This window comes from Pantherophis guttatus, chromosome 6 (assembly GCF_059756535.1).
Source record: "Pantherophis guttatus breed Tessera chromosome 6, ASM5975653v1, whole genome shotgun sequence".
In the NCBI taxonomy this organism is placed as follows: Eukaryota; Metazoa; Chordata; class Lepidosauria; order Squamata; family Colubridae; genus Pantherophis; species Pantherophis guttatus.
The window spans coordinates 23,384,416-23,508,397 of NC_142068.1; the positions used below are offsets into that span (position 1 = coordinate 23,384,416).

A 123,982-nucleotide genomic window follows, 5' to 3' on the forward strand; every position below is an offset into this window, starting at 1 on the left:
AGGCCGCAAGAATTGTGGCCTCTTCCAAAACGGCATCAGCTTTTAGAATGGCAGCTACTATATAGGAAGGCTGCACGGTGTATCAGCTGGGTATGCTTTCCAAAAGGTGATTTTCAGAAACCACCTTTCCAAAACAGAATCAGCCAAAGTACCGCCTTGTGCCCTCCCAGAAGCAGGTGCCATTTTGGAAGTATCTACAGTTCTGAACATACGATATAAAGTATCAGTGTAGTATATGTGCAGATCCAAGCAGCCTTTTGTAATTGAGAGAAATTTTGTCAATGTACAGATGTTCAAAGTGCCATCTAAGATTTTCTGAGGTGGCATCCATTGTGTCAATAACCACTGGGACCACAAGTGGTTTATGTTAATCTTTCAAGTTCAGTTTTCAGATCTTGATACTTTGTGATCTTCTCCAATTCTGTCTTCTATTCTACTAAACCCAAGTATTACATCAATTATCTTTCCAGTCAGTTAGACCTGGTGTGTTATATGCCAAAACTTTATCAGTCTCTATTCAGAAATCCCACAATATTTTAACATGCTCATTTTTACTACTTTTTAAAAATATGTTCTCACCAGTTTTTCATTACTGGCACATCTTTTTTTACAGATTTTCAAGTGAATCCTTTTGGTGATTGTGTTATGCTGTTGTTGTTATTATCAGTTTGTACCTTTTTTGCATGCTTCTTTACACAATCTGCACTTTGAATCATTATTTTTCAGTTATGGTTTTGATTGCTTTATTTAGAATAGTTTGCTCTTGAGCAGGCCAAGTCAAGGCTTCAATTTTTTTTAAATGTTCCAGTTGTAAGGTATTGCCAGGTTTTATCTTCTTCTCCTTCATTTTTTGTAGAAATAAACCATATAATGCTTTTCTTTGCCAACATTCTGTTCATGTTATTTATTTTGATATACATGTTTTGTGTCCTGTTCATTCATAAGTTCTAGTTTTTAACTTGTATCAACGCTTATGCTTGGCTGTATTTTACATAATCAATTTTACAATGCATGCTTTTCTTCTTCAACAGTCTATTTGACTTATCATTTCTGTAGTTCAAATCAGCTGTTTCCTCTAAATTTCCAATTGTTATCTGAGTTTTTTTCTACCATCTTGGCAGAACGGTGTGGTAGCCTAGAAGTGAAGACGCTTGCCTCCCACTCAGAAGGTTGAGGAGAGTTCAATCCTAGGCAGCAACAAAATCTCAGGGTGCAAACAGAAAGTATCTGCTGTGAACTCTACTTAGGCATCAGAAAGGGCATCCAGCCAGTAAATGCTCAGCTCTATTCAGTTGCCCTGGCTCCAAAGCAAAGGATTACAGGGTCGTAAAAAGAAATAAGTTTTTTCTACTGTCTTATTGTTGTTTCTGAGTCTTCTGTTTTCACATCTTTTCTGAATCTGAATTTCCCCCCTGAAAATTAAGGAACTAAATTGCTGTGCGACTTTAGAATTCAAACAGACAGGTAGCTGCTACATACATACTTCAGACTTAACGGTGGATAAGAAAGACAAACAACTCTGGATAATGGACAGGCAGTACCTAAAGACAGAATAGAAGAGGAAGAATGGGAGAAGATAAACTATAAAGACCTGCAAATAGAAATGGAATAACTGTGGGAAAAGAAAACAAAGATGGTACCAATAGTGATAGGTGCTTTGGGTGCAATCCCAAAAGAACTGGAGCACCACTTAAACATCATTGGCATTGACAAAATCATTCTTGGTCAATTGCAAAAAGCAGCTATACTAGGAATAGCTTACATCAGTGATGGCGAACCTTTTAGACACCGAGTGCTCAAACTGCATGCGCACATGCCCAAACTGAAAGGTGCACGTGTGCAAACACGGACATGCGTGAACATGTGCATGCACAGACATGCACATGAGCGTGCACAGACATGAACACATGTGCAGCAGAAACTGAAGACCAGCTGGCCGGTGAGAGGTGGGTCATCTCAACACCAGCAGCGCGGCAAGAGATAAGATATTTTTCTTTTGTGAGCTTCTGTTTCGTCTTTTGCAGGGAGAAAGAAACGCCACGGAGATCTGACCTGGGGTGATGGCACATATGCCAGCAGAGGACTCTGCGTGCCATCTCTGGCATGCGTGCCATAGGTTCGCCATCATGGGTTTACAACCTGCTAGGATACCTTCAACACCGTCAAGCATCCATGTCTGCCTATCTCCCAGGTCCTTGGGAAGGACTTGATAGGTGGATAAAAATACAAAATCGTCTGAACATCTGGCTGACTGTGCAACAAACCATAACACACCACCATATTTGAAGTTTAATTGCTACTTTGAATAGTTTTCACTTTCGAAATGTTTAATTGGGTATAATAGGTTAGTCTGTAGTATCTGTTAGTACTTTCAATATAAAGAGTTGTGATAATGTTTAATATTTTTTGTAATATTTGTTGAGATTGGTTTATTATTATAGATCAGTGGTCACCAACCGGTGGTCCGCAGACCACTGGTGGTTCGCAAGAAAGTTTTGGTGGTCCGTGGTGCACTCGGGTGGAGGAGCTGTTCCGGGATGAGCAATGGCCAGTTCTGTGACTAGAGCTCTGGAATATGGGACTGGCCAGGCAGCTCATAGTGGGGTTGTAAATCTCCACTGTAAAGGGAGGTTCGTACAACTTGCAACTTTGCAGCGTAGCCCTCGCCGGCTGGAATGAGGTAATAGTGCAAGGAGGGGTGGCAGTGCAGGCGGGCTGAAGTAACGGGTGGTGGCAACCCCAGCCTGTTTCTTCCCCCTGCTGTAGCTTCCTGTCGGCTGAACCCACCAGTGGCTGTCCCCGCCCCTCGCCCTCCCTTTCCAGTCACTCCTCGCCTGGCCTGAGAAGGGAAAGGTGGGGGATGGAGATTCGCTCCATAGTCCAGAGCGGGAGCGAAGCTTCGTCTCTTGCAGGATCTCGCGGCCGTTTCTTCCGGCTCTTATTGGTGCTCTGCGCACCTCGGTCTCTCGGGGAGATGCTTGACTTCCTCTCAGCCCCAAGACACTGGCTGGCCCATGAGATGAGAGAAAGAGAATGAGAGAGAATGTGTGAGAGAGAAAAAGACAGAGAATGAAAGAGAGAGAATGAGAAAGAGTGGGAGAGAGAAAGGGGAAGAGAGATGAGAGAAAGAGAGGGAGAGAGAATGAGGGAGAATCATGAGACAGTGAGAGAGACAGAATGAGAGAAAGAAAGAGACAGAATGAAAGAAAATGAGAAAGACAGAATCAGAGAGAATGAGAGAGAGAGAATCAGAATGAGAAAGAGACAGAATGAAAGAGAGAATCAGAGAGAATGAGTGGGAAAGAAAAAGATGAGAGAGAAAGGGTGAGAGACAAAGAGAGAATGAAAGAGAATTAGAATGAGAAAGACAGAATGAAAGAATCAGAGAGAGAGAGACAGAATGAAAGAGAATCAGAGAGAGAGAATCAGAATGAGAGAATGAGCTGGGGAGAGAAAGAGATGAGAGAGAGAATAATAGAGAATGAGTGGGAGAGAAAGGGGGGAGAGAGAAAGAGAATGAGAAAGAGTGGGAGAGAGAGGGAAAGAGGGAAGAGAGAGAGAAAGGAGGAAGAGTGCCTGAAGGACCCCATCACTGGATTTGTATTAGTGGTCCACGGGATTTAAAATTATGAATTTGGTGGTCCCTGAGATCCAAAAGGTTGGGGACCCCTGTTATAGACAGTCATTAGAGAGATTAGATTTTAAACAGAAGTAGGAAAATATATTTATGTTGCTAGTGGTGTTGGTAAGTATTTTTGTTAGCACACTGAGCCTTTGCTGATTAATAAGACAAACTGAGGATTTAGAGACTAAGTTTATATATAATGGAGTGGCGTATGGAATGAAGATGTAGCTGATTGTACTTTAGGAGACAGTGCTAAATTGTTAATGTTAAATAATGTTGCTGAGGATAAAGCGGAAGCTTTCTTTTCCTTAATTTGTTTTCCCTCTTTTTTGGGGGGGCGAGGGTTCTGCACTTTCTATTTTTTTCCCTTTAATGTATTGTTTGGTTACGAATTTTTTTTTGCATCTGTTTTATCTATTTCATATCATCCTCAATAAAATTATTGCAAAAGGTGAAATTAATTTATCAATTGAATATACTTGGAAAAAAATATCAAGGATGCCAATCAAATCAAGAGGCTTTGTTTTTTTAGGTTGTCATCCTTTAGTATGGGGGTTACCTTGCATTCCCCTCTTCCTCGGTTTTTCCCCATAAACACCCCCGTGGGATAGTTGGGCTCAGAGAGCATGACTGGCCCAAAGCAACCCAGTGAAGTGACACTGTACTTGAACCCGGGTCTCTCGCTGCTTCTAGTGCATCACCTGAGCTCTTGCTGGGGCAGTCCAGGTTCTTCATGAGGAAGGTGTCAGATCCAGCCAAGATCTGGCACCTGGCAGCAAGAGGCGCGCCTGGCAAACGGTTTCGTTGCACTGCTACCGATCATCACCATACCATACTTCACTAGACAAACTTTGTAGCATCTCGACGTGCTTTCGGGCGCGCGTGTAATTTCCCCCTCGTTTTAAAATCTCGAGCGTTTGAAAGACAGACCCGAGCGTTTTGTTTCTTAGTCTTCCAGACAATCCTCAGTAGAAAAACAACCTCGGGCGGTTAAGCGAGGCCAAACAACAAAAGAGATGCAAATTACGTTCCAAGCACCGCCCACCCGGGCAAACCGTTAACGGCCATCTCGCGGTGAAATGCCTCGCAGCCCACCCTCCCGCCTCGATTTTTTTCCCTTTTTGAATGAAACCTTCCGAAAGCTCTGATTGGCTTGAAGCCGCTCGGCTTCTTTCAGCGCGTGCGCAGGAGCGAAGCGGCCGGCCGTTTCCTTTCTCCTTTCCTGTTGCTTCTGATTGGAGGCGGCTGGAGGACCATCATTGGGAGGCCGTCGATGCCGTCTCCGGTGGGGGAGCGCCTTCGCCGAGGCAAGAGAAGTTTGGGGGAACCGGCGGCCTGCTTGGCGCTTCGGGAATCCGGCGGGAAGGCTGAGGTGAACTCCGACGGCCGGGAGGGTGTGTGTGGAATCGGCGCCGTGCCTGTCTGCTCAAGAACGAAATCGAGGGACGGTTTCCTGCTTCTTCGGCCCCTCAGTGGCCTGTGAGCGGAGAGGGACGGAGGTGATTTTGAAAGAATTGGAGCCACACTAGTAACTTCGTTTGCGAAGGGGAGGTTTTATCGGAAGATGACAGTTCGTCTCTATGGGTCAACGGAGATTCCCAGTCATCCAGGTTAGGGTTATCCCAAAGGTGCTTTTTTTTTTTTTTCCAAGAGGCAACTGGACTTTCTTTGGTTTTCCTTGAAGACGTTTCGCTTCTCATCCAAGAAGCTGACTGGCAGAGCTGAAGAAGCTTCTTGGATGAGAAGCGAAACGTCTTCAAAGAAAAACCAGAAAGCCCAGTTGCCTCTTGGAAAGAAGCACCTTTGGGATGGTTCGTCTCTATATGTCAGAGGTCCTCAAACTTGGCAGCTTTAAGACTTGTGGACTTCAATTCCCAGAATTCTCCAGCCAGCTATGCTGGAGTTGAAGTCCACAAGTCTTAAAGCTGCCAAGTTTGAGGACCTCTGCTATATGTATTCAATTGCAGTTAAAGTATCCTTTGTTTTCTGGAGCTGACAGGTTACTTAAAGGCAGGGATCCTCAGCATCCTTGCTAATCTCTCACCCTGTGTGAGTTTTCCTTCTGGTGACTGTCACGATCACCTGTCTCTTTAGACAAGATGCTCTGGGGGTGGGTGGGGTGGAGGCTTCGCCTCACACCTAACTGACTGGAGAAGAGGCGATCCCAGCAGGTGTAACTCGTAAGGATACTTTTCCTTACTCCCGTTTTCTTTCCTCCACTTCTTTGAATTTGGGAGTAGTATCCGTTCAGCTTTCTCTGGCTGGTCATGGCCAACTAGATGTATTCAGAAAATTTGCAAGCGGTACAGGTCATCCTTGCCTTATGATAACAATTGAGCCCAAAATTTCTGTAGCTAAGCAAGGCAGTTAAGTGTGTTTTGCCCCATTTTATGTCAAAGTTTTTAAGGGAATCGTGATCATTAAGCAAATCTGTCAGGGTGGCAATTAATCCCATTCTGCTTTTGGGTAATTGCACCTTGATTAGAGAATGGATCGTGGCCTTTCCTTGCAAGTATACCTTAAGAAAATAAACCCGAGATATATTCTAATAAACACATTTTATTATAAAGAAAGCAAAAACATCTTACTAGCCTTCCCCCATTGCTTGTTTGAAGCCAGCTGGGAAGGTTACAAATGGGGATCACATGACCCCAGGACAGTGCAACTCTTATATACATGCCATATATAAAATGACTTATATACATGCCGGTTGCCAAGCTTCTGAATTTTGATCATGTGATCATGGGGATGCTGCAATGGTAATAAGTGAGAAAAATGGCTCACTTTTTTCAGTCATTGTAACTTTAAATAGTTACTTAAAAATGGTAAATTGAGGACTGCCTGTAATTCTTTTCTACCATTTTCTATCTGTGAATCTTCAAAATCTAAAGCTGTTCCAGTTGGATCTTCCATTAATCAGGGGTGTCAAACTGGTGAGCCAGATGCATCACACACAGGCCACGTGCATCCCAGTTCCACGAAGGCAAAAAAGGTCACAATACGTCACATGACATCAATGTGACGGGGCGAGTTTGACACCCATGCATTAATTTGTCCTTTTAAACCTATCTGCATTGTTGGCCATCACCAATTAACAGTGATTATACGCTGATAAAACTATTAATAAATCAGATGAAGCTTAATTAGGAATATGAAAACAGCTTTCCTTAGTCTTCTGTTCTTTACAACATATGATTGTTTATAAGTTTATTTGGTCACTGTGATTTGGAATTTTGGGAGTTGTAGTCAAACATTTGGATGCTTGGGGATTGAATCTGAAGACTACTGATAAAGGTGCTGGCCTAGAAACCACGAGATTGAGTTGGCTAGGTGACTTTGGGTTAGTCACTCGCTCTCAGCTGAATCCACCTCACAGGGTTAGGAGGGAGATCAGCAAAGACTAAAGTATGTTTTCTGAGAAGGCTCTATGATATAGACCAGCCTGTATGAGTTAACCATTAGGTCAGAACATCCCTCCACCCCAGTTTGTTTAGATGTTTGTTTAAATGTTTTGGATCTGTTGCCTCCTCAAGAAGTATTACTCCAGTAATACTGACATCTTAGCCATGGCTGATGCTATAAGCTCATGCACATATCTTAATCCTTCATTGGTTCGCCAGCCACTTGCATGTGTGGTTGGTGTTCCCCCTCTTCTTGGACACCATTGACTTAGTTATTATGGATATGTTAGACATCACATAGATAAGGTTCTTAACCACTATGTTCTGTGGAAGCAAATGGAACTTAGAGCCAGAAGTGGGAGGAAGAGTGGAATAGCAAGATTTATTTTTATTTTTCTGCTTTATGAAAAGTAAAGAAAAATTGTGGGAAAGCCGCTATAGGTTTCAGTGCTGACTTGTGGGAAGTGAAGACACTTGAGATATGCCTGCAGGGTTGAGAATGTTGTGAAACCTGTTTACTTCTATTTGAAAATCCTTGTTGTCTTGCTTAAGAGTACTGTATATAGTTCTACCTGTAGTGGACAGAATAACTTTTCCACTAAAAAGTTATATGACACTTGAAACCGCTACTACAATTGTCCCAATATAGGTGCCTTTCTGTAAAATATGCTACAGTTCTTGAAACAATCAAGTTTTTGCTCCATAGATAAATGAACAAAGATAAGTGAATTACAAAAATCAATCTATAAGAATAGTAGTTAGATCAATTTTTTCCAGCATTCTGGACCCTCTGCTGCCAAAAAACCAACCTCAAATTGAACCTTGATTGCTCCTGCGTAATTACTTGAACAATTGGATTTCAGAGGCATTCACCTCTATTGGTGGAAGTTAAAAAATAGCCCTTGATTTTGTGATATTAATATACTTCAGCTTTGTAGATTTTTATCTGTTTTTATAATGGCAGTTTTATCTATTGTTTTTGTTCTCTGAAGCCTTGGGCTATGCCCACAAATATTAAGCTTGACTTAAAACATGGTAACTAAAGCAGAATTATGTTACGTTATTGAATTATTATTCCATGATTTAATTTTGTCTGTTAACTTAAAAAGCTTAGTATTTAACTTTTTTTAAAAAAAATAATGGGATGATGAAATGTGTATAAGATGCAAAGTTGATAGCATTTCCTGTTAATATCTATTGCTTGTTCATTTTTGGATTGTTTGCTTGTCTAATTACTACAAATATAGATATTAGAGATAAATAGTAATTAAGATACTATCCTACACTAAATAGATGAAGTGGGAATTAAGCATGTATTATTTATTGTTTTGGCTAGTTCTGCTTGTATTTTAAAAAAGATTTATTTGCATTTAAATCATGTAATAACTAATTTCCTTGAACTATCAGTATTTTAAAAATTTTTAACTATATTTTGTATATCTGTATCTCACTTTTATTCTTTTTTTAAATTTTAGGAAATGCATTATTTTGAAGAGGAATTAACTTGTTCTATTTGCTACAGTATATTTGATGATCCTCGTGTACTGCCATGTTCGCATACATTTTGTAGAAATTGTTTGGAAAGTATTCTTCAGATATCAAGCAATTTTTCCATATGGCGCCCCCTAAGGCTTCCTCTGAAGTGTCCCAACTGTAGAAGTATTGTTGAAATTCCTCCATCTGGTACAGACTCTTTGCCTGTAAACTTTGCATTAAAGGCTATTATTGAAAAATATCAACAAGAGGATCATCCTGAAGTTGCTACCTGCAGTGAGCATTATAGACAACCACTAAATATTTACTGTCTACTAGACAGAAAACTTGTGTGTGGCCATTGTCTTACAATAGGAAAACATCATGGTCATCCCATAGATGACCTACAAAGTGCCTACATGAAAGAAAAAGAAACTCCTGGAAGACTCCTTGAGCAGTTGACAGATAAACATTGGAGTGAAGTTTGTTTGCTTATTCAGAGTCTGGAGGAACAGAAAGCGCAGTGTGGGAACATTGTTCAGGAGGATAAAAAAACAGTCTTGCAATATTTTAAGAGACTCGGAGATGCCCTTGATCAGAAAAAACAAGCTTTGCTTACAGCTCTGGATGATGTAAATATGCAAATTGAGACTGAATATGAACCTCTCATAGAAATGTTGAAAGGAATACGAGAAGAACAACTTGAACTAATGTCACTGAATACATCGTTTCAAGAGGAGGAGTCTCCTCTTCATTTTCTGGAGAAAGTTGAGGAAATACGTCAGCGTGTTAAAATTTTAAGGGAAAAACCATTACCAATGATTAAGCCGGTTGAAATCCATCCTCGAATAGGACAGGTGTTAAAAGATGTGTGGAGCAAAAGTGAAATTAATCAGATTAACAAAATTCTCATTCCCAAAATAAAGCTAATTTCAAAGCAAAAATTACGTACCCAGGATTGTGACAATGAGACTAAACCAGCTAAGAAATCCTTCTGGTCCTTCAGTCCTTTGGCAATTATATTACTTTCTTTGATTTTTCTTACTGTTATCTTTAGCCAACATATATTAACATTCATAAATGAAATAGTTTTTCCATATATTTTTGATACTTTGCAGATAATTTATCAAGACTTAAGTAAAAGATTGCACATAGCAGTAGAAAACACTATAATATACCCCTGATTTAACTAAATAATATTTTTGCTTTTGATAACAACTTTTTGCCTGTTAAGAAAAATATCTGAATTCTAATGGATTTAATTTTAACTTGATGTTCAATTAAGGTTTAGTTGATATCAACGTCTTTTGTCAAGAGTGTCAGAAATTATCTAGCATTGCAAATAGGCCAGTAACAGCCTGTAGTTTTTGGACAAATGTTCAATTCTCAATATGCATGCAAGAGTAATCTCTTGCCAACAGAAGATCATGTAAAGATTGTGTGAGAATTGAGGTGAACTGTGAGATCCTTAGAGCTATCTGAGCTTGTTTGATTTTTTGCAGACATTTCATTACCCAAGGTAATGAACCCTAGGTAACATCATCAATCACTAAGAACACCCCCACCAACATTGATAGAGCAAGATACTTGTACATAAACAGAAAACAAACCTCACTCACTTCTACCAATGGTGTTACCTAGTTGGGTAATGAAATGTCTGCAAGAAAACAAGTTTTGATGGCACCCTACAGTTCAACCCTAAACTACAAATATCAGGGTTGAGTTTGGCTTGACTTGATGGTTTGTTTACTCTGGTCACATCTTTGTTGTCCTCACATCCATAATTTTTATACACTATTAATTAATATAATACAATGCTAATTATCCAAAAACTATTTTAAATTGCTTTTCTTGTTAGGAACAAATATTGGAGACTAAATATTTTTAAATGTTTCCTTATGAAAAAGAAAATTAGATGAAACATCTAACAATTTCTACTCAGTTCTAATATTTCAAATAGCATGACTAGGAAAGATAAAACATATTTTTATTAACTCCTTTAATTAGAGAGAGATTATCTTGACGGATAGGGAAGCATATATTTCTAGTCTTAACATTTAAAATTTATATTACATCATCTCAGTTTTCATAAAGCTAAACAATTTTTTAACAATCAGCATTTGCAATAGATCTCCCAGGGGTTCTGGTTTTAGTTCCACAAAGATTTGAGCCTGTCACTTCAAACAAGAGCATTATAGTTCTTCAACAATGATGTTATAACTGGTTGCTATTTTACATACATATTTCACTGAGGCCTTTGTTTTTCTTGGAAGACATAATAGTATTAAATAGTAGGGAGAGAGAACTTTACAGTAAATAACCTGGTATTATCTGACAAAATTATCATAAAGGAGAGTTTTAAAATGAAATTATGCTTGATAATGAACTAATCTGGCAGATTTTAGTTCATGCAAACGGCAGTGAAAATGATTAAATGACCAAAAGCAGCAGGACCTATCAGCTTCTTCAGAATAGTTTAACGAGTTTGCTATAAAGATTAATGGACTTGTTTAACATGCTTTCATGTTGCGAAAAGAGATGTTTAGCTGTTGCCACATAAAATGAGATTACTAAAAAGGAATACATATAAACTATAAATGTGGTTTCCAAGTAAATATTGTCATCATCCTTAACTGTAGTTGGTTCAACATAAACATACAGCATAAGAGCCTGGTAGAAGATATATTTTAAATAATGTACATTAGTAGCCTCTTTTCTGTTAGTCATACCATATATGGTGTATAGCAGCTGCATGATGATCAGGGAGTAGGTTTTTTTAAAATTTGTTATTTCCATCCTCAGTATTGATTCTCATTCATGCTTTTAAATTTTAAAATTTGTAATGGGTTTTTCAGGTTTCGGAATTTGTACTTTTAATTAATAAAAAAAATTTCCTTTAGCTATAATTGTATTAATAGTTATATTTCTGATATTTTAAATAAGTGTAGAAAAATAAACTGTTCTTGGGTAAGACTGAGATTGTAACTAATGAGAAACACCATATCTTCAATATGCATGTTTGTTCCTCCACATGTTAGATTTAAGTGCAAATATCACTTGTGATTTGCTTTAATACGGGGTCACAATTCATGAAGTTTTGGGACAGATGGATTTTATTTATTTTACTGAATGTGGATGCTGCCCAACCTCAGGGAAATGGATCCTTTTCAAAGAAAAATAAATACAACTTGTTAAATTTTAAATAACAAGGGGCACAAGGAACCTATCAATGTGCTCAGTATTAAACTTTGACAGTTGCAGACACTATAAATGAGAAAAGTTTTAGTGATCTAGAAGAAAATCCCAGTGTTTCATTTATCCTATAGCACAGTATGAACCTCTTAAATTAAGCTATGTTTTGCATGTTACCGAGCAGCCTTAGAAATACAGCATCTCATTTTAGGACCAACTGCACAGAGCTGCAGTTCCCAATGCTGAGAAGACCAAGGCAATTTTAATGTAAAAAAATGTGGTTTACAACCTGATGAAGTAGGTGCAGAGAATTGTTATCCTGCAAGAAAGTGTGAAGCTGATCTTCCATTTCCCTATTAAGCAATTGGCCACAAAGCATGATAGTTGTGACACAATGGTGGTTCTCAAATATTTCTACATCTAGTATGCCTTTAAAAGGGATTGTAACACTTGCAAAGGAGGAGAGCACTACCGGACATATTTACCATTTCCAACATCATTAACATCCAGACCTTAATAGACAAATTGGCAGGGATCAAGTATAAGGGACTGGATAGAAACAGGCACCATACTTGTGCCTAAGATTCAGAAACTATTTCTCCAAACACCAATGGTGCTTTGGACATCTTTCCAAGCATTGTTAGACATAAAATTTTACAAATGTCTGCAATGCCCTCCTTAGCAATTTTTTAAAAATGAACAAAGTTTCATCTGGGTTAAATTTACAGAATAGTTCTTTAAGGATGTATTAGTAATAGGAAAGTAAGTGGGTTTTGGCTGTACTTTTTCTTTCTTTGGCTGTGATAGAGCAGACAAAATAATAATCGCCTTATGGCGAGATGGGCAGCAAACAAATTTAATAAATGTAAATAAATAATACATTCATATTTACTCACATTCATAGGCTTTCATAACCCATTTTCTAGCAGTCTAGCTGCTTATTTCATTTTCCTTGAGAGTCAAAACAACTTTTCAACTTCTACATCCTCAGTAGACATTTAAGATGCCTATTTTCTATCTTACTGTTCTACAGCATGACACGACCATGAGAGGATCACTAACCCTGCCAGCAAAAAACTTTCAAGAATACAGGAATCCCTAGAATGTCTTAAAAGTTTCAAGTAGGGAATTAATGTGATAGGTCCTTTAATCCTACAGAAGAGATCAATTATTGCCAAACCAAAATTTATATAGTTGTTACTGCACAATAATAGTCTCTGAATCTTAACTTGCACACACATAATCCTCTTTCCAATTGCAAATCAAACTAACTGCAAAAGGCAGATTTAAAAGTTGTCTTCTGTAATAGAAGTTTAAAACTGGTACAAGCCCAAAGGTGGGGAAGAAGGGTTTCATCTGACACTGCCAGGAAAACATTCAGAGAAGGCTCAATTTCTTGTGAGAGCACCGCGGTTGTCAAAACAATTTCTTCCTAGGAACCCTGGCTGTGAGCCAACAGAAGTCTGCCCCAGCAAGACGGACTACTGTTTACATTCAGAACTCTGAAAGGGCCATGGGTTCAGTGTGGAAAGAGAACAAGTAACTCATCCATCTGCCAATCATACTCTACTCCGTGTCCAATGCTTAATTTGATGCCCAGGTCTGGTGGTTCCCATTCCCACTTATTGAAATAGATCTGTGTATGAGGTTACCATTATGTCAGGGTAGGGCTCTATTTAAATTTTGTTAGCTATCTTTGTTGCTTAGAAATTGTTTCTGCCTTTCACTGTAGAGCATGACTAATTTTTAAAGATATTTTTTTATCATCCTTTATTATTTTTTATAAATAACTTGAGGCATACCTTATATTCCTTTCTCTTATTTTCCTCACAACCCTATGAGTAAGTTGAACTAAGAGAGTGACTGACCCGAAGTCACCTAACCAGTTTTCATGCCTAAGGCAGGACTCAGTTTCTGAGTTTCTAGCCTGGTGCCTTAACCACTAGACCAAACTGTTCCTGCCCCTTCCCTCCCCATGCTAGGAATAATCTGTGATTCTGGGGATTTGGATAGCAAGGGGAATAGTGTGATACACATTCCTTATAGTAGAGAAGCATAATTGTTGATAAGGAAAGTCTGAATGTCTAAGTATATGACGCTGCTCTGCTCTGAAGCAGTGAACTATGAAGTACTGGTAGCACTAACAGAACTGTTGGAATAATAAGTAGAAATTGTGAATAAAACCTTTTTAATTTTTTTATAGAAACAGCCATGTTAGCTGGGAAATCTATAAAAGAAATAGGCTGGACAGCCTGCTTGTAATATCTCCCACTTTTCAGTATCTAAGACCTTTTGTTGCTCCTAAATGCATATATAGAAATAAGGGGTTGTCAGCACCCCAAATGATTAAAATTGGTAGCTTTCTGCAGCATAAAAATACATGTATTGAGGTAATGCAATATCAACACGGAAGAAAATAGAAAAGGGGAAACTGAATACCGTCCTTGTCACATTCAGTGTTTAGAATTACTCGGCGAGTCCCATGACTTTTGTTTCAGGCAAAACCCAAAACACCACCCACAATCCAAGTTTTATTTCTACCAAGCTGCAGCTCATCTGAAATGGTTTGTGAAAAGTTTGAGGTGGTGATGTTTGTTTTAGGTTTGAAATAAAGCCGGTTTTCCATTTTGGGAACACCCTTAATTTGTTTGAGAAACATGGAATATGACTAAGCAATTTAAAGATTACTATGGATGAACATTCATAATTTCAATTCAAAAACATGGAGTTAAAGGAAAACGTGCAAAAATCATATTCTTTATCCTCCTTTTCTATGGACGATGCTTTCTTGCTGTAAAAGATAAATCCCAATTGAAGAGGTTGTTCCAGGACATTCTCTTCCTTAAAACCCAGATAAGATCAGACTAGGGCTTCCTGTCTCAGAAGGAATGAACTCCAGAAATAAAACTTAAAACTATTTTGTAAAAGCTTCAGTATAATCCATACAAGTGATTTAATGATGGGAAATGGGATTGGAATTCCCATCACTAAGCACATCATGATTATATTGCTTAGCAATGGCAATCCAGTCTCTGTTGCTTTCTTTAAGTGAGGACCTCCCAAATAGCAACTTCTCGCCAGCTTCCCACAAGCAAAGGGGAAGCTGGGAGGATGTTGAAAGTCCCAAGAGGCTTGCAAGCAGGCCAGTGGGTGAGTGAGTGCTAGAGTGAGTCGGGAGGGTGGAGGGGTTACAGTACTAGTGTATATGGATGGAAAAAGATGCTGTGGCACTAGTGATCCTCGAGATCTTACAGTAATGGGGCTCCTCAAGAGCAGTGGGAATGACTTAAAGGAACAATTTGCAACTTTCCCTGTCCCCTTCCACATTGACTTCACTTGGGACAAGCCAGCGGTCACAAATGGCTGTCATGTGATCCAGTCGCCAAGCACCTAGATCATAATCACATGACTGTAGAGAAGTTGCAACAGCTGGAATTTTGAAGACTGGTCTAAAGACCAACTTGTTCAGTGCTATCACAACTGCTTGAGCTGGTGGGAGGAATAGGACCAGCAACGGTGGCAACAGCTATCACAGCAGAGACAACTGGCCCAATGGTAAATGAAGTGACTGGACCCTGGCGCAGTGCTTCCCTAGATGGTTGCCAAATTGGACTGCATCAGGTTGAGTCCATTGCAGAGGCTCCCTGGTAAACAGGCAGCACAGCTCAGCAGTGCTGCAGATCAGCTATTCTTCAGCTAGCAAGTGGCATAGAATGGATTATGGATGTAGTCTATGCCCTAATTCTTGGGACTGGTACCATAGAGATTATAAAGACAATCTCATCTCAGGATGAGGCCCTAGAAATTGTATGTATGTATGTATGTGTACATATGTATGTATAAATAAATACATACATCTTTCGGACTGGTGGAACATACTGAATCAAGCCATCATTCATAAAACTTAACATTGTCTTGTTAACATTAGCTATAGTTTTCTAGGGTGAGTAAAGAACTTTTTGGGGAGCTGCCAAATTGGGGATATTCAGACAAAAAGTTTTCTACCACAGCTTTTTAAGGGAAGCAATTTATTTAAGCATCACCTGTTTGATGGATATTAAGTCTGGTTAAGAACCATGGGATTTTTCTGGCATCATAGCCATTTGTCCATTATTAGAGTGTCTTATTCTGCAATTCATGTATGTGAACATGTCTCAGCAATAATTTTTAATTATTGATGAAAATTTTTAGATTATGGGCTTACAAAATGGTCCATTTAAGCATTACTTATTGTAGCTGGATTTTAATTGTCAAATGAATCCCAAACCCAGGATGCCAAACCAAATCAAAGAACCATACTAAAGCTAGCACAATATCAGTCTCTGCTCGCTATTTTTTTTTTTTTTTCATTATGGTTTATCAACTTATTTATTTACTAGAATATTTTTGTAATATACAGAGAAATTCATCAAAATTTTATTTTCAAATTCAAATAAAAATAGGCTGTATTTTTTAAAAAAATCCACCATTTTAATCACTACGTACTTCTACCAAAAGTCACATTTGAATTATTTGTCTGCTTTAAGCAGTCACTTAAGAGTTGTAGAGATTTATATTGTTTAAGATAATGGACACTCAGTAACAAGTTAAATTCAAAAAGCACTTATAGAAAATAGATATTAAATTTTTGGCAAATCTTCCTTAGGAAAAAGAATGTTGAAAGAAAAGTCCATATTCAGAAGCATTCTGTGGAACCAGATTCAGCAAGTCCCTTTGATGCAATAATTTTGGGATTTGTTGCAACACTTTTTGTTGTGTTATAAGTCTTGTAAATACCAATGAGTCTGTCTGCTATTTCAAACATGTTGTTTCGCAGAGAAATAATGATGAACTGTGCGTTTTTTGTTTGTTCCTGGAAATTGGAATAAATTTTGCGTTAATATTCGCTACAGTGATTTTTCAGAAAATGCTTTTATAATCCTTCCCAATTACAATAATATAACCAGCACTTCTCAGTATTGGCCTGAGCATCAACATTAATAACCCTCTTCAACTGTCTTAAGAGAAAAGAAATTTCAGGTTATTAATTAGGCTTTCTTACACAGAAGGTGGCAGGCTGTACTGAATCTCTAAAATTAGATCACTTCATTCCCTGCAGATAAATTGAAAAAAGACTACTGAATTTTTAAAATAAGGCACGCAATAATAAGTAATTCTGAAGAAAGTGTGAATGTATCAAAAGAAAGGGGAAGAATGGGAACGTTATGGTTGGCTGGAATAGATGAAATTCTCAAGATTAAGAACAAAAGATATGTAGTAGAACCAATTATAGTTTGCAAAGAGAGAAATATGAGATAGATACTGAAGAATGTTGGTATAAACTAGTTTTAATTATATTTTCTTTTCTTATCTCATACCTTAATGTTTGCCTCATTTATTTATTTACTTTATTTTTATTTATTGCTGTCCTGCCTTTATTAGTTTTACAAATAACTCAAGGCAACGGACATATCCAACACACCTTCCTCCATTTTCCCACAACCACCACCCTGTGAGGTGATTTGGGCTTAGAGAATGACTGGCCCAAGGTCACCCAGCTAGTTTTAATGGGGGAACTTGAGCTCACGGTCCACTTCTTTCTAGTCTGGTACCTTAACTATGCAAAATATTGCTTACTTTTGAAAAGAAACAATATGAGTATGCATGCACTAAAATACTGGTCATGTGCATTTTCTACAGTTGTTTTCTACCCACAGTTTTTGTGGTTGTGAATTAATCAAACATTTTGAAAAAATATTTTCAGATTTCATTTTCTTAATTTGTGGGAGTGTACATTTCCAAAAAGTTCAAAATACTTTTATGTACAACTACTGTTACCTTGATATTAACATATATAAAGTTTGAATGATGTTGACTTCTGTAATACTTACATATATGTAAAATGCTACAATGGAAACATTTTTAAAATCAAGGGCAGCGTCAATTTCATCCATGAAATAGAGAGGGGTTGGCTTGTAATGATGCAAAGCAAAAACCAAAGCTAATGAGCTCAATGTCTTCTCTCCACCTGACAAATTAAATATCTTCTTCCAACTTTTCTTTGGTGGTCGAACACTGAAAGATGAAATTCACAAATGTATGCTTTACTTAATTTCACATTAACATCAAGATACTTTAAGCAAACCAAAAGCACATTTTATCTATCATCTCAATAATTTTCCATTAATCCTTCAGACACATTAGAACCATCATTATTTTTGTAGTACAAATTAGGAGCTTAGATTTAGACTAAGCTAAAGACAATTGTTACTCTGTGGCTAAACAAGTTTGATGAGCTGTGAAACCAAGCTTTTTTGGTCCATATTCTTAGCCCTTATTTTATCCTGGTCCATCATGTAGTGCTAATTGATCTTGTAACAGGTGCACCTTGCTTTTAAAATGGCTTAATTTAAATTAGGAAAATTACATGCAATACTAACCTGAACATAATTCCTTCAGAGAAAGGATCTAGACTGTCAACAAGCTCAAGTTCTGCATCGCCTCCTAGTGTAAGCATCTGATAGTTTTCCTTTAGTTTATTTGTTATGACATTAAATCCTGCCATAAATTCATTAAGCCGTTTTTTTCGAAGGCCTTCAAAAGCTTCTCTGAATTTGTCTCTCTCATTGGTAATTTCATCCAACTCTGCCACACGTTTTAGATACAGCTCTTCCTAAAACAAATGTTAAAAATCAACTAAATGAAATTAAGCGATATATTTAACAATTCAATGAAGCTTAATAGTGCTGAAATATTGGAACAGTGGTGTCAGCCTTAACTACAGTACAGATTGTCTTTGCTTACCGACTGTTCAGCAATAGGAGTTGCCATGGTGCTGAACAAATGGTACTTAATGACTGATTCTTGAAAAGCTGACTGTCCCAGACGTCAAGGGTCATGTGATTGCGATTTGAACATTTGGCAACCAACTTGCACTTAGATTGTCACACACTCGTGCATTCATGTGATTGTCATTCGCAATCTTCCCTGCCGGCTTCCAAAAGGAAAGGCAATGGGGAACCTGGCAGGGAAGGTCACAAGTCGCTATGATAATCTCCACCTTCCATCTCCCAGCAGTCAGGTTGCATCACATCACCTTCCCTCAGCCTCCCAACGCTCGTCTTGTGTCATGCCTCCTTCCCTCAACCTCCCTGCACTAACACACCCACATTCTCTTTCCCTTAGCAACTATCCCAACTATCTCCTCTCCAACTTGGCCAGGCCTCTCCTGCTACCCTACAGAACCCACTCTTTACCTGGGACTCCCACCACTTTCTACTTAATGACCCTTATGCCTTGGGGTAAATTGGAACTACCCAGACTGCCATTGCTAAGCAATGTGGTCATGTGAAGTCTTACTTTACATGTCCCTGTCCAAGTTGCTGTCTGAATCTAAGGATTATCTGTACTATTTATTAATTTAAATCCCATTTAGTAATTTAGAGTTGTACTCTCGTAAAATTCCGCAATCTGAAAATTGAACTTATCACTTCCATTTTCTCTTAGATCTAACAAATATTTGGTATACAAATACCTGGATATGTCAGTATGACTTCATACATCTCTTGTTTTTTCTAACCCACTCTTATTACCTCACCTGTCATTTCCTTCTTCCTGGACTCCCATCCCTATTCAATGTTTATTTTACACAAGAAAAGGCATTAATCATTGTAATCTATCTAAAAAAGGTAAATAGTTTTAAAATAGAATATAACATTCCATAAATGGCTCTTAATTTCAACGAATGCTATCACTTTTCCCTATAAGGTACCAAAAGTGAATACAGTGAGTACAAAAACTGTACAGGTAGTCCTGGTGTTACAAGAGTAATTGAGACTAGAATTTCTGTTGTTAAGTTATGCAGTTGGAAAACACTAGATTACATTATTGCATCATTTAATGACCGCAATTCTGGCAATCCAAATAGTTGCTAAAAGAGTCCCACAGGTTATTAGGCTAGGACCTAGCCCAATCCAAACCATTCCCAGCTTAGTCCCTCCCAGCCCCAGGCTTCAGAATGGTTAAGACACTGCCTCCTCTTTAACTTTCCCCATCCGCCTAGCTCCCCACCTCTCTGCCATTTTTGTCTCCCTGCACAATGGCACTCCTTGACAATATTACTGGGACTAAAGTACAGGCTTCTAAGATCTTTTAAGAAGGTTGTACCTGTCGTTCTCAAAATCACATGTACCATTCTCATAATGCTTTGGAGAGTCTTGGGGAAATTATATGGGCCACACTTGTAATATTTTGGAAAATGTTTCTTCTGAAGCATTGTGCACATGCAATTTAGAGAATAGTCTGAATGGCCCTTGGAACAAGGCCTCGTGTGGCCAACAGCTGTTTCGCATAGGAACCAGGCCAGGCACGCCACAGCAGCAGTGGGAGAAAGATGGTGAAAATCAACTGGACATGGCAGGGTCCGTGGAGCATAGGAGATGGCTGGGTTTTGCTTTGTGGCCAGGGTTGATGCTGCTGCAACTGAGTGCTGCTATTCAAGGCAGTCAAAAGGCAAGAGATGGGGAAGAGCTAGGTGGATAGATTGAGATGAAGTTTGGGTGGATTGTCAAATGCTTGAATTTTGATCACATGCCCACATGGGCTATAATCTTGAGACTAATCTATATTAGCTTGTAACAATTCTACAACAATATTGGAAAAATTCTTACCTTTTTATTATACTCCGCAATGGCACTCAAGTTTGGTTTCATTTCATGACACTGAGCTTCCAAAATAGCTATTTGATTTGTTATAATATCTGGATCTTTAATATTTTCTAGTTCATCTTGAGTTAGTACTGGAAGGTTTTCTGTTTGTTCAGCTTCCACAGAATGCAGTGATATCTTTGATATCTAAAATATATTTAATCAAGCAATTACTATCCATACCGGTAGCAATTATTTTAGAGAAGGAATTATAGGAGAGCTGTACACTAGTTGAATAAGTTTTATTACTGATTTTTTCAGACAGATATTGATTAGATATTTACTATATTTACTATAGTGTATATTTTTGCCAAGATTCTCAAATTGTGTTTAATGGAGTTTTTAAAGTGCTGTATGTCATTTTGAAAATCTTACTGTTAAAAAGTTCATCTAGAAAATGTGACTATAAAAAACTAATTACTGAATTATATTTCAGGAAAATGTAACAAATTAGAGTTTAATTGTAACAAATAAGGAATTCAGTAATGCAAAAGATGGAAGAAAAATCTAATAAAAATAGTGTACTTTTCCAAATAATTTTTCATTTTGTTCCTGAATTTCAAGAATGCCCTACCCAGAGAAAGACAATATACTATGTTTTAGAAAACTGAAAATCATTTTTTTCTTTGGCAAGCCTTACAGATGTTTTATATAAACAAAAAATACCATATTTTTTGGACTATTAAGATGCTCCTAACTTTTGGGGAGGAAAACAAGAAAAAAAAATCTGCCTCTTCCTCCAAGCAATTTGCCTCCTTGCAGAAAACAGCCTGGTCAGTTTCAGCACAGCCGGATTTAGCACGAGCAGCTGATTGGTGGTTGGATCTGCCTCCCACAATCGCCATCGTCCATCGCCGCTGTTGCCTATCACTACCTCCGCGTGCTACATTTTCAGCCTCCATGCACCCCATTTTCAGCCCGTTCTGGGCGTGAGCTGAAAATGGAGCACGCGGAGGCAGAAAATGGGGTGTGCAGAGGCGGCGATAGGCGGCAACAGCAACGATCCCCGCAGCCTGGAACAGCTGATAGCCAGTATTCCAGGAGGCAGATCCAACCACCAATCAGCTGCTCAAGTTAAAACAGGCTGTGCTGAAGCTGACCAGGCTGTTTGCTGGAAGGAAGGTGGGCGAGGCTTCAGCAACATTCGCTGTATAAGACGCAGACATTTCCACCTACTTTTTTTTTTTTGAGGGGGGGGGGGGGAGAAGTGTGTCTTATATACTGAAAAATACAGTAATTAAAGTATTGATGGCATTAAGACAAAATCATATAAACACACACTTCTTAATTCTAAACCACTCTAAATTCCAGTGGTTTCCACTGGACTGCAATATTAATCCACTTATTCAGTCCCCATAACTTTCAAGAAAACAAATTTATCCAAATGGGCTTCTACAGGTTGTAGTGAATAAAGGATTTCATTTATCCCTACAGAGGTCTCTTCCTTGTATAATACATGCAGGCTATAAATGCACATGCTTTACCACATCTCCACTCATGATACCAAGCCCAGCACAAAAACCATTGACTGCTTCAATATTAGATCTTTACAAATTTCAGCATATGACATGTGTGATAATTTAATGCCTGTTATATGAAATAAGCAACCATATGTAGGACCTTTTGTAAATGTGTAATTTGTCTTATTTTTAAAAAGTATTATTGGTATTTATTACCTCCTTTTGCCAATACTTAATTTTTAATTGATGCTCAGCAATGTGACTGTCTAGTTGTTCAATTTTAAGCCTAATATTGAGAGCCTCTTTTTGTAGCAAATGTTCTTCTTCCTGTATAGCTTTTATTTTTTGAAGCACCAAACGACGTTCCTCTTGAATCTCTGGTAGGGATTCCTAAAAAAAAGTTAAACTTAAATCTTTATTATTTGGTTATCATAAAATTTGTATTTCTAATGATCTATTTCAAAATACCTTTTAATGCATCTTTAATTCAAATATGCACACATGGTTACCATGCAAAATTAAAAAATAAATTTTATAAAAATTAAAATATTTGCAAAGCATCAAAACTAGTCAAATTTCAAAGAAAAGTGATTGGAAAAGTGATACAAGTTTTCACTGTGCTTTCAAAAGTTAAAGTAAAGATTATAAAACAGCAACTCAGTTTACACAGAAGTACTTTAACAGAATATACCTTAAGCAGAGTGAATTTTTGGTAGTGTCGAGAGCTTATCAGAGAATTCAGTAGAAAATACTATTGTTTTTTACTCAATGAGCACATTTTGTGTTCATGTATCACTATGACCATTTTAAGTGTAATCTGAAAAATAAAGCAAATATAATACATACTTCAGCTTTTTTGCTGTTATCTATAACTTCAGCAGCTCTTTCATCTAATGCAGTCAGCTGTTCTTTTAAGATTTGTATATGATTTTTATTTTCTTCAATTTCTTTCTCAGTGCGAACAACTGCATCCTCCGTTTTCTTCAAGTTTCTATAAAGTATAAATATATATATATTATAAAATTCCGTTTTAACATATATTAAATATATAAATACAATAAAGACCACATTTTCTGTAGAAAAACTAGCTATATTTCTGTTAAAACATGTGCTCGTTTTAAATTTTTGTCTTGTATTCATTCTGTTTAAAACTCCTAACAAGAAATATATCAAAACCTTTTTCTGCATCTGAAAATATTGTCACTTTTGAATTGTTGATCTACTCTAGTTCATTTATTATAAATCTATTGTTCCTCATTTTCTTTTTGATCTATTTGATAAATTTTAATTAAATTTATTATCACCTGTGCGGCTACTCTGAGTAGAATTATAAAAACTGTAAATATAACAATGGTAAGACAATGAAACACTAAAAATAAACAAAGAAAGTAAAGCAATATGTTTAAGGGTAGGGAGGAGGATGCATGGGATGGGGGTGGGGAAATAGCAATATACAGTGTATTCAGAAAGTATTCAGACTCCCTTCACTTTTGTCAATATTTTTTCTCATTAATCTACAATCAGTTCCCCATAATGATAAAGTGAATACAGAATTTTAGAAATGTCTGTAAATTTATTACCAAGAAAACTTTGAAATATCACATTGGCATTGTATTCAGATCCTTTGCAAGAATACTTGAAAGTTAGCTCAGGTGCTTCCCAGTTCTCTTGATTGTTGCTGACATCTTTCTACGCCTTGATTGGAGTCCACTTGTGTTAAATTAAATTGATTGGACATGATTTGGAAAGGTACACACTTCTCTATAGAAGGCCTCACAACGCACACTGTAGCAGAGCAAAAGCCATGAAGTCAAAGGAACTTCCTGCAGAGCTCAGAGACAGGATTATTGCAAGGCACAAACCTGCAGAAGGCTGCAATAATATTTCTGCTGCACTTAATTTTCCTAAAGAGCACAGTGGCCTCTATAATTCTCAAATGAAAGAAGCTTGGTACAAACCAGGACTCTTCAAAGAGCTGGTTGCCTGGTCAGACTGAGCAATCAGGGGAGAAGGGACTTAGTAAGAGAGATGACCAAGAACCCAATGGACACTCTGACTGAGCTCCAAAGATCCTGTGTGGAGATGGGACAGAAGGACACCCATCACTGCAGCTCTCCACCAATCTGGGCTGTATGCAAGAGTGGCTAGACGGACGCCTCTCCTCAGTGTAAAACACATGAAAGCCCGCTTGAAGTTTGCAAAAAAAGTACCTGAAGGACTGTCAGACTATGAGAAACAAGATTTTCTGGTCTGATGTAACCAAGATTGAACTGTTTGGTCTCAATTCTAAAAGTTATGCCTAGAGGAAACCAGGCACCACTTGTCAACTGCCCAATATCATCCCAACAGTGAAGCATGGTGGTGGCAGCATCATGCTATGGGGATGTTTTTCAGCAGCAGGGACTAGAAGACTGGTCAGGAAAGGAAAGCTGAATGGAGCAAAGTACAAGGATATCCTCAATGAAAACCTGTTCCACAGCACCCAGGAGCTCAGGCTGGGCCGAAGGTTCAATTTCTAACATGACAATGATCCTTAGCAGTCAGCCAAGACAATAAAGGAGTGGTTTAGGGACAATTCTGTGAATGTCCTAGAATGGCCCAGCTAGAGCCCTGACTTGAACCCTATTGAACCTCTCTGAAAGGACCTGAAAATGGCTGTCCACGACAGTCACCATCTAACCTGAGTTTGAGATGATTTTCAAAGAATAGCAGAAAATCCCCCAATCCAAGTGTGCAAAGCTTGTCTCATCATACCCCAAAAGACTTAAGGTTATAATTGCTTCAACAAAATACTAAGTGAAGGGTCTGAAAATTTATGCCAATGTGATATTTCAGTTTTTTTCTTTTTAATAAATTTGCATACATTTCTAAAATTCTGTTTTCCCCTTCGCTAAACCAGGGGTGGGTGTGGCCAACAAGTGATGTATCTGGCCCATAGGCCCCCGAGTTTGACACCCCTGGCCTAGTGCTTTGTAAATTTTAACTTTTTAAATCGCTTCCTTAGTCTCTTGAATAGTTACCAGTTTGCTCAATATTTGTCTATGCAATACATTAAATAATAAGTCACCAATATATGTGTTGAACAAATGTACTACACAATAGCAAAATTCAGACTATTAAGACCTTAAAATTTAGTTATAAAAAAAGTTATAAAAAACAATTAGCAATAATAAATGGATTACTTAACAGATGTGCTAAATTAAATTCTTTAATTACCATATTTTTCGCTCCGTAAGACATACTTTTTTTCCTCCCAAATGTGGGTAGAAATGTCTGTGTGTCTGATGGAGCGAATATGGGCGACAGGCAGTGGCTGCAAATGGCGGCAGCAATCCCGTTGCCTGGAACAGCTGATCGGCGGTATTCCAGTAGGCTGATCCAACCACCGATCAGCTGCTCGAAGGTGAAGGCTCCAGGATTCCTGGGCGGAGGCAGGCTGTTCGCTGCAAGGATCATAGCCAGATGAATACCGAATGGACGCTGGGAGGCAGAGGCAGATTTTTTTTTTCTTGTTTTCCTTCTCTTATGATCAGGAGCGTCTTATGGAGTGAAAAATACGGTAAATGTGATAATTGCAATAAATACCATGATTCTACCTCTAGGATGTTGGTTCATAATAGAAAATCATACCTTTCTGATGTCTTGATTGCTACCTGTGCTTTTGTAATGGCAAAAGTGCACTGATCTATTTCTTTGTTTATCTTATCAAGACTGTCTTGCTGAGCTTTAAGTTTATTATTATTTATCTCAATAATGAGATTATGTAGTCTCTTAACTTCTTTTTCCAGTTTGTCAGCTTTTGCAGCCACTTTGTCATAATCTGTCAAAAAGAATATCTTTATTAATATTTCACTGCATATTTAAAGATGGAATTTTAAAGAACTATTATTTTGAATTTACCAATACTATTATGGCACTTGTAGATGACCTATAATTAACCAATAATTAAGTGGCGCATCCATCCTAGCTCTTCTTGATCTTTTGATGGCCTTTGAACAATGGTATCTCTCTGGACCACTATGGGTGTCAGGGGCACCTTTTTGCAGTGGTTTTCCGAGGCCAGTACTAGTTAGTAGAAGGGGATCAGTTGAACCCTAGGTCCATGCTTTGAAGAATGCCTCAAGGCTCTTTCCAATTCCCTCTCCTTTCTAATATCATGAAGATGCTGGGAGAGATCATCGGTCAGTTCAGGGTAGCTATCACCCAGGGTGGCATCAATATGCCAATGATTCATAGTGTAGATTTCTGTCCCTATGTAAATGAAGCTGTCAAGATTTTCCCAGTGTCTGGACTGTGTGGCTTTGGATGGGAAAAAACAGGTTGTGGCTCAATTCTACCAAGATTGATTGTCTGTAGATTTTGGGTCTCCCAGATCTGGAAGTTGCCAAATTTCTGTCTTTGGTTTTGGTTGGGTGGCATTACACCATTCAAGACTTGTATTGAATTTATATTTTAAAATAAAAATAGTTTGTCGCGAAAGTGATGGAGGTAACAAAAGTCTCTTTAGGCTGACTGAATTAAAGAAACTGGAGCCCAGCCAAGAGGAAGAAGTGTGGCCAAACAAATTTCAACTCAGTCTCTGGCCAATCAGGCGAAGTTAACATCCATTGCTTGGACTCGCACACAGCACACAGGAGAAGCAGTATCCTCCATCCCATATTTGGGTAGACCAGATTGCCCTGATAGACCGGTCTCACTGAAAAACACTCATTCAAGACTTGGTGCACAATCTGGACGTTCTATAGGATTTACAGCATCTGCTTGAAGAGTAGGCAACAGCTGTGACCAGGAGAGCCTTTGCACAACTATGTCTTGTATGCCACTTGCACTCATCCCCAAACCAGGAATCCCTGCTCATAGTCATTCACACTTGATCACTCTAAATGAAACATGTGGTTGTATGGATGACCTTGGGGAACGAGGGGAAGAGATGTACCTAGGAAACAATCAGACAAGAGAGGCATGAGCCCCAGTGGCTTAAGAGAAAGAAATTTAGGAAGGGCATGCCCTAATGGATAAAGCAATGAAACGTGGTGGCTGGAAGTTTGCATTTTCAGACTTGCAAGATTCTATTAATGTAGCCTTACATTAGTTCATCTTAGTCATGTTTCCCATCTACTTTACCTGGGAAGGCTGACAAGCAAATCTCATTATACTCATGTAACTCTGCAAGCTGTACTGGCTCCTAATTGGGTTCTGGGTATGATCCAAGCTGCTGGTTATTACCTTTAAAGCCCTACATAGCAAAGGACTGGATTACTTGAAGGATCCCACCTTATTCCAAGAATATCTACATCTCCACAGGGAGGACATGCTCTGGCTTCTAAATTTTGTCATCTTATCAGATCCAGGAAGTCGGCCTTTTTTCACTGATCTCTGGAACAATCAACTTCTCCAATATATAACAGACCCAACAACTTGCCTTACCTTAAGGAATGCCATTAAGACCTGGCTCTTCCCAGACATTAATGGCCAGTTAAGTCCGACTTCCCCTAGATTTCTTTTCTTGTATACTTGTTTACTGTTTTACATTTTATATTTATATGTTGTCTGTTTATATGGTTTTCTTTGTTTATTCTTTTTTTTTTTAAATATATTGTATGTTTATGCTGTATGCTGCTCACAGCAAACTGTTTGGGTTGGGCAGTTTTATAAAGCTTGAAAATAAATTATTATGAGAGCTAATAAAAGTAATTAAACATTCTGGCTTGTTTTCTGACAACAAAATCAATGAAAAGAAAACAACATAATAGCAGGCACTTAACTTCTGAGGGGAAAAAATGTGAAAAAGGAGACTTGACTGAAATAACAAAAAATCCACTGAAATATTTAGGACTTTACTTGGCATGGTGCAATAGGGATATATTTTGAGACCATTGCTATAAATTATGGAAAGAAATAAAACAAGGCCTTGAAATATAGAAAAGATTAAAACATTCCTAGTTATGACTTAGGGCAAAAAAAATCACTATGCAAGATGAACTGATTTCAAATGACACCAATTCAAATCCAGGATTTTAAAAATGGCAAAAACATTTAATGGATTTATATAGAATAGGGGGAAAAACAAGAGTAAAATTCAAAATTTTGAACAACATAAAAAAGACACCCCCCCCCCAAAAAAAGATTATTTACCTTCTTTGAAGTTATTACATTTTTTCTCCATTTCTATTTGCTTGACTTTATCGGGAGCAGAAGCAATTACATTTGCTTCTAGTTCTTTAACCTGGACTTTTAAGTGAGCTTCTTGATCCATCAAACTCTAACAGATAAAAATAAGCATGTTAGCAGTTCACCCAAAATATTTAAGTCCCTCAGTGCAATTACCATTCAGAAAAAGAGGAACAAAGAACAAAGAGTACTGCATAATCCTCATGAAAGAAAACTCTCAATTTACTTCAGACCAATACTCCTCACAAGCTACTATTCTTAAATACGATTTTATGATTGTCAATAAATGAAAATATCCCTTTTGTCCACTTGCTACTTAAGCGTATTAAAATGAATTCATAATTCCTAATCCACATACCTGCTCTGAAATTCTAATTTATTTTATATATTCATTTATTAAATTTCTACATACCCTAGGTCAAAGGTGGGCAAATGTGACCCTTTTACAACCTGTGAACTTCAACTCCCAGAATTCCTGAGACAGCTGTGGACAGCGGGTCCACAGGTTGTAAAAGGGCCACATTTGCCCACCCCTGCCCTAGGCGACCTCATTCCCAAATGAAGAATTTAAACTTGTAAAGCTCCACATTATGACTTAATCTGAAGATAGTTGTCTTTTATTAGTTCCATTAAATAACAAAAATACCACTGTAGAAAGGCAGTCTCTAGAACCATCTGTAAAGTACAGGTTCAAAAGAACTGTTTTATTTTCTGACGTTCAGAATCTTGCATTTATTTCCTTGAGTGGTATTTTTTAAATAGGACTGTGTCAAAATCTCAAAAGATCATCAAGTTTAGTTTCCTCTAAAAAAGACTGTAGCTATGCAACCTAAACAATTATTATTACCTTTATGCTGGCAGTGTATTTTTCTAAAGTGTTTTTCATTTCTCTAATATTTTTATGTAATTTTGCTATTATTTCCTCCAGTTGTGCTTTCTGTTCCTGACATAGCATGGCTTCTTGAGATTTTTTTTTCAATTGTGATTCCATTTTACAGACCTGCAAAAATAAAATGTAGGTTAAAAAAAAGTTAAATGTTAAGTAAGTTAAGCAAAGTGTTGTCAGGAAGTTATTTGTAGATGTCATCTTATTCATAAATGCTCCGCTTTCTAAAATTTGTGATGCACTTAAATGTTCAATATTACTTTTCCAGTGCTTTGTATATGATAGCTATAGATATTCATTTGTTTGCTTTCCCTTACACTTTAAATTGAATTAGTTATTTGTATTAGTTAAGTGGGTATTTTAGTTCTTGATAAGGCGTTTTTGAGATTTGTTATAATAAAAAAGGTAATACAAATAAATATGTATTCAGCATCTATCCAGTCTACTAACCTCTTCTTCAGATGTTTCAACTATAACAGAGGATCCCATTCTACCCTTCATTACTCTCCCTCCACCACCAGTCATTGTTCCTATGGAAATATTAAAAACAAATTAGAAATGCTAGCCTTCTATATACACTCAATTTCTTTGTTTTTGTTTTTTATTGTACTTTTAAAAGTACCTGATTGTTCTATAAGTTGTCCTTGCAATGTTATGACTCTCCATCTATTGCCTTTTCCAAATGCTACTCTGGTGGCCTGATCCAAGTTATTGGCTACCAGAGTATCACGCAATGCGAAATAAAAGGCTTGGCGAACCTTCTCATCTTTCACTTTCACCATGTCAAATAGACGAGGAATATTTTCAGGAGTCTGAATTTTGCCCATGCTTTTCTCCCATACTGCCATCTGGAGGAGAATGAAAACCATTACAAAAGCAATCGATTAATAATTTTAAAAATTATAAGCACTTCATATATACACATCTACAGCTTCAGTTATATGGATTTTATTAGCATCGTAATTATACTACAAAACATTTTTAGTGCTTTCTTCAATTCAATCTTAATATTTTTTTTCAAAAGAATGGGCAACCTGTAATGCCCCAGCATCCAGAGAGCATACCATTAAAATTTCTTTAAAAAATAATATTTTGCTATAGGTTTTGTCCCACTTTTCTGGGTGCTGGGCATTTTAATGTGTAGGATATGAGCAAAGAACAACTAAAATTACAGGTAGCAGTGAACTTCCAACTGGTTGTTTAACAACATTCAGTTATGCTGCCCTTGGAAAGAGTGATTTACAGTCTTGGAAAGCACTTACGGTTGTCATAAAACCTTGCATCACCACGCCCATGATCACATGGCTGCATTTCAGATGATTGGCAACCGGCTCACATTCACAAGTGATTACAGCAACCTAAGATCACGACTGCAATTTATGAATTTGCCAGTTTCCGGCGTTACTGCTTATTCTGGCTGAAAGCAACCATTTGGGAGAACAGATCTGGGATTATGACGATCTGATTTGCTTAACTGTGAGATTCGTACTTGCAAGCACTTCATTTGCTTAGTAACTTCCATAAAAAATGGTCATAAAATCGGATCCATTCACAGAGTGCCTTGACTTATGATTGCCACGACTTACGACTGAAATTCCAGTCCCAGTTGCAGTTATAAGTCGAAGACTAGCTATGGTTGACATAGACCTAAAGCTGCTTTTATTAAAATAGTAATGGTAACAAAATTTTGCATAGTTCAAATCCGCTTATTTTTAAAAAAATATATTCTGACCAACTGGTAAAGTATATGGGAGGCTCTACCGGTATTAAAGGATCACATAAAATTATTCAAAACATGGATATTTTTAATGGATACATAAATGAAAGTATCGGTGTTAATTATTTGTTTAAAGGCAAGAAAATTCCTGTATCAAGATAATAAAAATGACATTAAAATTATAGTTCCAATTTTATTTTAAATATCAGTCACTGGAAAATATTTATTGACTAGAGCTATAATATAAAATCATTTTTCTAAATTTAAAAAACCCACCAATTACAAGAAAATTAGAACAAATTAAAACCATACAAACCTTATCAAGAGCTATAAATGTTGCTACTCCTATGTTTTGCTTCTTTAAGAAATTAACACATTTTTGAGCTGTATCAATAGTATCAACAACTATGTGATCTAATGCTCCGCATGATGATGATATTGCAACATCATATTTTTCATCTATAGCTCCCAAGTCACCCTGTTGGCAAAATATCAAAGTATTTAGTATCCAGGTAAGAAACTGAAATTACTAACATCTGATACTAAGCATATTTATTAGCATACAAATACCATATCTTTCAATAAAACACACATTTCATTTTCATTAAGAAAAATTCTGTTCTAAACTCCATTATTAAAATTTAGAGTGTGTAAATAGTAGTCCAAAGAATAATGTGCATTTAATTTAAATAAATTAAATGCTAAAAAGGCATTAAGAGTTGTCAACCTTATTTTACGAAGTTTTCTCTCTGGCAACGCTATACTTCTAACTAGGGCATACAAAACCTTTGCTAGACCTATCCTTGAATACTGCTCACCTGCCTGGAACCCACACCATATTTCGGACATTAATACACTAGAGAGAGTCCAGAGGTATTTTACAAGAAGCATACTCAACTCCTCTGCTCACAATAAAATTCCTTATACCATCAGGTTTGAAATTTTAGGCCTGGATAACCTTGAACTATGCCGTCTACGTTCCGACCTAAGCTTAGTACACAAGATTATCTACCTTAACATCCTACCTGTTAATGACTTAACTTCAACCGCAATAACACAAGGCCTATCAATAGATACAAACTAAATGTAATTCGCTCTAATCTTGATTGCAGAAAATATAACTTCAGCAATAGAGTAATAAAAGTCTGGAACACTCTACCTGATCCTGTTGTTAGTTTCTCTAATCGCCATACCTTTTACCTTAAATTGTCTACCATGGACCTTACACGTTTCTTAAGAGGTCCCTAAGGGGACGTGCACAAGTGCACCAGCTTGCCTACCATCCCTGTCCTACTGTTCCCAATTATATGTAATCATTTTATGTGTTTATGGCTATGTTTTGCCTATTTATATCCATTTACTTGTGTCATTTTTTCATGTGTCCATGTCTATGTCTATAATGATACTTGTTTCCTTGTTAACAAACAAACAAATAAATAAATTGAAGTTGTGTAAGCACTGTCAATCAAAGCAAATGGCAGCACTTTGTTGTCTGAAGTAAATCTTGAAAAAGCTGAACAGGATTGCACTTGAAGGCAAATATACGGTACCTATCCCAAGATAATGTTGCAGATCCAATCTGGGTCAGTCACTGGGACCAGAGGTTTAGTTTTCCAAGCTTTTGGACTTGTGCTGGAGTGCACTCTCACCAAAAGGTATACAAATTTCCTGAGGATGGGTTCCAGGAGAATCTGAAAACTCGGAAGACTAAACCTCTGGTCCCTGGATCCTGCAGGATTGGACTTAGTACTTGGATGAGAGACTGCCAGGAAAAATCAAGACAGTAAGCTAGAATGAGAAGTTAAAATATATAATAAATGCAGAAGATGGCAATAGCATAGCTCTTCCCTATTGCTCTCAGGAAAACACTGAGATTTCATATAACAGCAGTAATAGAACTCACTCAAGGGAAACTTTATCTTATGCACAATTAATTCTGCAGCAGATAAAAACAAAATCCTCTGAAGCTTAAAGATGTTTGAGTCAACATTTGAATCCTTTTCGGTATTGAAGGAACACACCACTTTGTGTACATGCAAGGATGTGTGTATAAGAATGTAGATAAATGCAGCCTGATTTCAAATAAAAACACAGGGTAATATTGCTGCCAAGTACAATAATATGATTTACAACTGAGTTTTATGAGATATCAATAATGGATAAGTCATAGGATACCTTCATAGACTCCGTGTAAATTACAATTTAAATGTTTTCAAAACTCTTAATAAAATCAATTTATTAATTGATTTTATTATTGATTTTATTAATAAAATTAATAGTACAATAAGTAAGAATTTACTTATAAGATTTGTATATATACGTTTAGCTTTTAACAAACTTTTTGTTTTCTAGCTTTTTCTAGTTCTTTTTAGATTTTCATTTTCACTAAATCAAGATATTTTAGATCCATTATATTTTTTAATGACTCTAGCCCACTTTATGCTGATATATATCACTAATAAGGACAGCAATTCCTTAGCAAGAAGGTACTTTAATTTCCTGGCAATGGTCACAAATTAAACTTCATCAAGACCAGCCATTCCCTGCTAACACATTTTCTTAATGAATACAGTTCTTCTCTAAATTAGTGTTCAAAAAAGGAGGGGAAAATTACAAAATCATAATTTTAAAAAACAGCTTACAAGTCTTCCATATATTCCAGAAATATTTCCAGATTTCTTCTGCTGAATCAAAGCTTCAAGAACTTTTCCTCGACTTTTATTTATTGCCAATGAACTTTTTGCTTCTTCTACTTTCTGACGTAGATCTCCAATGTAATATTTCAGGTCCGCCTCCTCCTTTATAAGTTTATCCAATTCATTTTCTTTCTTAAAAGAAAGACATCTTTGTTTTTTTAATACTACAAGTAGCGTAACAAACTTAACATAACGAGTTACTTGGGTGGAAACTTATAAGTAACTTATATTACAGTATCAGAAAATATTTTTATAATAAAACTTTCTTATACAACCAATCCACCTAAACAATTGTACTTACAACTACTTTAAAAAGTTGGAATTCTACCAAAAACTAATTGTATAGCTTCTTGAATAAGAAATGGAAAGTATAAGTCTCCACAAGGGGGAGGCAAATGATGATATATATGTCACATCACACAAATGCCATAACATATATTTGCTTTGGGCATCAATATGGCAGTATGTAAGGTAGTATTTATGTTATAACATCACTGTATACATATCATTTTGGGATCATCATGAATTGCTGCAGATATATTCATAACTTTTCATTTATGATTCTACAAATAAGTTGGGTAAAGGACATACCAGTCAAGTAATACATAATAATATATCTGAACTTTGAAACATATGACACATATCTTTCATTACAATGCTAATAAAATCATTTTTCTGTTGTTCCTCTTATTTATTTAGTCAAATAAGTATTCCAAATTTATAATATATAAGTTTATAAATCAAATAAATCAAATATACATCTGCCCATATCATCAAAAGTGACTGGACAGAGTACAGAAAATCCCAGGAATTAAAACATTTTTGCAAATCCATTTAAATAGTAACAATAGATAAAACAAAACTATGAGAGTAAAGATGTTACATATAATAGAACTAAATTGTAGGCTCCCTATTGCTAGGGCAGGCTTCCTGAAAAAAAAACCCAGACTCTGAGGGGTTTTTTTTCCTTACACTTTAATTTAGTTTACACTTTCTTAATGTATTTATAGGAATCCTCTGGAAATTTTTCAACTGGAGCATTTTGCAATTATCTTAATGGATTGATGAATCTATTGCAATATATTTAGATTATGTTCATACATGTAAAACTACAAATTAGAACCCAAGAATTACCATTACCAAAGAAGATCCTCCTTTTACATGAAAACAGGATAACCAACATCAGCGAGGTCAATACTTAATCCACCTTTCTATGAGAGAAAAAGCCCATGCCAAATTTTGGGATAATGAATTTAGCATTACTTTATAGAAAAGTGGGGAAAAGAAACCCATAAAAAGAAACAGTGGTTAAAAGAAGGGAAAATATCTACTGTTATAATTTAACCATTTTTTGTGCAAGAATAGAAGGAAATGTCTTTGTCTACCATGGAAAAAAGACATTAATGATAAGAATGATATACAAGAATGAGAAGTATCAGAGAAGTCCCATTAGTAGGTTGGTAACAGTTCTTAATATTTGAAAGAAAAAACATTGTGTAATACCCATGGAAGAAATTTCTAGTGTTTAAAGCAGATCAAGAAAGCTTTAAGCATAAGTGATAAATTGCTTAACAAAATATGTTACTTTTCAAGAGTGCTACTGGGAGTTACTGTCAGAGAGAATTTCACTTCAGGAGTAATAAATACTTCTGGGATCTTCTTGCTATGATGCCCTGAAGGAAGCCCAGAATCTTTAAAAGTCCTATGTGACCCTCATCCATACACACTAGGTTTTGTGTGCTGTGTTAAGGATAGCATTTCAAAAACAGTTGTGGCCAGGACCATTTCAGGGGGAGGGAAGAATCAAGAGTTTTTAAGGGATGAAATGAATGCCCTTAAACTCTTGAAAAATTAGCAGCCTCATTTTGTTCCTTAAATCCCTCCATCCTAAATGTCCAGTCATTCTGGAAAGGCTCCTAGAGCTACAAAACAAATACTGAAGTTTTTGTATTACTAGTCTATGGGCTGCAGAACAGCTAGTTTCCCTTCTGGATGGATTCTGGGGAGATGACATGACATGGCTATAATGCCATCTGAAACTTATTCTACAGTTTTGGTCAGTACTTATAAAAGCCACATGCCTGAGTCCACAGATTCAGTAGCATTCCATCTACTACAGAGGGAATTGAAATTGTCATTGCTATTTGCATCAGTCCAGTTGGGTATTAAGAAAGGGTGTCTTTGCATTAGGATTTATGTTATTAATCCATGTTCACAATTTTATTTTATTTTTTGCAGTGGATGCTAAGTTAAGTAACCAAATAAGTTAAAGGAAGAAGTATAAAACATTGGCCAATGCCTCCCCCAAAGAATGGTCTCAATTGTTATTGGTGAAAAGTTACTGCTGAGATACCTGGGTCAAGATTCACAATCAGGTATGTATGTTGAGGTATATTTCTGGACATTTAACTTTAATTCACAATAATATAAACTTATTCCTAAGCGAATCAGCAAAGTAAACTAACACATGACACTTTAAATGTTTGTTTAGAGTACATCTGAATTCAGTACATCCCCTGATAATAAGCCCAACTGGGCTTTTGAGCGCATGGCAATAAGGCCAAGCGCTTATTTCAGGGTTCAAAAAAATATAAGACAGGGTCTTATTTTTAGGGAAACATGGTACATTCTAAACGTTAAAAGAGAACATTTGTTTGTTTTAAGGAATTTATTTTTAAAGCATAGTTCTTAATGTCAAAAAATTACCCATCCCCGATTTCTAGAACACCACAAATGAAGGTAAATATTTCAAAAATATAAAGATGTTTTAATAAAATCTGACCTTCTTTAGCTCATTTTCTGTTTGAGGTAATTTTGGTTCCAATTCTTTGATAGCAGTTAATCTTTCTTTAAGTGTTCCTGAAGCAGCCTGAAGAGCATCTTCTGTTGCTTTTAGCTGAGATACTGCAGTATTATGACGACTAAGATACAGATCAAGTTCTGACTTGGCCATGTCAAAATTTGAACGTGCTTCATTAACTGTTTTGCTGAATTCCATTAGTTCTTTTTCTTTATCCTGAAGAGAGGGGCGGGGGGGAGGGGGGGAGAGAAGGGTTTTCTTATTATAGAAATTAATATATCTGTGCATTCCAACTTTCAATAACAATTTCTGCCAAATGTCATTCTATTACAATAGAATATAAAAATAAATAAAATTAAATAAAAACAGATGCTTTCTTCAGGAGTTGCCTTTAAAATATTTTTTTTCCTTCTTTGCCGATCAAATCATGACCAGAGGAGCTAGGGGACAATGGTTATGATAGTCTAGTTAACAGATGGAGGACCACTGTGGGATGAGAATTTCCCAACATTCCCAACAATGAGAATCCTGATTGGCTCTGTTTGTTCACTTTCCCAAAGAACAACTAAACAACTAAAGATCAAGAGGAAAAGCCTCCAAGACGTAAGGCTCTCATGTTTATGCTATATATCTATATAAAAGCCTCCAAGACGTAAGGCTCTCATGTTTATGCTATATATCTATATATAGATATATGCAGTGGCTCAATGGCTAAGACGATGAGCTTGTCGATTGAAAGGTTGGCAGTTCAACGGTTCAAATCCCTAGTGCCGCATAACTGGGTGAGCTCCCGTTATTTGTCCCAGCTTCTGCCAACCTAGCAGTTTGAAAGCATATAAAAAATGCAAATAGAAAAATAGGGACCACCTTTGGTGGGAAGGTAACAGTGTTCCGTGCGTCTTTGCCATTTAGTCATGCCGGCCACATGACAACAGAGACGTCTTCAGACAGCACTGGCTCTTCGGCTTTGTAATGGAAATGAGCACTGCCCATCTATATATATAGTCTGCACTACTATTAATCTTGTCATCGTTCCTATCACCCATCTCCTCCCACTTATGACTGTAACCTTGTGGCTGGTATACTTACGATTTATATTGACCGTTTCCTAATATGATTTGATTGCTTATTTGTACCCTATGACTATCATTAAGTGTTGTATCTTATGATTCTTGACGAATGTATCTTTTCTTTTATGTACACTGAGAGCATATGCACCAAGACAAATTCCTTGTGTGTCCAATCACACTTGGCCAATAAAGAATTCTATTCTGTTCTATTCTTATGCATTTATTGCAAGAAATGACAAGTAAAAAAAGCCCAGATAAACACACACATTATTTTAGCTGCCTGCACAGAGCTTCATCACAAAATTATGTCTCAGTAGAAGCTTAATGCCTTCATATCCCTTATCATCTTTGTTGCTCTTCTCTGCACACTTTCTAGGATCTCAACATCTTTTTTGTATATGATGACCAACTGGACAGGTATTGGAAGTGTGGTCTCACCAGGGAATATAAATAATAAGTATAATTTATGGGCTTGATATTCTTTTCAAGTCCAGCTTTTTTCAAAACTTCCATGTCTGTATATGTATCTACATAGAGAAGTATCATCTCATAATCATTCAATCTGTCCTAAAAAAAACAACCAGAATGTTTTTTTTAAAAGAATGATGTATTGATTACATTAGTGCTGCAACATATTTCATAAATAAAATATAGTGCCATAGTAATCAAAACAATATGGTATATAGTAATCAAAAGAATATTTCATCACATGATGAATTTACTGCTACATGAATGGTACTTGAAAACCAAACACTATTTTATTTTTTTAAGAGATAGGTAGATAGGTAAGTAGATGTGTTAACACAAACCTCTTTCTCTTTCTGCAGTCCTTGAGTTTCCTTTTTAAGACTGTCCATAACTTCTTTTAGTTTTTCTTCTGCTTTTTCTTTTTCTTTTTCTAGATTTTCTCTCTTAGCTGTTGCTTCAGTAATTGCAGATTCACTGCTAGCAGGTACAGTTCTGAAGTCTTCTATCTATGAGAAGTCTAACATTACTTTTGCAATGGAACAATTCCCCACTTTAAAAAAGTTTTATGAAAATTTACAATCAGATTCTACAGAATCACCCAAACCTATTCTGGAAGATTAGGAGACACTTTTAAAATGTAAAGCATTATTAGGAGAATAAGTCCCTACAAGCAAGTAGAAGCCTACTTATGTAAGCTTTGGATATTGCTCATTAGTTGTCTTTATCAAAAGACATATGTAGTATCTAAATATAAGATCTATTTGTACACATTATAATTTATGCAGCAAGATTAGCATATCCTATTCATGAATAAGAATATATACCATAATTTTTGCACAATGCATCCTAAAACAGACAGGCATTCTATGCTGGTGTACTTCTTTCCGCAAGACATTTTATCTATATACTTACAGTACGAAAACTTTAAAATCAGCTAACTTAAAGAATGCATAAAAAGTCCACTGGAGTTGAAAATTCCAGAGTTTAGACATTTGATTCACAAATTTGTGTCTGTTCAGTGTCCCCAGTCACTTGTTCACTATGCCCTGCCAGTTTCCTACAAGCAAAATCAAATGGGGAAGCCTGCCCGTGATCATTTATATGTTGATTCATTATTAAAGTTTGTTTGCCACTACAATTATCTTTGATACATACTCTTCTTAGATTATCACAGACTGGCCAGCATTGGGTAAAACACATATGATCAGCTTAAAATTTAATATTTTAATCATATCAGATGACGTTATCATTCTTTCAAAGGCTAACCCAATGGGTAACAGGATTATTTAGTTCATAATACTTTACTCATTCAGAATCACATCACATCATTAATAATTGGTTTGCCAGAAATAGTAACTAGTCTAAACATTTTACAGTCACTTTGCTTTAATTCAGATGTATGCCCATGTTTTTGTAGTAAAACGTATATATGCATGCTATATAAATATTTATATAAATGTAAATATAAAACCTAACCAAAACAATGAACTATACAGAAACCATAAGTGAAACCTATTTTCAATGAACTATCCCATGGAAGAAATGTCTGCTAGTTAAGAATTCCTCTTAAACACAAATGACATCAAAGTAATTGTTTCATTTGCATAATGACATCACACAAATGCTTACAAATGTCAACTAATGATTCATTTGAATGATGTCATTGTGCAAATGATCCATGCCATTTCACAAATCACTTCAGATATTTGGTTCCAGTTCATGTAATCCAGTGCAGTGAGATTAGGCTAATAGAGATTTCATAGTAATTACTGTATGTTGATATGTTTCCCAAAGGAAATAAACTGAATCAAGTATGAACACAGACAGCCTAAAAAAATTAAATTGTTCTTGCCTATGATAAGAAGGAATCTTCTCAGTGGAATAATCCAACTTCTTATTGCAGGAAGGTTGTTTGGTTTGGAGTTGGGGTTTTTTGGTCACTTTAATATACTTATGCTAAAATAGCTGTTTAATTTGGCAACCTGGTCAATCTATCATATCCATCTGAATTGATACTTGGCTACAGATTCATTATTTAATATCTTTCTTATCTATTGTCAGTGGTTTGGAATATTATAAGGCACATGTAAACTGTGAATTAAAAATGTGACTGTTGCAAATTTCCGTATGTATGTATATATTCTCCACATAGATACAACTTAGTCATGTTTACTCAGTTTATATTATTTAGAGTTTGGATATAATCCTAAAATGTTATTAAATACTAATGCTAACTTTATTATTAACAAATATGTATAGAATCTGCCTAAAATCACATGCCTACAGATAAAGAAATAAAGACTGTCTAAAGTTGAGACTGGGCTAGAGTAGCAAACTTTTAAATAGAGATCTATCTTTTACAGTCATAATTGCACTAGGATATGAGAATAAGATTAATTTCCTGATTGAAGCAACTGGGACAAAACTGAACAAAGAGACCAAAGTTATAGAAAGGAATTCAGCTATGATCACAAAGCTCTTTCACTCTGGGATTTCACTGCAGCAGTAGCAGAATTTGTCTTTCTGGTCATATTTTTACATTACACAATCTAGAGGCAACTAAATAGATTTTTTTCTCCTTGAAAAGCCATAATGAAGTTGCAGTTATACCTTTTCTTTATCCTTCTGAAGCTGCTTCTCTAGTTTCTTTGATTTGCTTTTTGCATGTTTTAGATTTTCCCTTATTTGAACATCCTCCAAATCCAGCTGGTTAAATTTATTTTTATTTTCTTCAATAAATGCTGTGATTTCATTGAGTTTCCTAAAAAGGGTAAATATAACAACCACCACTGTATTAGAATAAGAGCATAATCCTTTTTGTGTACACACCTTTTATTGTAATCTTATTGTATATACCTCCTGTTAAAAATATAAACATCAAAATGAACATAATACAATGAAACTTTTGAGAAAGATCTAACTAACTTCTTTATGCCTCTCCTGAACTTTATCTGCACCTCCCCAAGGGTTAGGGTTAGGGAGGTACACCTGTTTGGGAAACCCTCAAATGAACCAATAAATTTTATTTTCATCATTTTTACAAAAGATAAAAAAGTCACACTTGTTACCCATAATGCATCAGTGGTGAACACAGCACTCCTTCAAATATTGCTAAGTTTTGCCAAATAATAGAATTAATGTTTACTTTTCTACTTCTTTCAGAGCCTCATTCTTATCTCTCATTTCATCTGCCAGTTTGCTGCTCTTCTCATTAACTTCTTTAGTGTCTTCCTGTATTTTTCCTTTCTGTGCTTCCAGGTCATATATCCGCTTCTGTAATTCATAACTAAAAAAGAAAGACATCCGATATTGGATAAAATTGATTTTATCTAAAGTTACCTGACTGCTTTGACATATTCAGAGTTAAAGCAAACTAATGTCTATATTGGATTTCATTGTCCAGTTTAAGGAGATTAATTAGAAACAATTCTAATTAAGCAACATAGATGAACCAACACTACCTGAAACTTTAGGACCTTTCAGATGCCACCCATCTTATAATCAACAACTCCAATCCAATGAGTAATTTACTAATGTTTTCCACACTGCTTAACAAAGTGAAAGTAAACCCAAACACTGATCCAACCCAATGTATTTGCTATGTTTTGGTGAAGTGGATTAAACAGAACACATATTTTAACATTTCAAAAGAATCAGTAACACTGAGCTAAGGGTGTAGTCTAACATTATTTTTTGAAGTTTTTATTTAATCAATTAGTGCCAAAATAATACACAATAAAATATACACAAATTGTAATAATTACAGAAGCCAAACCAACCAAATGTATCAATATTACACTAAAATACAACATGATCACTAGTAGCTTGGTAGAATAAAAAAGTAATACAATTTGTATCAGAAGTGTGCAAAGCTTTCCCATCTTGAAACAGCTGTTTGAAATGTTCCAAGCTTGTTCTGAGCTCAGAATATTACAGGATGTTTCATTCCACATTCTTTCTAATGACCTAATAACCCACGGGGTTTTTTTAAAAATACTTTCAAGCTATGGCAACTTGAAGAGATCAGCCAATAAAAAGCAAAGTTTTCATTTCATACCTGTCACCAATGGTTATACTTGTCAGAGTTCCAAGTAACACCCCCACAATACTTCTGACAATCTGACAATACTTAGATAATGACAGGTGAAGAAAAGTCATTTCAGCACATACTATTGCCTGCTTCATTGATAACTTTACTGTTTTTAAATTTGCTACTATAAAATTCATTAGTTGTAATATGTCATATGTGCTATATCAATGTATTCTGTGTGCATTATGCTTTTTAAGCAGTTTATCAAATGCAAATTTGAACATTGTGCATTTCATTGCAAAACTGTTGTAATTTCAGACTAATGAACTGAAATTTGTCATTTACATTCAGCTTTGCAGGAAAGTTCAGAAATCAGAAAGCTACACAAAGTCTAAATATATACATTAGGAAAAGCCACATACAACCAAAGAAATGTGCTTCTATTGTTGACATTGTTGAAATAAATTCAACAATTAAATTCTTTGCTGAGTTCATTTCTGATTATCTGTCTAGGCAGGCCAAGCAGTAAAAAGATTATTATTTTTTCTTTCCAGTACTTGTTACTGGGAATTTATTTATTTATTGCTTGGATTTCAAAAAGGGTTTTATAATATATTTTATAAATAACCCCTCTAACCAGTATTTTCTTTAGATTGGAAGGTTAGGTAGCATATAACACACAGTAGACTCTTACATCAACTTTTGTGACTCAATGATGAAAAACAAAGAAACAAGAGGCTTGTTTCAAGTTTCCCTGTTATATGTGATTGAAGATTCAACACACTGAGTTTTGTTATGCTGGAATACAATCAACTCAGAACATTCCACTGAAATATTTCTAATAAAGCTGTCCTGTTCTGGGCTCAGAACAATATTTGTGGAACAACTTGCCTCCAGAAGTTGTGAATGCTCCAACACTGAAAGTTTTAAAGAAGTGATTGGACAACCATTTGCCTGAAATAGTATGGGGTTTCCTACCTGAGCAGGAGGTTGGACTACAAGACCTCCAAGGTCCCTTCCAACTCTGTTTTCTATTCTATTCTATTCCTTTTCTCTGATATATTGTAGGTTTTACTAGCTGTCTAAAGAAACTACTGTAGAATACATTTTCCACATTTAATCTTTCCATAAATATAAATTAAACACATATTTGAATAGATATGATGTCCATATCATGCTCATTTGATTCATCCCATTCTATGTTTTCCAAAATGATGCTACTTACATGTAGTATTGACAGATTTTATTTTTTTCTTTAAACATTTTGTTTTCCAAAGAAAGAAATTCAACTGCTTTATTCCGTTCTCCTTCCAAGGCATCTTTTTCCTTTTCCACCATTTTAACTCTGTTTAACTAGACAAAACATACAGATTTAAGCTATTTTGCAATAGCTATACCTACTTAATGAGTTTTCACAAATTCACTGTATAAAAATCATGAAGGGTTTAGCTTGAGTTTGCATGCAGTAATTTCACATGAAAGCAAGAACATTCCAGATACTTCACTTTTATAGCATTTAGATTGTTGCAACTCAGAAAAAGTATCTGCATTGCATAATATGACAAGCATATTAGATTTATAATTTAAATTTACATTTATAATTTAAAATTAAAACTAACTTTAGAATAATCTGTTAATTTATAGCCTCACCTTCTCACCTCTTTGTTCATTTAATATCTCCACCCTTCGACATAATGTTTGAATAGGCTCTTTCAATCGTCCTGATCCTATTATATCTTCTAAATATTCAAGCATACCTTCATCATGCTCATTCTGCCCTTTTGGTTTCATCATTGCTATTTGTTCCACTTCTCCCTACAAGGTATTAAATAAAAAGAATCTGCAAGAGCTTTAACCAAAATTGCAAATATAACTAACAAAAAATACTGGTATACCTGCACAAAGGAATCTTAATTGAAAAGATACATAACAGGAGGCTAGTACTTAAGTTTGCACAAAACATTATGCAATATCTTTTCTTCAAGTCATGTGCTTTCCCTAGTTTCTTACACATTTGTCAAGGATTCTCAGTTGGTGTGTCTGCATGTGCATTTCAAATCTCAAATATATTTAGTTTGTTGTCTATCAGTGTTAAGCATATGACAAAACCTGCAAAAGGAGCTCTGCTGAAGACCTAATAATACAAGTGTAAAGAAAAGACTTTTAAAAAGCATTACATTGAACCCAAAGAGCACCAGTATAGGTATTTCAGCAAAGGGAGAAGTGACACCTCCAGTTTGCAAGCTATTATCAAGGCCACAAATTCTCTTAGGCAGTGTAGAAAATAGTTTTAAAGGCTAAGACTACATATTTTTAATAAAAAATTAGCAGCTAGCCGTTACTGAAAGCAAGTTATGATACAATTATACTGGTGACTGCAATTCAGCCAGGAATGGTACATATTAATTTCATTTGAGAATTGTAGCTTCTGTTCTACTATCTTTAAATATAATTGATCTATCAATCTGCAAATTATACTGTTCAGAAATTGTATCTTTCTACTGTACCTCCATTAAAATCACTATTACAGAATGAATAAATCAATTTTAAAAATTTTGATATTCAAATAATATAGTAAGAATATTCTTAGTAGATCATTTTGGTTTAACAGGTAAATTCAAGAATAGAGAAGCATCTACCTGTGCACCCATCATTCAAGTAGTCCTTGATTTACGACCACAATTAAGGTTGGGATTTTGGTTATAAATCAGGATGAAACATGACCTGACTTGATAACTGCTTTTACAAGATAAGTGATATGCAACAGTTTCTTGCCTTCAATAAATATTATTCCTGAAATAATATTGATCTGAGTTACATCCTAGTTTTCATAATAACCATACATAATGGATTATTTTTCAACTAGTAAAGATTATTTAAAAAGAACTATAACAAATAATTCCTTTTGAATTTAAGTAATACTTCCTTAGATGTACACATCTATAAAAATACAGATCTGAGAAATAACCTTACAGTACAATAACGGTTGTTGTATAGGACTACTGGCAGGTGTCTGTCTATAACTGAGGATAGCAACCCAAGAATTTGCAGATACAAGACCCACCAGCATATTTTGAATAATAACATCTTCCCAGGATGATAAAAAATATATATTGCGGAGGTGTTACTATATCCTAAACCATAAAATATATATCATAAGTTCATAACTGGCAACAAAAATGGCAAATATTTGATTTTTTTTTTACATTTATATTTGAATGATTCAGACTAATATACTTCATATCTTATTTGCACCTAGAAGAAAATGGATGATGAAATTCTTGGAATTTTTCTTCTTTTATTTGGATGTCAACAATAGCTATATTTCTCAAGATTCTAGTATATAACACTGCAGATACTAAAAAACAATTTTTCCATAGTTATCTTTTAAGATTTGTACAGTCCTATTTCTGACACAAATACACAGAGAGGAAAATTTTACTGGTATCACATGGAAGTGTAATGAGTTTCCAGAGAATTTTTTTAAAAATTCTAAATATAGTTGAATGTACATATTGGAGGTGAGAAAATTCTGATTTTAGTACAGTTCTCATTCAATAAACTTTTTGTGTCTATTTAAATCTATAGATTCTGTATTTTAGTTTGAAGCAAAAATATTAATTTTACAGAAACAGTAATTGTTTTTAAAATAGGAAAAGAGTATGTTTAAAGTAGTATATTCATATTATAAAGAAAAACAATTATCAAAACATTTACACAACTTGACAAAATATTATTTCCTATTCTTTTTTATAGAAATATTTATTTTTTATTTCTTATAATCATATTATAAAAGAAAAGAAAATGACGTAATCTGATCACAATCCAGCATTTTAAAGTAATTTTACTCTATGGAAAAAAGTTAAGAATGTGCTTATCAAGTTTAATGAAATTGTGAGCAATTTATGGCTACTTAGTCATGTTTAAACTGAATAAAGCTTCAGCATGACTTGCAATCTTTGCAGGTAAATTATAAATTATCCTAAATTTGATACGGATCCTTTATTGCTCATGGTTAAAAAGACCTGCATATGAGCAGCATATGAGTGCATATTAGATGGTCCATACCAAAACTAGAATTTTGGATATTTTTTCTGTATACAAATTGAAACTGGGTTATTTTGTTTTTGAAATGGAACAGTTGTTCCAGGCAGAAATTGTTGAGGGGATAAAAACAGGAAAAAAGCTGAGCAATCAGTGGCCATGAGAAGGAGAAGTGAGAAGGAGATTAGGAAGGTCAGGGGCAAATGGACTAGTAGGATATTTCTGCTCTCATTAATATTCCTACTGCTTGGATCTTTGCAGGAATTGGGTGCACTAACAGAGATGAGCAGGGAGGAAGACAGTGAGAAGATAGGAAACAGACAGGCTGCTACACGAACTATTCAGAATATACAGTAGTGGGGGAATGCTCAAAGTTTATTTTAGATTTAAAACAAAACATATTTTCCATTTCATGCATACCCTTAATATTCCACTGTAGATATATCACATATACCCATATTTTAAGAATTAGGAAGCCTGCAGAGATATACAAAAGTTAACTAGCAAAAAGCTTTCATTTAACAGGTGGGCTCTGTGTAACTGACTTAATGAAGCTATACCACATCCTTCGGAATAGTGCTTTTCAAAAACAATTTTACTGTGGAAAGCTACATTTGATCACATTACATCTTATTTAGAAGTGGTGAATATAAAAATGTTGAATAAAAAAAAATATACATCCAGTTCTGGAACTGCAGTTTAGGAAAAACACAACAACCAAGATGGTAAAGAGCCAGGATAACAAAATTTAGCAAATTAATCTTTAAAAAAACAAGACCATAGAGAAACATATCTACATATCTGTTTCTTACTATGAGAGGTTACCATGTAGAAGCCAGGACAGAACGGTTCAGTTTTCCAGAAGGCAGGATAAAAAATAATGAATTAAAATTACAAAAAGATACATTTAGATTGGACATCATGAAAAAAAATCTAAGACCTGTTCAAAAACAGAACAGAATGCCTCAGGGGGTAATAGATTGGAGGGTTTTAAATAGAGTTCATCCAATGGGAATGCTGTTACAGGGCTACTTGCAGAGAGCTGGAATATATTATCTCAAAGGCCCTTCTGATAGTTATATTATATGATTCTGTGTAATATCTTATAACTAAGTCTAGATGAATTCACTAACACACACTCTGAAGTATTTTTATATAATTATGGCTTAAATACATCTTTGCAAATATAAACAGTTAATAAAAATTTTGTACTGAACATATACATTGGACAACAGGAATTATCAAAATGCCCTGAGCATAATCTAGTCAAAGGTTTTGCATTTGAGTGACCACCAATTTCAATAAATTATTTATGTTCTGGTTTTAATTGAGAAAACACATGCCTAATTTGGCTCGAACATACAATAATATATTATTATACAATATAATATAATCTACAATATAATCTTACTTCCCCATTTAGTAAATACCATTTTAAAGTGTTTTTAAGTTTTATCAAAATAGCTTACTTCTCAAAAAAACAACACTTTAACATATTATATTTATGTCATTGTAAATTATTTAGCAGAACAGGAACACTGAAACCTGCCAACTAAATTTATTGGAATTTTTTTTAGATTTTTAAAGGTTTTATAAAATATTTAAAATATAGTATTTTTTAAGTCTGGAATGCATTAAACCTAATGTAATCTTGTAAATGTAACATTAAATTTCATTAAAAAGCAAAGCAAAATATATAGTAACTTTAGCACAAAAATATTAATTCAAAGCCTCCAATTAATTAACTTAAAACTGAATCATCACTCTCTCCATAAATCATATGACCTAGTACTAAGTAGATAGTACAGTGCCAGATCCTGTTGATCAGCATAAAGGAAGAATAACTGGAAAAAAACTGATTTCTAATCAGGCATACTATAGCATATTTACTATAGTACATTTTGTGGGGATCCAAGAGGTTTTAGATATTAGCTAATTTTTTGGCCTTCTCTTGTTGTTCCTCAGTCATCACTAAGTGGACATTCAACAATGTAAATTGCAACCTAAAGAAAATCTGGACATCCTTCCCTCAGGGAAATCTTTTCCTTTTATGTACGGTTATTTTGGATTCTAGCCAAAACCTGTTATGATCCTAATTCTATTAGCCAAAGGCCACCAAATCATAATCAATTCCAGCTCCAAAATACATCCTATGGTTCACCTATATAATTCTACAAAACCCACCAAGATGGCTTTCTATAAATGTTATGTATCCTACCTGAGAATGTGATTTTAAACTGCCATGCTTGATTTATTATTACCATGTGCAATTCTAGTCAACTAAAGCAGTTCCCGACATATTTTATCATCAGCCAGAAGGACTTAAGCAGTTGATAATTCTATTTCAGAAACTCCTTAGGCCCATCCCTAAGCAAAAACATTACATGGTACTTCATTCCATTTCTCACTATTATTCCAATCTCCTCTGCATCCCCCAAAACTTGAAGCACATTCTGAGGGCACTCTAAATTACAATATTAAACTTACAACAAGATTGTAATAGAGTGGTAAAAAGCAATTTATCCCTGTCATATTCTAAAAGTATGAATTTATCATAGAAAAAGTATGTAGCAACAGTGTACATATACAATACCAACTTTTATAACATAAAGCAGTTAAAATGCAATTTCTTATACAGCATTATTAGCACAAATAGAAACTGCTTACATTTTTGCCCATTTTCCTTAGTGGTTTATACTGCAGTCCTACATGCTATTTTTTTTTTCCATTTTCATCAATGTTAGCCCATTTTCTATTAAAAGTAATCCCAAAGAACACTGCAAGAGGACTATAGCCTTAAATCATTTGATTTAAAATAAAGCCTCCTGCCTTTAAGTGTTCTCTGATTAGGCACAGTGTTTCAGAGAATCAACCAAATTCAGACTTAGATATGCAATATCTTTGAGCCTGAATGCTCATATTTTGCTAAAAGACTTGAAAATCTAAAACTATAGATTAGTTTGACTTTCAAATCAAGCATAAGCATCAAAAATAATTTCTTATTGCTTATTAGAAATTATTTATGTTATCAATAGTCACAAAGGTATGTTGGCTATACTCCAACTCTACACACTGTATTCATATAAGAGCAGTATACAACTTAACTTGGAGTTATTTCATTTTTAAAATTGTACTTTACAATTTTTATCTCTCTCATAGGGAAAATATTATGTGCTCAATCAAGAATGAAATATTTTCTTTCAAAATTAATCCTCTAAATTATGGAGATTAAGTTATACCCGTTATTTATTTCAGAATAAATTAGGAACCAGCTATTATTAACTCATAGTACAGAATATATGCTATTTAGCAATATATTTCACATATTACAAAACATATTTTGTAAAGTAAAATTGTAGAGAATTCTGTATGTGTATTTATCTGAATGAGTAGGCCTCTATATAAGATATATAAATCTTGATATTATTACTCTTCTTTTTAGCAATAAAAGCAGTGTGATTAACGTTTATTAGATTTAGAATATAATTTAGATGCTATGCTTACATTTGGTAAAAAGAAAAGGGAAAGTATTAGTAAAAAAAGAAAACTTAAACCAAATATTGTATGCACACCTGCATGATCCCATTCCTTAAGAATTAAAGGATGGCATTGTACAACTAAGTAATATAACTTAAAGTAGCTATAAAACAAATATGACATCACCTGGGTCACCTATGACATATAAGTGCCTCTGTACATGGACAAAGACTTTTTAGCTAAACCTTACTAACTCCTAATGTTAGAACTGCTCAAAGTTCTGAGTCTAGGGACAGACTTGACTTGAGCATTTGAAACTCATATAACTTTCTCTGTACTGCAAAACCTTACAAATATTTCTATTTGCTTCTGTATAAAAAAACTCAAAATCTTCTAAATAGAATTTTAGTTATTTTAAAATTATTCCATAAGGTTTTAATAAAATACCATTTGTAGTTTTAAGGAAATGCTCTTTGTCATTATTTATTCAATTAATCCCTGCTTATTAATTTAAAATTTATAATGTAGAAAAAACTAGGTTTGACACAATTCATTCCTGGGTGATTACTGCAGGGATTTAGCCATCGTCATGAAACAGAAAGTAGAAATTAGTAAATATCAAGTTACATTAACTTTTTTCTAAGAAAGAAAATTTAAGCAATATGACTGTTTACATTTGCTATTAAATCCTGTGTCCTCAATTAATATTTTAGGCTTTACACTCTTCTGTCCAAAAGCATGTTTAACTATTTGTGTAAGATTACAGAATGGGATGAAAATTTCATATTTCTAATCTAATAATACAAAAAAAAAGGCACAAAGAATAGTAAAACGTATTTCATTCATTTGTAATAAATTCTGTACTAAAAATTACAGACATTATCATGACATGTTAACAGAACCCAAACTATGTTGGTTAATCCCTGTCACACTTAAGCAGCACAATAATATTGGCGTTATCTTTACTACACCAATATTTACGTGCTGCTACAGCGGAACAAGTATAACTATTATTCTACCCAGGTGCCTATTTAACACATGAAATCAATCTAATGTCAGAAAATTTTTCAACTGGTTTTCTTCCTTAAAATTCTAAAGCAGCAAATAATGACTTGCATATTTATTATTAAACACAAATCATGATGTGCTGCTATAGTACTCTGAGGCTTCCAGAACAAAATTGCCATAATCACTAATAAAATGTATCAAGATATATGAAGTAATAAATTATTTTAGAGAGTACCTGTAAAATCAGAAACCTATTATGGTCTAGGTCAATACCATGACTTCGGAGCAAAAGCCCAACATCTTTAAAAGTTGCTTTCTTCCCACTGATATGGTATATTGAAGAATTATCTTTATAGGCTGTTCTGGAAACATAGAAACTGCTGTTGGGAATGACTTCGTAATCATCCCCTTCCTGTTTTGAAGGAAAACAAAACCAGAAAAACAAATCTTAGTATATTAAGTCATTTCTCTACTTCCAGCTTTCAAAATTATTTCATTTCACAAATCTTTTATATTCCAGTTCAAAGTATAACTGAAGCTAGAATAAATTTTGCAATGCATGTACTGTATTAGTCATGCCAGTATTTTTGTTATCACAATGTCTTAGAAAACAAAAGATCCACTTTCAATTGCCAAAACAGTATCAAAAGATTTGAACAATTTAATTTGTAACACACCTTTCTTTCTGAGTAAACAGGTAACATTATTTGAGTTCAGTGGAAGATTTTAAAATAATTGTATGCAGGATTCCACCTTTTACTTCATCTGTTGCCATCTTATGAAAAAGATGCTTTTCTTCTATATTTTGGACCACTTGCATAGTCTTGTCACTTTAGAATGCTTGTAATATGTAATAATGAAAGCCTTAGTACCTGAACATTTGTGATTACTTTATAATCATTACTATGAGGAAACTTGAAAAAAATGGATTATGTGTAGTTTCAAAAATTACACATTTACCCATGCTCCTGCTTCAGAAGCATTTTCACAGAGATTTTGATAAAAATCCAAAATTATTTTATTTTCATTTTTGTGTTACTAATTTTAGGTAACAGTTTCCTTTCCCAATTTAATTCCTTAAGAATTTATTTTAATAAAAATATGGTAGATAATGCATTTTAGAAAGCTAGTATTAATATAAATAGAAAATTAGCTATGATCTAATTATGTCTAATATCTAAATAGCCATATATCATGGTTTAAATTATAAGAAAAATATTTTAAGTTATATTTAAATTATTACATTAAAATTATTGCATTTTATATATTCCATTCTTTTTGGTCAGAAAAATACCAACTTTAATATCACTTTTATACAAAATTTAGATTTTTAAGTCAGTAATTTGTTATTGGCATGATGTGAGGGTTTTTTTAGGTTTAGGTAAGGTGGGTATTTTTTTTAGTATTTTTTTGTAACACTGAAACATTGACATAAAACCCAAAATTAACTTCAAACTAATCCTTGCAAAAGTAAATCTCATTAAATGTATAATTTGTAAATTCAAGTAAATTGTATCATTTTTTAAAAAGTTAATACTGAAAGAATTATACATGTATGTGTGTATATACATATATATATATTGGATTTTGATCAAAATCCGAAAACACACACACACCACACCCTTGAATTACCTAGAATTTTTTTTAAAAAAAAATATTCAACAATATTTATACCACACATTTGTAGCTGATATGTTTTATACAAACCAAATGTCTGGAATGTTGCAAATTGTGTTTACAGTAAACACTTAATACATTTACACAGAAGAAAATGAATATTAAATATGTCAGTGTTTTATAGACAATAATTCGAATAAGAAAAATTCAAAATTCCCCCACAGTGCTTTTTTCTACATAAATTAAATCAACTGCATAATTAAAAATTCATAGGGCATTAGGTTCTTCAGGTTTAAAAAACATACCTTGTCAATTATCTTTTGAAAATGAACTTCTACAGTGCAGCTCTGGATGTCACTATGTTCATCAGAATTGTGTATCAGTACCGAAATTTTTTTGGATCTTATTTTTTGTGCTCGATAGCCAAAAACAAAGAGCATGGAATCAATCACATTAGATTTTCCACTGCCATTTGGTCCAATAATGCATGAAAAACGCTGCACAACACACAAAAAATACATTGCAGCTTAATGGTTACTAGCAATTGACCTCTCTGTCTTTCACAATGGTTTAAAATACAGTTAAACATGATGCAGGAAAATATGTAGTACAGTACTGGAAAGCTTAGTTTTTATAGCTAAGCATAAAGCATACAAACTACACCCCCTATTAGTTCGCATTTCTAAACTTTTACCAAAAAACATACAGTAAACAAAATGCTACAAACAAGTATGTTCATAATTAGCATCAATAAAATGCTTCAAACTGTAAAAGATTATTTTAATTACCGATTGTTATTCATACGTACTAGGAAAATACTTTGTATACTTTTAGCTTCTTGAACTCCACAACAAGCAACTTTTTGAAAAGTACAAACAATAGCAATTGAGACTTTCATCTGCTCTACCCCCCCTTCACCTCGGTGTTAGTTGCCAATATTTAACTATTAAGTAGAAAAGTCACAATAAATCTTTACTTCAGCATAAAAGTTACATAACCTAGAAAGATACCTTATGAAACGGTCCTAGAATTTGCTCCCCAGCATAAGATTTGAAGTTCTGGTTTACAATGTGAGTTATCATGAGACGAGGAGCTCCAGCTTCATTGGTCATAGCTGGAGGTGGGGGAGGAGAGATGCTACTCAAAATTTCTTCTAAACTTTGATCATCAACTACTCCATTTGTTACTGCTACAGATAACCAAAAATAAGAAAATGGATATACTTAATAACTACAGTAGACACACACATACACATATGTCAATGGAAGAAAAAGCTTCATCTTTAAAGCTATGCTACTGTAACAGAATCAACATATTTGTACAGTAGACTGAATTACTAAGAATTGATCTAGAATGCATCTCTCTCAAATACTGAAGGACTAATTCAATAATCAATTCTATTCTCAGAGCAACCATTTTTTTAATGTAGTAGTACCTTGCTATATTAGAAAATACTTTTATATATATTCATCAAAGAAAACAGAGAATCTTCCCATATTCCTGCATTTTCAGGCACACCCAGAGCAACAGCACACTGTGATTGCTAACTATACATTGCCTTGCAAGTTCTAATGACAGCAACAGCACTACTTCTCAAGGACAGGAAGTTTGTCTCTCTCAAATATACAAACACACACACACAAAACCTGGCCATTTCAGTAAGACTTAGACCTTTTCTAACTCCTTGAGAAAATCTTTTCTCTGAATAATTGGTATCAATTTTCAATTTTCAGTATCAATCCTCTTACTAATATTTGATAAGTAAATTACACTGGCAGTTATTTACTTTTAATGGAGAAAACACACACACGCACAAACACAAAGTTAAAGCATGATCAGTAATTGTCTACCAGTACATAAGGTACAAATACTACTCTCCAAATGTTTCCAAAATTTTTATCTACTTCAATTATCGATGTCATGGGATCACAAGTTATCAGGAATAAAATAATTAACTTTTCCTGAAGTTCTAAATTTGCTTTTAAGCACAACTTTTACCTGAACAATGTATAATCACTGCAGAAGTCAGCACATAATAATAAACAAAATCAAACTATAGTGAGGGTAATTTAAATTAGGACACCTATATGCTAAGTTAATAAAGCAACATCGGGTCAATAAGAGACTGACCTTGCTGAGGTACTTCAGGGGGGTGCATACTCGCTTCTTTTTCAGGTTTCCCATCATTAGAGGACTCCTCCAAGGAATCATTGCCTTTTTGATGGGCTGCCGTAGATATTTTAGTTCTTTTGCTTGGCATGATTTCTGTCTGCTGTTTCAATTCCAAATAATCATACTATAAAAACTGTGAGGTTTGTTTTCCTTTGTGCTGAAGTACTAAAAGAGAAAAGAAAAACCCTATATCTAGACTATAAAAACTTGCATCCAGTCCCAAATATTAATTGATCAAAGCAAAGATTTCAAATTGGCAAGCTATTTGTGACAGCGGCATGTGTTTTCCTAATCTTTACACAGCAGGTATCTTCCATACTGAGGCAGATTGCATATTATAAATTACAATTTACACCTCTCATACTATCCCAACAAATAAGTCAAACTGATAAAGAACCAAAAATGAATTACTAATACGTACTCTGCAGTACAGAAATGGACTATCTAGCATTTAAATTCTTAAAAGTATATTAATACGAACTTAAATGAATATAATGGGATCCAGATATGTTGGTTTTATTCTAAAGTCAAAAGCTACAAAATTGAAATAATTAAAACTCTTTTATAAAGAACAGATCTTAAAATTTAGATGGGTTCCCAATTTGAATTATACATGACCATAACAAGATGAAAAACATGTTTTATGCCTCATGATTTTTTTTAGATATTAGTATTACAGAAATGCCTAAAAACCACTAATCTAGATTAAAGTGTTGGTTTGACTTGGTGTACATAGTATTTTGGAGCAATTATCTTTCTGATTTTTAGCAGAAAAAAACGTACTATTAAGGCAATAGGAAACTTGAGACTGAAGAAAATTGCATATTTCATTACTTCAGAATCCAAAGAAACCCAATTGACAGGAATGAAATTTTGCGTTTATTTTAAAAGAAGTTCCAAAAAACTATCTTATGCAGAGCATTTCATAAAAAGTAGAAGATTAAGTATCCTTAGGGGGTGGGGGGGAAATCAGATTTCTAACCTTCATAAATCCATCACCTCTTCCTCGCCCCTCTTAACTTTTGCATCCATAAGGGGTCGAAGTAGCGGTGTTTCCTAATAGGCTTACCAACCTAATGCAAAATATCACTCAGCGGATCCCAGCCGCAAAATCAAAACTCTGCTGCGATTTGAACGTACAAGTTTTAAAAATTAGCGTCTTGCCAATTTCTGAAAGAATGTATTGGAAGAAGCTTCCCCTCCTCTACACTTCGAAGGCAATGCATGCTTTTTCGAAGTTGCTAGAATAATCGTTTTTTTAAAAAAAAAACAACAACAGGCTGAGCGTTATCATTTAAACGACTAATTATTTTTTCCACACCCCCTCCCCCCCAAAAACTCCCACGAAGATCACTTTTTATAGAAATAATACGAACTGAGCGGGATAGGCACTATGACAGCCTACTTCAAATAAAAAAAATGGCTGTGCGAGAATAAAAGTTAGGGAGTCAACTTGGCGTTTATTAGAGGCAACGGAAAAAAAGCCAACCAATGCCTTCTGTCCCCTTCCCCCACGCGGTGGCGGGGAGTGGGAAAAGCGGGGGAGAAGAAAAAGTGTCCGCCGGTTGGGGGAAGGAGGGGGGGGGAAATGAAGCAAGTGCTTTTTCCCTACAAGAGACAAATTTGCGCGGAATTTCCGTTCTCTCAATTAGGCGGAATGAAATACTTTTCCTCATACAGAACAAATAATTATTTACCGTATCGAAGCTTTAACCTCCGGTCTAATCCCAGCGAGTTCCTCAAAAATATTATCTCCTGAAGCAAAGCGCAGGAATATTATATCCACTGATGAGCTTACCAGGCAGCTACTAAGTATTCCGTCTTCACCCACGAGCGGAGTTGGTAACTAGAAGCGCGGGCCAGCAAGTTTCCGACTAGCAGCCCCTGCAGTACCAGCCACCTTCGTTTCCTGCCTGCAGCCTTGGCGGCTTGTACACTCGAAAATGGCGCCCAAACGGCAAACTCGTAACGAAATTCGTTAGAAAAGCGCAAAGCATGCTGGGGTAAGAAAGGGGCAGGCTTCCCGTAGGTTTGAAAGGAGGAAAAAAAAAATAATGAAACGCTCCCCCGCGCCGCCATCTTGTTTTCCGTTATTTAGCGAAAAGGTGGCGGATTGTTTTCACGTCATGTTTTCTCAACAGTTGTTTTTTTTGAAGCTTTACGGGGGAGGAGGCAAGAGGCATACTTCCCAGTTTTTTTGAAGACTATGTTTGAAAATTATCCCCAGATAACAAAAGGAGAGGGAGGGACCCGAACAATCCTCCCGTTGTGTAGTAGGCGGGTTACTTAGCAACAGCCTAGAGATAATGGAATAATAGTGGGGTTTTTTTTTTTAAAAAAAAGACTGATTGCAGCCTTTACTTTTTTAAAAAAAAAAAAAGAAAGAAACATATTTAATTTTGTGTGTATTGATTAAACTTGACAGGTTGGGTTGCTGACGTCAGGGCTGGCGTCATGCACTCGGGGATACCCGAGTTTGGGGAGAGAAAAAAAAGGAGTCAAACCTCGTGGGGGTGGGTGAAGATTGCTAGGGATTAGGCATAGGAACTCTCGCGGGAAGTAGCTATAGAAACCGAGCCGCTTCCTCTCAGGGTGCAAAACGGCAGAGAAGCTCCTCTTTTCTTGGGGCAGGTATTTCGGAAGGTGCGGTTGGGAGACTGGCGCCTTTAGCTTCACCGAGGTTCAGAACACCTGTCCTAGGAGAGACCTACTTCGTTTCTCCTGGCTCCGAGTTCTCTCAGGTAAGTTCTTCCCATAGAAGTTCTTCACTTTGGACAGGTAAGGAGGGGAAAAAAGGTGAGCCGGAGGTAAAGAGACCGCAGAGGCGAGTGATGAGAGACTGCAACGCGGGGTCGCTTATTGACAAACCCAGGTCGGTGGGACTAGTTTCGTTGAGTCGCCTTTGCCTTCAGAGACTTACTGGCAAAGGACAGGATTATTACCATTCCTGGTCATTGCCCGTCAGAGAAGGGGTTAACCACCACCAGACCTTCCCTCCGCCAGATCTATCTACAGTACCAGAAACTGGATAAGTGTAAGTATGCAAAAGCCCCAGTGATACCTGTCACTTGCACGGTAAGAGTTATTTGGGAAGCGAATTTGAGGCTTTGTTTTGTTTTCCTTTGCTGTACATGACTGCAAGGGGAAACTCCCCTTCTTGATCCTTTTCCTTATTTATTTTTCTTTATTTTATTTGTCAAGCATGTATTAGATAACAGATATAAGTATAAACATGATTATGAATACATGAAATGGATGCGAATAAAAGGGGACATTAGGACAGGGACGGTAGGCACGTTGGTGTGCTTATGCATGCCCCTTACAGACCTCTTAACAATTCGTCAAAATATCTGAAAAGATTTCAGAACTTAAAACTAGTGGAGTTATGGAAGATAACAAGCTGATCCTGGTGGTTCCTGTTAAAATTCAATAGATTTTGAAATGAAGTCATATTTGCTACTGCCTACCTTCAGTGAAATGCTAACACTTTATTACATTATGTCATTTAGTATATGCTCTGAGGCTTTGAAACAGGAAAGAAACTTAAGAACTTCTCATCATCATCTTATTAGAGAGGGGGGAAAAGAATGCTTCATTATTAAACAGGCAAATTGCATATTTTACTCTATTTTCATTTTTTTTTTTTTTTGCCAAATTAAACTGCATGTAAAGATGGATTCAGGAGTCCATAATCTCACTGAATACCAGAGCCTTGTAATGTAGAATGCCAATTGAAGGTTAAAGTACATTGCATGTTAGTAGTCTGTTTCAGTTATAATGTGACAGAGAAAATTTTCAGTTCTTTTAGTACATATTTCCCTAGGAATTTGAATTAAAGTTCACATTTATGGAAGTTGCAACAAGAAAGGAAAGGAAGGAGTCCCTACGGATTTTATTTTGCTAGGATTTTACTCTGCTAGTTGTTGATGAATATAGGGGGTGGCCACCCATCTCTGTTTCAAGGCCGTTGAGCCAGTACTGTCCAAAGATATTTCTGCAGTCATGTGGCCAGCATAACATCACAGAATGCTGTTTCCTCTTACCAAAGTAGTACCTATTTATCTTCTTGCATTTGCATGCTTTTGAACTGCTAGGTAGAAAGACAGGTTCTCACCCCCATTGTGCAGTGCTGGGTCTTGAATCCAGACTGTTGGCTATCCAGCCTACAAACCCAGCATCTTAATGGCCAAGCCATCACATCAACCTGAAAGAAAATATTTCCGAAAAGTGTAAGTTTGTTAAGAGTTAGCAGCTATGGTTCAGAGGTAAAACTTCATTCTCAATTTGTCTCGTGTAATAAATTTACTGAAAGAGAAAATTATAGTGTAGTTATAATAGAGAACAAAATTGAAGATCTACTGATAAATCAGGCACAGTCTCATAGAAGCTAACAGGCATATAACCTGAAATAGTATAGGCCAGCTCGCCTATACATATAGCATGCTGTAGTTGTGGTTACGGGCTCTCTGATTTTCTAAGAAAAGCATAGTGTGTAATGAGCTCCCTCTGAAATTCAGATAGCTTTTACCAAAAGCTTGCTAACAACTGAATAAATAATAATACAAATATTTCTAGTACTGTAGAATTTCTCCCTTACTTTGCACTCTTGGAGTTTTCCTATGATAATCTCTTACAGTAGAAAATACAACTCTGAGGGGCCTTAAAAACCAATACTTTTATTAAGCAATATGTTTCATAGATTCTGGCATATTTCAGGTAAGGGAATTTCTACTGCTAAGACTAACATGTTGACTGTCATTAAGCCATGGTGTAATTTATTTGGCTTTGATTTAGCTTCTTGTGTAAACATAGCCATTGTGTCTTCTGAATGATTAAGTGTAACATAGGAATCTAGCAATTTATATCGAACTAAAATTAAACTATACTTTATTATTGGTGATCGCAGCTAATTGCTCTTCAAAACAAGTAGGTAGAAAGTAGGTGGAATTTGATTTGTGACCAGTGTGGTCCTTGCTTTAATCATTTTTTAAAATTCAAAATTAAGATTCTTAAATAGAGAAAATCAAGAGTTCACACTATTTCAGTGCTCAAAGGGTGACTAAGTTAATGTTTTATCTGGATATTACTTAAAGTTTTTACTGCCATGAAAAGGTCTGCTTTCTGTTGTTTCAACTTTTTGTTGTTTCCAGAGAGAAGAATTCTACATGCATATTTCAGTAAAATGACAAATCAACTCTGTTTTACAGAGCAAAGGGTTTCCATATATTATTTAGATGCTGTAATGTTATGCACATCTACATGAAAGCCCAAGTTAAAACTTTACATCTTGCTTCTAAGAAAATAATCAGGTGCCACATATCTAGAGAGTCTGTTAAACAGCTCTATTCAGTTTTAATATATTTACTTTTATGGATAGTAATTGTAACATTCTTTGGAAGTTCATCTTAGCTAAAAAATGGGGAATAATACATTGTTACACTAATAAAAGTATACTTTCAGTGTCATTTATACTAAAATGACCATCAAGGATAGTCTAAATCCTTGATTTATCCTGATAATATAAAAAATTACAAACAAGTTGTGAAAACTTAGACAGGTTTATTTATTTATTCATTGAAAACAATAGACTAAAGAGTAATAAAATGTACTGAAATTTTGATGTGAAATATCTGTAGAGGAAGGTTATGTGACTAAGTTAAAAGTTAACATGATTTTTTGTAAACTGTCTTATATAATTTTTTATATAAATATGTGTTAAAAATTGCACTGAAAAGTGGAAGATCTCTGCATCTTCTCTAGTGCAAGGGAAAAGATTGTATCAGCAGTTGAGAGAGTAAGAGAGCCATAATCAGAAACAGAATCTGAAGATGTATATTCATTCACACATAGATATGAGATTGTGAGCCATGTGATGTATTGAAACTTTTTTCATTTTAAAAGTACTGTATGAAAAACTTTATTTTTAAAATGCAATAACAAAGTTATATGCTGTACTCTCATATTACATCATTCTCATATTTAGTTAATAAATGACAAGTTTCAGCTATATTGTAACTGGATGAAACAAATTATTTTAAGAACATATAAAGATTGCCTTTTAAATTAACCAGCTCTTAAGCCTGATCTTGCTTATTCTATGTTATTAAAATGTGCATTTATGCCTAATTGTAGCATTCTCAAAAAGTTCAACCTTTAAACCTTTTAGAAATAAAATTTATAAGAAATATCTTTTTTTCTTTTCAAATTAAGTTGTTAAATATTCTGGAGCAAACTGATATATCCTGTAGTTGTATCTATTTTAGGCCTTATAAAAACTTTTATGTAGTAATTCTTCAGTGGGTTGTGGTCCATTTATCATAGGAGTCCCAAGAGATTAGAAAGCCTGTGTTCTAATTAATAGGATATGCTCTTCTGAATAAGCAAGAGCCTTTTAGTTAATTTTAATGCAAGTACCTTTCATTGTAGAAGTTACATGAGAACTATTGTTTTGCAGAGCATTTTGTATTATTTTCTGGTTTTTTGTAGATATATATTGTTTCTTACTCTTCAGTTTATACCAGGAAATAGACCCAAGACTTTTAATACTAATATTTAATAAATTATGGTACCAATATGGTCAATATTTTACCATTCTTATGCATATAATTATATTGCATTTTATTACCTTTGATCAGAGGACATATTAGCTTACAATTGATTAATACTTAATTTTCATGCAAGTGTGTATTGTTACATTTTAGGGCAAAATCCTAAAGAATAGGTAAAATGTAATATGGTTACATTACAATAAAATAATTTAAAAATAGGTCCTTTAAAATATGCTTATGTGCCATAAACATTCCAAAGATATCAGCAATACTTTAGGATTTTTGTTTTATGTTTAAAATTTCAAACAACAGCTTGAAATAATTGACATGAACCTTTGGACTGTGCCAAAATTGTTCACAGACACATCTTTGGGAGATAGAATATTTCCTACTGTTACCATTTCAAAAGTTTTCCCCCCCTTATACCTGCCAATCAAATTGATCTTAAAGAAGAACTTTCAAACAGGATCCTTATCACAAATATTACTTAGGGTTAGTTAGATGCGGCTGGTTTTCTGCCAAAGACTGATATGAATGTTGCTAGGACAGACAGAGCACATTGAGTTGGTCTTTGAAATACTTGGGCAATCTATGCAACTGATAAAGAATATTCTTCCACATTTTGGGCACTTGTATTTCTAGACTTCTTCAAAAGAAGCTCCTTATGGAACACAGTGAAATAGTCTAACCCAGGTGTGAGTAATGTATAAAATGGCCAAAGTCTAATTAAAGATGATGGCTAAGATAGCAAAAGATTTGCAGGCCATCAGTAGAGTTGGAACCTGATTGTACAGGGGAATTCTGCTTATTCCAAGAAAAAGCTTATTGTTATCTCCAGGTAGATTATATTTGAAGTAATTACCTGCCAATTTAGATACATTTCAGCTTCTTACCATTTAATGGTTCCAAAACCTCTTTATACTTGTTTGGACTCCACTATCTTTCTGGAGCTTATAAATAGAAAAAAGAAGTAAACTTGGATTTTATATTACATTGGCAAAATTATAACAGGAGATTTTAGAAGACTTACCAGCTGATTCATATAGATGTTGATCTTCATAAACCAACAATTATAAAGTAGAGTTGAAAATTCAGGAAAATTGAAAAATATCTCTGTATTGCTACTTTGGACAAAACAGTCCTTAAAATATGTTTGCATTTATTAAAGTGTTTGTCTATTATGTAGTCTTGGAGGATACTGTATTAATGATTTTTAAAATATTTACAGTTGTAACGTGTGCAATCAAGACAACATTTCTTCGTCCATGAATCTGCTGGCTTATTAGCACAAAACATATAGTCCAAATGAGGTTAAAGATATCACTGCTAAAAGAACCAAAACATATCCTTTGTTTATGTCTGAAATATTGTTGTCAATGTAGTGGACATTATGTTTCTCAATGTTTGTAGTAATTTATATTTTAAAAAGGATGCATTATAAGATAATAAAATGTGTGGTATCCTGCAGTGAAACAAGTAAACTCATTTTGTACAAATCAAAATCCCCCTGCCATTTAAGAATTATTTTTTACCCATCTTCAATAAAATATTACAGTGGTATAAAGAAAAAAAATTGAATGAAAACACATTATTTATGAAATAATAACTGCATGATCCAAGTATGTAAGATATCTCGGTTGAAGATGTCAGCCTAAAGTTTGGAGAAAATCTCTGTATTATGTTTGTAGCCAAATTTTGACACACTTGGGTGTTAAAAGTTCCCAACATTAGAATCTGTTTCCCATGTATTCTGGAATAATTTAATTCATTGTAAGAGAAATCTTGATTGTTGTAGATGGTTTTATAATTATTTGGTTGTTTCTTCAGAATAAGAACTTGGAGGAAACACTAGGAAGAAAAAACAAGCATTGATTTTAATTTATTAATCAAATTTGTGTGTTGATTACCTCTCAACTACTAAGGCAGCTCACAAGTAAAATGAGAAATATTATTAATAAGAAAGGAAAATAAAAGATGGCGAGAACAGCAAACTAGATAAGAATGAAACAAAGGACTTCACTCTCCCTCACCAAAGGTTTCGCCAAAGAACCAAATCTTCAAGGTCCTAGATAACAGCAAGGAGCAACGGCCAGGAGATCTGTGGGACAACTTCATTCTAGAGGATCAGTATTGCTACAGAAAAGTTACACTTTTGGAGTGCCAATAGAAGCACTGTTTAATTGAAGAACTCAGAATGTGCAAACCCTATAAGATTTAATCAATGGAATAGATGCTTTTGGGGGAAAAATATGTCATGTTGGCTTTATAGGTAACTACCAAAACCTTGAGTCATACCCAATTGCAAACTGATAACCAGTGCTGCATCAAAAGCAGACATATTACATGGACATAGGGTACCTGAGGAGCCACCTCACCTGATTGGACTAATCTACGCCACTCATTTCAGTGGAAAGGGCCTACTTTGGATCCCATTAGCCAAAGAATTTCAACTGGTGGAATCCAGGAGAAAAGCCTTTTCTGCTATGGCCTCTACCTCTGGAATATTCTCCTGTCAGAGGTGAGGTCTGTTCCCACATTCCTGGCCTTCAGGAAGAGCCTAAAAACGTGACTATGCCACTTGGCCTGGGGCTCCAGCAAGGGCCCTGCTACATTGGAGTTGGCTGACGGGATAGGAAAAGTTCTCACCTCCTAGACACCCGTCACCGTTTGTTTTTAACTTTTAACTTCTCTCTTCAATTTTTTCTAATTGTAATTGTTTTTAGCACTTTAAAACTTTTTATTATATTGTAAGCTGCCCAGAGTTTTCATATCAGTGAGATGGGTGGCGTATAAATTTAATAAATAAAGTGCTTACATTTGCCTACACTGCTGCATTCTGGACCAGTTGAAGCTTCCTGATGGTCTTCAAAGGCAGTTCAGTATAGACTGAATTGCAGTAGTTAGGTTGTGAGGTGACCAGGGCATGAGAGACTGTCTGAAGGGCCCCCCCGATCTAAGAAAGGGTACAACTGTCACACCAGATAAAGTTGTGCAAAAGTCTTCCTTGCCACATCTGCCACCTCTTCTTTGAGCAGGATCTGCGAATCCAGAAAGACTCCCCATGTGGTGCACCTGAAAAGGGGAAAACAATCCTTGCCAAATAGAAACAAGGTATCCCCAGATCTGGACAACCCAAACACCCACAACTACTTGATCTTGATAGGACTGAGTTGGAGACAGCTTCTCCCCAAACAAAAATATGATTAAAGGTTTTGAAGAGAAATAAACGGGGCTTGTAAAAAAAATGTTGATCTGCTAAAGGTTTTGAGAATATGGAAAGCATGTGAAATAGAGACGATTTGAAACCTCATCTAAACTGTTCATTGTTAAACACTTCAACAATAAGGAGCAAAAAAAAAAAAAGGAATTTCCTATTGCTTGGTGATGGATTAAAAACATGATTAGGAATAAATAGCCTGTTCTCAAAATAGAAGGATATAAACAAGCTTTTTAACTGTTAAACTTCTACAGTTTGCAATATTGTATTGCTGTTCTCTAGGAAAAGTTTGAATTGTGAAAGTTCTGTTTAAATTAAATAGATCAGTCAGTAATTATCAAGTCTTAATGATTTCAGTGGATTTACAGATGGATTTGGATTCAAGACAACATTTTTACTATGTGCTAATTTTTATTCACATTCTCTGAAGAGGAGATGTTATAGTACTTTCATTTGAGCAAAGCAGCTCTCATACAAACAAAACTGTACAAATATTTGTTGTAAATTCTAGGATTAAGCATACCAATCCATGTATTTTTTGTGCTGAAAAATTCAGATGCTGAGATTTTAAAATAAAATGTACTATAATATTTATTGTATCAATTTTTAAAACAAATTTAAATTCTTTTTCAATAATGCATGAGTCAAATGTGTTACAAATAATTTTATTCCTTAATTCTTTTAAAACATAAGGAATTAGTTAGCTGCGTAGGCTGGACAACAGCAGATGAACTATATTCATGCAGCGATGATCACCAGATTATAAAATGGAACTTGTTAAATGGAGAAACAGCACAAGTTGTCAAACTTCCTGATGATATCTATCCTTTAGATCTTCACTGGTTTCCTAAAAGTTTAGGTGGAAAGAGACAAACCCATGCTGAAAATTTTGTACTTACAAGTTCTGATGGTAAGTTGCCTTGAAAACGTATGTTATTCATTTTGGGGTACTATCAAATATGATTTACCATCCTAAATCACTACTTTTGATTCATTGACACATTGATTATATTTGCACATAACACTAGCAGGATTTATTTTGTCCAGTGTTGTTCAGATAACGTAAAGTTGATCTTTTAGACAAGCAAATTAATAATATTTTGGCCAATTTCTTATTTGTTTTTCCCTTCGATTATTTTTCTAACCAAGTGGCATCTCCAAGTTGCACTCTGCTTATTTTTTTTTCTTTTATTATACAATGTTTGTGATGATTTACTGGGTAAGTACTTTTACATTATGTTATCGCTTCATAAGATCTTGGTAAGACCACACTTGGAATACTGAATCCAGTTTTGATCATCACAATATAAAAAACATTTTGAGACCCTGGTAAAAGTGCAGAGAAGAGCAACAAAGATGATTAGAGGGCTGGAGGCTAGAATATATGAAGAATTGGGTTTGTTTAGTCTATTAAAAAGAAGGACTAGGGGCGACATGATAGCAGTTTTCCAGTATTTGAGAGGTTGCCACAAAGAATGGGGGTGGGGTGGGGGTGTCAATCTATTTTCCAAAGCACTAGAAGGCGAGACAAGAAGCAATGGTTGAAAACTAACCAAGGAGAACCTAGAACTAAGAAATTTCCTGAGAGTGCAAACAATAAATCAGTGGAACAGTTTGCCTTCAGAAGTACTCCATTACTGGAGGCTTTTAAAAAGAGACTGGAGAGCCATTCGTCTGACATAGTATAAGGTCTCCGGCTTGAGCAGGGGTTGAACTAGAAGACCTCCAAGGTCCCTTCCAACTTTGTATTCTGTTATGGAAATAAATGTCAATAGTGTTGATTTGATGCATTATCTATGTAGCTGAAATGTTTTTCTTTTTTTTTTAATGGAATGTGTGTATTAGCTTTTCAATATCTTTTTGTAAGGTATATATTAGTAATGATTTTTGGTGGCATGTACAGTATATTATCCATATGTATGTGTGAAGGGCAAGAAAGAATTTGTCCAAAGACAATTGAACTTAGACACAGTTTTGGTTGTCCTGGATATGGTCTGTATAATTTATCATTATAGTGTTGTGTTGATGTGTGGCAGTGGACTGGAAAATGGAACTGGGTTTTGAAGGTAAAAATTATACAGGTAGTCCTCGAGTTATATGACATTTTTCTTAAGCATTAGCTTTATTCTTGAATAAATAAACTGGCTTGAATAAAAGTCCTACTGAACTGAATAATTCTTAAATCACTTTAATATTAATTCCTTTGTTCTTTGATAGATTTGAAAATCAATTTCTGTCTGGAAAAGTGGAATTAAAATTATCAATTTTTTTTTACAAATACTAACACATACACTTTTTATTCATTCTGCTTTTCATCTTTACTGGTTCTTTAAAAGTGTTTCTCCCCCCCTCCCCCCCCGCCGCCGCCTCCACTAGTTTTTGTTTCACTGATGACTAATTGTTAAAACTGAAACAGAATATTTAAAGCGTTTGTGGTAGCAAATGAATATAACAGACATAGTTTTGTGCATGCAGTACATGAAAAGCCTGCTAATATCTTATTTGGATGATTTCCAGAACAGCAAAAATGCTTCAATATTGAGAATCTTCATGGCTTCATTAATTAATAAAAACGGGGGGAAAGGAGTAGATATGAAATTGAAATTTGAAGTTGAAACTGAGTATTTTCAGGTTTTTTTGCTCCAACTATATTATCAAAAAAGTTTCTTACTAAAAGTTAATTTTTGAAGTCTGATTTACAGCAGTAATCAAAAGAGTTAATATGTCAAAATTATTAAGTAAAATATTAATAGAAAATACAGAATTAATAAAAGGGACGCAGTACCTCAGTGGCTAAAATGCTGAGCTTATCGATTGAAAGGTCAGCAGTTCAGTTCGAATTCCAAGTGCCGCGTAACAGGGTGAGCTCCCATTAGTTGTCCCAGCTTCTGCCAACCTAGCAGTTTGAAAGCACGTAAAAAATGCAAGTAGAAAAATAGGGACCACCTTTGGTGGGAAGGTAACAGTGTTCCGTGAGCCTTTAGCGTTGAGTCATGCCAGCCACATGACCACGGAGACGTCTTCGGACAGCGCTGGTTCTTCGGCTTTGAAACGGAGATGAGCACCGCCGCCTAGAGTCGGGAACGACTTGCACATATGTGCAAGGGGAACCTTTACTTTTACCTTTACAGGATTAATCCTTGTTCAATCTCACTTAATAACTCTGTTTGATAAGATCCTGCAGTTGACATTCTTTGAAAATAGTTTTTAAGACACATAAGTATTGATATAATTAAGACACTATCCAGTCCATTCTTGGTTAGCTTCTTAATGTTTTGGGGTACTTTCCCCCTGAAAATAAGACTCAGTCAGAAAATAAGCCCTAACATTTTTCAGGATGCTTGTAATTTAAACCCTACCCCCAAAATAAGCCCCAGTTAAGATAATCAACCAGACACATTTAATACCGTATTTCCCCGAAAATAAGATCTAACTACAAAATAAGTCCTAATGCATCTTTTGGGGCAAAAATTAATGTAAGACTCAGTCTTATTTTCGGGAAAACACAGGTAGTATGCCAAAATCTATCAAGGACAAATTCATACTGAGTTTTGCTCATTTTATGAATAGGCATTCAGAATAAAGGTGTTTTAACTATGCTCCTAAACATCTTCAAGGAGGTCACAATTTGGGTCACATATGGGAAGGCTGTTCTGTGAGAGTTGAGTACATACAGAAAAACACCTTTTCTAGACTCCTTAAATATATCACAGGGGGATGCTAATCATCCCAATTTTAGATGTATGCCCTAGATGGGTCAGTTTTATGTGAAGGTCTATAAGGCTTCTGTATAAACCATTATAATTGTGTTCCTGCCTTGCAAAGAACTGGATTGCTAATAATCCTCATCTGGATAAGAAATTATCTATTTATGGTGAAGAACCATAATATTTTTCTGTTTCAAAAGATACATTAAGGCTCTAAAGTGAAGATCAGGTTTAATATCTGATCACCTGAGTGAACTTGATTTTATTGCTTATTACATGATCTTATTTGCAAATAAAACTACTTATCAACAGTAGCCCAAACCTAAATACAGTAATATGGCCACTTGGGACCAATAAAGTTCCAGAGTTACCAGAATCAAATTCTGCATCTCCCTTCCTCTGAAACAGCATGGCAAGAACCTCCCACCATATTTTCCCAGGCTTTTTAGCACCAAACCATGTTTCTTCTTTAGAGGTCCTGTAACTACACATACTGTCCCTGAGCTGATACTTTCAATGAGATAAATTAGTTTATCTAATTTGTCCTATTGATTTCAATGTCATACATGTGTGAATAATTTCAGTTGTACTGAAATCAATTACTCATATCAGTGAGAAATATTTACAAACTGAAAATAGTAAATTGACTAATAAATTAGAAAAAGAGAATTAAATGCTGTTTTTCAGAAATTATATTTGTATGTAATTTAGGTTTATAATGCAATATAATAATTATAATATTCCTATAGGTAAGTTTCATTTGATTTCCAAAACTGGAAGAGTTGAAAAAAGTGTAGAAGCCCACTGCGGAGCTGTACTTGCAGGAAGATGGAATTATGAAGGTACCGCACTTGTTACAGGTAACAGGATTAATCTCTAAGTGTGTCCTGAAGGAATATGGTTAACCCAAAATGCAAAAGGAGAATTGCCCCTTTTTTAAAATGCAGAAATTGAAAGAAAGATGGAATAACATTTGTGTAATTGCTTAATTTTTTCAATTACATGATGGAAAAGAAGTAACATGACTACTATATAAAATATATAGCGCATGGAAATTATATAAAGATAAATAGCCAGTTATATAGAAAGCATTCATATTTATTTCATTACTGTGCTTGTAGAATATGTTGCTTTAAACTCTAATAGTACATTATCATTTGTGTATTCCAAAAGTAGCTAAACCAGAGGCAACATTGGATATGAAAAACTTTTATTTATTGTATAGTTCAACCAGTAGTAAACTGACTGAAAGGCAACATCATGGAATAAAAACTAGTTGTTCGTCACTTGTATTGATTTATACAACAGTGAAAATAGTTGCAATATACTGTTTTATGTAAAATACCCTATCAGATCAGATATTTCAGTGAATCCCTGAGTAAATAGAAGTTGACACATATTGTACATGGTACAGACAAATGCATACTATTTATGTGCAGTGTATAGATTAAAAAGTAGGAAAATAATGAATATAATAATTGTATTGACTATAGTAATAAAACAGCCCTCATTATCAATTCACAGAAATAAGTCAAATTCAAAATCCAATTGTTAATTGAATACAGGACTTTAGGGAGCTTCAGATATTTAGTGCAGGCAATACGATAAGTATGCAGACATATTTTCCATTTGTATAAAATAGCAAAAGACTGGACGAGCCTTTATTAAATATATGATTACTATTGCTCTTTTGCATGTGATAATAATAGATTCATTCAACATTCTGTTGAATGTGTATACATTACATGCAGAAGAAATAAAAACTTTAAAAAACAGGAAAATGCAATACATATTTAGGAAATTATATTTTCCCCTTTCTTAATGTTTCCTTTTAAAAAATAGAAGAATTGAAACTAGAGGTTATCATTTCTTTATATTTTCTTCTGAAATTATTCATAAGATGGTTAAGAAAATTATTCAAACAGGATTATGGTAAAATGTCCTCAAGTCAACCTTGATTTCTGACAACTACACAGTTGAAGTTTTCTTCCCAATAGTTTGCCATTGCTATCTTCCAGCATAAACGGAAGGCCTGTTAATTTCTTTGTATGCCTTCTTATTTAGGTGATTTAAGAATATTTAGAGAAAGAGGAAGAAAACATTTACATTGATTATAATAATCATATCATATTGATTATTATGCTAGCATATTACTGTAGGAAATCTTTAAACTTTGAAGTAGTCAAAGAGAATGATAGTTCTTTTTATCATACGATTCCTCAGAAAGCAATGAGAAACACTTCAAGACTGTTAGTACTGCTTTTTAGGGGTAAAGTCATAATGCAACTTACAATATTCAAAGTTTTAAAGGATTTTAATGCTAAAAACTTATTTAAGCAAAGATTTTGATATTTATTTCTAGTTGGTGAAGATGGACAAATAAAAATTTGGTCCAAGAGTGGAATGCTAAGATCCACATTAGTACAACAAGGTAAGTTGTTATTTCTTTACTGTTTTTGAAATTCCACCTAAGAATAAATTCTGAATTCTGAATTTTTCAGAATACACATTATCCAGAATACACATTCTGAATTCAGAATTTTCCAGAATGCACATTCTGGAAAAAGAGAAGTTCCCTGAGTCTGAAAGCTTGGAAGAGTAAATATCTGGTCCTGATGACTGTCTCAGACTGGACCCTGCAACATTATCCTGGGACACATATATTTGCCTTCATTTACCTATTTTTTCTTTATTGGATGTCTTACTGACATCTTAAATGGAATATAGAGAAAAGGAATCCCCAGTTTTCAAACTCTTCCCTGCAAACACCTTGTATTTTCAGCTTCCATTTTGTTCTCTGTACTGCCACATTATTTCCTATTCCAGAATTTCTACTTCTTTTAATTCTCGTTTAAAGGAGCACTTTTTCCAATTGTCATTTATTTGATAACCAACTATATTTTTATTGGTTTTGTTTCTCTTATTCAAATCTCTGATAATTGTTTTATCCTGAGTTTTTCTTAGTTTTAAATAAGCCATAAAATACTTAAAGAGGTATTTCCCCCTCTTTATATCTAAAGAGGTATTTTATCCTATTTATCCTTTTAGGTTTTGTTTTTAAACTGCTTCCTAATTTTATCATCTTGACTGATAAGGTTATTTTTCAGCAAAGAGCAAATACAAAAGGAGTAATTTATATTAAAGGGACTGTTTTTCTATATTTTCCTTCTAGTTACCAAACATAAATACGGACTTTCCCTAGGTATGGAGTCAGCCATGAATGGAAATACCTTTTTGAAAGTAACTTTTCAAAAACTGGAACCAAAAGATCTAATCCAGTTTATCAGTGGATTAGGTGATTCAATTTCAGATGAAGTCAATTGAGAAGAAAGAATAGCTAATGTCAGAGAATGAACTTAGAACCTTAGAAATGGATCAGTCTAGTACGTTTTGTTGTTGAATTAGAAATGAAACCATCCCTAGGGAAACAATCCAGTTACAATTCAGTTGAGTTTCTCAAATCACTTAATATGGTATGCAAATCGTTAGTCCAAATTACAGTGGTGTTACCATGAAAATAGGAGGAGTGTATCTCTGACAACTTTAAGAGCTGCGGTGGTGCAATGGTTAGAATGCAGTATTGCAGGCTACTTCTGTTGACTGCTGGCTGCCTGCAATTTGGCAGATTGAATCTCACCAGGCTCAAGGTTGACTCAGCCTTCCATCCTTCTGAGGTGGGTAAAATGAGGGCCCAGATTATTGAGGACAATATGCTAACTCTGTAAACTGCTTAGAGAGGGCTGTAAAGCACTGTAAGTGGTATATAAGTCTAAGTGCTAGTGCTAGATCAAATAAAGTTAGCAATGGATAAACATCATTACTAAAATTGGTAAGAATGCCAAGATAGTAAAATCTTCATGCTTTCCATTGTTAATTTATTCCAATATTTAATTTTATTCAATTTTAAATTCATTAATATTGTTTGACTTTATAATCTTTTTCTCTATATGTTGTTTTGATGATTGCTGAGATTCTCCACTGCTGTTTTTTCAACCAGATAAATAAATTGAGTTCAACTAAGAATAATGTATTGTTGCAATCTAATGTACATTATTTTTAATTTATTGATTGAGAATGTTAGTTTAATATTTTATAATGCAGTTATACAGTTATATAACAATGTTTGTATAGCTGAAATCACACAAATCATACAGTTGGAATGTAGATAAGACACAGTTCTGTACCCAGAGATGAATCCTGACTGAAAAATATCAGATAATTTGCTTTATGGCCATTCCTGCATTCACATAAATTTCATCCCCATTTAAGTTCTCCTGCTCTGGTTCTTTGAACCACTTTGAACCACTAGGGAATAGCTTGTCTGTGTTTCTTTAGCTTTTTCTGCTTTTTTTCTGTTGACAAACCCATATCAGACCTTAATTTATTACCTTTGAGTTTCAGTAAGCTATTTGGGGTGAGGAGCTTGATTAATAAGTGATTTAAAAAACCTGAATACAATAGAAAATAAATGCTAAAATATAATATTAAAGATTTCATCACATCCTCCAAAAGTCAATCCAGATAAAAATTCCTGCAATCTTGCCAGTAGTAGCTCATAATTTGGAGATTCTCGGTGGGAAGGGAATTCTTTTGTTGCAGATTAGCCAAGAAGAATGCTTCTCAGTATATGCTTGTTTTTTCAGTTTGCTCTTTACATACTTCCATGCTGAAAGAAGAGAGCAAGATAGAAAGCAATGCCATCATCTTGACCTTTTCCCCTCCCTGCTAACTTTCTTTATCTTGTTGTTAGTTGCGAAGTAGTGTCCGACCCATCGCAACCCCATGGACAATGTTCCTCCAGGCCTTCCTGTCCTCTACCATCCTCTGGAGTCCATTTAAGCTCACGCCAACTGCTTCAGTGACTCCATCCAGCCACCTCGTTCTCTGTCGTCCCGTTCTTCTTTTGCCCTCAATCGTTCCCAGCATTAGATTCTTCTCCAGTGAGTTCTTCCTTCTCATTAGGTGGCCAAAATATTTGAGTTTCATCTTCAGGATCCAGCCTTCTAAAGAGCAGTCAGGGTTGATCTCCTCTAGGACTGACCGGTTTGATCACCTTGCAGTCCAAGGGACTCTCAGGAGTCTTCTCCAGCACCATAGTTCAAAGGCCTCAATTTTTTTGGCGCTCAGCCTTTCTTATGGTCCAACTTTCACAGCCATACATTGCAACTGGGAAAACTATAGCCTTGACTATATGCACTTTTGTTGGCAGGGTGATGTCTCTGCTTTTTAGTATGCTTAGATTTTCTTTATCTTAGTATCCTTTATTTCCACCTCTCTACCTCTCTTTTTGTCTAAGAAATCCTTTATTTCATTTTTCTTTTAACAATAACATACTTAATACTGAATATCTTTCAAGAGCTTATTCCTTTAAAAATATTTTGATTGTGTTCTATATTACCTTTGTCATCTTTGCTGATTTGGGTTGTAGAGCCCCAAACAGACATTGTGTGCAATCTGGGGCTCCTCCTTGATTCATGACTCCTGCTGTAAGAGCAGGTGGCAGTCATGACTAGGAGGACTTTTGCACAACTTTGGGTTGTATGCCTGTTATGCCCACTTATACTGTTCCTGGACTGTGGGGCTGTGCTCTCAGTTACTTATGCCCTAGTCAACTTCCAATTGGATTACTGTAATGCACTGTACATGGTGCTGCCTTTAAAGAAAATCCAGAAGCTTCGGCTGATGCAAAATGCAGAAGTGCAGATAGTTACATATGCTTCTAAAATTACACATGTTATGCTTCTGCTCCACGAGCTACATTGATTGCCATATCCAATTAGAGGTTTTGTGTCAATTGCAGGAAATCAGGAAATCAGGTCTTGTGATGTCTCGTTTAGTGATCACAGTGATTCAGTTAACAGTGGAAGTGGAAGTGAGTTTGTAAATCTGTCACAGTCTTGTATTTCAGCTTAGTAGCCACAGTGCTTAGTGAAGGTGCTTAATGACACTATCCATTATTTTAACTAGACTCCAAATAGAATGTCAGTCTTTAACCTTGAGTGATTTCAAAAGCTTATCCATATTTCAGACTTGTCATTATTAAATCGCAATCCACCTTTGTGAAGATCATTTTGTTGTCCATATAAAGTCTGAGAAATAGCTTAGGAGATTTGGAGTTTTTCAACAGTATTTCTGCTATTCTAGCAGCTCAAACAAACTTTCACCAACAATATAAACCAAAAGATTTGGCTGTCATCCACTTATGCTAAACCAAATAACTGTACCATGTTACCTTTATCCACTGCTGTTCTTGAGTTGATTGTTTTTGATGTATAAATATGTATAGAGTAAGATTTGACATATTGTACAGGCAGATGATGATACAGGTTCTTTTTTAACAACCACAAATGGAATCTTCCTTGGGTTTCAAGTGTATATTTTTTTTAATTTTATTTTATATCAAATTTATATACCGCCCTTCTCCCTGAGGACTCAGGGTGGTGTACAGCCCAATAAAAACATAGACTACAAACATTAAAATATTAAAAATTTGGCCCCGTAATTAAAAAACAATGACAAACCAATTAAAAACATTTAAAAGTGTTAAGCCAACCCGGCTTGCTGAAAAAAGAGAATTTGAAGGGCATGGCAGAAGGCACCGAGGTCTTGGATTCTCCTTATCTCTGGGGGCAGTTGGTTCCAGAGGGTAGGTGCCCCCACAGAGAAGGCCCTCCCCCTGGGGGTCACCAGCCTACATTGTTTGGCTGATGGCACCCCGAGGAGGCCCTCTCTGTGGGAGCGCACAGGTCGATGGGAGGCCGTCGGTAGCAGCAGGCAGTCTCGAAGATATCTAGGTCCTATGCCATGGAGTGCTTTAAAGGTGATAACAAACATCTTGAAGCGCACCCGGAAGACCACTGGGAGCCAGTGCAGCTCACGCAGGAGAGGTGTTGTATGGGAGCGCCATGCAGCTCCCGTAACTACCCGCGCGGCCGCATTCTGGACAGTTGGAGCCTCCGGGTGCCCCTCAAGGGGAGCCCCATGTAGAGAGCATTGCAGTAGTCCAGGCGAGAGGTGACGAGGGCATGAGTGACTGTGCGCAGGGAATCCCGATCAAGAAATTAAGAATACAACAAGCTGCCCTCCTTGCAACTGAATAGAATGTGTCAGGTGTTAACAAATTCTTACTTAAGCAATGGATGTACTTGTTTTCTCACCATTGGCATGTTTTGTATAATGATAATTTCTCTTGTTCTTGGGCTGTCAGAACAGCAACATTAAATGTTAATCCATCTTTCTATTGATAAGAGTGATATTGTCTTTTATTCTGAAATTGAATTCACCTTCCTTTGATCAAACCCTTGACATTCCAAACAAGAATAATGCAATTGTCAAGACCTTGGCCAGGCAATCTTGTACTCTCTAGACTTTTTACTCTATGACACCATAATACTTTGCTATTAGCATATTAGATTGAGTTTTAACTTGTTTCTCCCCATCCAGACTTGGATAGTCTCCTGATGAATTCCAATCCTATACTGATAGATGATCTCCCTAGCACTTTTACATAAATGTTATATAAGAATGGAGAGAGCATAAACTTGCAAAATCCTGTATGAATAAAAGTTTATCTTTGTTCTTAATTCTATCATTTTTAAACACGTGGTATAAACTGAAATAGATTAGAACAGTATTAAACTCTTTTGGAATGTAAATAATAGTAGCATTTCTCACCAATGTGTATCACTGTGTTTTTCTTCCCTTATCTCAATAGGAACACCTATATATTCAGTAGCATGGGGTCCAGATTCTGAAAAGATTCTTTACACATCAGGAAAACAATTGATTATCAAACCACTTCAGCCAAATGCTAAAGTTTTACAGGTATCATTAATATAGAGTATTTAATAATTATGATTGCAAAATGTTGAGTGAACAGTATCCAAAAGAGTAATCTTCATCTTGCCTTTGTTGTGTGAAGGATGGTGATGTATAGCATTCAGAGAATATGTTGTGTTGATAGAATTGTCACCATTTATTTCAGAATTGGTATTCAGAAGTATCTGCTATACAAAAGCTTAGATTCTAAACCTAAGCTAGACAAATTGAATCAAGTTAACTATTACTTTACTAGTTAATGCATGTCATCATGCTAACTTAAAAAAGTAACATTACAGCTAAGATGAGTGGACTTCAAGCCGCAGAATTCCCCCAGCCAGCAAAAATCTTAAAGTTGCTGAGGTTGAAAAACAGTGCCTTAACCACCACACCAGAACAAGGGGCCAGGGCTCTGCAACCTTAAAACACTCAAAGTGCCATTTGGACCCACAGAAAAAAAAATTCCCGCAGAAAAAAAACCCACCAGGAGCCACAAAACCTGGGTGGGCATGGCCAACTCGCTGTCACTCACTCCCAGTCACATGACACCCCCCCCTCCTAGCCATGCCTACCTAGCCAATTATTAGGGCAGAGAACCACAAAACCCTTTTCTCTCTCCCTTCCCCCCTCTCTCTGTAACTCTCTCTCCCCCTCTCCCTATCTTCCCCTCTCTCTCCCCCCTCTCTCTGTATCACTCCCTCTCCCTCTCTATTTCCCCCCCTTTCCCCCCTCTCTCTGTATCTCCCTCTTTTGTATTTCTCTGTATCTCTCTCTCCCTCTCCCTCACTATCTTCCCCCCTCTCTCCCCCCGTCTCCCTCTCCCTGTATCTCTCTGTGTGTGTGTCTGTCTCTCTATGTCTTTCTGTGTGTGTATCTCTATATCTCTCTTTCTGTATCTGTGTCTGTATCTCTTCTCACTCTCTCAGAAAGCCCAGTAGGCTCTTCACTACTGCTTTTCTTTTTTCTTTTTGGAAATCCGGGCTGGCTGAGGAACAAGCGTGAAGTGCAACGGAGGCTTCCCTTTGGGCAACCCCCTTGCCCAGCTGTGGTGGGGCTGGGAGCATGCGCATAAGCGGGGAGACCCTCTTCGGCCTCAGCCAAAGCGCAGCAAAGCATGCATGGGATGGTTGGCCGCTCACTTGAGGAGGATCTCCCCGCTCATGCACACACTCCTTGCCCTGCCACAGCCAGCCAGGGGGCCGTAAGATGAGAAGCAGGAGGAGAGTTACCCAAAAAGAAGCCTCTGCTGCTCTTCATGCTTGTTCCTCAGCCAGCTCAGATTTCGAAAAAGAAGAAAGAAAAGCAATAGCGAAGAGCCACAAGGAGAACTCCCCAGCTTGGTCCAGCCTTGGCTTTCCAGACCCTTGTGGTGGGTGTGTGAGGTTCAGCAGGGCCAGCCCCTTTTTCCTGCTGCCTTGAGCTTCTTAAAGCAGTGGCTGGGCGTTGCAGGCCCATCCCCCTTTCCATCGTCCCATCCTCCTGGATCCCATTCCCACCCCGCCAGCTCTCGTGTTAGCGAGGCCGGTGTCGGCCAGGGCAGGGCAGTGTCTCGGGGCGGAGAGCAGGTTGCACATCTCCCCAAGTAACCAAGGCACGCCCAGCACTAACAAGGGTCGGAAGAAGCTCCAGCAAGAGTGAGGCGCTGGAGAATCAGCCCCGGCTGCTTCTCCACCACCCGCCATCATCCTTACCTTCTCAGGCCAGGCGAGGAATGACTGGGAGGGGAGGGTGAGGGGCGGGGCTAGCCAGTGATGGGACAAGGAGCCGCAGCAGAAGGCCCAAAGAGCCACAAGCAGCTCTTTGGGGTTGCCGACACCTGGGCCAACATTAAATTAATCTGGAATTAGATTACAAATTGTAATTTAATATGAAAGTTCTATAATATTTAATTCTGGAAAATGTGCGGGAGAAGAGGATTAACACCTGTTCAGGGAAGAACAGTAAAAAATAGTGCAAAGTATTAAACAAAGTGAAACAATTCTGGAAATTGTATTTAAAGTAGTTGAATGTCTTAATAAAATTAGCATGTAGAAGTTGAGCTACCTGGAAACATGCTAATTGAAATGATTGCTAAATAATGGCATCAAGGGTCCATTCTACATTATTTTGTGAGTTTATTGTTTCAATTATATGTAACAGAGCTGTACGAAATGTATTTTAAGTTTCAATTAATCAAATCCATAAACATGTTTTATACAATCAAAGTTAAAGCAATCTTTTTGCAAACTGAAGTTCAATCACTTTTCGTGTCTACACATCAAATATTTTGACTAAAGCGTTACTTATTTAAAAATGGTAAAACTAACTTCCTTAATATTATACCTTGTTAATATTTAGAGCTCTTAGGACTTGATTGTTGCATTATTATAAACTTTATTCTAAATATATTTCTTCTTCCTGTTTGTTCCCAGTGGAAAGCTCATGATGGAATTATTCTAAAAGTTGATTGGAATTCTGTCAATGATCTTATTTTGTCAGCTGGGGAAGACTGTAAATATAAGGTATGCATTCTTTCCAAAAATGTCTTAAAATATGCAATTAACTATCGTAAGAAGTGCAATTAAATAAAAGAAGCAATATTCACCACACATTCCTTGAAACTGTGTGTGTGTGTGTGTGTGTGTGTGTAACAAGTACAAGTAATCCTTGTTTAGTAACTGCCTCATTTAGCGACTGTTCACGGTTATGATCTACCTTTGCCTTTTTCCTTAGTGACCGCTTCACTTAATGACTGAATTACTGATTCCAATTGTGGAACCTATATGATTATCTGTACCAAGAATGTCTTAAACTTACCACATACTTATAATTAATTACAGTCATAATTAATTACTATTTTAATGTTGACAGCTAGTTTTGCAGTGGTTAAAATGTTAGCCTAGAAACCAGAAGACTGCGAGTTCTAGGCTTCCTTTAAGCAAGAAAGCTGGCCAAGCAACTTTGGCCCTGTCACTCTTTCTCAGCCCCAATCATCCCAGAGTTGTGGGGAAAAATAGGAGACAGGAGCATTATTTATTATATTTCACATTTCTAAAAAGCCCATCATTCTCAAAGATGGGCTCTGGGTGTCCAATAAAACAGGGGTCCCTAACCCCTGGGCTGCAGCCCATTCAGAACTTGGCCATGTAAGTGGCGGGTGGGCACACATGTAGCTTCAGTTGCACGAGTGGTGGGTACATGCACCCACCTTTTGTATAAATGAACCTGCGCACGTGAGTGCCCGCGCCTGCTGCTCGCACAGCCTTGTTCCAAATGGGCTCACACCACGTGGTCCTCCGCCAATACTTTAGCCGGAAAGGTTAGGGACCGCTGCAATAAAACATCAAAATATATAACTATATTAAAATTAGAATGTTAGAGTTAAAATGTTGAATTAAAAATTTTAAAAATTGTAAAAAATCATAAGCCAGTTCATTATATTAATAAATACCGTATTTTTCGGAGTAAAGACGCTCCGGACTATAAGACGCATCTATCTTTTTTGGTGAGGAAAACAAGAAAAAGAAATCTGCCTGTGCCTCTGCCTCTCAGCAATTTTGCCTCATTGTAGCAAACAGCCTGCTTTACTTTCATTTTCGTTTTCAGCATAGCTTGATTAGCACAAGAAAAAACAATCTGCTCCAGCAATTTACCTCCTTGCAGCAAGCAGCAGAGGCCCCCGCAAAACAGCTGAGAGCAAAACAACTGAGATTCAGGAGGCCAATCCAATCAACTTGTGCTAATTAGGCTGTGCTGAAGCTGAAAGGAGCTGTTTCTTCTTGTTGCAAGGAGGTAAACTGCTGGGAGGCAGAGGCCAAAGGGTGGGGGCCAGTGGGTGGATGAGGCTACATTTGGTGTATAAGACGCACCTAAATTTTCACCCTCTTAGGAGGGGAAAAGTGTATCTTATACTCCTAAAAATACGGTACATTATTTTTTTGGAAAATATTCAGTTTAAATGTACTAACATAATCAAGAATAGATACTTTGATTGGGAATTTTAAATTTATTAAGTTTTGAATAAAGATTACATTAATATTACTTTACATGGGTGCGAAAACAAACCACACAGTCTCACTGAAATGAAATCACACGATACACATCATCATACAAATCTTTGGTTTTTGTTCTTTAATAAAATAGGTATGGGATAGCTATGGTCGTTTGCTGTATAACTCACTGTCCCATGAATATCCTATCACTTCTGTTGCTTGGGCTTTGGATGGGGAATTATTTGCTGTTGGATCCTTTCACACATTACGACTTTGTGATAAAACAGGGGTAAGTAATAGTTCAGATGGTATATATTTATTTAAAAGTATTAAGTGTATTATACAACTCAAGAAAATGGGTTCAAAGATTAAGATTTTAATTATACATTTCTCTTGAATTATAAATAAAATTTTTAAATTTATAGATGAATATAAGACATGTCTTAAATTCAAAGTTTTTTTAATCAATGGATATACAGTATTTAGCAACTTTTACTTGTTAAATATGTAACAGCATATCCTTCAGTTAATTTGATCTCAGATGATGTCAGTTTCTATGTATTTTATTATTTTTCATTTCCAGAATTCTGTGGGTCAGCTTAATGAAACTGATTATGTAATTTATAATTATTAGGTCCTCAAATAAAATCCATCTTGTCTTTTTATACAAGAATCTGTTGTGTTGGACTGTGTCATTTCATAGTTTTTAATTTTGGTTGCTCATTCTAGTGACCCTTTTGAATATGCTTCAGAGAAAGATATTTTTTTCAAATAACCATAAGATAAATTATCGAAAGACTTTGCAGAGTGTGTTTGTGGAAGAAATATATCCAAGAATTATTCTGAGATGCACTGATTGGGCGTAATAAAGTCATATAAAGCTGATGTAAAGTTAAGAATGATTGGCCAATCAGCATTGTTTGAGTTGAGCAGCTTTGAAAATACTTGGCAATGACATGGAATGAAAATCAAAATTACTGCTCAGTTGTCCATCTTCTATTCTAAATTACTTCTATCTTTTCATTGTTCCCTACAACATACCCTGATAATACAATTTATTTATTTATATTTCATGTTTCTATACCACCCAGCTCCTTCAAAGAGGGTGATATATTTCGGCATATAAACAGTAAATAAGATTAAATTCAAATATCAAAGTTGATTTAAGATTTAAAAATTTAAAATTATAAGATTATAAAATGATTACTGTGAAGTATAACTTCCTGGCCTGAGTTGCTCCACTCTATGAACACAAATGGCATAGGGATGAGGCATAAATGTGCAAATGAGCTCCTTGCTTCTACACAATAGTGTTGAATCTTTGGTATAGTCAAGAGTGTGTGTGTGTGTGTGTTTGTGTTCCTCATGTGTCATTTTGTTTGTATTTGTGCACTGCTCCTATTCATCTTGCTACTTGCACATTCCAAGATATGTCAACAGTTACTCATTTAACAACAGCAATTGGGAACAGAATTCCTGTTGTTAAGTAATGTGGTTATAAAGTGTGGTGTCAAGGTACCATGCTGTATAGTTCACAAATTATGCACTTCTGGTTGCTGCTGTTGAATGCATCCTGGTATTAAATTAGGAGATCGCTATTTCTGATCTCCTCCTGGCTTCCTGATTGTAGGAAGCTTTTGCTTGTAGGAAGCTGACAAAGGAGGCTGCAAATGGCGATTACATAATCACAGGATGCTCCAACTTTTGTAAGGGTGAGGAGTGGACCAATTGTAGTTACCATTTTTTCAGTCCTGTTAGAGGCTCAGTTGTTAAGCAAGGACCACATGTTTGAGAAAACAGTAAATAATAAACAATTGCTGACATTTGTTTTATTTATTAAATTTGTTTGTCACCCATCTCACCAATATTTGCCTGCACTTAGAAAATTGAAAGTGACTTCTTGAATTGTAATCTATTGTAGTGTATTGTAAATCTCTTTACCCAGGTCTTTTGCATTCTGCCCCTTTTAAACCATCTGTCTATATTTAACTACTCTCATGGGTGTTCTGCCTTTTTGGACTGTTTATGTGTTCATTTTTCTCACACATTATCTTCAGGCTTGTTCCTTCACTCTCCTGCCCTACGCAAACTTTCTTTCATGGAAAGTTTTTTCATAGAAAAAACAATAGCCAATCTTTAGATGATACAAGTTATTCCCAAACTAATATGGAATAGCTAGAGTAAATCATGACTAATTTTACATCTTCACAAAATAAGCATTTAAGAATATGGACATTAATTTTTGTTTCAGAATAATCCATATCTTTAGTCCTTTGTCCAGTGATTTGTATGGCAGTTGCAACCATTACAAAGAATACCTTAACAAAAGATTGTTTAATTTAATCCATCATAGTTTTTCTTTTAATAATTGGAAGTTAAAGGAGTAAGCCCTTTACCTCAGATGTATATTTGTCTGAGGTATGTCTCAAAATACCAAGTAAACTACATTTACAGAGCTCTTCCTTCAATTTGAAAAAAAACAAACTGGGATGTTATAGAAAAGAAAAGTTGGTTTAAAAAAATTACAGAGTTAAGTAGAAGCAGTTGCATAATATTTGTCCTAAGCATTCCTGAATATTAACATTTTTAATACTCCTCCATTTTTAATACTGTGGGGAAAGTGAAGATTTTAACTACATTTTTATTTATTGCTAATTTAAAGATAATAAATCTTAAATTGATTACAAAATGACAATGTTCTTAATTGATTAAATGGCATAAGCAAATGAATTTACAAAATACATTTCTTAAAATGGGCTTCCTAGAAAGCTTTCTTTTTTTCTTTTGCTCTGGGAGAGGAGTGGATTTTAACAGTAGCTAAAGCCAGATGCTATCTATTCCTTTACAGCTGGCTGTAATAATTTATTAGACGTGCCTCTATACATTTCTGCTGCTTCATGCAAGTTTTTTCTTTGACTTAAATATAAATAGCTGCTAAAGAATTAGCTGTGCTAGTGCTGAGAAAGAAGAGAGAATGATTCACTGGTTATTTGTGTGATAGTGTTTGAAGAGAACCAGGCCTGGCTTTTTGGTCAACAGACATTTTTATTGTGTCTGATGTAATGGAGCTGAATCAGCAAATTGCTCCCTGGAGAACCATCAGGAGATATACATATCATTAACCCTTCTGCGGCATATGTGACTAGTTATAAAGCATAATTTAATTAAATACACTAACATACATTTTTTTGCATAGGACTTTTTTGTGTGTAGCACTAATAATACTAAGGAGTGCTAATACTAAAAGTATATAGTTTGCCATTTCTATAAGTATACTCTTTGAAAGTGCATTTAAAAAAAATTATTTTTCTTTTATCCTGCCTTTTTTCATATACAATTCAAGGTGGCAAAAACATCAATTTCTTTTATTTTTCCCACAACAACAACAATCCTGTGAGGTTAGATTGGGCCAAGAGAAAGTGACCCAAAGTCACCCAGCCAGTTTTTCATGGCTAAAGTGTGACTAGAACTCAAAGTCACTGGATTTCTGGGCCAACATCTTCATCTTCAATTAACTCTCATTTTAGGTGCTAAGCACACCTTTTAAAGTATTGTTAAAGTATGAAACGGGAAAAATCCTGGGTCCATGTTTTTCAACATTTTAAAACTTACAGGGTTTAAAGGGTTCAAAGCCTGTGACTATTCACATATACCTTGTGGATGACTTCCTGTAGATGCATGCATGCTTCAACAATGTTGCAAATACAATACTCAAATAGAAATTAGGAGGAAGGACAGAAAAGTCTTCTAATATTCGTCCTTCCCTATAATTATAGAAAATGAATAATAAGAAAGGACCTTTTTCAGTATCTTAGAGAATTAGTTAATGTGTGGTTAACACGTTTTTCATATTGGAGAATGGTTGGGTTTTTTGTTTGTTTGTTTTTTGCTGAAATCTTCATTTTTAATAATGTTTTTGATTTTCCCAATGGATATAGCATCACAGTTTAAGCCTGTTCCATTATACTAGTTCATGGATACATCTATATTCTAAGGCAATGTAACAGCATTATAGTACATTTTTCTCTGCTATTGGTATGCATCATGATTTCTAATTTAAATTTTAAAATGATATTTATGGTAAAAATAATTTTAAATTTGATTTCGAAGGAGATTTATATATAATAAGAGTTGATGAGATTATTAGAATGTTTCTGCACTCTCAGATTTCTGGCAGTGGAACGTGGGCCAACTTTGATTGGATAAATAGAAGAAAGTAATGAGATATACCTGCGGTGATATTTAAGCCTGTTTTTAGTCTTCTGTTAGGTTATAGATCAGTGCTTTTCAAACTTGGCAACTTTAAAGTGTGCTAAATGCTGGCTGAGGAATTCCAGGCGTTGAAGTCTATACATCTTAAAGTTGCCAAGCTTGAAAAATTAGCAGTCTCTTAATGTGTTTTTCGTTCTCTGTAATAATGAGAGCTTTTTTTAAAATAGACAATAATGTTTATTGGAAGCAATTCAGTGTGTCTTTAACAAAGTATTAGAGCCCATTTTATAGGACTGTTTCTCAATGTCTTTCTTTGATTGTATAAGACTTAAGCAGGTAGAAGTGTCATTGTGACACAGTAAAAGAACTACCTGATATTAGGTATTTGATATTACTAAAAATGATACTACCATTTTTTTAAATCGTTGAGAGATTTTATAAAATAAGTATAAGAATAGTTATAAAATAATACATTCAAACAAAAGATCTGACCTAGTTCTAAACATTCACTTGTAGCACCAATATTCCTGATGCTAGCCTTATATATTCAGATCATTTGGAGGGGAAAGAACTGCTTACTGTAAGTTAAGATCCATAAAAAGTCTATCCACTGATTCTGGTCACAACCATTGAGTTTCTTTATTGAATATTAGTTACTGGGAATAGAAGAAATGTGAAATGAAGACATCATTGAGTTCAGCATAGCATTGATAAAAACTGAATAAATGGATAGTGTTGGATTACTCTTCTTGAATTACACATTATGTGTTTAGTGTATGGATTAGTTATGATTGTCTTTAGTATCCCATGGATTTTTAATATCCCTTTTGGGGTTTGGTGTGTGTGTGTGTGTGTAGAAAGTGGACTATTCCTGGAGTAGGAAAGATGGAGAAGATGAGGTTATTCCCATTCAAGTGTCAGTGTTTTAAGAGCCAGAGATATTTAAATGCCAGCGAATTCAGGTGAAAGTGTAGTTCCAATTCACACCAATTCCTGCTCTCTACACTGTGGCTTGATTTTTAACTATCACTCCTTGATGGTTTTTGCTGCTAAATTGAAGTTGGTTCATAATAAGAGCTTATTCAGCCACCACTTAGTTTTGTGGATAAAGAAATGGCTTGGTGTGTATTACTAAATCCTCAGCTGTGCAGTGCTAATTTGACTCTATTACACCTACCTGGTTTCTAAGTGTCTCATCAACCAGGCAGGAGGATTTGGTGGGAGGATTTAAAGAACAAAACCGAAAGTGCATGTATGTATGTGTATGATTATATTTCTAAAACCAGTAAAATTAAACCCACCACTGAACCTTATGGAACTTCAATTAACCAAGCCAATTTAATGAACAAATTTACATTACCAGTAGCCTTTTGAATAGAAACAAATTCCTAATGTGTTAAACTTGAAGCTACATCTCTCAGTAGGTTTTATCTTTAAAAAGTTATTCTGTGTTCCTTCCATTAAGCTAAATGAAGTGGTTTGCCTCACTGATACATAGATTGAATATGTCACAAATAAATATTCAGATACACTAGTGATTTGTTGAGCAAGTTCACATTCTACTGTTGTTACACTGCTTCTTTCTTTTTCATATATAGGTAGTCCTCAATTTATGATCACAATTGAGCCCAAAATTTATGTTGCTAAATGAAACATTTCTTAAGTAAGTTTTCTTCCATTTTACAACCTTTCTTGCCATAGTTGTTAAGTGAATCGCTGCAGTTGCTAAGTTAGTAACATGGTTGTTAAGTGAATCTGGCTTTCCCATTGACTTTGCTTGTCAGAAGGTTACAAAAGGTGATCACATGACCCCGGGACATTGCAATCGTCATAAATATGAACTAGGTGCCAAGTGTTTTGATCATGTGACCATGGGAATGCTAAAATGGTTGCAAGTGTGAAAATGGTCATAAATAACTTTTTTCCTTGCTGTTCAAACAGTCACGAATGAACTGTTGTAAATTGAGGACTACTTGTAAAGAATACATCTTCCCTAATTTTGGACACTATGAACTAGAACAGTGATGGCTAACCTTTTTGCCATTGCGTGCAAAAACTGGGAGGAGATTGGAGGTCCACACCCATAATTCAATGTGCCCCCCCCATGCATGCACACACGACCCCCTCATACCCCATTTTGGGCCTAGCAGGCCTCCCTGAAGCTTCCGGAGGCCGGAAATGGCCCATTTCCCAACTTCCAGTGGGCCAGGAAGGCCTGTTTTTCACCATCCCAAGGTTCCAGATGCTTTCTTGGAGCCTGGAGAGGATGAAAACGGCCTCCCCCCCCCCCGAGGGCCTTCAGAAGCTGGAAATGGCTCATTTCCCAACTTCTGATGGGCCCGAAGGCCCGTTTTTCGCCCTCCCAAGGCTCCAGAGGTTTTCTTGGAGTCTGGGGAGGACGAAAATAGCCTTCTCCCCCCCCCCAGAGGCCCTCCGGAGGTTGGAAACGGCCCATTTCCCAACTTCTGGTGGGCCTGGATGGCCCATTTTTTGCCCTCCCCAGGCTCCAGAAGCTTTCTTGGAGCCTGGGAAGAGCAAAAACAGCCTCCACCACCATCACCCTGAAGGCCCTCCGGAGGCTGAAAAAGATCTCCCAGAGCCTCTGCGTGAGCCCTGTACTTACCTGGCATCCAAAACGGGCCATGTGGAGACTCCTGGGAGGGGAGGAGCGGCATGGGCGGGGCCAACCGAAAATCAGCGCTGGAGCTGAGCTAGGGCAGTGGCTCACGTGCCTGCAGATATGGCTGCGCATGCTAGCTGTGGCATGCATGCCATAGGTTCGCCATCACGGAACTAGAAGCAAGGTTGCTTATAATTTGCAACAATTTTTTTTGCAGGAAAAGTTATTTTAGTCACCATACATTTTTTTATATATTGAATTACAGTTTTTAAATAATACCATAATCTCTTAGGAAACAAAATAAATAATTGGACATTGGTAAAGTACACAAAAATCAAAATATTCAAAGATTACTTTTGCAGGAATCAACAAATATTTTTTTATAAACTCATATAGAACAATGATTAAAATGCAATTGAAAAGGTCCCAAAATAAATGCAACCAATATAAATTACAAATAAAGAAGCAATCATATATCTGAATAAGAGTCTATATAATATGAGAGCTTAGAAATTAATAATTACAGAAGTCAGGCTCGGCTGGATTTATCGTCAACAGTCTAGTGATAGCTAAAAAAAGTTTTAATTAAATTGTGATATGAGATATAATAGATTGTAGGGAAAGTGAGAAATATGTTCTAACCAATACATAGTAGATAACTGGAGGTGCCATATAGTCTTACCCTCTAATTAATTTGTATTAACTAATTTTTATTTTTATTCATCCATACTTGTTTAATTGAAAACCACTTCCTTGAATGCCATACAAAACCAAATAACAGTTCTTGATATGAAGAAATGTCCTTCATTTCTTGAATGCCTCTGTAGGAAAATAAAGCCAGCATAGCAGAGAATTAATTACTGAAGAACTTGCACATATTTTCCAAGGCAAAATTACGTTGTCTTATTTACATCTAAAGCAGAAGAATAAAATACAAAGGTGCCGTGGTAGTTGGGTTTAAGAGACAAATGGAAAGAGGAAAATCTCTTGGAAAATAATAAAGAACATAAAAATATTCAGGATCTTCCTGGTATGCCTAAACAGCAAATGACTGGCAATAATTCCAAGCAGAAATTTAGGCCAATTAAGGCTATTTTATTTAGGTTAACTGAGGAACTTCATAAAAAAAAGAACTTACTGGTAAATGATTGTATACTTTATAATTGAAAGACTTTTTCCTCACTTTGATGTGTTTGTATCTCACCACTCAGTACTGTACATTTGTGAAGGAACTTCATCGCCAGGCAATATGCTACAAATTTGAGGGCTGGTTTGCCAAGCCTAAGTGCCTAGCAGTTTGGTAATAGCTGCTTTATTTGTTTCTCTCTTGCATACCATGTGAGTCCTCAGAATTATCTTAGACAAGTCAAGAAAGTACAGCAAATATAAGCACATTTTTTTAAAAAAAAACCTTGCACTTGCATCTGTTTTATATTAAGTTCTCTATCTGGTATAGCAGGAAATCTGTTTCTGGAATAGTAGACTCTGGTTTTAACTGAGATAGTTATCTCTGGTTCTCTGGGAGAGCTTTTGGCACTTCACGTCAACCTTTCGAAGTAATCTAAAAGAAGGCCTTTCCATTATGAATTTAGCAACTTTATGAAGTTCATCTTCAATTCAATTGAACAAAACTGAATCAGCCATGCTGTTGTTACCTGATACATTTGCCAATCACCTAAAATACTTAAGAAAGAGACAGATTTATATTTTCACTGCACAGGAATATGGCAGGAGAAAAAAAGGGATGAACCCCACTAATATTCCACAACTGCTATCTTTTTGGAACAAAAATGAGGTTTCTTATGTGATTAAACAAAGTGAATTTTCTGCAAAAAAACCTTCATATTTCTCTCTTATATACTGAAGGATTGTAATTTAGAAGATAGCAAACTGGTTTTCTGCTATTATATATCAGGGATCAATACAGAATACATTTTGATTGAACAATGAAAGAAATTTTTTAACAGTAAGATATAACCACAATAACTTATTTCACTCAGTTTTGTTTGCCAGTTTGTACTTGAGAGAGGCAGTTTTGACTGTTTTTGTAACAATAACACCTTTCGGACCTTGGTCCTAGAAAATAGGTTTTGTTATATTGCTGTCATGCACAAAATAAACAGTAGTTACATAATTCTTCTAGTTAATTTAAGAGAGGACATTGTCATATGATTTACATGAGTTATTAAATGAAATACAAAGTGTGTGATTGTATTTAATGCTATATATGTAAATTATATAATGCATTCTTTTTTAATTGGTCCAAAAAAAGAATAAACCATGGTTTCCCAGTGCAATTTTTAGCTTCTTATGTTAGAAACATTTTATGTAACACTATTTGATTATTATCTCTGTTTACTCTGTGCTTGAGGGTCCTTTTAGACAACAGAATCATACTTGTGGGGAAAACAGAATAGTAGCTCTTTTTAAAATACTGTTTTACTGTATACCCAATTATCATCCATTGATATATCTTTGAAGTACCCTGCTTGCTCTATGTGCCCCACTTCATGTATGATAATATCTCTGTGTTTAATAGCATTTCCTTACAATAAAACACCTGCTTGGAAACCACAAAGAAAGCTCTTCCCCTATGAACTTTCTCTCCCCACATATTTACAGAAATGTTTCACAACAGTACTCTGTGTTTCATTGACTAAACAGTTTTGAAATGGACTTTTATTTTTCATTTTTTGCTTTAAATCTTGCTTTAATTATGTATTATTCTAATAACATTAAAAGTTCACATTCATTCAATATTGTTACACTATAGTAATAGTGTATAAGCATATATATTTATCAACTGTTAATTTTTAAAAAATGTTTCCACTGTTGACCTATAGGTTTGGCAACTAAGAATAAGAATATACGTTTTTATTAATAGAAATAAATTAGTATTCTCTCAAACATATTTTGAATTGATATCAGGCTCCACCTTCCTTATTCTCTGCACTCTACCTATTCATCATTCTTTTTTTGTAATTACACAGTTGTATTTCTCATTTTATTCTTTTTGTTTATTTTATTACTCTATTATCTTACTTCTGTTCTGCTCTGAAATTGTTCTTTTGGGTTATGAATGATAATTATTAATTTCTCAAAATTGTTTAAAGGCTGAATTAGTTGTTTCACTTCATCATTCAAAAAAGTTTTAAGTTTCTGATGTGAAATCAAATCAAGATATCTGATGGTCTGCCTTAGATTTTTATCTCTTCCTTACTGTGTAACATGTTGTTATAGAAATCTCTTATTTTATATTAATTACATTGTCTTCATAACCAGAATGGAATTGTCCTAGATGTATTATAAAAATCAGGGTGCTCTTTAAAGTAAATTAATGGGGAAACATTGTTTCTTACTTCTAAACTTTTCATCCTTCAAACTGAAACATAGCTTTATTAAATGTATTCTTTATATTGCTTACTTTTATAAGAACCTAATTACAAGACTCTTGTAACTCTTTTATCTGAATCCATGATTTTGCTATCTTCCAGTATGAATGGAATCACATATTCCAAATGAACTGCTTCATTATATAGTTTTAAAGAAGTTATCTCCCATTCTCCCTGCCTCTGTGACCATAAAATTTTTTCCTATTGATTCTCAACCTTTTAGCATTAAAATAAAATGTTTCTATTTTTCTCTGGCATTATTGGTATTTTTCCCCCTGAAATTTCAATTGACAAGACTTGGAAAGTGCCATCATTTTAACAATTACTATTCAAGTATTTCTAGTGCCATCTTTTTCATTTATTTTTTTTAAATAGGAATATTCTTAAATGGAAACTTTTACAATAATGTACTGCATTTAAAGTACGTTTGTCATTAAAAGCAATATTATTATGTCATGTTAAATAAAAAATTGCTATTGTGTGAAATGGTAGCAATGTTGTAGTTTTGTTTTTATTGTGCACCTAGTTTATCTTATAAAAAGATTATTTGCTTTTCTTGTCTATGATTATCTTGTTGTAATTCATGTTTTTGCTTTTTAAAAAATGAAAATGGATATATGTACAGTGCTATTAATCATGTGCAATATGTATAATAAACATATAATGTTTATTATATGTTTTATATATTACACTATAGGAATTTTAAATTATTTTTAAAAAATATTTTACAGTGGTCCTATGCTTTAGAGAAACCAAACACTGGCAGCATATTCAATATTGCTTGGTCTACTGATGGTACACAATTAGCTGGGGCTTGTGGAAATGGACACGTGATTTTTGCTCATGTTGTGGAACAGCGCTGGGTATGGAAAAACTTTGGAATAACATTAACTAAGAGAAGAACCATGGAGGTATGTGTTGGCTATCTAAAGCTTGGTGAACAGTGGATTATTTTTTAAACACAACTTTTCTCTCCAGAATGATACAGTTAGATATGATTTTTGTAGTTAACAGGCTTGAATCAGAGACTTTTTTTTAGAATTTACTTGTGTTAAGTCAATAATATCATGTTGTTCATGAGGTTAACATATTACCATTTAGCTAGGTAATAAAACACCCTTCAGTGTGTCCCCAGTGAAATGTGCATGTTGGTTCATGCACTTATGAACATAGTCAAATGTTTAAACTTAGAGTGAGCCTGCTGCGGTCTTTTATACTCTAGAGTTAGTGGTGGGTTGCTCCCGGTTCGCAAGAAAAATTTGTAAAAATTTGTAGTAGTTCGGAGAACCGGTAATAACATTGGCTGGCCACGCCCCCGAACCGGTCCCCAGCCTGGTCACCGCTCACTTACCCCGCTCACCTCATCAGAGGCTTTTTTTTTTTTTACTTTTAAAACTATTTTTTCTACAACCTCTTTGGCCAAAAAAAATGCTTTTAAAAGTAAAAAAAAAAAGCCTCTGATGATCACGTGGCTCAGCTGGGATCGTCAGAGGCTTCTAAAAGCATTTTTTCTACAACCTCTTCGGCCGAAGAGATTGCAGAAAAAAAAATGCCTTTAAAAGCCTCTGGCGATCCCAGCTGAGTTGCCTGATCGTCCGAGACTTCTAAAAGCATTTTTTTTCTGCAACCTCTTAAGGTTGTAGAAAAAATGCTTTTAAAAGTTTAAAAAAAAAAAAAAGTTGGCCACGCCCACCCAGTCACATTACCCCCACCAAACCACACCCACAAAATAAGCCACGCCCACAGAACCGGTAGTAAAAAAAATTAGAACCCACCCCTGTCTAGAGTACATAAAATGTGTATTCCAGCCTGGATTCATTCTTTCATTGGCTAGAAAGTCAGAATCAAAATACTGGAAATAGTTTTGTAATATCTGAAAACAAAGTCACTACTTTGGAAGCAATAACATATACTCCATGTTTGAAAACTTTGTTGCCTTTAAAAAAAAAAGGCTTATTTATATGTAGTACAGCTGTGGTTTACCATTATAGCAGCTGCAGTATTATTGGCTGTTACTGAAATGTTGGGTTTTCTTTTGTACTGTTTTTTGCCAAGGGCAGGTGTAAAAGATACCTATTTTTTTTATTTAAAAATCATGGTAAAGTAAATTGCCATCCCTTCTCCCAAACCATAATTAAACTGATTAATATATATTTCTATAGAATGTTGGTGGATATTATAATTGCTTTCAACATAATACTGATCACTTGTTTTATTACTGGATATTACTGCAGATTCAATAAGCTTGACTGGGGAACAGTTTCATATTGTGTATTGCTAAAATCAGCCTATAGATACCTATAGCAAAAATTAAAGAGACCCTTTATTAAAACATTTTAATAAAATATTTTGGGGCAACAGCACTTTTTTTTTTTGAAGTTACATTTATAAGTCCCAAATACATAGCTTTACTTAAAAATGGGTTTTTATCAAAATTATCCTACAGTAAAAACTGAGCCAGTTGAATCTAGAAGTATAAAATAGTATTTCATCTGGAAAATGTGCTATATTCCCTGGAAAGTCAGTGACTTATATTATCACACCAGAAAACTGAAAGATAATACACAATTTCTGAATTTCACATTTAGAATAGGAAGTTTTTTAGTTTTGGTTCCCAACGTTAGACTGTCCAAATCTCTAATTAAGAACTTAAAAATCATTTGGCATTTTTGATGCTGGTTATATACCGGTAATAGAAATATTCACTGGATGGAATGTTATGAGTCATTGTCTGGAAATACAGAAAACAAATTTGTTAGATAAAAATCATATTTTATACTCACTTCCAGCCATAAAATTGTAATGAATGTGATAAACCCTGTATTTAGAGTTGTGTTTTACTTATAAAAATATCTGAGCAACCTGTACAATGAAATCTTTATTACTAAAGTGTACTTTTGCACATGAATGTTAGGTATACAGGATATTGGATGTTGGATTGCTTTAGTTTTTAGTTGGCAAGTAGTGCTTCTCTCTCTAGTTTATATTATTTTTATAATTAATTTTGTTATATATTTCTGTAAATAGAATGCCATTACTAAATAAAAAGTGGCTCATTTTTGTATTTATTAAATAACTTATCAACATTTCACCTATTCTTATTATCATTGTTTTTTCTAAGGAATACTGACCATTTTTATTTTTCAAATATTAACTTTCTGTGAAAGTTTTGTTGAAGCTATTTATTGATTGATTTTATTTGATTTGATTGCCGCCCATCTCACCTGAAGGCGATTGATCCTGGGCTGCATACAACATTTTAAATGTACCAGCCTCTAATACATGTCTATCAGAAGTAAATCCAGTTGAATATCCTTTGAAAATGGAAATATGTGGGATGGATGATCCCACTAGATAGATTCATAGTTGGTTTAAGAACAGGGCTCAATTTGTGGTCTTTAATAGTTCCAAGTCAAATGGAATGAGGTATCCAGTGGGTACCTCAGATTTCTATCCTGGGCCTAGTGCTCTCTTTTTCATAAAGATGTAGGTGATGGGATAAATAGGATGCTCATCCAGTTGGCAGATAACACAAAATTGATAGGGGAAGTACTGTTAACACTTCATAAGGATCTTGATAAGCTTGAACAATGAGCTCCAGCCAACAACATGCAATTTATCAACAAGAATATAAGATTTTGTACTGAGGTAAGAAAAATAAAATGTACCAGTACAAGATAGGTGGTATCTGGCTTGTAAATAGTACTGTGAGAAAGATGTAAGTGTCCTTGTAGGCCACAGATTAAGCATGAGCCAGCAATGTGCTGCATCTGCCAAAAATTGCTAATGAGATCATAGGAAGTTCTGCACTGCACTGGTCAGATCACACTTGAAATACCATATTTGGTTCTTCTCATGATAATTCAAGTAGGACCCTGGGGAACTGGAACAGTACAGAGAAGAGCAAAAAAGATGATGAGGTGCTTGGAGGATAATCACTTTGAAAAATAGTTAAAGGACATTGGTATGCTTAGCCTAAAAACACCAAGATCCAGGGGAGACATGATATCAGTCTTCCAATATTAGAAGGATTGTCATAGAGAATAGGATGGGAATTTATTCTCCATAGCTCCCAAAGGTAGAACAAGAACCAGCAGGTTAAGGCTTTACCGAAAGAGATTCAAAAGTTAATAGGGAGGAATTTCCTGATCATGAGGGCTATTAAGCGGTGGCACCTCCTAAAGTCGTGGGAGCTTATTGGAGGTTTTTAAGCAAAGGTTGGACAGCCATTTGTCTGGGAGATTGGACTATAAAGCTGCTAAACTCCCTCCAGCTATGATATTATGATACAGTGGAACTAACTTCCCAGTAAATACTTAAGGAAGATAGTTTGTAAATTCCAATTGTCTGTGAGTTCCTTGCAACTATGTAAAAATGAGCTATTCTTTCTGCAGAAATGGGCCAATTGTCTTTTAAGAATTTCCCAAAATTTTTCTGATGTATTAGTTAAATCCTTAATGCCAAGTATACAAAGCCAAATATAGCAACTATTTACAATACGATTTGGTCTTTTTTTAACATTTTGAAAATTTGTATTGTGACAAATAGTTGTTTTAGATAGATCCAACGGCTTTGTGCATAGTCATATGCACTGGAGTCCCTTTGGAGAGCCAGTGTGTAGTAATGCTTAACAATATGGACTATGGCCAGGGAGACTCAGCTTCAAGTCCGTTCTTAGCCATGGAAGTTCAGTGAGTGATTTTGAGTCAGTCTAAACTATCCAGTAGTTCAGCGACCTCCAACATTCATCCCATGAAGTGGGGGAGGGATGAAATAAAATAATACACATTCCTTCATTCTTTTGCACAAAAGTTAATTTATTAATGTTAGTCTGGTAGTTTAGAAAAAAATGCTTCCAAGTGCTGAGAGGTGATAAGGAAACATTGATTATAAATTCTGCAGGCAGAAACATGGATGTACAAAATGAGGCTGTCCAGCAGTGGAATGTTACATTGTTTTCCTCTAGAATGCTCTGAGCTAGGTATTCTGGGGTGGTGTTATTCTGAAAGTACACTGAGTAGAAAGTGGTTTGTGATGATCTAGATGTATTAAGCATTAGAGAATGTCCTGAATACTGTGAACTTTTCCAGAATATCCAGATTGGTCCATTCAAGGGGATAAACAGATTGTCCTAGAGAAATCAGCAATACTATGTTGTCAGTGTATCTCATTGCATATCCCTATGCAAAGCTGTTCCAAGTGGTTTAATTATTTAATTATTACCGGACTTAATTATTACCAGAGTGTTTCAAGTGGCAGCAAATTTGTTGATCAGTTGTTAACAATGTTTCTGTAAACTCCAGAACATTATCAGTTCTATCAACCAGATTTTAAATCTCTGATGTGCAGAGGAAGAACATTGATTATATATGGATAGAATTCACTGGTTTTTTTTGATAAAAATGAAAGTTGAATGTAGATACAGGAAGAGATACAAGAAGAGTGTCTATATGAGCATAATGTGGAGTCCCGTTCATGAAAAATTGATAATTCCCATGAGCCAAAGAAGTGTGGCAGAGTGTCCCAATATAATGATAGATAGATGAAGCTATCTATCTGGACCCGTACCAGTCGGGCTTCAGGCAGGGGTACAGTACAGAAACGGCATTGGTCGCGTTGGTGGATGATCTCTGGAGGGCTCGGGACACGGGTTGCTCTTCTGTCCTGGTCCTATTAGATCTCTCAGCGGCTTTTGATACCATCGACCATGGTATCATGCTGCAGCAGTGGAGAGGGTTAGGAATAGGGGGCACCGTTCTGCGGTGGTTCTCCTCCTTCCTCTCCGACCATTCGCAGTTTGTGTTGGCAGGGGGGCAGAGGTCGACTTCGAGGCGCCTCGCTTGGGGAGTGCAAGGATCGGTCCTCTCGCCCCTTCTGTTCAACATTTATGTGAAGCCGCTGGGTGAGATCATCCGTGGTTTTGGGGTGAGAGTCCATCAGTACGCTGATGACACTCAGCTGTACATCTCCACCCCAGACCAGCCCAACGATGCCCTTGATGTGATGTCTCGCTGCCTGGAGGCCGTGCAGGGAGAAATAGGCTCAGACTCAACCCTTCCAAGACCGAGTGGCTGTGGCTTCCGGCATCCCGATATAGTTAGCTGGTGCCATCGCTGACTATTGGGAGTGAATCTCTGCCCCCCACAGAGAGGGCTCGCAATCTGGGCATCCTCCTGGACACATGGCTGTCTTTAGAAGAGCATATGATGGCCATGGCCAGTTGGGCTTTTTATCAGGTTTGCCTGATTCGCCAGTTGCAGCCCTTTCTGGACCGGAACGCCTTGCGCACGGTCACTCACGCCCTTGTCACCTCCCGGCTGGACTATTGTAATGCTCTCTACATGGGGCTCCCCTTGAAGAGCACTCGGAGGCTCCAGCTGGTCCAGAACGTGGCCGCATGGGTGGTTATGGGCACAACCCATTGTGCCCACGTGACACCCCTCCTGCACGAGCTGCACTGGCTCCCAGTGATCTTCCGGGTACAATTCAAGGTGTTGGTCACCACCTTTAAAGCGCTCCATGGCATAGGACCCGGGTATCTTCGAGACCAACTTCTGCCATCAACAGCCTCCCACCGGCCAGTTCGCTCCCACAGAGAGGATCTCCTCAGGGTGCCATCAGCCAAGTTATGTCAGCTGGCGACACCCAGGGGGAGGGCCTTCTCTGTGGGAGCCCCTGCCCTGTGGAATGAACTGCCCCCGGAAATGCGTAAGATCTCCGACCTCCGTGTATTTCGCTGTGCCCTCAAGACCCTGCTGTTCCGCCAAGCCGGGCTATCAATGTAATGATTTTTAAATTGGGTTTTAAATTTTTGGGGTTTTAAATCTGAGCTGAAACTATGTAATAATTTTAATTAATTTTAACTGATGTCTGTCTTTGTGTTTTTAATAGGCTGTACTGAGTCCTTCGGGAGAAGGGCGGTATAGAAATTTATTTATTTATTTATTTATTTATTTTATAATAACAATAACAGGAACATTGCAAATTTCAAAGGAAAAATTGATATTATTGGGGAAAATGCCAAGGAAGGGAGATGTTTTAGGTTAGGTTTAGCAAGGCTTCTGTGTCATAGAAACTTCCAGTAGGTGGTGCATTTTTTTGTGTGTGTGAACTAAAAAAAGTCAACTGAAATGCCTCAATAGGATTGAGAGTGAAGAGAGGTTCACAGCCTACTTCTACTGACATTTACACGTTAGCTTCCTTAAAATGTAATCCTTTGCCATTTAAACCTTTAGAAATTATCTGAGAGTCAGACAGGTGGTGCTTAAATTTGATAAATAAACATAAAAATATCCTGTCATACGTACGGAAAATATTTTTGTCAGGACCTAACCTGGTGGTTTGAACATTAGAGTATTACAAGTCTTTTGCAAGCGGTCCTTTAGAATTCATAAGAGTATACAAAGCATCTATTTTTGAATTCTCAATTTAAGTGATCAAGTCCCAATTGAAGTGAGTACTTCAGAAGCTCCTCACATGCACAATATACCCATTGCACAAGAAGAGAAAAGTATGCATATGTGGAATAGCTGGGAGAGCTTCTGAAGTAGCTGCACAGACTTAGAAAATATATGATTGCCTCAGTGATATGATATTTTGCAAACACTTACTCAAAGGATATGCCCAGCTCTGTTCTGGCCATCTTTAAGCTAGGTGTTATATAAAAGGATTGGGTCCTTTTAGTTTGGTTTGGCTTGGTTCATTCTCTCTCAATATACTATGTGGTCTTATTTTTAAACAATTGCTTGTAAAGTTTTTTTGAAAAGTATTTGAATTGCTAAATACAATGATGAAGAAATGATATATTTGTTTATATTTATTATATTTGACATTAAAATTGAAATGCTCTACTTATGTATTTAAGTGATTTAACTATGGGCTTTTAAAAAATTATTAGGTTCGTAATGTACTTAATGATGCAGTGGATTTGCTGGAATTTCGTGACAGAGTCATTAAAGCATCTTTGAATTTTGGTCATTTAGTAGTTTCAACATCTCTTCAGTGTTACATATTCTCGTAAGTAATTAGAATTGAAGAGATATCATCTGATAAATTATAAATATGTAATAACTTTGATGTGGTTTGATTTAGAGAAGCAGCCAGAATTTAACAAACTACAGTATAAACTCTTCACAATTACTCGTGGAATTGACTGGGTATACTTAGTTACCTATGAAAAAAGCCTTTGTAGCGAACCCATATGGTTTCCTTAACAGAACTATGTCTTTTAATGCAATTATGAATTCTTTAGAACTCGTAATTGATCTGCTTAGCAAATTACTTCTGCCAAATCACTGAACTTTTTTTTAATGGAAAGATCTTTTTAAATGGGTGTGTGTGCAGCTTTAAAGGAATATGCAGGGTTCTTGTAGGATACAACTCACACGTGTATATGTACATTTTTTGAATCACAGCAGCTGTAACTAAACAGTGTTGTTATAATGATAACTAAAGGCAAAATACAGAAAAGACAATTAAATAATTTGTTTTTAAATCAAGTAAAAGTGTTTACATATTTTACATATTTTTGGCAATCTAAGGATATGTAGCCTTCTTAGGGTTGTATATTCTGTATAAATGAAGACATTCATTAAATGCTTTGTATAAACAATTTTTAAATGTGTACTGCCTTCCCTTTATTTTAGAGTTAAAAACTGGAATACACCTTTAATCTTTGACCTCAAAGAAGGAACTGTCAGTTTAATTTTACAAGCAGAAAGGTATATATTTTAAATGACAATTTAGACCATTTATTTTTATTAAAGTAAAATTTATTCAAGTACCATAAGGCATTTCCATTTGCGTTGATTTCAATAGGGATTGACAACCCCACATTCCCTTTTTTTCTGTGGAGTAACAGATCAACCATGCTAAATGAACCTGACCATTTCTCCTCTAGTTGGAACTACAGAGTAGAAACAATAATTTGTGTCTTCCATTTCTCTCCCCACCCCCACCCCCCCAGTCATAAATTAGGTGGTAGCCTCTATTTATTTTAGGTCTGTCGCTTGTAACTCGAGAGCTAAAAGAAATGTCAGCTATATCTTCCTAAGCAGGAGAAGGATGGCAGTGGCTTGTGCAAAAGATATATTGGCATTAACATTTGCCTAATTGCCTGTTGGAGATAGTCGGAGCTCTAACTTGTTGTGACAGGCTTTCATCCTTACCTATTTGAAGTTGGAGAGGAGCATTATTGGGCGGACGGGACATTTGCTTCTTTCTGAAAAGGCTTGTCTCAAAATAGTGTTTAGCTAAGTCCAGTCCAGCATTGCCCACTGAATGTTTATTTTACCAAGCCTTCTTCCAAAGCTAGTTTACATCCAATTTTAATCTATAGTTGGAATAAATTATTGATGTTATTGTTGTTGTTATTATTGTCTCATTTTATAAACTTCCTTTTTTACACATTGAGAACCTGTTTGGTTGCTGAGAATCAGATCCAAAATTATTTTTGAGAAGAGAGCAAGCAAGAGAAAAGAAATTTAATAGTTATTTGCTTATCATTTAACTGCAATCAAGTAATTGGAGCATTAGTCTGTATTGGCATGAATGTAAATTGGTCAGTTGATATTCCACTCCTTTATACAAATAAACTAATTAAAAATGTATGATGTTCTGACAGTTCAAAAATGGTAAAGATATCTGTATGCTAATATATGTTGGATAAATGAAACAGGATGTATTCAAAATAATATTAGACAGCCTATTTTGACAGAATAAAAAACTCTAAAAACAAATTCTAGCATAATATTTTATAAATTAAAAATTATAAGTTTATAAATTATTTTATAGGTTAAAATAATGGAATAAACTTGTCAAACAATGCAAGCAATTTACAAAACAATTAGAGTAATGGTTACTGTAATATTAATTCAAGTTATTGATAGCTATAATCTCACCCCCAACTCTTAGGCATTTTGTTCTTGTTGATGGTGGAGGAATTTACTTATATTCCTATGAGGGACGTTTAATTTCCTCTCCAAAGTTTCCAGGCATGAGAACTGACATATTGAATGGCCAAACTGTATCCTTGAGTAGTGATACTTTAGCTATAAGGGACAAATCTGATGAAAAAGGTATGTGTACACATATGTTTAATGTAATGTTTAAAATATATTTTATATGTTAATTAAAATATGTGGAAAAATGTCTATATAAAGTTAAAACATAACTCTGAAAAGATTATTCATTCTCAGATATGAGGATATGGTAACACAATCTCCTACTTGGAAAATTTCTATCCATGATAATCTAATGCCCATATGTATCTCTTGTATTTTTTTAAAAAAAGACACGAATCATTTATAAAAGATAGTTTAGATTGAAAAGCAATTCTGTTTGTTTTAAAAAGCAAACAGTAAAATATTTGTGAAACAATATTAATTGCATAATACGTTTGGAATCAGCCACTATATCACATGATAGAACAGAATTGTGTTCTTTGTTCTTTTTTTTGTAACACTTTTTGCCATTTTGTCTGTTTTAATAATCACCAAATTTAAAAAAAAAACTATAAGCTTTTACTCTTTTTTATTCTTCTTTGAGATACAGTAGAGTTTTTCATGTATTCAGTTTTCCTAATTTTATTTTTCAAGTTATTATCACAAGTGTTTAAATAAAAGCTTTTGTAAAAGCATGAGCCATGAATCTGAGAAGGAAAAACTTGCATCAAAAAAAAATCCCAACTTTTCTGAAGTCAGAAGTTACTTTCTTGTGTTTACCCAGCTGGCTCAAACTAGCAATGGACTTAACTCTTTTTTTCATATGTAACCAATAAGATCAGAACAACACCTGTTCTTATAACAGCACTTTTTCCTGCCAATACAACCAGTGACCGCAAACCAATATCCTGTATCTTCTGAAGAAAGTCATGATATTCAAATGGAAGAATCTTTGAAAGTTCAATATGTTTGCTGCATTGAATTTAAATGAGATTATCAGTTAGATTTGGCATGCAATATCAAATTGTTTAGATTGTGTTTAGAATTAATAATTCCTGTAAATGCCTTTGCATTCTGAAATGTTTTCTGTACATTATTAGTATAATAGTGCAGAAACCTCACATGCCGAAATATTGAACAGTTATTTAATCTTAAAGTATAAATAAAATAAAATAAAATAAACATAAAACTTTTTATTGGCTTTAATGAGAATCATGCAGCAAAATATTTTCCTCAAATGTTTTCATTTTGCTGCTTCAGCACCGAGTCTACATTTACCAAGAGCAAATTGAAGTTTGAAAGAGATTCCAACTAAGTTTGTGATGACAAAATCAGCCTTCCAAGAAAATATTTCAAAGTAGAACATCTTAAAGTAGTTCAAAATATATTATTTAAAAAGTGTATTGATACTTATTATTTTTATTTATAACATTTATTTACTACAAATGTTCACTTTACCCTACTATTCAATTAAAAAGACCACATTACAATATGATTAGTTTTAAAAATCCATTCCATTCCATTCACTGGCTTATACTGCAGAGACATGGTGCAAAGCAAAAAGTGATGGGAGGAAAGAAGGAAAATAATAAAGTTTGCAGGCCACTCATCCATCAAGTTATCAGACCTGGGATAAAAACATTTATACAACCATCCAAGGACAACAACAGATTTTTGAAAACTCTTTTCTGCCATTGATTGGTCATAGGGATTTTTGTAGCCCAGATTTCGAAACTCCAGTACTACAGTAATTCTAAAATAATATTCCTAAACTTAGTCCCATGTATTCTGACAAATAGTTTCCACATAGAGCATACATCTGAATAAATATGTATGGAATTGCTTGACTGCTGAAAATTAATATTTTTTAAAAAAATATATACATAAAAATTAACAATATGGAAAGAGACAACTTTAATGGGTTTTATTTTAAACTTCAAGTTAATTAATGTGAACCAAATCAAAACTTCAGTACAAATTACAAACAATAAACAAAAAACTGACAACACTGTCATTTGAAATCACATCAAGTCAGAACAAGTGCACATTCTGTTTTCCCTGATTTTTATCTTTCAACCAAATGGCAAGGCAGAGCCTTGGTGGCGCAGCAGACTAAAATGCTGTTAAGTAGCACCAGCTGCCTGCAATTACTGCAAGTTCAAATTTCACCAGGCTCAAGGTTGACTCAGCCTTCCATCCTTTCGAGGTAGGTAAAATGAGGACCCGGATTGTGGGGGCAATAAGATGACTTCGTATAAAAAAGAACACCGCTTGGGGGGTGGGGGGCGAAAGCCCTACTAAGCAGGTATATACAAAAGTATGAAGGCTATTACTTAACGCATTGTAAGCTGCCCTGAGTCTCCGGAGAAAGGGCGGCACATAAATCGAACCAATAAATAAATAAATAAATAAACAATAAAATAAATAAGGATATCAGTTTTAAATTTTCCATCTGTAACTATTTTTTCTTGAATGTGTATAATAATTGTGGGCAGTTTAATAACAGTAGTGCGGACAGGCAATTGATTGTTCTTGTTGGAAGAAGGCCCTTGGATTAGTTTTTAAGGGATGCTACTGATATCAATATCACCTACTGTGATCCTCAAAACAAAAAAATGCCCCTTAAAAACCCTGCAATTCATTTTTTTTCTATCATACCCAGTCTAACGGGGATTTACAACGGGGATTGTAAAACAAATATTGTGTATTGCATGGAGATTGCCCACCCTATCATAGAATGATTGAAGTAAACACCACTAAAATTATTTAAAATTGTAGGCTTGTATATATGAAAATTCATATTCAAATCCCTGCTATACTGTGGGTCTTTATTTTACTTTATTTTTCCCCTACTTCTTCTGAGTAAAGCTAGTTATCTAGTAATTCAAGTTACAGATTAATCATGCAAAGTTTTAACTGTAAAATGCAATCCAAATTCTAAAGGAATTTAAATTCTCACCAGTTGCTAAACTTCAAGGGACATAGAGATTGCAACATCAGGGTCAAGTGAAGATGAGATTTCCAATAGTCCATGACTTGAAATTTTCTACAAACTATACATGATTGTATATACATTTTTCTAATGCAATATTTCCTAAATAAGGGTTTATTTAATGACAGAGACATTCACTTAACAACTACCATGTTTATTTTATGACCACTTGTTCACTTAATGTCTGCTGTAATATTGGGTGCAATCATATGATGATCCACATGAAGCCATCATGACTTATGGCCTTAATTTCAAGTTCAATTAGAGTCGTCATCTGAAGTCTACCCATAGTTGTACTATAGGTTCCAGCTCTTTGTACTATAACTTTGTTATATAGTACATAACTTTGTATTATAACTTCCAGCTTGAAGGAGATGGTGGTCTTATAGTTAGAATATATGAGGCCAGTCTATGAGACCTGATACTCAACTGTTACTTGGACCTGGGCTTACCTATGTGCCTCAGCATTATTCTGTTCCTCATCAGAGGATTACATCTCAGCCAGGAGAATGGTAGTTATGAAAATACTAAATTGAATCAAAGTTATACAGCATTTTATGCCTTGAAAAGAAGAATAGAAGAATAGAAATTACTGTTTGCTAAATTGAGGTAAAAAGAGATAAATTGCTAGATTACTAGCAATAATCTGTCAAAAGAATATGACTTAAATTATGCACCAATTACACAGTAAAGGTTATCAGTGTCCTTATTTGAACTATTAAATGCATTTATTAAATTAACCTGGTAGGATCTACAGTTGATACTTTTTTTGTACGTGTACCATCGTTACGGTAAGAGACTTCTGAAAATATGATATCTATATATTTATCAGTAATCAGTTTTTTATCTTTTCTAAAAAAACAGTTATTGATCTGTTTGAACCTTTATCTGGCAAACCATTAGGAGATGGAAAACCCCTTAGTCATAAGGTAAATAATGTTTAATTTTTCTGTAGTTTATATTGGAAAAAAAGTATAATCTGATGAACAACATATCAAGAAGTTACTTGCACTGAGTAAATGTTTACCCGGATTCCATCTTCTATTACCATGGCATGTTTCAGTTTGAAATCTGATCAGTCTGAGCAGATTCCTGTAGAAAGTGTTATATGGTTACTGAGAAGTCAGTTGTGTTCATTGATGATCCTTACCTATTGAGACTGAGACTGAGTTGCAGAAAGACTTTTAAAAAAAATAATCAGTAAGAATCAGAAGCAAGGTGATTGAAACTGATATTGCTCAAGCCAATAATACATTCTTTAAGAATTTGTGTCCCTTGTCTTGGCATTTTTTTCACAGTTCTTGTTCTTATAAAATAACATTAAAATACTAAGTTTTATTTGAATGAAACCTTGTTACTGTAGTCATATGCCACAACTGTTCAAATGGAACATGTCATGTCATTTTAATGTCTTTTTTTTATGGTGATAACAAAAGAATTTTCTTTCCTGAAATGAGGAAAATCATTTAATTATGCATGAAGTTTTCTGAATCAATCTGAAATATTTAAATAGTAGCTTTGACTTAAGGAGGACCACACAGTAATCTTAAATTTGTGGATTAATAATTATTTATCTATTTTCTAAAATAGTTTCTTTCCATTCCCATTTTATGTGACTCTGAGATACTACGCTCCATTGGGGAGAGAGATTGAGAAATAAAATATAGATGTGTTATATGGAAAATCTGTACTTCCCACTTTAGATCATCTGCTACCAATGCCATTTACATTACCTCTTTCATCGTATTATAAGAACACGTTTTCTAAATTATCTGTTATTTCATTTATTACACTAATTTATATGGCTGCCCAACTCTCACACAATTATACTTACTGTGTTATAGCAGTAAGTATAATATAAGTAAATTTTTAATTGATAATATTGAACTATATTGTTGACAGTAGCAATATTAACAGATTTGAAAATGAAAATCTTTATTACTGTAAAAAAAATCTTGCTTTAATACAAGGGGTTTTGATTCAAATATTGTTACAGACAGAAATTGTGGAAATTGCCTTAGATCAGAAGGGTCTTACAAATGAAAGGAAAATTGCTTTTATTGACAAAAATAGAGATCTTTATATAACTTCTGTGAAGAGATTTGGAAAAGAACAGAAAATTATCAAAATAGGTAAGAACTGACTTACCCCCAACCCCCATACTGCAATTTAACAAAGTGTTCTAAAATTGTGTGTTATTATTGAGTATGTGTAATTTGTAGAATATGATTTGTTCTTGCTGTATGTACCGTGAGGAGAGAATGGCATTGAGAGTATAATACAAAAACACCTAAATGTGTTTTGTTTTTGTTTAGAATATGTTTGCAGCAAGTTAATCTCTGGATCACCTCAATAAATTAGAAATCTCAAGATCAAACCTGTAGTGTCAGTGAAGTCAGTGAATGCATAATCCTATGTGGTTTCATCATTCTAGAAGGAGAATGATAATGGAAAGATACATTTTTTTTAATTAAAGTGATAGCTCTTTATTTAAAAAAACAGGTTGTTTTAAGAACAAAACTAATTTAAATTAAATCAATATCACAGGTGTCCCTTGAATAAAAAAGTGATAGTATATTAAGCACTATAAAGCTGTGATTTTCATTGTGGTCCACGGAGGTTCACTACGTGTTCAGCTGCAGACTCTACAGTTATTACCAACTATCCAGGTGCAACACCTGCTCACTACTGAGACCATTGCTGCCAGTTACTTGATTCATAAAAAAGGATTAGTGGTTGAAAGCTCATTTATAGCAAAGTCATTTAGGTAAGATGGACAGGGTAGGTGTGTGTGTGTGTGTGAAAGAGAGAGAGAGAGAATGCTGCTGCCTGCCGATACAGCCCCCCCCCCCGTGCCTTCACGGAGGGCCTGAGGAGGAGGAGTGAAAGTCGTAATTCAGAAATAGGTTCTGAATGCAATTATTAAATGTGAGTTCTTATGGGTAGTACTAATGATCTCACTTAAACATCCTGAACCAAAAGGAGGAATAGGTCTAAATGAATATCTAAAGTTGGAATTTAATTGGTTTGCAAATTCATTTCATCTTAGTAGGAAGATAATAAATAAGCCTACTTTGTGAATTTAATAGTTTAGAAGGAACTTAGTCATGATGAAAAACATTGTTAGTACAATCGTAAATGTTATGTAGAACCCCAAGTTAATTGTCTGTCGCAACTGAAAAAATCCAACACTTCCTCAAACTCTTATTATGGAAGCAATCATTGATCAGAATTGAATTACTACATATTTAAGAATACTCAAAATCTTAGTAGTAGCAAGTTTTTGATGATTCCAGTGTATGATTATAATGTAAATCTGTTTTATCTAGCACAGAGGAAAAATGGCTTATGAGAATAAATAATACAATAAAATCCAAACTTGAAAAAAAGAAAATGAACTTGGTTTAACATAATTTATACAACATCTGTGTAGTTGTAAATACTTGTCATTCTGTGAAGATGGAGTATAAAGATATTTAAAGAGGGAGGATAAGCAGATCTTGCAGGTTTGTCAAAGTACTACCTCTTCTAAAAGTCATACAGTAAGTCAAAAAATAGGTTAAAAGAAACAACTGGAACAGCAAGCAGACATTTAGAGGAAAAAGAAGGGCACATGTATATAAAATCATTGAAAAGTTTCAGTAGCCTCTTGATGGCGAACCTATGGCATGTGTGCCACGGGTGGCACACAGAACCCTCTCTGTGGACATTTGCGCCGTCACCAGCTGCTCTTCTGGTTTCCGGTGTGCGTATGCGCGCCAGCCAGCTGACCTTCGCACATGCCAGAAACCTGAAGACCAGTTGGCTGGTGTGCATGTGCGCTCCGACCACCTGGTCTTCAGGTTTCCGGCACTCCAGCGCACGCAAAGACCAGCTGGCCGGCACGCATGCACACACTGGAAACCAGAAGACCAGCTGGTGTTTGAGTTTCTGGGGCTCCGGTGCGTGCGGACACACATATGCATTCCGGTTTGGGCACTCAGTGCCAAAAAGGTTCACCATCACTGCTCTAGATCAGCGGACCACCAACTGGTGGTCTGCGAGAAAATTTTGGTGGTCCACACAAAAATTATTTGCATTTTTTAACATTGCACTAAATCAGGGATCCTCAAACTACGGCCCCTGGGCTGGATACATGCAATGAACATTTGTGTTGCTGCAGAGAGTCTCCCCCTTCAGGGTCTTTTTGTGCGGGTCAGATGGGGGCAGAAATTCCTCCTGGTGTGAGGCTTTGGGCAAAGACTGGAGGGAAGTACTGCTGGTGGCAAAGAGCCGGAGGGCCTTGTTACAGTGGGGCTGCATCATGGCAAGGACCTGGCTGACCACCTCAGCCCACTGAGCCTCCAGGCGCCGGTACCTGGCCTTGCACTCCCACAGGTCTTCCCTCTGCTTGGAAACCCTATGCTCGTAGTCCTCAGTGAGGTGCTTCTGCTGAGCCTCCTTCTTGGCCAGATCCAATTTGAACTGAGACAGCTGTTTTACTAACTCTTCCTCATGCTTAGCTCCAACAACTGCTTCCTGTTGGGGCCCTAAGGAGCCTGGGCGGGTAGGTGAGGAGTGGCTGGAAGGGGAGGGGCGAGTAGAGGCCAGCGAGGTGCCCCTTGATGTGAGTGACATTGAGTTGGCCATCAAGTTGAGCACGGCCACCCAGTCGGTTATTAGGCAGATCATATTTGTGGTCTGTGGGATTTAAAATTATGAATTTAGTGATCCCTGAGATCGGAATAGTTGGGGACCCCTGCTCTAGATCATGGGTCCCCAGCCTCTGGTCTGTAGACCGGCACTAGTCCGCAGCACAACAGCAATTGGGCCTTGCAAACAAGTGAAGCCCTATTCGCAGGATGCAGACAGCATGCGAAATCACACTTCCTCCGGTCCACGGAAAAACCTTTCTCCATGGAATCGGTCCTTGGTGCCCAAAAGGTTGGGGACTGCCACTCTAGATAGTTCTGAAACCATATGCATCATAAATTATAATCTAATGGTTAGAGGGACCATATAAAGAGACACTGTGGTATAATATACATACAAGAATTCTAAAGCATTAAACCCCAAAGGCTAACTGGTATAGCTGTACAAATGAAAGCAATGGACAAGGAGAAGCTGGTCACTCATTAGTGGCACTTTTATTAATATGAAACTTGAGAGCACTCATATTGGATATCATGAAGGAGATTTTAAAACCTGTACATGGAATCAACTTCAGCTTGCTTATATTGTTTTTTTTTTTCCAAACATAAACATAAAATATATCTTTTAAGAACGAATTCTTGATCAGGTCATAAATAGGTACAATCGCTTACATTTTTTAACAAACTCCATTCAAAATTTCCTCATTGCATCTTTTAAAATTACAAATCAAAACAAAAATTTTTAATATAAATTCTAACATCTTAATTTGGGCCATACTATTATATCACCACAAATCTTAATTCCCAAATAAACTCCACTCATTTTTATATCCAGATATAAATCAAAGTTCATTCTAACTCTTTCCTAAATTTTCTCCATTACTTCTTTTAACATCAATTTCAAAACACAAATTTAAGAAATATTAAAACCTATTGATCTAAGTATTTACCTTACTATTTTATCACCACAAATCTTAATTTCCAATATATACAACTCTATTTTTATTTCAATTTATAAATCAAAATTCTATCTGTATTTCTTAATGTCTGGACCCATTTCATCCAATCTTTAGATGTTAAACTTTGTCAATTTGCACTTAATTTTCTTGAGTTTATCATCACAGAATAATCTCAAAATCATTTCACTTCATTTTAATTGTCTTCCAACATTTTCTTTTTCACCCCATATTAATTTGACTATTTTCCAGTATATTCTCCTCTATATCTCCAACTATTGTTTGGCTGATTTCCAGCAAATTTTATTTTAGCTGAATTTCAGCATATTTTCCTCCCTACCTCCAACTATTGTTTGGTTGATTTCCAGCATATTTATTTTGGCTGATTTCCAACATATTCTCCTCCATGCCTCCAACTATCGTTTGGCTGATTTTCAGCATATTTTATTTTGGCTGATTTCCAGCATATTCTCCTCCACATCTCCACCTCTTGTTTGGCTGATACCCAGCATATCTTGTTCTGAGTGTTTTCTTTTCAGTATATTTATCTATTATTTAATTATTTCCAAATATACTCTTCCAGAGTGTTTCCCAACCTATTTCTTAATGTTGATCATTTCCAACATACATTAAATTCAATCACAATTTGTTACTTAAGTCTATGTTTCTTATTTTATCATTCAATAGTTCATTAATCATTCACATTTAATCATATTTACCATTCTCAACTTTGTTTACCATTTAAAATTAAAACATGTCACATCAAACATATTCTCCACTTGTTTTCCCATAGTCTAATAAATTTTACAATTTAAAATTACAACATATTGCATCAGACATATTCTCCACTTATTTTCCCATAGTCTAATAAATTTTCTTAAGTTTGTCTCATATTAATATATACTCTTATACTTTTGTAAAAATATCATTTTAACCAACTTAACATCAAATTTCTATTTTAGTTACCTTCTTTTATTTTCCATCTTTATTTCTCCATAGACACCTCCTGCTTATATTTAAAACACATTTAAACATTTAAACATGACATTTTAAGTTTATCTATTTTATTTTTTCATTTCCCTATCTATCCATAAGTATTCCACTTCAAAATCAGTATATCCATGTTTGAAACTCTATATATCATTTTAATTCTATTGTAAAGTCTGTTCCATGTAGAATCCATCAGTTTCCTTATTTTGTTCCTGCGCCTCTTCTTTTGTCCCTGCGTCAGTTAGTTTCGATTTTATTAGTCCCATTATATTTCTTCTTTCTTTATAAAACCACCCATAGCCAGAATAGGAATCTCCAAAATCCAAAAATCCATAGTTGTTTTCTAAGTAATCCAGGGTAAATAGCCAGTCAAAATAGTTCTTTTTCAAGCAGAAGACGAGTCTCGGCAATTTACACTTTCACTTAGTCACAGCAATCTCCATTTTGTAGCAATTATGTAACCATCCGTTTGCCTTGCTTCATCAACTTTTAAAGGTGTTAAGTCCTTATTTGTCGTTTTTCTCTTTTTCCAAAGATCGAATCTGTTCCAATTTGAAGGAAAACTTTTCTGATTTATTAATAGCCAATTCGTCCAAAATGATCAGTACTAAAGTAAATTCCTTAATGGGTCGTTATCCCCTATTGTTACTTTACAAAATCTTCAAGCCCTGCAAATCTACAGCCGCTGTTTAAGACTGGGGGTCTTATTAGTAAAAGTCCATAGTCTAAGCTTGCTTATATTGTTTTAATCTTTCAAGACAAGTAATAATGTAAGCATTTTATTTTGAATACAGAAATATATTATTTAGAATCATATACAAGTAGAGAAGAGTTGATCATACTATTTGCAGTTTTGAACAGTATGTTAGAATAGATTATTCATCCAGTTTAGTTGACAGATGTTTAGTTTATTTAATTTCTTTTTTGTAAAGGAACAATGGTGCATACTCTGGCATGGAATGACACATGCAACATATTATGTGGTCTGCAGGATACACGTTTCACAGTCTGGTACTACCCCAATGTAGTGTATGTAGACAAGGATCTCTTGCCAAAAACTCTCTATGAAAAGGATGCAAGGTATTTCTTATTTGTTTTATACTCCATTAATAGCTTTCTCTAATAAAATATTTTTTAATCTAATCTTTGAGACTGAGACTCTATGGCACAGGCAAACAATAATTTCCAATCTGATATTTCAAATTATTTGAGGAGCCAGGAGACCCTAAAAGATCTTCAGGTTTTGGTCAAAAAAATTCAGCCTGACTGTTCTCTATTTTGGATGTTTCTTGCGGGTGGAAATACGTGCATTTTGCCTTACAGAAGTTTAGACATTTCCAGCCTTATTTTGGCACTTTGACACCAAAAATTAGGCCACTGAATGCCAGCAAATTTTAGCTGTGTTTAACTTTGTTTCTAGGGTTTAGACAAGGTGTGCAATTGAAATCCATTTTGTTTTGCAGAATTTCAACACTTTTTTAAAAAAAATTACATATATACACAAAATCATATAACCAAAATTGGCCATTTTGTTTGAAGGCTGTAAATAGAGTTCAGGGCAGGGGCATTAATATGAATCATTGATTATACATACTTAATAGAGAAATACCTAATTGTCAATTGCTAAATTTACTAAATATGACGTTTCAGAATACAAACTTCCAGATTCTTTTGGGATGAACAATTTTTTTAAAAGTATATAAAAATTGTATATTAATTCTTAATCTGTAAATTCTCGATTAACAGAGCAGGAGTGTCCAACCTTATTTCCACCATGATCAGTGCATATTCAGAAAGAGATCATAGTTGTTATTTTAAATGGAATGTCTGTCTGTTTCATCAGTATTCTATCTAAGCTACATTAATTCCAAAATATTGTTTCTGAACTGTGTTCTTTTTTTTTTCCAATAGTGAATTTAGTAAAAGTCCCCAGATCTTAAGTTTTGTTGGCAATCAGGTAACAATCAGAAGAGCCGATGGTTCACTTATTCACATTAGTGTTTCACCATATCCAGCTATTCTTCATGAATATGTGAACAATTTGAAATGGGAAGATGCCATCAGATTGTGTCGCTTTGTCAAGGTAAATATAATGTTAACTTTTAGAAAAAGGTTAATGGGGGAGAGACATGTGACTTCTTTAATTTTAAAAAACAGATTATAGTAATGCAATAATCCCTTCAGACCGCCATCATAAAATGTTTTACAAGGTAATCTTATTTGCCTGACTTATTTGCCACTGAAAAGGACCTGCTATTTAGAAAAGCTATACATACTGTATCTTCTACAGGTAGTCCTCCACTTACAGCAGTTCATTTAGTGACCGTTCAAAGTTACAACGATACTGAAAAAATGACTTATGGCCATTTTTCACACTTACGAACATTGCAGCATCCCCGTGGTCACAAGATCAAAATTCAGATGCTTGGGAACTGACTCATATTTATGACAGTTGCAGTGTCCCAGCATCATGTGATCAAGTTTTGCAATCTATTGACAAGCAAAGTCAATGGGGAATCCAGATTCATTTTACAACTGTGTTATTAACTTAACAACTGCAGTGATTCACTTAACAACTGTGGCAAAGGTCATAAGATGGGACAAAGCTCACTTAATAAATGTCTCACTTAGCAAGAGAAATATTGGGCTCAATTGTGGTTATAAGTTGAGGACTATCTGCTTTCCTCCTCCTCAAACTGTTAACAGAACTCAACTTCAAATATATTTCAAAATATGTTTGTCTGTTCTTTGCTAATAAACTGGAGACATTTTCTTATGCTTTAATGTTTGGCTGCCTTTCTGATTATACTTGCCACCAGAGAGTTATGTATGCATTTCTGAGCAGTTTAACTGTAGGTTTGGCTATTATCATAACACTATTTACATTTTGATTTCTGTACATAAGAACAGTCATTTAAGGATAGAGGGGAAAAAGGAACATACAATAGCCTCTTGCTTGCTTATCATAACTTCCTTCTTTCTTCCTTCAAGAATAGCCTTTTTATCACAGTGCACTAGTGCATTGCATCTCCTAGCAACACGTACAGTAGTTTTGTAGCAGGTGCAAAATGAACACAAAAGAGAAAGCAAACTGAGCAGGTTGCTGGATCCTCTGTGGTTACCGATACGGCAGGAATATTTATTTGGTTCCTTTTTTAAAAAAAATATTTTCTTCATTACCTTTCCAGTATCCTAGATAATTGTCAGATATGATGGTTCTGTTAATCTCTTATTTTAAAGCAAAAATGCAGGGACAGGCAGGGACTCTTTTCTCCTGATATGACATTCCATCAGGTAATGAATGATGCTGTGCAAAGCTTTCTCAAGAAAGCGTCCCCTTCGAAATGATTAAAGCATCTAACTGATTTGCATGTACAGTAAAGACAATTGGGAGCAGTTTCCTTCTCTCTTTCATGCCTTTTTCATTCTTCTTCCCCCGTCCTCTTAGAGAACTGCAAGGAACAAATTGGGCCAATTGTCAAGTAATCTGAGAATATTATATATTTACATTTCCTCTGTTTACTGAAAGAGAATGAACTATAGATATCTGCCACAAGTACCCAGTTGCTCTGGAAAAGTGCTAGTTAAATAAATAGAAATATTGTGTATCTCAATTAATTTTGATTGACTTATGTTTATTAAATCATGTATTTGCTATAATGAGAGCAAATAAATGATGAATGTAGTTCCTTGCTAGTTTCCAACAGCCTGATAATCGGGGATTAATTTCAGAATTAACACCAGACAATCAGTGAAGCAGTAAATCATTCCCTAATCAAGAAACTACCAACTCAGAAAAACAAGCAAGCATTAAACACCAGCTTAATCAAGAAACTACCACAAACAACATCCCCACAACACACTGATAGAGCAAACTATGATATATAAACAGAGAGCAAAACTCATTCCTTTCTAATACTGAAGATGTTCTCTAGTCAGGTAATGAAATGTCTGCAAGCAAATAACCAATCTCAGAGAGTAACAAGAATTCCACAGTTCAACCCTAAGTTACATATATTCTCTTTTATAATGCTAGCTACATGTTATGTTATGTTATGTTATGTTATGTTATGTTATGTTATGTTATGTTATGTTATGTTATGTTATGTTATGTTATGTTATGTTATGTTATGTTATGTTATGAGTGGAGACTCTATATTTCTATTATCACACACTCATACCATTGGTATTTAAACATTGGGAATACACTGCACTATAAATGTATTAGAACATGGATAGCCCATTGATTCTTAGGTAGTGGTTAAATTATATTCACATCAATTTGGCATAAGATTAATGTTTATATTCTGTAAGAAGAACAGTTATTTTAATATTCTCTTTTCAGGATCAAACATTATGGGCTTGTTTAGCTGCTATGGCAATAGCCAATAAAGATATGAACACAGCAGAAATAGCCTATGCATCAGTTGGTGAGGTAAGTAGAACAGTTCACTACTTAATAATTCACTGATTAATTGATAATATTTCATGCTAACCTGTTGCAATTTAAAGGACTCTTGGCATTTGTTGCATTATTTAACTTATTGCAAAAATAGACTTTAACTGATTTTATTGTGTCTATCACATTTATTTTTTTAAAAAAACCAACAGATTGATAAAGTTCAGTATATCAGTTCCATCAAAGATCTTCCATCAAAAGAATCAAGAATGGCTCATATTCTGCTTTTTAGTGGAAATGTCCAGGATGCTGAAACTTTGCTTCTGCAAGCTGGGCTTATTTACCAGGCGATTCAAGTTAATATTAATCTATACAACTGGGAAAGGTAATACGGTTCTTATATAATGTATTACAGTATATATTTTTGTCTTGGTTCAGATTTGGATTTAACAGTTTAAATCAGTGTTTCTCAACCTAGGCAGCTTGAAGATATGTGGACTTCAACTCCCAGAATTCCCCAGCCAGCTATGCTTACATAACTTACATAATTTTATCCCATTCCAATTCCTATTTTTTTTCTTTCAGAATTAGTGTTGATATAATGTATACCAAAGTTTGTGACATGGCATGTGGAATTGTTGATAAAGAAGCACAGGCCCCAGCCCTATTCTGTTACATAGACTTTTTTTTTAAAGCTTTTGTACCTGATTATAACATCGTTATAACATCAGTACCTCTTTAGCTCCATGTATTCCTGATTATGTAAACTGCTCACATGGCTAAAGCCCAGATAAGGAAAGCACCTCAAATGTATTTTTTGAAGGGGTGGGGGTAGTTCTTTGGCTCACTGCTTCCCTCCTTCAGGTTGGTTCCCTTAAAAAGAAATTATCCCAAGTTTAGAATGATTTTGATTTTCATTATTTTCTAACATAAACCTCCATGCTAAAAATGCCACCTGTGAAATCTCTGAAATACCACAAGGTAGCCTTAGCTATTCTTCTTTAAAAGTTCAGATTTTGTGCCAATCTATAAATATGGAGCAGTGGTGTTCTCACCTACTTTATAATGAATGTGACATATGTTAGCAATGGAAAGTAATATGCTATTTATTAATTGATAACATGCATACCAATGCCCAACATAGTTAGATTTTCTTAGCAGTGTCTCATTTTGACACTGCCTAAGCTTATACGTGTTCAATTTCAACAAGACTGATATATTACAAGGTTTTTGTTTCTGGTCCTTTAAAGAAAAAAAAAATTACTGACAGCTATACTAATCTCAGGTCTTCTCGATGCAAAGCAGTAATTGTTATATTGGTAATAGGAAGCTGTTACTGTTTTAGAAAGTTAAGAGACAAATTTGAAAGTTTCCAGTCTAAAGTTTCATAGATAAGAAATTTATGTGATGTGTATAATGTTCTGATTTGCATATTCTTATTGTACGTGTAGAGCCTTATACATAATCATAAAAGATTATGGGAATAATTTTTTAATTGAACTACTGTCCATTAGTAAGATACCAAGAAAGGGGGTCAGAAAAGCAAGAAGGTTCACCAGAATTGTTCATTGGTATAAAGGTGGTTACTTTTCTTTAGAACATCCAACAATTACAAAGATCACTACTTGTGGGAAAATATAGCTTAAAATGATTAGAAAGCATAAATAAACTTATTTAATGGGGAAAGTAATTTTCAATTAAAGCAATTGTTGTTGGCCTTAATGCTTGGTTTCTTCTTGCTTTATGATAAGAAAATATTTCCTTAGTGCAGTTGCTATACAGTGTGCATATTTATAAAACCAAGGCATTTGTGATCATTTTAGTTTCTGAATTCGGCCTGATGAGCTTATTACTGTTTTGCTTTCTTCTAGAGCACTAGAACTTGCTGTGAAACACAAGACGCACGTTGACACAGTGCTGGCTTACCGACAAAAGTTCTTGGATGACTTCAATAAAAAAGAAACGAATCAGCGATTTTTGCAATATGCAGAAGGGGCAAGTATTCTGTGGAAGTTGAGTTATATTTTTTGAAACTCTGCCTGATAGCTATGAAACAATTTCAGACTGTAAGCCAATGTGTATTTAATAACACTGTGTGCTTATACTTTAATTCACAGTATGAAACAAAATCAACAACTTGATTTTTTTTCAGGATTTCCACTTTGAGGCTCAGTTATTAGCACTGATGGAATAGGGCCAAAGTATGTTAAGGGATATCTCTTTACAGTTATGAAAATCATACTGTGGAAATACTGTAGAGTTAGATAATATAGGTATAGAATTTTTATTTTATAGGAAAAGATAAATATTAAGAGGGGGGTTGCTGCTAAAGCTTTCAGGTTTATGATTTCACCAATACAGGCTAATCCAGTGAAAGATGCTGTCTTAGCTTATTCTGATGTGACATTCTGAGGAAACATTACAACAATAGACATGCTGCTTAGCTTATTAAAACTTCTCTAAGGGAAACTGAGTTTTATTTGAAAATCATATGCTGCTTTTGGCAAACTGCATCATAATGTTCACACTTCTTTGCATAACAAGATAGAAACTTAGAATACTGTCATATGGGACTCAACTGAGCCAGTAGTATCTGGCAATTTTTGAATATACCATAATACATCACTGAAACAGCCCCCTGAAACAAGATAAAATAGTTGTGGAAAAGAAAGGCTTCATATGGCTTTGAAATCACAGCAACTATTATGCCATGCTTGATGGAATTAGAGCCATAATACATAGTTGGCAAGGAAGACAGCTGCAATCCAAATAATTTTATTTCAGAATCTAATTCTCATGTGATTGCAAGTTTATCACGGAGGAGGAAAATATAACACATTCTTGGAGCCAAAGAACTTGATTAATGGTTTAGGCAGTTTTTGGGATTTGCTCATTTAGTAATTTTTTAAAAAAATAACTAATTCATCAAACTAAGATCATTATAAAAGAAAATGGACTACAATATTCTGTTTTTCCTTCTGTTCTACAAAATATATGTATTTTGTAAAATCAGAATATATTACTTAGATAAAACCATATACCGTATTATTCAATTGGCCTTCCAGAATACTGCTGATCAGCTGTTCTAGGCGGGAATTGCTGCCACTGTTCGCTGCCATGGTGATAGGCGGCAGCAGCAATAGACAGTGATAGGTAGCGATGGCGATAGGCAGCAGCAGTCTCTGCCACCTAGAACAGCTGATCGGCTGTATTCCGGGAGGCCGATCCTACTGCCAATCAGCTGTTCGGCAGTGAAGGCTCCAGCGTTCCCTGGTGGCGGCGAACGGTGGCAGTGGTGACAGCCACTGTACCAACCCCTCTCTCCCCACCACAATATTCATTTTATAAGACGCACAGACATTTCCATCCACATTTTTTGGAGGGAAAGTGCGTTTTATAGTGTGAAAAATACGGTAGATCAGCGCAGGAATTCTCTAACCCATCTCTGGAAGGGTGCTATCCAACCCGTGTTTGAAAACCTTCAGTATGGGGAACTAAAGGACCCCACCATTATTATAGGCAGTCTGTTCCTCTACTTAACTGTTCTTACCATCTGAAAATTCCTCATAGTATTCAAGCTGAATATCCTTTATTTTCTTTTAATTGCTTTCTACTGGTCATTTTTCTGTTCTCGGTTTCAAGAGAAAATAGGCATCACCATTTTTGCATGTGATTACTTTTTAGATATTTGTTAGATCATATTGATTGACTGACTGACTGACTGACTTATTCAATTTCTGTAACTGCCAAATTTCAACCAAGTGACTCTCAGCAGCTTACAATTCTAAAATGATAAAACAATTAAAAACATTAAAACAATAAAAAACTTCCAAAAAATAAATAAATACAAAGGGCAGCGTGATTATTTTAGTCTTCTCTTTTGAAAAGGTATGCACTCAGCTCCTTGATTTCTACCCTTATCACCTTAGTAGCTCTCTTCTGAATCCATTTCATGTCCTTTTAAAAGTATGATTCCTTGAAGATACTACTCCCTAGTCCTGTGATGGCAAACCTATGGCACACATGCCCGAAATGGCACACAAAGCATCTCTCCGGGCATGCCAGCTGTCACCCGTTGCTCTTCCAGGTTCCAGCGCGCACATATGCGCCAGCCAGCTGGTCTTCACGCGCTGGGGAGCTGCTCTTCTGGGTTCTGGTGCTCCCCTGTGCATGCGTCCACCCATTTTGGGTTCGCCAACACTACCCTAGTCCATTCTCACCAGCTGAATTTATCTGAAATTGACATTTGTATTGTTAAAATTAGCATCCTACTGTTGGAACAATTTCTTGTTAAACTAATTAATTTAATAAATTTTGTGCAGTTTTATTTGTAAACAGAATGTACATTGTTACAGGATATATAGAAGATGAGAAAAAAGCCTATTACAATGCATAAATACTACAGTACTGTATTTGAGGAAAAAATACATTACTAATGGCCATTTTATTTCACTCATCTCTTGTAACTACTGTATTTTTAGGTCTATAAGATGCACTTTTTCCTTCCCAGAAGTGGGTGGAAATGTCTGTGCGTCTTATAGAGCGAATGTTGTCAGAGCCCAGCCTACCCAATGGCCCCCACCCTTTGGTCTCTGCCTCCAGGCTGTGCTGAAGCTGACCAGGCTGTTTGCTGTTTGCTGTAAGGAGGCAAATTGCTGGGAGACAGAGGCAAATTTTTTTTCTTGTTTTCCTCCCCAAAAGCTAGGTGGAAAGTTGCAAGTTACTTTGATAACCTACAGTTGCTGTCACCTATAGCAGTCCCACCATTGGTACACAACCTCCACCGCCCTCTAAGGCTTCCCTCAACATGTACAATTTATGCTGGGATGCCAAAGCCCTCTTCTAGCCTCTCTCAATTCACATGCTACCTGCCCTGGGCAAGCTCTTCCTTGATTTGCACATGGCATGCACTGGGCCTCCCAAACCCACCCCAGCTTCCCTTGTGCAGCTGATGCCAAGCCTTTCAGGTAATATCTGGCTCTTTCAGCTCACATATGTTTTGTAAAAGTCCTCCCCCCCCCCCCCCGGATCTCTCCTGGCCTTTTCCATACCTTACAGCATCATCTACTTCTTACCTGGGACTCCTGCAGCTGCCCGCTTAATGATCCATATGTCTTGAGATTACAACAGCTACCAACACTGCCAGGATTGCTTGTATGGTCATGTAAAATTGCATTTTACAATTGCATCATTTAGTGACAGCAATCCCAGTCCCAATTGTTATCATAACCTGAAGATTGTTTGTATTTACCTAATTTAGTCTTTTCTATCATACTACTAGTAATTTCCCCCTAACTTAAAATTAAGAAGAATTTTGAACCAAAAGTAAAATGCAGAACCAGAGCAAGCCTAAACAATCTTCTTAGGCTAAGCTAAGGAAATCCCAGATACATGTATGCACACACAAAAGCACACTCATAATTTTTTTCTCTGCCCAGATAAAAATATTTTTCTTTTTTTTCCCACTCTCCCTTTTGATTTTGCAGCTTGATGTTAACTGGGATAAAATCAAAGCTAAAATTGAGTTGGAAATTGCAAAAGAACGAGAACGAGCTACTGCTACTCCAACAGTCAGAGGAAGCATGATCATTCAGCGCTGAGAGTTGCATTGATTTTATGAAATATGAACTTTGTATATGTAATTCAGTATACTAAGTTACTGATAATATTTATATACATGTTTAGTTTTTATAGTTAATTTAGAAAATGAATTTGTATGTATGTAACCTGCTGGAATGATAAATACATTTTCATTATAATGTTCATATGAGTACTCTAAATGAACAGATTTCTAATATTATATGAATTGTTTACTACTAATGATGCATGTTAAATCTGTCACATAAACAAATTGTCAGCTATTCTTATCATCAACAGGCTATTCTTCAGCATGAAATCTGAGAATACATTTGCTTATTATATGTAGGAGTTCTACAATTAGGTTTTTTTTAATGAAACATGGTAAGATATTTTCAGAAAATATTCTCAATTTAATTTAGCATATCCAATCTTCTTTTGTTAAGATTTCCTTGTTTATTTGTTTATTTATATTTACTCTTGTACAATATTTAAATAAACTATCATTTGGAATGAAATCTCTTTGGGATTGGTGAATCATGTTAAATGTGTAAATATATAATTTTAACATTTAATGAGGTTTAATTTCTTGTAAATGTATTTATTTATTTATTTGTAATAGTTATATAACTGCTTAACTTATTATCAATTCTGTGAGGCTTTCAGTCAAAAGTTAAGACACCCTTAAAGCCATATTTGGTCTAGTGGTTAAGGCTAGAAAGGGCTAGAAAGCAGGAGACCGTGAGTTCAAGCCCCACCTTAGCTATGAAAGCCAGCTGGGTGACTTTGGGTCTGTCACTCCCTCTCAACCCAACCTACCACACAGGGTTATTGTTTTATGCAAAATAGGAGGAGGAAGGTATGTTGGATATGTTCACCACCTTGTATTATTTGTAAAAATAATAAAGACAAGATATAAATAAATAAAATGAAAAAAAATATTAAAACTATAAAAGTAAAGTAAAAAATTAAAACCTGTCAAACTTCTGATGTGCACTCACTTCATTTTATCCCACCACTTGGGAGGGAAAGCTAGTCTTAAAGCTACGAGGGTAGAGGCCTGCTGAACTTCAGGGGCCAAAGTGGGAGGGACTGTCATGGAAAAGACACACTTCTAGCTCCCATAAGATGATAATATTTAAGGGAAGGGATTGAAACATGCCCACCCTATCTCACCTGGTAGGACAGGTATGATGTCTTTAGGGGAAGATAGTCCTGCAGATAACCTTGCCCTGTGCCATAAAGAGCTTTAAAAGACACGATCAGCACCTTGAATTGCATCCAGAAAGAAACAAAACAGTGTTGTTACATGGGCAAACATAGGGACACCCATTATTGTGCATGCTGCTGCATTCTAACCAGTTGAAGCTTCTGGGTAGTTTGCAAGAGCAGCCCTACGTAGACCGTGTTGTAGTAATCCAACTAGGAGGTGACCAAGACATGAATGGCTATGAGTAAGGCCTCTTGGTTCAAGAAAGGCTGCAACAGGCACACTAGATGGATTTTTGCAAAGGCCCGTTTAGCCACAGCTGCTACCTGCTCCTCAAAATGCACATCAGCTCAGTCTGTAAAAGTGTCACCCCATCAAGAGTCAATGATAATGTATAATTTGGACCTGGGGAGGCAAAAGCCCATCTTGCCACTCCATCTTGCTAGGGTTGAGTTGAAGCCGTTTCCTCCCAATCCAGACCTTTACAACCTCCAAAGATTCAACCAGCATCACCAGAGCATCATCTTTCTGGCTAGGGTTGTAGATGTATAAGTCAGAGATGAGTATCATCTGTATATTGATGATATCAGATCCTATGCCAGCATAGGGCCTCCACTAGCAGTTGAATGTAGATGTTAAAAAAGAGCGGTAAAATACTTGAGCTCTGGGATAGTCCACATTGTTGGAACCACCCCTCCACTTCCTTCCCCTATCGGCACCAACTGGAACTGGTCATGGAGGAAGGAGTATAACCAGGGGTGAAATCCAGCAGGTTCTCACAGGTTATGGAGAACCGGTAGCAGAAATTTTGAGCAGTTCGGAGAACTGGCAAATACCACCTCTGGTTGGTCCCAGAGTGGGGAGGGAATGGAGATTTTGCAATATCCTTCCCCTGGAGTAGGGTGGGAATGGTGATTTTGCAGTATCCTTCCCCTGCCACGCCCATCAAGTCACACCCATCAAGCCACACCATGCCCACCAAGCCACACCCACAGAACTGGTAGTAAAAAAATTTGGATTTCACCACTGAGTATAACGCACAGTAACACTGAAACTGGTTCAGAAAGATACCATGGTTGATGATACTGAAAGCCACTGAGAGGTCCAAGGTTGTACTATCTCCATCCTGAGCCCTCCAAAGGTCACTGACAAGTGTGATCAGTATCATTTCATTAGCCTGAACCCAGACTGAAATTCTTATTAAGAATTTATAAAAGTTCAACATACTATAAGGTCACTCAAGATTTTATTTTTCAGCCAAAATAATCAGCTTTTGAGAGCTCTGAGAACTAAATTTTGCATACATCAGAACCAAAGGACAAGAAACTGGTAATTTTTTTTCCATAATGCCCAAGTAAGATGATTGAGCATATAAAAATAAATATATTATGTGAAAGGTATGTACAGTTATTTCATGCTTTGGATATGATTCGTCATTCATTTCAAAGGAATCCTGGCATATTTGAAAGTGCATCCATAGAACTGTATCCTTAGATGGAAAGTGGATAACCAGGACACATCAAGACTATAGACTCTAGAAAGGCTTCCGGTTTGCTCTTCGTAGCCACCAGACGGTCTCTCGGGACCGCCAGCCCCTTCGCCTGTAAAGAGCCGCCTGTACAGCGCAAAGGCGGCTCGAAAAACCCCATTTCCAGGAGGAAATGTGGGATAGAGCAGGTGAGTGTAGGTAGAGCTCTCCGTAGCCCCCAGGGTTTTTTTTTTACTCTTGGGGGCGGGCGGAGGAAGCTCCCTATAGCACTCGCCGCCCGCTCCGGGCGTTGGGAGACTTCTGCCTTTTTGCAGAACAAGGCTACGAAGACAAGCTTTTTAAGATATTTAACAGATTAACTAAAGATGATGAGATTTGGATCTGGACCTGTGACCCTAAATTGCAAGTATTAATACTTATTTCGCAAAGGATATTCAACAAAGTAAAAAAGACCTTTTAAAATGGCGATTGCCGAAACTGGAGCAGGGAAGCTGAAAAGAGAAAGTCCTTCCGTTTCTTATTAAGTTACAAAGTAGCAGAATAAATGCTCCTGGTTACATTTGAAGGGATATGAGCTGGACCTGTGACCCTGAATTGCAAGTATCTCACTTATTTTATAACAATTATTGAAGAAGGAAAAGGAAAAGGAAAAAAGAATCTTTAAAAAGGGCGATTGCCGAGGGTTGAGAAGGGGCTGAAAGGGAGAGTCCTTCCGTTTCCTATTGAGATACAAAGTAGCTGAATAAATATTTTTGGCTACACTTGAAAATAAAGCTCTACTTTTGTGTTTTTTCTCTTCCTGGAGATTTGATATTGATCTTGGTTGGAAAGAAGTTTTTTTTTTCTCTGCTGCCTCTCTTTTCTTTTTTTTTTAAAAAATAGTTTGTCTGTGTTGAAATATGGCATTAAAGCCGGACAAACAAGCAATGGGGGGGGATTCCCCCATTAACAAATTACGTGACCAAGTTTTAAAGCTCCAGTCTCAGAAAACTGATTTTAATATAATTGAATTTCTTTTGGAGGAGATTGTAAGAAGGGATGAGATTGTGAATCAGAACTTTGGAAAATTTAAGCAGGAAATTAAAGAATTAGTGCAATTAAAGTTTGATATTCTGGATCGAAAGATTATAAAAATGGCTAATGGCTTTGTAGAATTTATGATTAAGTTGGATGAAAATACTAACTTATTAGAGTCTAAAGTGGAAGAAATTGAGGACAATTTGGATAATAAAATACAAAAAATTGAAAATGATTTGACAAACATTCAAGACAATAGCTCAGAAGAAAAACCTAAAATGGAGGTTGAACAAAAGTCTTGTAATGCAGAAAATTTACAACAACGGATTGAAAGAGAGGTCCTAATGGTGCATTACAATTTTACAGAATATGCGATCAGACTCAGAGGTTTGCAGGAAAATAACAGAGATGATTTAAGGAAAATATCTTCTGAAATTCTGGCTGGGATTTTAAAGGTTCAACCTGAGGAAGTGTTTTGTAGGATTGACAGAGTGTACAGAATAAACTCCTGGATTGCAAAGCAAAGGCAATTGCCTAGAGATGTGGTGATTTATTTTACAGATAAAGAAATTAGGAATAATATTGTGCAAAATTCCTTCAATTCTACTTTGCAATTGTATGGAAGAAAGATATGGATCTACAAAGAGCTCCCCCCCAAGATGTTAACGGAAAGGAAGAAATTTGGTTTTCTGGTGACTGAGTTAAAATACAGAAATATTCCATTTAGGTGGGATGCCCCAGTTGGCATAATATTGAGATATCAAGGAGAAAGATACCAATTAGATACTGTTGAAAAAGCGGAAGAATTTTATCAAAAAAAATTGAAAATGAACTTAACATCTATAGGCACAATACAGGATAAGCAGAAGGAGTTGGAAATAAAGGGAAAATATCGAATTACAGAGGTTGCGGTAGACAAATTGCCTTTGGATTCTCTCGATACCCCAGCTGGATTATCTACAAATATGAGAGAAGCGGCATCTGATTTCAACGTGATGATTCACCAAGTTAAAGACAAGTATGGAAATCAATTAGCTGATATACAATTGGCAAAAAAGAAATATGAGATACAAAAACAAAACCAACAAGATCAACTTATAAAGCAGAATGAAAACCGATCAGTTGATATACAACTTGTAGAAAGGAAAACAGGATGGAAATTAAACCCACAAAAAGAAAAGAAAAAAAGAAATAGGTCTCATAAAAACAGAAATTTCTAAATTAAGCAACGGTGAAGCCAGTGATTTTAAAAAAAATGAATGAATATGTGAAAAGATAGTGGAGGCGAAGTATTGGTTAATATC

General features: G+C 35.4%; 3 protein-coding genes across 10 annotated transcripts; 2 read left to right on the forward strand and 1 right to left on the reverse strand.

Moving 5' to 3' along the window:
- The first annotated feature begins 4,752 nt into the window (after positions 1-4,752).
- On the forward strand, positions 4,753-11,398 carry TRIM59 (tripartite motif containing 59). Of its 3 annotated transcripts, none has more exons than XM_034439098.3 (2): positions 4,753-5,124; positions 8,502-11,398. In XM_034439098.3, the coding sequence occupies exon 2, from the start codon at positions 8,505-8,507 to the stop codon at positions 9,681-9,683; it is 1,179 nt and encodes a 392-aa protein (XP_034294989.2). In that variant the 5' UTR covers positions 4,753-5,124; positions 8,502-8,504; the 3' UTR covers positions 9,684-11,398. The 3 variants fall into 3 exon arrangements, with proteins under 3 accessions (XP_034294989.2, XP_034294990.2, XP_034294988.2); XM_034439099.3 differs by having other exon boundaries at positions 4,800-4,932; XM_034439097.3 differs by having other exon boundaries at positions 4,804-4,997.
- A 4,741-nt stretch (positions 11,399-16,139) lies between these two features.
- On the reverse strand, positions 16,140-56,203 carry SMC4 (structural maintenance of chromosomes 4). 2 transcript variants are annotated; one of them, XM_034439101.3, is made up of 24 exons: positions 55,790-56,203; positions 53,950-54,156; positions 52,830-53,008; positions 52,125-52,316; positions 50,438-50,614; positions 43,324-43,488; positions 42,899-43,026; positions 40,789-40,929; positions 40,254-40,404; positions 37,985-38,149; positions 36,088-36,321; positions 33,252-33,437; positions 30,926-31,087; positions 29,515-29,740; positions 29,343-29,422; positions 28,854-29,006; positions 27,971-28,097; positions 25,466-25,655; positions 22,682-22,826; positions 22,052-22,225; positions 20,340-20,522; positions 18,111-18,343; positions 17,562-17,745; positions 16,140-16,543 (listed from the first exon to the last, which is right to left on the reverse strand). In XM_034439101.3, exons 2-24 carry the CDS (start codon positions 54,077-54,079, stop codon positions 16,367-16,369), a joined length of 3,882 nt encoding a protein of 1,293 aa, XP_034294992.2. In that variant the 5' UTR covers positions 54,080-54,156; positions 55,790-56,203; the 3' UTR covers positions 16,140-16,366. The 2 variants fall into 2 exon arrangements, with proteins under 2 accessions (XP_034294992.2, XP_034294991.2); XM_034439100.3 differs by having other exon boundaries at positions 55,689-56,203.
- On the forward strand, positions 56,027-119,480 carry IFT80 (intraflagellar transport 80). 5 transcript variants are annotated; one of them, XM_087872099.1, is made up of 20 exons: positions 56,027-56,732; positions 61,768-61,876; positions 64,440-64,666; positions 68,213-68,323; positions 69,826-69,894; positions 75,178-75,287; positions 77,693-77,782; positions 79,404-79,541; positions 90,208-90,387; positions 97,374-97,492; positions 98,122-98,196; positions 99,389-99,552; positions 103,274-103,338; positions 104,406-104,541; positions 109,919-110,066; positions 110,898-111,069; positions 113,332-113,421; positions 113,598-113,770; positions 115,257-115,380; positions 118,872-119,480. In XM_087872099.1, exons 2-20 carry the CDS (start codon positions 61,845-61,847, stop codon positions 118,983-118,985), a joined length of 2,337 nt encoding a protein of 778 aa, XP_087728225.1. In that variant the 5' UTR covers positions 56,027-56,732; positions 61,768-61,844; the 3' UTR covers positions 118,986-119,480. The 5 variants fall into 5 exon arrangements, with proteins under 5 accessions (XP_087728225.1, XP_087728227.1, XP_034294996.2 ...); XM_087872102.1 differs by having other exon boundaries at positions 56,591-56,732; positions 61,768-63,057; positions 64,450-64,666; XM_087872101.1 differs by lacking the exon at positions 90,208-90,387.
- Positions 119,481-123,982: the final 4,502 nt, after the last annotated feature.

Excerpts from the sequence above, each read along its gene's own strand:
- IFT80 (XM_087872099.1), top strand. The coding sequence starts at position 61,845 with ATGAGGTTAAAGATATCACTGCTAAAAGAACC. Across the intron at positions 77,783-79,403 it reads GGGAAGACTGTAAATATAAG|GTATGGGATAGCTATGGTCG; the intron begins GTATGCATTCTT and ends TTAATAAAATAG. Across the intron at positions 97,493-98,121 it reads CTTCAGTGTTACATATTCTC|AGTTAAAAACTGGAATACAC; the intron begins GTAAGTAATTAG and ends CCTTTATTTTAG.
- TRIM59 (XM_034439097.3), top strand. The coding sequence starts at position 4,899 with ATGCCGTCTCCGGTGGGGGAGCGCCTTCGCCGAGGCAAGAGAAGTTTG. Across the intron at positions 4,998-8,501 it reads AATCCGGCGGGAAGGCTGAG|GAAATGCATTATTTTGAAGA; the intron begins GTGAACTCCGAC and ends TTTAAATTTTAG.
- SMC4 (XM_034439101.3), bottom strand. The coding sequence starts at position 54,079 with ATGCCAAGCAAAAGAACTAAAATATCTACGGCAGCCCATCAAAAAGGC. Across the intron at positions 38,150-40,253 it reads TTCAGAAGGATAAAGAAAAG|ATAGAAGACTTCAGAACTGT; the intron begins GTATAACTGCAA and ends GACTTCTCATAG. Across the intron at positions 29,007-29,342 it reads TTGAAACATCTGAAGAAGAG|GTCTGTAAAATGGAATCACA; the intron begins GTTAGTAGACTG and ends TTATTTTTGCAG.